Source organism: Dothidotthia symphoricarpi (assembly GCF_010015815.1).
Source record: "Dothidotthia symphoricarpi CBS 119687 unplaced genomic scaffold P153scaffold_28, whole genome shotgun sequence".
Lineage (NCBI taxonomy): Eukaryota > Fungi > Ascomycota > Dothideomycetes > Pleosporales > Dothidotthiaceae > Dothidotthia > Dothidotthia symphoricarpi.
This window is the reverse complement of record NW_022985035.1, coordinates 9,564-146,031: the sequence shown is the minus strand read 5'-3', so window position 1 is coordinate 146,031 and position 136,468 is coordinate 9,564. Positions and strand designations below refer to the sequence as shown.

Genomic DNA, 136,468 nt, shown 5'->3' with positions numbered 1-136,468 from the left:
CATTTGTATTGAGCTGCTCGTGGCTGAACCGAACTAGACAAACTATGCTGATGAACGCCAGAAGAGCGCGGACACCCCCGACAGTGATAACACCGATGGGAGGGGCACATGACTCGACATTCACATGTAACGAATTCTCTGCGACATATGTTTCTTTGGGGTGAAAGCATGCTGGGCAGATGCCATTATGCTGGTTGCCGGCGTCTAAAGGGGTGTTGCAACACAGTTTACTACAAGGAGGACATCCGATCTCACACGCATTGAACTTATAGATTTAGTAACGCGTGTATCATTATACACATCGAGAGTAGCTTTGTACAACTGTTTCAAGGGTCATACCAACAGTATGGTACCCGCCGGAGAAGGCAACGAGAACCGATTAATTGGACTAAATAGGCGCCATGATATATGTACAATCTGATTACATCTTTAACCCCTATTCAACTCCTTTTCACCTAATTTGAATGCATGTATTGTTATGCTGCAAAAACCTCGGACTAGCAGTGTCAAGTTTAAATCAATAGATTGTCTGGATCCAATTCTCGAGGAAGAACCATGCGCCTGCGAGGCGGCCAACACCGCGGTGCATCTCTTGATGTAGTTCGGTCTGGATTCCGTTAGTTGATTAGACGGACGCTTCTTCTTAGTACATAGCATATGCGGCATTATGCGTTGAACACGCCTGCTAGGAACGAAAGTAGCCGCTGCTGTAATAATAGCACTGATTGACTTCGGAAATAAGCATGTAGCTACCAAGGCTTTTGGACGGGGCCTCGTACCTCAACAAGACGTTAGAGTACCGTAACCTTAATCGTTGCTTGGGATTAGATCTGCGGTGATGACTACCCAGGCAAATGTAGAATGAAGTGCGCAGGATTAACTATAGAAGACCGCAGGTCAGCTGACAATAATTGTCAGAGGGAGCGATATGACTAACAGGGGCATATACCTATAGACTAGCGTGTTTAGTCCCGTCAGCACAAATCGGCGATTCGATGATTGGAAAGAGTACTTCCTGTTGAGCCTGAGTTTTTCTGGTGGAGTTGCGCAACGGGCCGATCGACACACGTCAGATGGAAGGTGATTCCTCCGCGGCATGCTCAGTTGAGATGCGTGGATTTTCATAATGAGACCTAATGAAATGATGCACGCGAAGCCTCTTCTCAAAACTCCACGAATTGATCAGTCAAACAAAACAAGAGCCTACACAGCAAGGAGATCACTCAGCAAACTCGTATTAGAAACTCTATCTTCTGAATATTTACACATAGCGAGAACGATTGTCAAGCTCCTGTACCGCTTTGGTGAACGCTCGTATCACATGACCAGCAGTTCATGCGGCGCGGCAACCAGCATCAAGCCTAAACCATTGTCTCGGAACATTGATGTGACTTTGGAGGGCGCTTGAAAGGCTCACTTTGCGCCTGCGTCACTCGGTTGTTAATGTCTACTACTTGCTCTTGCCGATCTTTCGTTGCATCCGTTTGATTGCATTTGCTCTCCACCCAAGCGCCGATGCTGACTATTTGAAAATTGCAAGACTGGCTTCGGTTAGATTGCGCAGCCGGATTCTTCAATGCAAGTATTGCTGATCGTGCCTCACCAAATTGACCATTTTGATCCGTGTGCAGCAGCCCAAGTGAAAGTGCCTCCCCCAGCATGCGATTCGGGCTATGCCGTTGGCCGCGCACGTTGACTCCGTACTTGTTCAATCTCCTTGTACTCTAGTGATTGGATGACCCTGTTCAACAACAACGATTCAACCATTCATAAGTGTTTAGGTCTTGCCTCCGCTATGGATTGAGGATTTACTGAACCTGAACGACGAAGGCTGGTCGACGAGGTGCAACGGCTATCTCGATCTTTGCCACGGATTAAGATAGTATGCTCAGGTCTGCATGGGATGCTGAAGTACCCAACCAGGTGCTCAACAGGTTATTGACTGCTTAGGGTCTTGCCATTTGGGATATAGATGCGGATTGCAAACACTCCTACTTCCGTCCGGGATGCGATCGAGAGCATGAACCAGTTCACGGACTTCTACCAGGAGCTGATTGAGAAGATGGAGGAGGCCTACGGCTTGGCGCAGGGGTTGCCAGCAGTGGTCGAAGGTGATCAAGGCATCTACGAGATTGAGATCATGCCCGTAGTACCGCTTGTGCGCAGGGAGGACGGCTCGACCATGAGGCAGTCCGTGTACGCGCAGGTGAGCGCCATCGCCAGCTTGAACCAGACTAGGAACGGCGACATGTGCGCGTTACCAGCTCGTGATCGTTAGGAAGGCTCCGACTCCTGTACGACCATGGTCGACCCCTTTAACTAGTACGCGGACTAGAGCGAGGACCAGAACGCTGAAACGACCCACAACCTCTTCACGAACGGAACCACGACATACAAGGAGTTGGTGAAGGTGAGCCTAATCGCGTCCCTAACTGAATTCTACGACGGGAACAAGACGGCATTAGGAGCCGCATACAGGCGTTTGGAGAAGATCAAGACTTTATTCCCCAGCGCGAACACGAACATGGTCGAGCTAGCAATTGAGATAATCTCCCAGAGGACGCTAGTGCTTAGAGGCGCGAATCTGAGCTTGAGCGAAATGACAGCCTTGGTTGAATGCCTGGTCGAAGAGAACGAGTCTGGGGTAATGGACATAATAGTGAACGCGATGAGAAGCAAGACTGACCTCATTGCCTGCTTCAAGATCCTAATTGAGGAGTAGACCTACCTTACGCACCTAGGCTTGATACCAGTTTTGGTGAGGCTCAGGCATACGATCAGGGCCTCGTGACGATGTTGTAGGGGCGATGAGCAGAAGCTCGTAATCGTGATTAAAAACTCAATCTAGGTCACGCTTCCTGATGGGTACGAGTCGTTGCTCTCGTTCGTGTACGTGTCGTCGTCCATGCTCGTGTCCATGTCCTTGAATGCGAACGTGACGGTGGGCGAGGGTCTGCACATGTTCAAGCCGGTGATCTCCATGTAGTCTAAGCACGTGGTCGAGAACGTCAGGCAGGCCAGAATCGTAGACGGAACGCGGTCATCATTATAGTTATGGGCGCTTCGGCGTCACTATTCGCATCGTAAGGCACATAGTCGAAACGCTAATATAGCTTAAGCTGCCTATTTACTGATTGTATGTTCTCAACGCACGGCTGGTCGCTGACTCAACATAGATAATTGAGGATAATCATCAACACAGCTGCTGACTACATCGCATCGACACATTCCCATCTGTACTGCTATCCAAATCCGCAGCTGTTCTATATTACGTCTTCTGTGATTTTTGTGCTCATCCTGTTCGTAGTTTTGCTTGCTTAATGGCGACGAGCGAGTTGTGGCTGACGTCTTTGAGAATGGCGGTTGGGTCGAGCTACTTCTTAGGTGCGATAAAGAAGCGCAGCACGCAGTCACTAATTGGGTTAATGAGGATGTCGATGCACTCAGTCAGGTGCAGTCGGGCCGGGCCGGCGGTGACGGCAGACAAAGCGCGGGAGCATTTCGTTAGTTGTGGTGGGCGGCGCCCCGATGCCGCCGCCGACACGGGCCATCATCAGCTGCAGCAGCTTCAGCGGATTCTTCTCGCTTACCGGGTAAAAAGCAGTCGCGCGCAAGTTTTCAACAAGGTGGTGTGGGTCCTCGTTGACGTAGCCAATATTCTCAACCACGCTAACTTGTGCACGTTCCACGTCGCGGGCACCTTGGGCAGCATCGCCGTTCGCTGGTCAGGACATCTGGCCCAAGACACAGACTTACAGAGAGGAAGATGGCTGTTAGGAGGCTGTACTGGAGACTTTATACAAAATGAGAAGACCACTGCTATCTGCATGATATCTGCAATGCGCTTCAAGCACGCTGGGAAGATGAAGTGTCTGGCACTGTCAACGGCCATCTTTACAGCATATTTTGCAACATATTTCCACAGAGCGTGGAGAATCTCTCCTAGAATGAATTTAGGACGAGATCAACACCCAACCTGTCGGTGGCCTTCAGGATCTCGTCCTTGAAAAGCTCGTCTCGGGAGCTGAAGATGCCATCTGGGGCAATGCCATGATTCTCCATAACAAACCGAATCTTCTCCTCATTTCCGACCGTCACAAAGATCTGCTCGTGTCAGCCTTTGAAAATCGGCATTCGCGGCAATTGAGCTTACCTCTGCATCTGTGGGCTTGGTCACTGGTATTGCAGCGAACCTGACACCTCCAATTGCGGTACGAATCAAGACGGTCTGCGAACACAGCATTGAAAGATCATCGCGTGGAAGTCATTTTGCTCAGCACTTGCCTGATCCTTCTTTAGTATGACGCACTGCTCTAGAGAGTCAAGCGTCGTGATGCATACCAACGTCATGGTTGATACCTCGTCGAACTACAGCAAATCCGATATCTTTATGCAAAGTCTACCCAACATTTAGAATCAGGTAGACGTCTCCATTTGTACATGATCGGGGGATAATTCTGGAAGCCGAACAATTGCCACTCAAGCGATTGTATCGAACCCGGTTTCCCAACCCTCAGACCCTTCATCGTCGCGTCCTCGGGCCTAGCCAGCCCCTCGCCGATGGGTAATCCAATGGGATTTTCGAGTGTTGATCAGGCCGCCGCTCAGCGCGTGTTTGTGCTGGAACTTCGTGGGTACGTTCGGCGAGGGCTGCCTTGCCGACGAACCGAAACGTTTCAACCCAACGTCCCTGAGGCGGCGCCCAGTTCGATGCGGGTGGCTCTGGCCATGCCGAGGGTGAGCGCATAGCACGAGCTTGATGGCGACTTGACTGGCCTATAGCGACCCTGAGAAAGCTTGAGAACCCCAACTTATGAACGATTTCGACGAAGCTCTCGAATCCTTCAATCATCGCATCATTCAGGAACGGCTGGTCCAAATCCAGGAGGGCAAGAATGTCGATGCCTGCCGCCGATACTTGTTCGAGGGTGCGATACTCAACTATGTGACCGTGGCCCATGAACAGGTACTCAATCTCGCGAGCCTGCGCGGGAAATTGGCTGCCAGTGAGGAAGGTGACCTTGCCTGGAGCTGGTGCGGCGAGCGCTGGTCGTGCCACAATATGCGCGTTAAACTGGTAGAGTGAGCCCTGATCCTGGAAGGAGGTGTCGACGCCTGCAAAGCTAGCACTGCGCAGCTCTTTCTCCTACCTCGTGTAGTTGTCGTACGGCTCTTCCACTGTGCCATCGACTTCACCAGGCGACCTGTGAAAATGAGCTTGTGAGTGTAGTGTAAACCTGTGATAGATTGATAAATGAGATAGACCGATGATTGGCATATATATGCAAGTTCACCTCATATTTGTTACCAGACATATTCGGCTCTAAGGATCACCAACCCGGCGGAACACCTATAATGCAGTTAATTTACTTGTATTCAGAGTAAAGCTTCTGCAGGAATTGTTTGCTATGTGGGTCGAACAGAGTGTGGCAGCGGCGCGGGAGCTTCACCAGAGACGACGTCGTGTGGTGGATGTTGGAGGCAATAATCAGATCATAAGTGCCCTTTTCGAGATTTTGAGCAAATGGATTCGCTGATGGCCAGCACTGCACACTCAATACCTAGTATCTCTTTGGAGTACTGGATTTGCAGATTGTGACTCGTCAACTCGTCAAGATCCGAACTGTGTAGAGCATACAAATTCACTTCTACACGAAAGGTGAAATGCTTTTTGGTGGCACCAGATAATTACACGGAAATGTCGGTGTAAGTGTATTGGTTATAGGTGCGCTTGTTGTACAAGAAATAGGCTGATTCTAATATTCAAAGTTATTGCTGACTCGAGTCAAGTGTGCAAGATCTGCAGCATCTAGCAACGAGCAGTTCTCGCCATTTCTGGCACGTATTATGTGCTCAGTCCGTTCGCGGTATTCTTCGAGTTGTCTATCAGAGTTGGAATCGCCTTGAGTATATCCACGCTCTCAATTGAGTATAGGAGGTTCAGTTTTTTCATGGTGCAGTGCTCGTCCTTGGTATCTGGGACCTATCGAAACAGAATGAATGCATCGACGAATGGCTCAATTCTCATACCCTTGAGCGCAAACTTTACCATGCCAATGGAGACGCCAGTAGCAAAACATGTGGAAGTACCTCCACGAACGACCAAAATTGCAAGATTTATAGGGATGATTTTATTGCCGTTGGTAGTGTGAAACTCCCCAATGTCCGCAGGTAGACACATCTTGTCAAAGTTTCGGGTGATGCCTTGGTGCGCCGCAAGACTGAGAGCTTAGAAGACTCAATCGAGGGAGCAAGGATGAAATACATATGGACTCTGACTCTCCATCGGGCATTCCACCATATATGTAGACGCTGCATGCTCTGTTGGCGAGATAAACATTTTGTGCAGACCCCTGAATGCCAGGCTGTACTGCAAACCAACCTTGTGCATCTGACGGTACCAACTCTGAGAAGAGACTGTGTGTGGGTACTCCTTCAGTTCGGGTACCTCTATGCATACGGGTCTTCTAGACCTGATTTGGCCCAGAAAGTTCTTTGTTCAACTATTTCCGTTATTCGAGATGATGATAGAGTCATATCCGGCTGAGTTGTTGGTTGTTGTGAGACAGTGGCGGGAAAGCCTGGTGATGACCTCAGTTAACCGCATGGGAAGGATGATGAGAGCCGAAACTACAACATTATCACAAATCATGTACTCCTGTAAACCTTCTGATATGTAATGGATGAGGTTATATGTAACGAATGAAATTGTTCTATTTACACTACTCTACTTTGCGAACGACTGAAATATCGAATCTTTGAACTTTACGGGCGAGACCTTCTTCTACTCCAACGCCCCAGTCTATAATGTTGCGTAGTTTCCCTTCATCTGCCTGCTCAAGCTCCGAGATCAGTTGCCTGAATTCGTTGCGGTTCACCATCGCGGAATTTTCTTCGTCAGAATCTTTTGGTACATCTCCAATAACAGCCATACGTGAGTTGATAGATCCTTCGTGTAGCTGTATTGTGAGTTGGTAGTCTGTATCGTTTTTATCGTCCTTGCTCTCGAACGATCCTGGGGGTCCGACTGCCTTGAGACCCGGTACGTACAATTTGGCGCCTTTAAACAGGCTAATCATTCGCCGAAGTTGTAACAGCACACGATAGCATCTTGCATATATTTTATCGGCCCGGTCTGCGTCCAGTTTCTGCTGTTTCAGAGCATGGGATTTGTCTTTCTGAGTGGAGTCGCCTTTTCCAGGAAGAACGTCGACGTCGTTGATGGTTGACTGGAAGTATGCGCTGATCCAGAGACGGAGCACATATGTAGCGTCTTGGAGCAGTGCTTCTAAACAAAATATTGTCCTGGCTGCTTTGTAGAGTTCCGTCTTGATCGTGGCTAGTTCCTGGATTGCCTGCTGCGATTCTGAATTCTCTAGTTTCTTCACCTTCCGCATCGCATCATCATATTTCTTCTCCAATGCCTGAATCTCGGTATCATGCTGATCCTCAGCGCTCTGCAGCTGCTGCTTGAGAGAAGCAATCAACCTTTTCTGGTCGCTTGCCTCACGACGGAGATCCGTAAGTTGGTTGTCGCGATCATCCTTCTGGGTAGTGTTGACTACAAATGATGTCAACTCAAGTATAGCCCTTGTATTTGCCTTCGTCATACTCAGCTCAGTGTTAGCAGCATCCAATGCTGTCTTCGAATCACGACTTTTGTTGGCCTCCGTTTCGTATGAGCTTTGCCAAGCTTTTATCTGAGCTTTCAAGTCTTTCTCCGTTTGTTTATGCGCCCGCTTCTCGTACTTTAATGACTTTTGTAGGCTGCTATTCTCTTCCTGGACCTTTTTCATTTCGTTGTTACAATTTTTAGCGGCCTGTCTCTCCTGCGATATAGAAATGTTGAGAGAATCCAACTTCGCCTTCAAATTATCTTGTTCCACAGTCCACTTGATGCATTCTGTTCGATGCTGAGCATCTTTGACTTGTTGGTCCTGCTCAAGCTTCGCACGCTTTGTATTTTCAGTAGCGTAGAGCTGCGATGTGTTGTGTAGGCTTTTCTGCAGTGTAGTCAATTGTTCTGGCAAGCTAGGGATATGCAGAGCTGTTGAGTTCAAGGCCGATGATGATGATGATACGGTTTGGCCATCGCTAGATGTGTTATGTCCTAGAGGGTGCAAGGTAGGAGAGGCGGGTGCGGGTAGATTTGGTGTTGCCATGGTCAATGGTGTTGTATGTGTAATTCTGCTAGGCGCGATTAGTCCTGGCATTCTGGTTACGGGTTGGGTATCACTAGACATGGTACTTACTTCGTGCTGCTCGCTTGCCTTTGATTGTGGAATGTGAGTTGTACACTGTTCTTTCGATGGTGTTAGATGCTGTCTAGAGTGATTTGGTAGAATAGTTTTGAGGATAAGGCGGGGGGAAGCTCAAGGATACTTATTATATCAGGCGATACAACAATGTTTGGTGTGGTTGCACAAGAAACTGCGTATCTCACAATGTTCTATGATAAGCGACCGATACAACAATGTTTGGTGTGGTTGCACAAGAAACTGCGTATCTCACAATGTTCTATAATAAGCGACCCTCCAAGCGCGGGCAGAATACTAGAAAGGCTAGACGTGAACCAACAAAGCATAATTAACCAATCAACAACGTGCCAAGGCTGTTTGCCAAATCTGTTCAATGCACATCTACAAAGTTAGCCAAACAGAGAATACTCGGCCCAACGGCTCGCTTGAGTTCGGGGTTCGTAAAATAGGCCGTACAGCGCACAGCGAAGCCACAGCCAGGTTCTTGAATTTTATCGCAGAAACTGTTGTGGCAAAGTCAGAGTCTGCTACGTCTACTACAAACGAGTCTTAGCTATTTTAGAGTAGAGCGCATCGGCTAATCGAGGGATGTGCTGCAAAGCAAAGAATCTGGTTTTGGGGGTCTGTGCACCGTGTAACTGAAACATGCGTAACCGAGCTGAACATACAACGTACGATGAATGTATTCCAAAGGCGGGTATAGGATGGGGTAGCTAGACGCTGCACCTCTTATTCGGTAAACGCAGTAGTAACGTATTCCCACAAGAACCCCCTATCGGCCCGCCTTCGGCACTACGGTCGATGAGCCCCCGGTTGCAGGGGGATAGATACCCCCCGGTACGGACGCTGTTTCCGTTCTTGATTAGGGGGATAGAAAGCTCATTCTATAATACCCCGCTATGCCTGCCTACCTGCCTGCTGTGCCTACCCACCGTGCCCACCCACCGTGCCCACCGTGCCTATCTATCTATCCACCACAACCTTCATCAGAATCTATCACCTACGAAGGAATTCTATTACTAGAATTAGTTGTTAGGGTAAAATCCCTACTTTGGCAGGTATTCTGGCATTTTTAGGGCATATTGTTGAGGTTTGGTAGGATGGATTTTGGCGAGGGGGGTATAGTTTTCAGGCCTTACGAGACTAGAAAGATAGAAGTAAATCTATTGGCTAATAGATGTGGCTGGAGATATAGTCACGTGCTAGGATTATCTACCCCCCAGTACGGGGAGGTGTATCTCCTAGTACTGGGGGATATCCCCCTGTACGGGGGAGTGAATTACTAGTAGCAGGGGATAGCCCGCCCGGTACTGGGGGGCCCCCGCCCGGTACAGGGGGCTGGTTGACCGTAGTGGGAGGACCTACGATTAGTAGTATAGTGCTATTTAGACACATTTGAAATACACTATAATCTCTCAAAAAATTCTTGGTACAGTCTTTATATTCTATAATTCTAATTGTAAGCAGGACAAAGGTTCTTTAATTCGTTGACTTTTGCATCGATTTTTAACCCATCTTCGCTTGTCCTGTTTGTCCGCCAGCTCCTGCAAGAATGTCGTCAGATGTAAGCGCAGATTGAAAGCTGCTTGCTGCTTCGAAACATAGCTTCGTCTAGAGTATACACCTTCCTATCAAGTCTAATTTCGTTAGCAAAGAAGTAGTAGCCACAATGCTACACATCTTATTTGGCCGCAATAGTCCAAAACATATAAAAGCCCTATTCGTGAGTAGCTCGCCATTACGCCTCGTACGTTTTGAATTCTTCGATCTGCGGGCACAAGCGCGTTTGACTAAAGATTGTGATTGTGGCACTATGAACGAGGAGCGTTTCAGACATGATGACTGCGCCATGAAGGCGCTCGATCTCTAGTCAAGGCCAATTCAAAGATATGATATTGTTTTGGAACCCGATTAATTATACGAACCCATTGCCGAATTACGTCAGTAACGTGGAACTGAGCCTTTCTCGCCTACTTGAGCCGGGTCGACTTGCTTGAAATCAGAGACATAGTCGCAACCGTTAGTGTGTTTATCCTCTCGGTGTAGTCCGCCAACATCTTTATGCTCTGGGGCATTATCATTATCTGGGTTACACTCGAGTTCCCCTAATGGATTATAAACATAATCAAGGGTCCGCACAGGTTGCACTTTATCCACAAGGCGTTGCCCTAGCTGTTGTTTTTGTATTCCTTCCAAGTCAACCACCTAGCTCATCTCCTCCTGACCTCGTTGTCCACGATTGCGGTTGCGGATAAAATCGTTGTTAGAGGTCATTTTTCTCTTTCGTACGAAAAGGGATTTCATATGCGAGATAGTGACGCAATCAGCAACGATGGAGCTGGCAGGGCATGGATTTGCAGCACGGCAGTATAGACACAGAAGGTATTTTCATGTTGAAAGTTTCATCGATCCTGGTGGCTTGCTATCTCGTAACTTCAAACCGTCTCATCCCGAGAAACCCATTGTACGAAATGCACTTCGTGTGTTCCACCATGCAGTCCGTTACGGTTATCAAAACCCAGGTAATTGTGTTGATTCTTGGTCCACTGATGTTACAGTAGCTGCCTATTATCCAAAGGAGTTAGCGCATTCGATTCTACAAGAGCTGTGCAAAGTACCTACTTTAGTCGCCACCCTTGCGGAAGAGATTCTTCAACTTGTCAAGCGGGGTAGTCTTCTCGCCCTTTGCTTCTCTTCTCACAACATCAATGACATCCTGCCAATGCCTAACTTCTTCCTGAAGTACTCGAATCAAACTCGTCTTTCCGCTCAGTTCCTCTCGAAGGTCGTTGTTGTCCTTGACCAGTTCCGCAACCTGATTGTTATGCATGTCTTGCTGGTGATCGAGCTGCACACGTAGTGCATCGATGGTAGCGTGTAGATTGTCGAATACTGCGTGTACTGCTCGAGGATGGGTATGACTGAGACGGTATTCTGGATGCGCTACAGTGCCTGCGGACTCGGGTGACACTGGCGAGGCGGGCGCAGCGGCAGGGTCGGCGACTGCGGCGTTGATGGCGAGGGTACGCTTCATCAAGGTGTTGAACTTGTTGAACGACATAATGAGTTAACAAGGATTGGATAGGAAGCGTAGTGTTGTGTGTTGGATGTGATAAGTATCCGTGTAAGCAGTATTACGGCATGGACGAGATGAATTTCATCCAGCGACAATGATCATTAGTAAGCTGATGAGACCCTCCCGTGAAGTGAAAGTGAGTCTGACCTGGATTTGCAGCGTGAAAGAGAGCATCATGATCAGACTGGCTATAAGCCGCAGCTTATTCTGGGTGGTAAGGTTTGTCAATGCTTCTTCAAGCTCCACAATGTCGAAGCGTTTTGTGCATGTTCGACGGGAGAGGGAGTAGGGAAAAGAAAGTCAATTATCGCTTCGTTACGATCCTGTTCTACCCCAAGATAACATTGAAAAAGATTGAAGAGAAAAGTTGTTTTGATTTGATAAGCGGATATGAAATGCAGTAGCTCAAGGTGCTATAAGAACGCTGATAAATTCAATGACCCAATATGAAATACTCTCGTAAGAAATACATAGTCACCTTGAATAACGGGCATGCTAAAGTCCCATTCGAACTACAGCCTTTTCCCCGTCTACGTTACAGTTGAGTGGACAAGCGTTGATAGCTTTAGTAGAGGTCACATGTGTCAATCGTCGTCAGCGTCGTCAGGCACCTCGACCTCGTCGCCACATCTGCTGAAGGCAAAGCTGCCGAGGCCGAAGCCTAAGCTGTCGTAGGCCGCAGCCTCCCGAATGCAGTACTCCCAGTCCCTGCGCGCACGCCAGCGCACTTCCTGGGCGCGATGCTTGGCCCGCCCCTCGACAGTATGGCGGTCGAAATCGGCGTTCTCTGACCAGCCCGTCTTGACCCACCGCTTCTGCGTGTCATCAACCACGCGGGCGGCCCACTCGTGCGCGAGATCGGCATTTGAGGAGAACGAGGCCAGGGCGCGAAGCGGCCGCCAGAGGATGCCCTTGAGCGAGAAGAGGGGCAGGGCGGCGAGCGTGGGGTCGGCCCAGAGTGGGTGGTTGCGCGGCGGGATGAGTGACCAGTATGTGCGCAGCATCGACGCGGCATCCAGCATGCACACACAATGCTCGCGGCGGCCCACATCAGCCAGCGTCGGCGCCCCGGCGGCCACGTCCTGCCACGGATACGGCACCAGTGCGCGCCGCACCAGACGGCCCGTCTGCGCAACGAGCCCGCAGCGCGCCGCGCACCCGGCATCAAAGGCAGGCAGGCTCGTGTTGAGGAGCAGCGGCTGCTGCGTGGCCAGGTGCGAGATGTCGACGGGCTTGCGGCGGTCGTCGAGCAATTTACGCAGTTCCCCCTGCGACAGCCGGTAGTGGTGCAGAAAGGGCTTCGGGTCGCCGTCGCCGACGCCCAGCACGGCCTGGGAAATGCAAAATGTCGGCTGGCGCTGCTTCCATGCCGCGTGGACGGCCGTGTGCAGCGCGCCCACGGCCTTCAGATGCGCCACGTCGACGGCACACGTGCGCCTGCCGCGACAGTGCTGGGCGGCCTTGTCCGTGTGCCAGCACAGCTGCAGCCGGCGCAGCTGGGCATCGACGACGGGGCGGGGCGGCGACCACGTGGGGAAGAGGCGCGGCGGGAGCCCCAGCAGCGGGTTCAGGTCGGCGTCGGGCAGGGTGAGCGAGGCGTGGTAGAGGAAGGACGGCGGGCAGCTGGCGTGGTATATGTCTGGGTGAGTCAGCATGTCAGGTCAGGCCAGGGAAGGAGCAACACGCACCTAGGGCGCCGCGGTCCGGCTTGGGCGCGTAGGCCAGGTTCGTCGCCACGTACGCATACACGACGAGTGCAGCAAGCGCGCACGTCGCGGCGCATCTCCACCACGTGAGCGCGCGCCTCGACCACACCAAGGTGAACTGCCACCACACCAAGGCAAACTCCCACCACAACAAGGCGAGCTCGCCAAGGCGTGCGTCGATGCCAGCAGCAGCAGCCCTCGAGGCGGCCCACGTGACCCACGTCGTGACCCATGTCGTGACGCCACGCACAGCCACCACAGCAGAGGCAAGCCACGTCCCGATGCATGCTGGGCTGCCAAGGGGAAGCGTCTCTTCTTCGAAAGGCGGTACCAGCACCGCATGCCCAGGCCCATACCGCAGCCGCACAGGAAGCGTTGGCGGCTCAGACGTGTGCCGCGTTCGGGGGCGGCGGGCTGCTGATGCGGCGAGGAAGCGCTGCGTGGGCGTGGCTTCCTCGCTAGACAGCTTGGGCTGCTTCGTGGGCGTGGCCGTGGGCGTGCGAGATGCTTCATCCCCAGACAGCCTGGAGTGCTTCGTAAGGGAGCGGCGACCGTTCATGCTGACCATGGGACGCTTCGTTGGTGCGAGGAAAAAGATGCTGTCAACAAGGACGAAGAGGCCGTGTTTATATACACCCCTTGTCCTCTGATCAAAGGCGTGCATCTTCTCCCCTGATCAAATGCGTGCGGTTGCGGTGTCTTGCTTGGTTTGTCTGTCTCACCGTGCGACACAAAGAACGCGACGAGGCGTGGCGTTACACCGCTGCCACATCCTTTGTCCGCGCAGGGAATGGCGTTTGCTGTGCTTGCACAAGGGGCGTAGTTGCATTCCTTCCTTCACTCCTTTACTCTTTCACTCCTTGACTCCTTCTTTCCATCCTTCCACCCATCCGCCGTCTGACTTTAAAACAGCCGTTTTCCCCCAGCTTGTCTGCATCTTCATTCAGCCCAAGTGCTCGATCAACTACCATTTCAAGTGCTCGATCAACTACCATTTCAAGTGCTCAATCAAGTACTTTTCAAGTCCTTTGTACGTTGCTGGGGTGCTTCATGTCCCAAGCCATCCACTAACTTTGTTGTTTGCCAGAACTTCCGTCATGTCCATCGACACGGGGTCCCTCCCGTACTACCCGCGCCTCGTCGCCGATCCCCCGCCTGACTCCCCCGCGCCCAGCTCCCCCCTTCGATCACCTTACGTCGCCCTTGCCTGTCCAGACTCCCTCTGCGCAGCCCTCCTAACCACGCTATGCGTCTCCCTCTTCTCCGCAGCAACAGCGGTGTACCTCTTCACCGCTGCTGCTCCCCCACCCCCCACCGTCCCCACCGCCGTCGCGCTCGCGCTCCCCGCGCCCACCCCCCCCTGGAAATCAAACCACACGACGCCCTCTTCCCTCGAATGGTCCGCTGAGCTCTCTACACTCCTCACCCGTGCCAGCTTCGACGCTGCCGACTGGCTGTCCAGTCTCGGCGCCATACCGCACCCCCCGCACACCGACACTTTGATTCGGCTTGTCGACGTAGTGCTAGGCGCGACGAATCACACAGCACCGACGCTCTACCATGTGAATACTGCGTGGAACGGGTACCAGGGTCTTACTGCCGTGCTGAACGCAGAAGCTATGCGCGTAGTGCGCCGGAACCCAGCGGCAGAACACGCCAGCATCTGTGCAATGCTGTCCCGCACAGCTGACGCCCTAGTCTTCGTTGACTTGGCTACAACACAACTCACCCTCTCTTTGTCTGCACTACAAACCGCCTTGTCTACCCTCCACGCATACATCCGCGCCACCTTCCAGACTTCCCAGACCTCGTTCTCCGCTCTAGACTCTCGCGCTACGTCCCTCCTGCGCAGTCTAGCGTTTGACATCAACACGTTCCTGGATGCAAAGCTCTTCCCCAGTGTCAACGTAACTCTTGCTACGCGACTGCCAGCGCAACAATCCTATGCTGTTCGTAAGATGGAGGGCGAGGTCATGGAAGTGTTAGTCGACGCTCAGGATCGAAGGAATGAGGTAACGACGTTTGCGACTGATCTTGAGTGGATCAAGGGTTTTTTGGAGGGCGTGGGCGGGGCAAGGGCTTGTGCCGCGTGGGTTGGGGTCGAGAAGCCTCGTGAGAAGATGGTTGGTGGTGAATCAAGTGGTAGTGGGTCGGGAGGGGAGGGCGGAGAAGGAAAGAGAAATCCTCTAAGTATTTTACTGGGACATCAGATTGCGAAGCTCAGTGCTGAGGAGGTCATTGAGGCGGTGGATGTTTGGGGTGTAAGGAGGGTGCCAGTTGCCGGCGCAGAAGTCTATGGGCAAGAGCCACAGTAGCTAGGCATGGGGTGTTAGGAGTTTGGGGTGGGCATAGGAGAGGAATAGACCTCATGGATCAAACGTTTGTGTCAGACATAGTTAGCTTCGTTGTCTAAAAGACTGCGTTGTCCTCGAGGCAGGCTGAGCAGAAGAGATGGACATATCGCGCTGGGATTGTGTTGATAGAGCGTCGGTTGACAATAGATTTGTAGAGTCCGAAGAAGATTTTGACCGCTGTCTCGTACTGGTCTCCTTCTCTGATTTGCGGGTTGTAGAACCCTGCTCGGATATTGGATTTAGTGAAGATTTGAGACGTGGGTAGCTGTTTCTTGACGGTGCAATTCCTTGTTTTTGCAGTGTACTTTAGTACTAGCGTGAGCTATAGAGATTGCGCCAAGTTCATACGGTGCTTCTGCCAAGGGAACATGTCACCCCACTAGCAGCCCCATCTACGACGGCTACCTGCACAATAATCACATCATGGCTACAAACTATACCTTCAAGCTTGACCCGTTCTCTCTGCCCACGCTCACTCCCTGGGGTAACACACACCGATCACCACGCGCTGTGTCTCGTAGCTCTCCACGAAGAAGACGCGAGAGGAAGTAGTGGCGGTAGAGTCCTGGCTGAATCTGTTCGACTGCTGTTTGGGTATCCATGCATTGACTGAAGAAGGAAAACATCGCAATATGCTTGAGCTGCAGCAGAGAGCCTAGGAGACTACACACAACCTCGAACAAAGCATGGCTCAGCCGGATAGTCTAGGACTTTGTCTTGGAGGCTGAGGGCGGCTTCTACCTTTGAATGCCATTGAAAATGGGGAGGGTGTCTGTGGTTGGTGGTGTGGTTGGGTTGAGTCATGGGTGGGAAGTCTAAGACATGATTGCTATGAAAGGGAGATTCTCGTCATCTTTCTTCATCCCATCTTGTTCAATTCATCCATCTTCTCATCCCCCACCACTCCGATCATCCATTCACCGCAACAAGCATGAGCTGGCTCTTCACCTCCTCAAATGGAGCCCCCACGCACCCCACGGCAAACGAAGCGCGCACACGTCACGCACCCCCGCCCTTCCACTTCTCGTACAAAAGCCGCCACGCAGGCAAGAGCGTGGCAGAAGTGGCCGCCTCAGACCCAGCGTATCTGGAGTGGCTTGTGAGTTCTGGCCAGGGGCGCAAGTTGGATGGGTTTGGAGCGGCACTTGCGGAGTTTCGGCAGGGAAAACAATCCAACGAACGGCCGGTTGAATATAGAGGGTTCCCACGTTCTGCGCATCGAGGAACTCGACCAACAATTGAACCACAGACAGATCGCAACGTGCGATGGGCGCCCGCGGATTGCGTTCCACAGACGAGTCGCAATGTGCTTGATGTGGATGATGGCGTAGAAGAAGCGAGGCGGTGGTACGACTTTCCCGCCGACAAAGCCGAGCGTGTTCAACATGTACAGCGTCCCGACATGGTGAAAGAGATGGTCCAAATCGATCAAAACCTGGGCCAGAATACGGAGCGGTACGATGACATTGAGCGGGTTGTCGAGGAAGAAGCGTTCCAGCTGGGGCTTGGAATGGGTCAAGCCTTCGCGCAGACGGATCGCGAGGTGAAGAGTCTAGGGGAGAGGATGGAGGCATGCAGTTTGAGAGGAAAAGAGGAGGTGCAGGTGCAGGGTAAGCACACTATAACGGCAGTGCGGGCAGTGGGCAAGGACCTCCAGGCGCAAGGAGCAACTACGATGGCAGCAGTGCGAACTATACGCGGACAAGTCAGCGGCTTCGCCACTGACATGAACACCTTACTCCGCGATGTCAGGGGCGATGTACAAGAAGGAGTCCTCGCAGCAAACCAGGGCTTCATGACTGGTCTCTCAGACGTCTCGGCCACGATGACCACACACTCCAACGCCCTTCGTCAGGATGTCCAGCACCTCGCCGCATCATCACAAAATCTGCGCGTGGACGTGAACCACATGGGCACTCGGTCTGACGAGCGACTCACGCAGCTCGAAGCCGAATTTCGCGCTTTGACGCAGAGTTTCCAGGGCGCGAGGCAGGATGTGCGAGAGGGGTTCCGGCAGCAGGACGCTAACACGACAAGAGGGTTTGCGAACGCTGAGGCAAGTGCTGTGTCCAGACATGATGAGGTTGTGAGGGTGCTTGAGCGTGTTGCAGCCGCTGTAGAGAACCGGCCGCCGGTGCCGAATCAGACGAGCGGTATTCTGGGCACCGAGCCAGCGGCTGACAATGCAGATGTCAAGCGGATGATGCGGCAGATGAGCACGTCAATGGATGCGCAGAAGAAGCAGTCTTCGGCCTACCTACGTCGGCTAGACAAGGCACTTACAGCTGTGGTCGGGTGCGTTGGGAAAATTGACAGGACTACCAAAGCTCAGATGGTGCAAATGGAATCCCTCAATCGTGGCCGAGCGGATGGGAGTGGACGGCTGGATGAGCTTGGAATGGCGCAAAATACAACGTCCAAGAAGATGGAAGGAACATGCGCCGAGATTCTCGCCCTGCTACAAGCACACATTACTCTTGATAACAGTCAGTCCGATGTAAGTACCCAGCTGCTTGAGCTCGGCCTAGGACAGAACGTAGCATCTAAGAGGATCGGTGAGGTGTGTGAGGAGATGCTACGCTTAGTACAAGACCACTACAACAGTCGGCCTGATGTAGGTGGAAGGATGGTTGATCTCGGAGCGGCAGACACCATGGCATCTGCGGAGATAGGCGAGGTGTGTGGAGAGATACTGCGCTTGATGCGAGAACACAACACCCGCAACGACAGTCCACCGGATGTGAGTGAACATCTGCCCGAGCTCGGAGCGGCAAACACCACGGCATCTGCGGAGATGGGCCGGATGTGCGCAGAGATATTGCGCTTGCTACAACAGCGCCACGATGTTAACGAAACGCACCACCTATCCTCCATTAGCACCCAGCAAAACCTTGTGCAAGATCTCGAAGCTCAGCTCGCCGCCACCAACCAGAAACTTGACGACGCCATCGCCGCTCAAAACCTCATCACGTCCTCCCACGATGAGGCATCATCAGCGTACCACAGCGCCCAAGCAATCGTCACAAGCCAGACCTCGATTATCGCCACCAAGAACGAAGAAATCGCCGTACTGCAGGAAACCCAGCGTGCTCTGCATGCCGCACGCGCGGAGCAAGTCGAGATCCTGCAGAACAAAGTCACTTCCTTGCACAACGAACTCACCGGCATTAAAACTGACACGTCAGTAGTACTGACCTTCCAGCGCCACATCACGGACCCAGAGGCGTCAGAACCCCCGAGAGTGACGAACGTCGGCCTCGCCCTCCTCCTTGATAGCATCGTCGAGACGACAGCCCACTTCACTACGAAAAACGCATGCCTCGAAGAGCGAGTCGACAAACTAACGTCCACGCAAAACGAGCTGATCGCGAAAGAAGATAAACACCAACGATTTCTACACTACGTTGAGTCGAGCGTGGACCGCATGAATAAGGGGCATTTGGAGATGGATTCGGTTCCGAGATGGGAAGAGAAGGATAAGAGGCAGGAGCTGGACGACTTCGTCGACTCACTTTATAAGGAGCAGATGATCAAAGCAATGGGGGAAAACGTAGGTGGGAAGGTAGGAGATGGGGGATTGTAGGAAGCGTTCTAGACGCTGGGCGTCAAGGAAAAGGAAGAAAAAAAGTGGAAGTAACCGCAGGAGTAAACTTCTGTAAAGGCATATGATATAGGCGTTTATATGGAGTTGTAGGTGTATATTTGATCGGTTATCTTTATGGGTTTGGGTGCGCACATGGAGTTGAGGATGACGCAAGTATGCCGTGCATATCACGAATTGCTAACGGTGGAGAGTCTTGATAGACAGGCAAAGAACAAACTCAACTTCTTTGATACCAAAAAGGCCCCTCTATGCCTTCCTACTCTGCGTCTAAGTTCGGTATAAAAGGTTCTTTCGCAAGCTTCTATAAGTCTCTGAGTCAAACTCTAATCTTTGCGACATCTAATTAGTTCATAGTGAGTTACGTGCTGTACGGGAAGCTGTGCGGAAAAACTTCGCCCCATAGAACTGAAATTCTTGCATCACTGCCCTTACGGAGGATGTCTCAAGAGTGTAGAGGAATAGCGCACCCATTCTCCGTTCACGGAATAAAACAACTTATCTCAACCTCCCAAGTTCTACTACCAGTCTCGGAAACTAACTACCAAAAAATGTATCGTATAAATCCTAGTAGGATGCAGGGCTCCAGCGGATCTTGCAAGGACGCGGGCTCGACCACAGTGGCACGAAGGCCGTGATGACCAGTCAAATTCGAGAAGATGACCTCCGTAACGCATAAACGAAGTTAGACGAACAAACTAAGCTCCTCATTGCTCGTCCCAATGCGGAAGCTGCAAAGAAGGCGGATTCTTGGGGTACACCTCCGTAACTGCTCAAGACTAGTAAGTCACTTCCTGATCGACTCGCTCGGTTCAACTGACACTTGACAAGTATGAAAGAACACCAAAAAGGTACGCAAAACGGTCTCCCTACCCATTTGGTCAGTAAAATCCACAATTAGCAAGAGCCTTGGTGAATTTTATGACCCGCATGATGCTTGGACGTTCCTACACAATGGGTACAAGATAATGGATGAGCGCGTCGAGCGTATAGCTCCCGACGAAGTTGGTAACCTGAAGCTGACAAATAGTAAGAGTATGTAGGATCTCTTGAACTGGGTGGAACAATGTCGATTGAAGATTAAGGACGCCATATGATCCCCAAAATCTTCTGGGTCTTGTCTAACGCCAACTAAACGAACATTAACCTACACGATTTCCCAAGCAGACTGCTTGGGTTCAATACTCCTCGCCTCGAAGATCTCACATGTTGTCTGCTTATTCAAGAGTCGAGACTCCACCAGCAAGGTATTAAAGTCTACACCGTCACCAATACCGACACTAGCAACAATGAATATCGCCTAGGAATATCTTCTCAGGTTCATCCAAGGACGGATGGGAACGTAAGTCCTAGACTAAGGGATGTCGAACATAGTAAACACACAAGATCGAAGACTGCTGGAAGACTCACCCAGAGAAGCGCCCGAACAAGAATGCGGATACCAACATGCAGAAAAGCAATGAATCTAAAACTGTTCACAACAAGGAAGATTTACAAACTAGGAACCAAAAGTTTTCTGACATGGTAAAATCGGCCACGCCCAACGACGAAAACGACCATAGCAAGCTTTATGAGATTGCATGGCATACTCAAGCACTGAATTCAAGAATGAAATGATCGACCCCAATCTCGACCCAGTCCTGAACAGAAAAGTCGATCGAGCTTGTGCCCTGATCCAGAAAGACCCATACGCTGATGTCCCTAGCGAAGATGACTTTATGGAATGTGATGAAAACACATTGTTCTCGCCACACAAGTTGCAAATCGACGATCTTGTTACTCTACGCGAGATGCATGCTGACAACCCTCGTGTGGTCACCCCAACTACAAATAGAATATCTGTCGAAATGATGGGAACGCCAGGATACATCAGAGAAACTTCAGCAGGAATAGCCACAGCAAAAGCAACCGATGAGGATCTCACGCTCATTTTGGGCGTCCAGACCCAACTTGAACCCGGATCACCCTTCAAAACGGGCACGTTACTTAGGCCATGCTACATGTGTCATTTCGACTCCTTCGCGAGAACTGCCAGTCGAAAGTACGTTTCTGGGATTCCGAAGCAGGAAACGACTTCTACAGACAACATATTGCCCCCTTCGAGACTACCAAGGAAAAGAACAAACCAGAACAAAACGGCATGGGTAACCTCCAAGCGTTGACCAGCGATACCGCGAATGCCTTGAGTCATGGAGTAGTCACCTGGATTGAAGTCTCTTAAGCCGACACCCCTCTTGCCGAGGAACGACACTCGCTCAACAAAATCCTCCTTTTTAAAGGCAAAGCTGACGGAGTCTCAAGTTCTATTTCAGTAGACGGGCAAGAAACTGTACCCTTTCAGCTTCCATTAGGCACAATCCATGAGCTTGACGATGTACTCCTAGCTCCAACCACAATGCTGAATCTCATATTACTAGACGAACTTGCAAAGCCTGGGCTGCAGGAGACATGGAACGAAGAGGACATAATGTTCCCAAACAAATGAGATAGGTAACTGACCGCTGTCGCGAAACAAAACATATGGCCTGTACTATCTCCAAGATTTTATTATTTCCAGCACTCTGTCGGCGTTCTTGGAGGAAATGAGAACCAGGTGAAAAGCCACGGGGTCTACGCATGTCGTCCCCATGGCGCAGGCCAAGGTCAAGAAGCTAGTATGGCAACTCCATCGTCGACTAGATCGCCTATCATTCTCAGCAATCAAGACACTGGTAAAACACGCAACAGATATGAACATGATAGAAGCTCAAGTGGAGACCATAATCGGCACTATCTACCCAATCCACTCAATTGGAAAACCACTGTGACCCGATCTCAACAACCATCCTCGCGAACGTTCACCGACCCTAGCGATCTCGTAGTAGCCGACATCTAGGGTCCACATGAGCCAATTGGCTGAGACGGGACCGTGTCGTCTTTTTTCTCACCGATGGGTTCACCGATATACCTGTATGGTGAGACTACATAGAAGCTACCAGTTCGCGCGAGCCCTGTTCACCGCATACAGACGAATACAGCGAGCCGACAAAATTTTCAATCAAATTTACTGCCTTGACAACCTCTTGAATATACCCAAAGCAATGACATGAGTAGAAATGCAGGGAAACAGGGTAAAGTTTGCAGCTACATGTTCGGCACACAAAGTCAGATCACAAGAGCGCGGTCACTACTCAATGAGAGATGGGGCTGCAACTATGTGGCAAGAGACTCTTACGACAAAAGAAGGTAACTTAGACTGGTTGGTAAATCTTGCTGACGTCAAATTTGCGAACTCGAATATTCCCCAAATACTCTGGCCCGAGCCTGCAGCACACAACCTGGTCGAAAACTCTACCTGGTCTTATCACGGCATGAGTGCGAGGTACGGAACGCCGCCAAATCTCTCGAACGAGCAAGTATAGTCAGTCCAGCATACCAGATCATCCCTGGGGAACAGCGCAAGAGACCGAAACCCCAAACGCTGAGGTGAGATTGGGTACTTTGTTGGTCAAAAAAGCTATTTCGGTCGGAGAATCTACAATTCAAACATGATAAAAGTCACTAGATCCACGACTGCCATGATCGACGAAAGAGGTAATGATGACGCATTAGATGGCGAAACAATAGAGCCTATCAATCAGGAGGGAGAGGTAGATCCGGAACTGCACGTTTTGTCAGATGACAATCCCAGTATCGATACTGGCACAAAACCTGAGGTCGAAACTGAAGCCCTTAGACACATAGCCCCTTTCCAGATGATGCTAATAGCTACTATGACAACAGATGCAACATTTCTGGAGAAGAGATGAACGAAATATCAATGTTCTTCCATTTCAATCGCTGCAACTGTGGCAATGAGTGCACTACAACACTGTTAGAGGTCCTGTTCGACGAATAATCGAACCAAAGCTTCAAGTCCGAATGTGCCATGGACTTATTTCGCTCTGGGCGACGATGGATGACGCAAACGAAAGAAATCGGATGTGCATTTAGAAACTCATCTAACTAGCTACGGAACTACAGGATCTTTGTCCAACGCCGTCCTCGACATTGGTACTGAACTAGGCTGCCAACTATCGGAAATGCCGGGACTTCTTGTCTTACATCTAAACGTCTGGACTCCTTAAGAACAACTACCACAGTCTGTTTAACACTAAGGAATGCTCCCAAGCAAAATCACAGAGGATTACCTTGCTAATCTTAACGCCGAATCCTAATATTGATCAGAAGTTAGACTTCAGACAACTCATGTCCATGTTTTTCAAACCAGACGTTGTTCCTGACGAACTCCCCTATGGAAATGTTGAATATTATACCAAATTCACGGGATGTCAACAATGAAGTAGCCGACTCAAATATCAACGACTTTCACCCCGGAACGTACCACACCGACAGCGAAAAAGCTGTGAGAATGCATATCGAGAAAGTGATAACAGTCGCCGAAACTGCCTGAGGCGAAGACAATTGTGTGACCGTGACGACCCGACTTCCAATACAAACATTCCATGCAAGTCTTGCGACATTCAGAGCGTAATTTGCCGACCCAGCACTGAACAAGATATCTTACATAATGATACCAAGAAAGAACACAAGAATTCTCTCAGAACTGTGAGCTGTGCTCGGAAACCTTCACAAAAGAAAGTCTCAGTCCGGATGAGCCAAAGTCATCAGAGAAAACGTCGCAATCACCGCTAGGAAGTCGCAATCAGAAAAGGGTCATTCAAAGGCAGATCTGGGCGAACTGCAAAGCTTAGAAACTCTCGAATTTTGTAACGGAGAAGGCTGCTGCAAAAAATACAAACAATTCTACAATCCCAGCAAGTGCACACAACAAGAAGTCAACATCGAAAAAATGCGAAGGCTGTAAACATAACGGGGCCAATCTAATCGGCAACAACGACATCAAAGCTAGCGAGAATCCCGTCGCTCAAAGACTTGACGGTTGCAGGTATCTCATCCTTAACAACCGAAAGAAGATAACTGTGTATAAGACACGCACACCATCCAAAGTTGAAACAGACAACGATTGGGTCAATGCGGAAATTTGTTACAGATGCTTAGAACAGGAATAACTACATGTCAGAACGAATACGAATGCCACGGGCGCCCATGCCAATGATGCAAGGGAGACAGCACTTTTCGAAGAAAAGCGGAAGGCTAAACCAAAAAAACCCAAGTCCACCCTGAGAATGAGCAAGGAACAAGTCGACCCTGTCGGGTTTAGATAACATCACATTACGGGTACCATATTGTCAATTGTTGAGAAAAGAAGTGACAATAATATTTCAACGAATAACCATGGGGTGTGAATGATTAATAGCTACTTATAGTAGAAACCATCTCACAGATCTCATAACATTGAATCATTCGGCTAAAAGGAACTTTAACACAACTCAAGTGACATCACAACCTTCTCGGACTTGAATGAGAACCAGAACGCACCAGGAACACTCCCATAAAAAATGCACAAGCAGACATCCGGCCAACCCTAGCATTTCAATATTACACGTGACCTTAACTGAGCCCCTCTCCCTCGCACCTACAAGGAATCCATGAACGGACCTGAACAAAAATGGTAGAAATCAGCACTTGAATCGGAAATCGAGAGCTTCGTCCGAGCAGATGCTTGGAAACCGGTTCTTATGACAGCAAAACCAGCAACTCTGCGCTTTCCTCATTTTCGAGAGATGGCAAGTCTTAAGCTATGATTCATGCCTGCTCTTCGAACCAGGCGTGGCAATCTTGGCCACCTACATGGATGACCTGCTCATGACGACGAACGATCCCAAGATTTTGGAAGGAACGAAAGAATCTCTGAATGAAGAGTTCGAAATAACGGACCTGAGACCGTGCACGGAACAGCCTAAGATGCAGGTATTGCGATTCCCTGGCAAGATACATCTACACCATGCTGGGGGCATTCAACACATTGTGCAGAAATCTTGGCATTGGAGTTTCTGCGAGCCGTTGGGGCTGGGCATTTGGTGCGCCGGTCAATACTAAAACCCGGAACAAATGTACAAGATTGCTGAAGTATTGTCAAGACAACAAGAAAATGGTTTCAGGGCGACTACAATAGCGACAGTGGAATTTTGTACATGCATATGGTGGTTTGGTAATGTATTGTTGTGATCTGTGTTGGAGATGAGGGCATGTCATATGCAGTACGTTTCTACAGAAGCTCTGATAGGACCGCAACAAAGCTGGTCGTGCCGGCTAGTCCTTCACGACCTTGAGCCCGTAAGCGAGACGACGCCCGTTAGTATGAATGCGATTCTTCTTATCTTGAGCACGGCATAGGTCAGCTGCCAGATCGTTTCAAAATATATCTGTGGGTTATTGATGTGCATGCAAAACTAATTTTCAGATACTCTAATTGTGCGACGTGTTGCTGACCAACGATGGGGTAGGTGAGATGATGTTGCCAGGCGACGCCAACGCCGGATCATCGCCGAAATCTCACCAACGAAATCACAAAGACGCTCTGTCAAGTATTCACACTATCTTCAACTCAATCCTCCCGTAACGGATGGAGGTAGGCATTTTTGCTTTTGGAGATGTCTTTACGCCTTTGTCCTCGCTCTTATCGTCGTTCTTGGCGTTACAACCTGCTACGCCACGAAGGGCCGAGGCAGGACATTATGCGCTGCCTTGAACACTGCGCCAAGCCATGCCAGCTCAGATTCTTCAATGTTCGCAGGCATGATTCATGCCCCATATTTGGAATGGAGGTATTCCAGGCATTTTTTCATCTCACAATACTAAAACCTAGCACTTGCTGTCTTATCAAGCCTGCCTTCCAGCGCATTACGCACGATTCCGTTTTCACGTGTTATTGTTCTCAATCTCAACCCGCATCGACGTCCTAACCTATCCCGTATTGATGTCCTAGCCTGTCCCACATAGTTCCCAGCCATGCATCATCACGCACCTGGAGCCTTCGTCCTCCTCTTACGCCTCTCCATCTCCCTCGCGCGTCCCCTCTCTACCGCTCGATCTGTATATCTCTTCCACACTGTCCCTCCCTCCTTGCGCTCATCCCCCCTACTCTTGTCAATTTTGCCGTCCCCACAGAACACAAAGCACCATACCAAACCGGCACACACCATCCCCGCGCCAGCAACACAAAGCGATAGCTTCGCCCAAGTCGACAACTGCCCCCGCGGATTCGCTAGCGCGGTCGATATAAGCAGGCAGAGCGAGGTTGTGAGGCCGATGATCGAGATAAGGAATGCAAGGGGGGATTTTGTAAGGAGAGACGCGAGAAAAGACAGAATGAGCCGAGCTGCGGGTGGCGGGCGTGGTGGCATCGTTTAGTGTGTGGCCGGGAAGGAGGCGAATCTGGATGAAAATGTCAGTGCCTGGCATGCAGGAAGGTGCTCGATGGGATGCACATGGGTGCGGTGAACGGACAGACGTTGAGTGGGCGTACGAGATTGCGGAAGTCGAGATTATAGGGGTTCGAGTGGCAGAATCTTTGAGATGCTTTGTGTGGATTACACGGCGTGGTGGCGTATGCGAAATTCAAAGTGGAATGGCAGTCAGCCGAAGTCAACACGCTCTTGAAAGCATGAGGTTGAGGAGCTAAGGAAATGCGTGTTGGGGCTGGCCGGGCGCAAGGTTGATGCGTCTTGTGTAACATACCCGATTACAAAACAGGATTAGTGCGGCAATGCGGTTCGAGACACGGTCATGCCAAAGATGGCCAAACAACAAGAGCGGGAGATGGGGCATGATATACCTGTGATTGACACAGAGAGGGGGTCTGAACAGCCACTCATTTGCATTCCGTCAGTACCGAAACTCGCTTTTCCCATCCCCGTTCGTAACACGCCTGCTCCCTCGCTTCAACTCGGGCTTCGTAAATGCACTGGTGAGGACTTCGGTGGTTGTATGTTGTGTCACGGCCCTGGACATAGTAGGAGATTTTGCGAAGGTGGGAGCGGGTCGAGTGAGGTGGGTTACGATTGTCAGTTTCTGAATGTAAAGTTTTCCTGATACGTCTGGCTGGTCGTCCAATGTCGGTCTTGTACGCCCATCATTATGCTTGAGTCGCTGAATACAACAACTGAACTGCACTCGAACGACCTGCAGCACTCATTAAACATGACCCAGTCTCAGGATGCATTACGAATCTTGGTACACAAACGACCAGCAGAAGGTCACGCAACACTACTGGGCCTGAAGCATTGTGGCCTCGGGCTATCCGTGGAGCCATCAGTAAGAAAACCATGACCCAACATTGGAAGCCCTTCACAGCACCAAGCTCAATCTCGCCAAAAACCACATCTGGGGAAACATGGTCTACGTCGATAAACCACCAGAATAAAGCCGCAGAACAGTATCTCATTGTGACCCAATCAAGGGCAAGACATAAACCACAGCTGACATCGCTTTATTATCACATGTCGGTACATATTCTGCGAACTGCATAGACAAGTAAATTATAGCTACCCGAACATGAATTACCCAGTACAATTCGTGGCGCGGCTAAATACATCATCATAGCCGGATACAAAACCCGCATCAGTACTCACTCCTCACTATCGCTAGATGCATTGCCTTCAAAGCCTGGGAACCTCTTCCAGCCTTCTTCGTCATCCGTCTCATCTTCATCATTGCTTTCGCCTCGTCCCTCCACGCCCTCCAATCTCTCTACAAGTAGCCAAAGCAACTCATGCATGACCCGATCCAGCCCACTCGTCCTCGCCAACTCCACAATGCCTGCTTCCCGCAGATATCGAAACACATCCCTCGAAATGCCTGACAATTCCCTCCCCTTTGAGCATCCATACATACTCGTCAGACAGTCGTTGAATAGAAGCAACGCAAGCGTGCCCAGGGACGTGTTCTGCGCAATATACGCGTACTTCGACCCATGGTCAACGTATTCTTTGCTCTGTTTAAGCCAGGCTGCTTTCCGGGCGTTATCACCATCTTGCTGCGTAGAATCACCTTCAAGAACAGCCATGTACTTGTCCCACAACAACATTCCCACATGTTTGTCTACACTTGACATGCGCTCCTGCGACGCAGCAACCCAGTCTGTAATGCTGGGATACCGCACAATATAGATGAATAGGCATAGTAGCACGCGAACAAGACCTGACTGCTCGTCTCGGGCATGGGTGATGCCAATTAAGCGCATGATTGCGTTGACGTAGGTCGAGTTTGCTAGCTCAGCAGACTCTTTGCTGGAGCTTGAGCTTGTGCGAAGTATAAGGTGTTGATTAGCAAAGAGCGTGGAGAGCGTAGGCTCTTTGATCAGGGTGGTGGTAAAAGAGCCAAGTTTAGACATTAAGGGCGCTTTGAGCTTGAGCATTTTTTTCCAAAAGAATTCTGTTTGTGGGGCTTTTCGTGGCTTGCGTTGACGAGTAGTAGAAGTTGGTGATCGGTAGGGGATTACACTTGAGGGGTCCCAGGCGGTAAGCATTTCTTTGAGGGCTCTGATCGTGGCTCCGTGGTTGCGGAGGCTGAGGTCGAGATCGCTGTCGCGGCTAAGGGCGGCCACTTCAGTTATGGTCTGAGACGATTAGCTCTGCAAAAACAAATGAAATTGGGACTTACCTCCGGTGTACACTGCATTATTATCTCGTGCAGCGTGCGGAGTATCCGCATAGGTTCCCGCGCATCCGGACTTTCATCATTGGCGACTATTGATGAGCCGTCATGAGAGATCTCGGTGATGTGATGGTCCAGAGGACTGGCACTTGTAGCCGGCAGACGCGACGGAGAAGAGGTATGTACGAATTCATTCACTTCCGAGCCGTCATCGCCACTGTCTGTGGAGGACTCAGATGAGCTCCCACTGGATACTTCATCGACATCATCATCTTTTGTCTTGGCGTATTGGAGAGCCGACAACGTCTTGAGGGCAGGACTTGAAGCCTCGGAAGTGCCATCGTCACTGTCATTGTTGTAATTCAGTGGACCTGAAGACATCTGTACATCGTTGTCATCCGGCCTCCTTGTGTGATCCGTCTGGCTTTTGGCTTGATCTTGAAACAGGTGTCTACGAATTGCTCCGGTCAGCGTGGGCTTGTTGACGGCTCCCACGTGACTAGTTCGACATGTCGTTGGTGGAGTCATCAACATAGGCTGTCTCGGATTCGGAGTAGTCTGACGGTATTTCTGTGTAGCGTTCGGTTCGTGGTTTTGCGTGGTAGGAATGATTTCTGGTTGTTGTCCTGGAGCAGCTCTTTTGCTCTGTCGCCTTTCAGACTGAAGGTCGTCTTCGAAGTCGCGTTTTCGGGCATTGACCGCCTCGAAAGACAGAGCATTTGTTGGACGGGAGTCAACCATACTTGCAAGAGAGGGTGCACCGATTTCAGGTACTTCAGCAGGCTACAGTTATCAGCATTTTGTTCAAAAAGGTGGGCTACGGATATGACGTGCAACCGAAACAACACTGAAGAATGTACACACTGATCCTAGAGAATCTTGACGATTAGAGGATGAGTTGACGTTGAGCACATCTTCCTGCTGTACTTGCAAGTGCGGTTCCCGTTCATTCTCTGTGTGGGGCATCTTGCTAGGGTTTTCTTTTCCGCCATGGTCGAGTTCGTAGCGGCGGATATAATCCTTCACCGCATGGAGCTCACGAGCTACTTCGTGCACCCGTAGATTTGCCGCATCCGTTGCCTGATGTGCTCTTGTAAGGTCTTCGTTGCACTCTGCAATAACCCGATCCCTATCGACCAGTTCAACGTAGTATCGACGAGCGTCCTGCTGATATTTGTCGTAGTAGTACCTGTTGAGTTGTTCATGCAGAGTCCTGTCTTTCGAGTATTCAAGTTCCTGAGTGAGTGCAGGTCGGGTACCGGATTCGCTGTGTTGTTGTTAGTGTCGAAAAGCACATACATGGGGGGCGTAACTTATCTGGGCACAGATGCTGTGAGGATGCACCGAAGACGGCCGGTGTTCCGTTTGCACTGGTAAATTTGGATAGCTGAATTTCTTATGATGGTTCGAGATTAGTGAGTTCTCATTCCATTTTCAAGACAAGTCACACTTACCGGCGAGGCCCTGCTAAAGGTAGATGCAGACATGTGACGATGCCCGTGGGTCGGTATGCTGGTAGCTGTTCGGTTGGCGTAGACAAAAGCTCCACGGATGTTTCCATTGCCAGCCAGATAAGGATTGGAATTGAGATCCGGCTGATCTGGTGCAGCTTCATACGGGTTCGGAGGCAAGACACGCGGTTGGGGTGAGCGTCTAACAACACCAACCTCTCCAACATCCTTCGAAAGTGCAGAGTGACCTCGATATGGCTCTTCTCCCCTACTTTCCCTCAGGTCGAACGGCTCTCGACCTGGGCGCGCACCAGCCCACTCATCGTACCCGCCATCGTCGAATGTTGATACACTTGCGCGGCTGACCCCACCTCCACGCTTACGCTGAACACATCGCCCCCCTAACCGGTAGAAGCTATCGGAAAACTCCGAAGCTGGAGATGGCAGCTCGACATACGGCATGCAGTGGTCGGGTCGCCGATAGCTCCCTCTTTCCGAGGTCTTCGACACTGGGGGTCGGATGGGATGAGGCTGATATCCGGAGTCGTCGAAGGAATCTGTCGATTGCGCCATGTTTAGGCCGTATGGACAGGTCGTGGGTGGTATTAAAAGTCAACGAATCAACACACGCAGCACACAGCCCGAGAACGAAGAAAGACAGGAAAAGACAGAATGGAGACAGCGAGAAGCCACCAAGCTGAGAATCTCAGCTTCGCATTGATCGTCCAGAACCGGAAAAGAAATTCAAACAAGAACAACAACACACTTATTGTCGGTCAGTGCGAACGTGTACGAGACGAGACATCGAGCAAGGTTTCGCTTGTCTTGTCTTCCGATGCGGCGCATCAGATGTCTCAACACTGAACGCCCCGCCACGAAACACGAAGCACAGAAATTGCCACTCACATCCATGGCACAAACATTTTCCCGATCTGTCTGTTATGCTGAGATGCATGCTGTAAAGACTGGAGAGCACATCTAGAATGCTCTTCAAAGATAGCGAGATGCAAGGAAATCCAACAAGAACTATGAGGCACAATTGTAAGCTCAGCCGTAAGCTCAAGTTGGCCTGTATTTTGATATACGATCGTGACTCGAATTGACAAGTTTGTGCTGTAGGGTCCAGTCTGTTTAATTGAACCAGTGACGTCTAAAGGCCTCGTTCGCCTGCAGCAGGCTTGTGGTGTGGGGTGGTTCTAGAGTTTCGGGATTCGTGAAGCCTCAAAATTCAATTTCAAGTTAGTTCGTCATGTGCATCGCTAGCGCCGTGAGTTCCCAGGATGCCATGTAAACATGTCGACCAATCAAGTTCCCTGCACAACCGAACACGAGTCATTTCTGCGTTGCATCACCACTTTGGCGTCGCATCACCATAGGGAGCTGCGCAGGAAGCCGGGGTGGAAAGCTGTGCAACGACCGATTATGTCGCGCAAACAAGCAATTGCTCTACGTTCTGTTTCTTCAGATGACGATGTGCGCAAACGAGGGCTATCAGATCATTCTTTGGCTCGTTCTTTTCTTCCTTCCCCTCCACCCTATCCGCCACTCTTCACGAGCCCAGACCGGCTTTCTCGCCCGCTGCTACATCCAAGTTGAGAGGCTTCAAGCGCAACATTACATCGTTTGTCTCATGCACAAAGACACCTCTAGGTGAGAATTCATCGTAGGACTGGGTGATTTCAGCCTGCACCAGTCGAATACGAATGTGCCTTTGGCCCAGCCCTTTGCCAGGTCGGCATCTGTGGCCCCATGGAAGTTGAGATCAATAGCCGGTCAATTGAAATTGTACTGCACCGATGAGCATTCATTCACTCTTCATCTGTCTACAGTTCAAGGACGTGCATAGTAACCGAAACTTCGACTCCTCAACCACGGCTTGGCTGTTGATTAGGTTGACTTCCCGGGGGATGTTTGTAACTGGGGTATGCATATCAACATTGTGGAGGAAATGATTGGTCTGATCAAGCGTGTGTTCGAAGACACGTGAACGAGCTGTCGGAGATCTCAATACGCGTGATGAAACCTTGACAGAATTCAATCCTTGTTTCAGGATCATATTTGTAGACCAGGTTCAGCCCGCCAGCTTGAGCTAAATGATGATTTTGGCTAGGAAGGGGTCTGCAATGTGGAGGTGTAAAGGTGTCATTTCTTTACCGGACCGAAGCTCGTGTAGTTTGTAGCTAGCCCCTGTCTGTCCCGATCTTCCGATGCATTCAACTCGGTGGACTCGACCGACCTAGCATGAACTACGTAATCTACACGTGCTATCTGCCCATAACTACACATAAGAAGACGCGGTTAGCGTGACCGCTCCTGCCATTACACAAGTCTTGACCTTTGACTTCGAAAAGCCCGTAACGTGCTCGGGTTGACAAGAATCCCCAATTAGGCTGATACTCTCTTCTGGTATTTAAGGTAGCTGTTTTGGCCCTAGCGTTTTTGAACCCCAACAGCTTACCTGAGATAACATCAGACACAAAGACCTTGGTGTGGTCAAGTTTACAGAGAACCGTGACGCCAAACACTACAAGCACAGCAAATACTGGAATCTTGATACAACTGCAACTCTAGCCTATCTTCTAGCAATTACCCCCACAACGTAGATAGCACTTCCGCCTCCGTTAAAGGCAACGCTGCTGACTTTAAAGAAGCTTGTCTGCCTGATGAAGACTCTAAACTACCTCAAGCTGCCAAAGCCTGGTGAATATACCTCCAGCCCGGTCGCACGCACACCATAGTTGAATCTACAACTATATTGTCTGACTAAAGTCTGTCTCACCAAAGCTTTCTTCCAACTACTGCACCCGCCTTTCTTTTTGACAATCATCGTAGACAACACTTGAGCCAGGAACCCGTATAGTCACGTTGCCCGATGATAATACCATTTCACACGTCACTACCAAGATGAAGTCTACTCATCAACCACCATTTAACCCCACAGCCGAATTTGAACCCTACCGACCCTATGCCAACTGCCCCCTTCCTGCACCCCATACCTCTATCTCACCGAAGCCACCCAAACCACCCGCTCTTTGCCTCCACCCCATTCGATGCAGTGTCTCTCTCTCCAGCCTCATCCTGATCCTCTCCAGCCTGCCCACCACCCAGCACCTGACCCATCCGAAACAGCACGTCATCCACAACCCCCATCCTCTCCATTAAGTGTCCCACCACCTTCAGCAGCACATCGAGTTTATCTCCGGACCTCACTCTCCCATCTCCTCCGGTATCAGCCCTCAGCACACTATCTAACACGCGTCGCATCTCCACTGCTTCCCCGGCAAGACGGCGGTGCGGCATGTCGAGCGAAATAGGGGCGAGGAGCTCGTCAGAGAGCGGGTTGTAGGACTGGAGTTTCAGGGCGAAGCGGAGTTCGGGGGTGGTTCTCGATCGGGTATGAGCCAGAGGCGGGATGGAGGGGTATGTTGGCATGTGCATAGTCGTTAATGGCGGCGGCGGGTAGTATGTTGAGTTGAAGTTATCAGGATGGCGAGAGGTGTATGGAATCTGGTTGACAGACGTGGAATGGGGTATGTAGTTGACTTCATGCTCGTCCTCGACTGTTGCGTGTCTATCGGTGGGGTAACGGCCGGGCATTGTGGAGTGGTTGTGGTCGCGAAGGGCGGAGCGGCGGTAATGGTCCATCGTAGTGTGCTGGTGAATGCATAATTAGTTCTGTCGTGCAATCGGCGTTGAATGCATACTGTTGATGTCCCGGTTTGGGTGGATGACAATGTCGTGATGCAATCCGCTCAAGATGGTATTCAATAGCAAGTTAAGAGAGCTGGTGCGTCTGTAAAGTTTGCGCTTGAGTGCATGGATTCCTAATGCACACCGTAAAAAGGGGGTCGCCTTTGCTCAGTTTTCTCGGTCTGCACTGGTGTAAGTGGTCAGCTCGATCCCCAACCCTCTAGTCAACACTCACATGGCTAGAGCGTCGCAAATACCCTCCAATACGATAATCTGCTTGCAAAACCTGCAGAACAAGCTGATGCCTTCGCTCGATCAACTTGTTCTAAGCTATCACTTCGTCATTGACCGCTCTCATCTGAAACCACCTCGACAGTCTAGAAACTCACATCTGACGAATTTTCGTTTTTTAACCAAGCCTCAGTGTCAGGCCCGCACACAGAACAATGAAACGTGACGACGATGCGCAAAGATAGACTCTACAGACCACGTATCCCAAGATACCCGCAGCAAACAGTATACAACGCATCAATCAGCCCAGTATACCCCTATATCACCCTCACCGTCACTGACTTCCTTTGTGTGCGGGTAGCTGCGACACATGCACGGAGCCAGAAGCCCAGTTCCATGCGCATGGTTTGGAAAGTTTTTTGTTTGCTTGCTTCCGTACATGCGCCGGTCTCACGTATAGATCTGAACGGACGTATGTACCCGTGCGCTGACTCGCGTGAGGTCTCATTCATGCGTTGGAGGCTGGGCGGGAAATGTCCGGCCTGAATGCATGTGGAACCAAATTCATTGAATTACCGCTTTTTGCACACACTAGTATCCTCCTTCTGAGTCTGTCTTCTGCTGCAATACATCCCTTCCTTCGTCAGGATACAAACAATCTCCTTCCCTTTATTGAGCCTCCCAGCCGAGCTGGAACAGTCCAACCCCAAATTTTGTAGAAAACTGTCTTCCCTTTTCACGCTTCATCCAAACACATCCACCATCTTCCTCAAAGGACCCTCGTTACTGGCCGAAGACACAACTCCATCCGTCCAGCCGACTTACCGGAACTTTCGAGAGCGATAAATCCATCACGAGCTCTTCTTTTGTCTCTAATTATCTATCGATCCACCGCACTGGCAAAGCCAGTTTGTCCTTTACAAAACGAACTCTCTAAACAAACCATCTTTGCCGGCGAATACCACAACCTCCCTTTCATCAATCGATTCAACCCCACAACATACTAGAACCTGCGGAACCAATACCTTGTCCACGCTCGGCTTTCCTTTCACAGTCCGTTCAGCTCAAACTAAACAACACAATAACCTTCTCTATCGATCCAATCTCTTTCTCGGACCACCAAAATGACCCCCTCCTCCCCCCCACCAACTTCCACGTCCAAAGCCAACCTCCACTGCGCAACCTGCTCTCGCAAATACACGATCCTCCAACACTTCGCCACGCACCTGGCGCGGAACAATCACAAGCCTGTTCCCGCATCGGTGGGGGAGCGTTTGCTGAACTTGCACTACCAGACGCTTGAGGAGGGAAAAGGCGGAGACGAGACGGGCTGGTGGATGGATGCGCTGAGTATGTGGAAGGATGCGCTGAGTATGGGGATGGATGCGCTGAGTATGGGGATGGATGTGCTGAGTATGGGGATGGATGTGCTGAGTATGGGGATGGATGTGCTGAGGATGGGGATGCCGAAGGTATGGACGGGCGTACTTGGTATATGGGAGGTGGTGTGTCATATAATGCGTACTCGCGAGGGCGGCGTGAACTGGTGGGTTGTTGGGCTTGTGCTAGTCTTGATGTTTCCGTGGGTCTTGAAGGGGTGGTGTTGGGCTTTCTGTATGCAAATCAGCGATAGATAGATTGCTACATACATATACGTCTACTCTGATCTCGTTAGGCAGCACGCAACTTCGCAAGCGCCTCTTCAGTCAACTTTGTCTGCACATCCATCTTCAGCACTTCCCTATCCCAGTCCTCCACCGTATCCAGGCCCTCTTCTTGAAGCACGCGCTCAATGCCGCTCCGCACACCCTCTACACCCCCCTCAGCAACAAGCTCCTCCCCTTCCCACGCCCCAATCACCTTTTCAACCGTCCCCTTCCCCAGCCCTTTATTCCCAACCCACAATGCCTCGCCCGCACGCTCTAAACCCTCCAGATTCTCCTTCGCCAGCATCTGCGCAGCAAATACATCGCGCGTCCTAACAGCGACAGCAAATTGCTGTGTCAGCGCGTCAATGCGGACCTGGTGGTACTGTGCTGCTTGTAGGAGGGGCCGGGTGAGGTCGGATGTCGCGAGGGCGTGGGCTTTGGCGGCGGCGAGGTCGTGGGTGGCGGTTGTGAGAGCGGCAAGGGTGGAGTCTACGGTCAAGGTTAGGCCGGCAAGGATCGAGGCGGAATCGGGGGGAGGTGGGGACAGGAAGAGCGACATGGGCCAGGACCAGGGCGACATAGTGGTTGAATCGCTGTTTGTGTGTGTGTAGTGGAAATTGCTTGTGCGTGTGTTTGTGGTTGAATTTGCTCATGTGTTCTGGAATGTGGGCGTGTGTTGTGGCACTTTAGCATGCTGGCTTTTATACCGAACGGCACGGCGCGCCAGGTGAATAGACGTAAGGCATTCACATTCCCTTGAGTGAAAATCGGCCAATCTGTCAACCTATCGCCTCGAATCTAGTCAACCCAGTTTAACTCATCTCGACCATGGTATTCGAAGCCTACATCGGCTGGCGCCCAGACAACGCGTCACAACGTGCCAAGCAACCCCAGGCTGAGCTGACGCGCCAGCAACGCGCGGCTGCAGTGTGGCCACCATATGATCAGAGGGCGAACGAGGAGCGCGGTGTATCGTGGGGCACCATGCTGTGCATTGTGCTGTGTGGCATTGTGCTGGGCATTGTGCTGGGCATTGTGCTGGGTGGCCATGTGCTGGGCACATATGCGGAAAGGGCGGGCGTGATAGACGAAGCAGCAGTGGACTGGGTGCGCGAGTGGCTTGTCGGCTTATGGACGTGAGAGAAGGTACCTCGAATCACGTAGTTGAAATCTTGGATCGAGGCAACATTCTACCTGACACACCATCTCCAACACACGGACTGATCGTGCAGCCAAGACATTGCTGACATAACGCCGGCATTTTCACAGTGAACGAATCACTACACAAAACCTTTAGCTTGATGGGGGACAGATCGAGATGCACGAAGAGGGGGTATGGGGGAAAATGCGCGGTTGACTGCTTTGCTGATACACATGATGATTATAGTCGTAGCTGCCCTCAAACTCAAAACCTAGTAGTTAATGCTCCCAAAGCGTTGTTCAAACCCGGACGTGAAGAAAAATGTGATAAAACTAACTTACTTAGGGTTTTCTGTGAAGTCTTTGTACCTCGACGAGCCGGTCGAGTTCCCAGATCAGCGCCATCGATTTTGTCGGTACTCTCATCTCATACCACCAGGTCCCAGCAAATATCTAAGGAAATATGTCAGATGTGGAAGACACAGTTTTCTAATCGTTTGGTTGCTTGCCTACTTACTGGCGGGCTAGAAATTCGGAACGTCTACTTTGAAACAGGATATTCTCGGAACCGATTAAACTATGTGACAAGCCTTCACAGATAGGGATGTGCCCGCATTAACGCACAAAGCTAGAAGGCTGAGAAACTGTAGTCCTGCGTCTTTGACATTCTCGGTCATCTCGCGCGTCAAGTCCTCGGGGTGCTTTTCCTTCCACCTTTGCTCGAACTCGACCATAAAGATAATGCCGTGATCGTGCATGCTGTAGCTCCCAGGCTGGCCGTGGAAGATCTCGCGGCCGCTCTTAGTGCGTTCATGGTGGTGGCCGCTGGGCTGCTTGTTGCGGAAGCTGATGCCCATTGACACGTTCTGCTGTTCGAAGGGCGAGGGCGTGGGATCCTGCAAGTCTACGGCATCCGGCTTCTAAGGTAATATCATCACATCATCCTGCTCATCAAGTGACCAATCAATCATTTTGTAAGGATAATAGTCTACCGAACGTTTTGCAAACAATCACCGGACGTGGAAACACGGTAATCCTCATGCTCGATTATCTTTATGAGCAAGCATTTTGGCCGCATCAGCGCACAACATAGAACGCCGATACATCATTGAAGCAGCTCTTCGTATTCTGGACTGACTGGTTAGACTTGAGAATTGTGGTGGCGAGAAGTTCTAGCAGTCCCAGATAGTTGGTCTCATGCATGAAGCAGTGCCTTCCGCAATTGCCCGTATACGCCGAGCAGTACAGATGTTCACGGAATTGAAGCCAACGTGGATCATGCCGGGAAACAGCCTGCCACTACTTTGTTCAAAAACCGCATGGATGAATTTCGTCATACAATCATTGCCCTCGCCGCTCGTTCTAAAGATTAGCCCTGCTCTTTTCTTGAAAACTACATGTGTATCACGTTTCCGAGAGCTTAGTGGATATTGTGACCAACCTTTGAAATCTTCGAAGATGACTGGCAGGCTTGTGATGATGGTTAGACAACATGCAATGCTATCTCGAAGGTTGCCGACAATGAGATTGCCCGGGACGAGAGGAACGCCCTGAATATGGTAAATGTAGTAAGTACGGTACTTGCGGTAAACGCTGTGGCTGACGCAGGAAGCTCTCCAGGAAAGAAAACATGAAGTGCATTGGAATATCGCGAACAGCAATAACACAAGAGAATTGAACCACCGATATGGCCTCAATACATCAGTATAGCATTGCATTGGACGGTAACAGATATGCAGTGAGTGGCTTGCTTTTACTTACCTTCGTTTTCCACGACGAGTCAACTCCAACTTCAGTCATGGAGGCCAGAACTTGCGAGACTTCTTCTCATTGATCAGCTGGGTTACTCCTGACAATCTCTTTGCAACGCTGCGACCTGAAAGCCGTAATTCCATCTGTCACAAACTCGCAAACGACTTACGCCCTCAAAGTATGAAAACCACCGACTGTCGTAAATATGGTCAAGTCCCAATGCGCTCAATATCTCATTCACTTGACAAAATCGTCTAGAAAACAGCACTACATGCGTATTCAACCCACCCTCATCCTCAACTCGATCCGATTTGCACAACTGAAATCTCCGGAGACTCCCTGGCATGCCGGCCCTTTGGGGCGAGGCTTGCATCTTGGGTCCCTCCCTTTCTCCCACAATTCGTTGCCACGGCCTTCCTGTTCTGCTTGGAGGTAGTTGAAAATATACATGATTTTCGAAAACTCATGTCTCTCTCGTCTTCCAAACATTGATGATAGTCGTTTCAAAGGCGCTGATCTAGTCTATCTTTCCCATCGCTATCGGTTACAAGTCCCTTCTTGACCGATGTTTTGTGAATCTATTAACCTAGCCAAGAGTAGAGTAATAATGTACGAATGTACTATTTGAGCCGGATGTAAGATATCTTTTGTATGATGGAGCTTGTTACTGGGAGGGTCTATAGCGCAGATCGCAAGATTGCAAACGTGTGCAGCAAGGTCCGGGTTGTACGTGTGAAAACAGTAACGAGTAAGATGCGACTGCGTTGGAGCAACCATTCTGGGACCTTTCATTGCTTGAAGAACTTATATCCGGGGTTTTTTGGTTGCTCAGTACTGAAGAAGATTTTTCTGGACTTCCAAGGCGTGATCCGCCTGTTTTTACATCGTGTGCAATGGGTCGGAGAAACCTCCGGCACAATGAGGCACTGCGGACTGCTCCGCCCCACCGACCCACCTCGGTATCCGGCCCGAGCCGGAACTTGTAGCGGGCTGCGATAGGTCTGGTGATTGGTAAAATATCGTTGTGTAAGCTCGGAAATCGATAGCCTCGCTAGTGGGTCAATGGTTTCCTGCTCCGCCAAAACATCAAGCGCTATAAACTAGTACGACTATTCCGATTTGTGAGATATGGTGCCGCCGGATCATGCCAAGAATGCTTAACGACTGAACCGATGTGATGGTTTAGCCAGAGAAATTACGTCAAACAATTACAGTGACACTCCCTCGGTTGTCTTCCGTGCCACCGCGATGGCTGGATTCATGGTCGTTCATCACCAGCCACATGTTTGGCCTGCAGAATCGTGGATGAGTATTTTATCTACTATCAGAAAGAACATGTGTTCTGAACTCTCGGACAGGTGATATCCAGACGATGTATGAGAGCTAGGGAACTCTCACCATTGATCAGTTGCTCTTGTTGATATCATCGTCACTTCGGACTCCAATTCCCGCTGCATATATACAACCATGATTGCGAGATGTATTCTGATGTAGTAGATGATCATGTCAGAGTTACTGTGGAGGGTGGTGTTCTCAATCTATCTTCTTTCCGCGTTGCATGGGATGATTGTTGAATTTGTAAAACTCCCGAACTATGTGGAGTCGGAGAAAATTCAATGGGTATTGGAGGCTCCTGAGCTATTCAGTGTAGAGCGTGGCAATCTATAGACTTCAGAGGCAGCTGCATTACCTTTACTCCATCCTTCCCTCATCTTACACTGAACATGGAAGCCCCAAACTTCTACCCAAATCGAGTTCCTACTAGAATAGTAATATCTACAAGTCACTACGCTCCAGGCCAGTGGATGTGTACAGACTCGACCTCTCCACCAACAAAAACATCCCTATCTGGGGCGCAGCAAAACGTCTTCCAAAGGTCTAAAGGAATGAGTTTCCGGCCGTCTGAAACGTATGGGATGATTCGTCCCCAATCCTCGCAGATACAAGATACCGAGCATGCCCTATGAGTTTCAGCCAAGCGCTGTTGGCTTTGCTCTGTGCGTTCGTGATGCCGATCCAGTACCGTTTTCCCGAAATAAACGAGTAGATGTCTTTGAGAGATTACAAGGCGAGCGACCTTTGTGAGTAGTTTCGTCATTCGTCTCCTATTGGAAACGCCTCCTCTTCCAGCCCTCTCTGACACGTTGGAGAAGGTCTCGCTTTCCTGTGACTGGCGCATAGGACACGTTCTTCCCGAGCCACAGGCTCAGCTCATCCACAAGATTACGGTCCTTCTTGCACAGTCCTAGGTCCTCCAGTTGTTCTGGCACCGGTGCATTCTTGTGCGGCGAACGTTGGTCAAATTGAGTTTGTTTCGTACCTTGTGAATGATCAATACTGTATGTTGGGTATGTTCTTGATTGACTTGCATGTCGGATTTCCAAGAGGACATGCAAAGATTAAATCTTGAGCGGCAGTATGGTTTGGCGCGTGCAGGCAAAGGCTAGATCACCTGCACCTTAGTCTATTAGCCGTCGACCTGCGTTCGCACATCTCTTCTGACTGACGTCATCACGTGTCAATTTCCATACTAGCCCAATTACGGTCAAGTCACTCCAAGACCGGTCCATGCCAGATCATCAAGTAGTGAGTAACGAACGACGCTGCATTTTTCTGCTAGCAGTACAGTCATTTCAAGTGTTTCAACGTCATCAGAACACGTCAAGCTGCGTGCATCTTCCCATGGACGATCAGAATCGACGGAGACACGATTCGTGGCTTCGATGAGACTTGGCACATGGGCCCGTGCACGGCGATCAGTCTTCCCGAAGAAGCTCCGGTGGGCCGAGTGGAGTGGTGGAAGGCAGGCACTTGATGTTTACACGCCTCCCGCAAGATGAAGCGGAAACAAGTCGACAATAACGCGTCGCACGCAGGGCGCGGCCGTTTGAAGCGCGCTAAGACGCATTGCGCGGACGCCAGCGCACCTCGCCCCTCACCACCAGAAACCCGTGCCTCTACGCAGACGCCCGCCCACGCCCTCACCCAAGAATGCTTACGCAATCTGCAGGAGTCGACTGCTGAAGTCGGGAAGTTGTCGATATCGCATTGGAGAAGCTGTGTCAGCACTGGCCATCTGGAGAACATGGACGCGCCTCCGACGCCTCGCAGTGCAGGCGAGCGCCGCCATTCAAAACACCGCAGACACGCACAGAAACTGCGAACACCCAGTCCCAGCAAGAGACCAACTCCGCAAACGTATCGCACGCGGAACATGCACCACGCCCGTGTCCTGGTCGATACCTCGGTCGATCTCCCGCCCGCAATAAGCACCCGAGTGCGAGACATCCTAGGAGTTGATGGTTCAGGGCATCCAGTAGCCACACCAGAAGACGCATCACCCGTGCCTGCACTTGTTGCCGCTTCAGCTACGATGTACTGGAAAGAGTCGCAAAGAAACGCGCGCGAGTGTTCGCTGGAAGGTGATTGGAAGGCTAGTCTGTACGGGCTCGTGAGAATGATTTCCAATGTCTGGCCGGGAGACGTCAAAGTCCACACGTCTGAGAAAAGTACGCTGTCAATGACCCTTGCGAGAGTGTGAAGATTGCTTACTACATCAATCAGTCTGGCATTCCGATCTCAAGCCGACAGGCCCCTCCTTCGAAGAGTCTGTGAACGAAAACCGAAGCACTATGCCCGACTATCACACACCACAGACTGCGCTACCAGAGTCGACCTCTTCCGAAGCCGCCACCAGCGATAGCACTTTTCTTGGGTCCGTCCCGTCGCTCCCTCCTCCCTCAGTCGCACCAACCACCAGTACCGAAGCTGCAAGTCCGTATCACATATCAACACCGAAACCAGACATAACCGTTGGCCTCGCACATGGGAAATTCATGCCGAGCCACCAGCAGCGACTTGTCAACCACCAGGTGTCTGGGACACTATTGAGCGACCCGCACGTAGCAGACATGGGCATACGATTCCCCTTCTTGGTCGCCGAAGTGAAGGGCCTAAGCCTGAATGGAAGTCTAGTCAGTGCTCAGAACCAAGCTGCCATAAGCGGTGCCTCAATGCTCACTATCCTTCAAAATCTCATGTCCCAGGCACGACGCCATTCGAGCTCAGACGCTGATTCGGAGTTGCGGTTATATACAGACAATACGCTTTGTTTCTCGATTGTAACGGCAGGCCCCTTGCACGAGATATGGGTTAACTTTACAGCTGAGGGGGCCTATCACATGGAATGCCTTCAGGCATTGCGCACTACACTTGAACGCGATGCCTTACATTTTTCTTATTGTGTATATCGTATCTTGAACTGGGGTCAAGGCACGTTAAGGGATGCTATTGTAGAAAAGGTAGAAAGAATATAGCTAGGAATGTACATAGTAAAGGAGAAGTTAATAACAATTATACTATGTTTTTAACTTTTGTTTAAGACTTAAATAAATTTAAAAAAACGTTTAGGAGATGTAACTAAAATTCTATAAAGAAGAAAACTCTTAAGTACTCTTAAAAGAAGACTTAACTTATAGATTCTATACTAAATATAAACTATTAGATTACGCTAGTAAGTAAGTGCCTAGTGTTTTTTTTATATCTTTAGCTAAACTAAGTTTTAATTTTAGTATTTATAAATTCTTATAGTATATAATACTATTAGTTAAGATTTATAGTTTAATAACTTTAAAAAATGTGTTAGAGAAATAAAAGTAAAAAGGTAAAATAGTTATTTAGAATCTTATTTAACTATTATATATTTATACTATTAAATACAAAAAAAAATCTAAATAGTTCTTAAGATGTTTATTAAGTTAATAGTTTTTTTCTCTTATTAGTATTTATTACGTTTAATTCTATCTTCTATATAAGTTATTATTAAAATCAAATCTTTCTTTAGCTTTTAGTGCTTTAGTTTAATATTAGTAAGAATTACTATTATATAAAATCTACTAAAATAAATACTTCTATAACGTTACTATAAGGATATCCTAAATTATTAGTTTATTTAATTAAATTATTATCTTTTTACTATCTCTATATATCTTCTACATAATAAGCAATAATTAGTATTTCTTATATAATACTAAAACTAGTAATTAATTTATAGAGAAGTAGTCTATAAATATAGACTCTTTTAGGGTATCTATTAAACTAATAAGGGTTTTCTATTAAAAACTAATCTAAGTATTTAAGTTTAATAAAATAAAGATATAATCTAAACTAATTTAAGCTATAATAAATAGATTATATAGCTAGGATTTACTTCTTAATAATCTTTCTAGTAGGAAGATATACTAATTTACTCTTACTTTTAATCTCTCTTATATTAAAGCACCTTATAATAATCTATAAAATTATATTAAAATTATAAATACTAGAGTTATTTTAATAGAATTTTAATATACCTATAAGTATAAAATAAAAGATTAAGCAAAATTTTAAATTCTTAATAAAAAGCTTATTATTAGACTCTAAGACTAAGTAATTAGTAACTACTTTTAATCTAGTAAGTCTTGTAAGTAATCTAAAGAGTTACTACTTATTCTATAATAGTAATTGTATAGATCCTTTTAAAGCTTTATAATAGTTAAGAAACTCTCTTCTATCTATACTTTTCTATACTATCTAATAGAAACGTTTTTAATTTAAACTAAAGTAGGAACTAAAGATTCTAATACTTACTATATAGAATATCTAAAATCTTAGCTTACTTGTACGACTAAGACTATTACTTATAAGTTTAAAACTTTTTTAATTAAGATAGTAGATATAGCTTAGCTATATCTTAATTACTAAATTTACTCTCTAAACAGTATTAAAACTACATTAAAAATAGTTTTTAACTTTACTTTCTAAAAATCTTATATTAATTTAGTAATATATTAGCTTATATTATAATTCTTCTAAAAAAACATTATTTCTAAGTAACTTTTAATAAACTTCTCTAAACTAAAATATAAGATCTAAACTAGAGCTTGTATAAATATTACTAAAGTAACATATACTAAGAAAGAAGTTAAGAAAAATACTAAAAAGAATAAAACTAAGTATTTAGAGTTAGTTTCTTTCTAGAAATTAGACTTTAATTTAACTTATACTAACTACTTGTATATAAAAAGATTAGGGTAGAAGAGAATATAATTTATAGTTTTCCTAATATTATACTAATAAGAATTTCTTGTAGATAATATCTATAAATATAATCCCTTTCTTTTTGTATTTAAGTTAAGAAAGCTATAATAAATAATACTACTTACAAATAATAAAATAAGAGCGTTAATTATATTTATTATTACTTATTACACTGTTATTAGTAATATTATATAGGACAACTTTAAAAATAATTAACAATACTAGTTATTTATATAAGAGTAGACTACAAGTTATTAATTACTTCTTACTTAATAAACTATTATATTCTTGACTTGTTTTCTAGCACTAGAATAGGTAACCTTTGTTTATAACTTATAAATGTGTTTAAGAAGTTTTTAAGTAAGTTGTTTAGATTTACTAAATTAATTAATAATATTCTAAGTTATTAGGGATATAACTAGCTACCTTTACTTTTAATAATACTTTTTAACCTTACTAAAAGGGAAACTATAAGAAGTAGCGTAATATAAATTAAAGATCTAAAAAGCTTACTCTACTAAAACTATAATTAATAAGAAGAACTTAGAAGCTTTAAAAGTAATTTATATTTAAGTAAACTAATACTAATATACTTATATTAAATCTTAATCTAAGTTTCTTTATATAAATATTAAGCGTATAGATTTAGTTATTTGCTTTATTATTTATTCTTTAATTACTTTCTTAAGATTATAGATTAGTAGCTCTAGAAATCCTTGTATTAGATTTTATCTAGGAAAAATAAAATTATTAATTTTACTTAAATCTATAATCTTTTATAAACTAGGTCTTTCTATTTAGAAATTTCTTATAATATTATTTAAGGAAGCTTTTCTTTTGTAAGTGCTGTAGTTTAAAGTGTAAATTACTTAGGTCTATATTAACATAGTATTTAAGTTTATAATAATGATTAAAGGAAAAAGATAATTGTTATTAAATTTAATGTTAAATAAATCAGAATTAGTTATTTTTATTACTATATTACTAGCTAGAATACTCTTATAGAATCAAAACGATATTAGAGATAGGTATAGTAAGAAAAAAATAAATTCTTTTAAATAGAGTTAACAGTTCTATTAAGGTATTAAAGATATTCTAGAAGTTCTTAACACTTAAAATATATTTAGGTGTATAATTCTAGATCCTATTAGTAATGAAAAGTAAAGGCTATTAACTTATTTAAGATTTATATTATCTTAATATTCCTAGAAATAGTTATTAAACGTATTAAGCTAAGAATAAAGGATTATTACTATAAATAAGACCCAATACCTAAGCTTATATAATTAAGTAGGTAGTAGTAGTTATTTGTATTTATAGTAAAGAATGCTAATAAACTGTTTCTATCTATCTATTTACTTACCTATACTTATATAAGCAGGTACCCTAAAGCCTAGACTATAAATAATGTTTAGTATAGCTTTATTATTTTAGGTTTATAGCGTATTTATACTTGTAGTACAGGCAGATAAACGCAACACAGTAAGAATTTAATATAGTAACTTAGTTAGTATAGCTTTATAGAATAATATATAGCTAAGTTAAAACAATTTCCTTTAGAGCTAGTAGTTTAGAGAAATAAATCTAGAGTAATTAAAAAAGATAAATATTATAAAGATTAAAATTATATAGTTAGTAGAAGAGAATCTTCTACTACCTAGTAATAAAAAATTCTTTTTTGATTTTGTTTTTGTTTATTAGTTTAACGTATTACATACAAATAATAAAATACTATAACTATAGCTTAAGAGTTTTTGAAAATAATTTTATAAAATAGATAAGTAGAAGATTATAATTAGTTAATACTAGAGCAAAATAATGTTTTAGATATTTGTAGTAGGACTTAATAATACAAAGGTAGATAGTTTTAAAAAGAAAAAAGACTTACTAAGTTTATTAGTAACACTATCTACTTATAACATAAGTTAATTGTATAGTACTAAAATAAAGATAAATAACCTAAAGAATTCTTAGGAATAAAGACTATAATTTTATATTACTATTAAACTTTAATTGCGTACGCGTTTTTATTATAAATAAGTTCTTATTTTTATATTAACTATAGCAGCTAAGTTTAAACTAAAAGATAATCTATAAGCCCTTTACTTCTTATTACTATTACTATTACTATTAACTTTACTTCTACTTTCTAATAAGATTAGCTAGCTTTATTTCTATTCTATATTAATTCTTTACTTCTTAGGAAAGTTTTTATATCTTCTAGTTTGTTTTTATAAGTCTCTTTTTTAAAGTAGAATACTTAAAATTTCTAAAAGCCGCCTTATAAAGCCTTTTATATTAAGTAAGAATAGTAGTATTATACTATCTAGTAGTAAAGCTATTAAGTATAAAAAGCTAAGTCTTACAAAAAGCTCTATTAGTTTTATAGAACTAATTATAATAAATCTTAATTTTTACTTTATAAAGCTAAATCTTAAGTAAACTTATTAAGCTAAAGGCACGATAAGATATCTAGATCTACTTACTATAATTAGATACGATTATACTAAGTAGAAACTTCTTTATTTATTTTACTACTTTACTAAGTAATTAGAAATCTTACTAGAGATATATAAGGTACTTTACCAGTTTAAGTAATAACCTACTTTACTATTGTAATTCTTAGTTTACTTTAAAACGTAGTATATAAACTCCTAGGCTAAACTAAAAGACTTTAATTATTAATAAAGCATAGATTTAGGTAAATAGAAAGATAAAAGAAAGGAATGAATAAATAAAATATCTAATCTTAAGTTCTTAAAGGATATATAGTATTTGTAAATAGGCCTATAAATATTAAGTATTATTACTTATACATATTCTAATGCTACTCTTATAATATTATTAATTTTATTTAAGATTTGTTAGACCTTAAAGAACTTAGTTTGTATTTATAATCTTATTTATAGTTTATCTATAAACTAAATAAAAACTAATAACAACTCAGGCTCTTTAGAATACAACTTAATTAGTGTATTAAGAAGAAAATTACTAGAAGATATTCTCTCTACTTACTAATATTAACTATAAGAAAAGAGACTAGGTGTTAACTACTATATTAGTTTACTTTACGAAAGTTTTACTGTATTATATTTAGCTACTTATAAAATAAGTATATAGACGCTATAACACTAAAGTAACAACCTAAAGAATATCTTTATAGTGTTTAAGCTTAGTTAAATAAGATTAAGTTTATAAAACTAAAAGAGCTTTTTCTTATAATTACCTATTTTTTAATAGGAGGATAGCTTCTAATTAGTAGAATAAATTATTACTTATTAAAAGTAGACCTTACCTTAAGTAAGCTCTAATAGATTCTAGATTTACTACTTAATAATACAATAATAAAGAAAACTTAAATATATAACACAAAACTAAAACACTATATAATTCTTCTAGACGAGGTATATACTTTATAAATTTAATAAAAACGTTATAGAATAAATTAAAGTAATAGTAATAGTAGTTAAAATAGTAATAAGAAATTAAGAGGTAATAACTTACAATTTAATTAAACTTAAATAAAATTAGGTATTACTTATTAGCAAGTTTAACGTAGACGTATTAAAATATAATACTAACTTAACCTATTAATTCTATTTCTCTAGAAAGAGCATTCCTAGATTACCTAGAAAATAACTAAAATAAGAGTTAATATTTATTTTTGTCTACTTTTTATTACTACCTGTTTTTGTTTTTTTAAAGACTTACTTACTAGTAAGGTATCTTACTTATAGTTTAATAATCTAAATTATCTCTAGGTAATCTAAAGTAGTAAGTATATTATTAAAGAGTACAAAAGTTACCTATACATTACAAAGCAAGAGGTATCTTAAAATAAGTTAGGATTAATAGAACTACAGCTTACTATTACTAGCCTAAATATATAGACCCTTGTAATTTAGATACTAAAGTTAGTTTATTACAGATTTGCTTAATATACATAAATAAAATTCAAATTACCTATAGTTTACTAGGAACAATTACACAAAACTACTTAAATTAAAAGGTTTTAGTGTAGATAAAGTACAAAAATACAAACTAGCTAATAATTAAAGTGAATTATTTATAAGAGGAACTTAGTTCTACTTAGATAGAGAACTTCTTTAAGCTGAATATACAGGATAATTTATTTATTGCTTCGTACTTACACTATACAAGATTTATATATATACTATAATAGAAATAGTAGTATCTATTAGTAAATAAGAAGAAAAATTAGTGTTACTAGAAGATAATAAGTATTCGCAGTATATCTAAAAGTTAATTTGAAAATTTTATTTTAGCTTAGTACCTAAACTTGCTTAAGTTAATAAATTAAGAATAAGTATTAAGAGAATATTATTTATAGTAAGTAGAATTGTTATATAAGAAAAACTATATAAAAAAATATAAAACTTAAATAAACTAAAAAAATCTAATATTGGTTATTAATTTAAACTTATTAATTCTGCTAAAGGTTCTTACACTTTTTCTTAATTTACACTAGATTTATATAAAATATATTTTACCTAGTATAAGTTAAGTAGTAATGTATTAGCAAGGTATATAGAAATTAAGAAAAGCACTTAATAATTAGAGAAATACTCACGTTAGTAAAGTACTTAATTTTAACAAGACTACTAATATAAAACTAGACTAGCTCAAAACTAATAATTATTTGAAAATATAATGGAAAAAGTTATATATAAGTAAATAACTTAATTAAAGGGGATAACCTAAATACAGGTAAATAACCTAATTATAAGATAATAACTTAAACACAACTAGCTAAGCTACGTTAAGGTTACAAACTTGAATAAAGGTAAATTACTTAAATACAAGTAAGCTACTTAAATACAAGTAAACTACGAAAATACAAGTAGAGTATATAGATACAGGTAGATTACGTAAATATAAGTAGAGTATCTAAATACAAATAAACTACTAAAATACAGGTATTCTACTTAAATACAAGTAAACTACTAAAATACAAGTATAGAACTTAAATACAAGTAGACTACTTAAATACAGGTAGTCTACTTGAATACAAGTATAATACTTAAATACAAGTAGACTACTTAAAAATAAGTAGGCTACAGAAAAACAAGTTAAGAACTAACATATAAGTAAACTACTTAAAGACTCTTTTAATACCTTAAAACAGTAAAAATAATATAATATTAGTAGACTCTATATATAAGTGTATAACACTAAAATTTAGGTAGACTTATAATTATTAAACTATATAATAGGAAATAGCTAACTTTAAGATTAAATAAATGCTGTATCTCTTTACGTAAGTAACTTAAACTTTGTCAGTATTTAGATAATTAGAGCTACTAAATTAGAAGAGTTATATTAAGAGATTTATAAATCTAGAGTTTTACTATAAAAAACAAACTTATAAAGTTTAAGATAACATACAATTAATAAAGTTTTAAAGCCTATATAATTTTTTTGTATTTAAACGCTTATTATTTTAAAAACATAGATATTAATATAAAATCCTATTATTGTATTATTATATACGCGTTCTTATTGTCTACTAGTTCTTATTATATATACTAACTTTAGTGGCTTAAGTTTAACTTAGTTCTAAGTTTTTAGTCTTTAGCTTTCTTTTACTATTACTATTACTATTATTTTTACTATTATTATTACTACTACATTTAAACTAGCTAGCTTTGTTCGTGTTCTTTATTAACTATACTGTTTAATAGAAAGGTATTATCCTTACTAGAAAACTACTGATTTTTTTATTCTCTTATCTACTAAAGATCTATAAGGTCTTACTTAAAGTAGCTTCTATTTTTAATAAAAGTAGTATTATTACTTTATTACAGAGTAAGCTTATATTATTTATTTAGTTAAGTTTTTCAAAAAGCCTTATTAGTCTTATAAGCTTATATAAGAAAGAGCTAAACTTGAACTTTAGAAAGCTATACTTTAAGTCCCTTTAATAAGCCTAAAGCACTAGAAGATATATTTATCTTTTAAGTAAAAAGTATTACTATTTTACTAAGCAGTAAATTTTTTTTTAATACTACTTAATTAGGTCCTTAGAGATTATTCTAGAGATATCCTAAGTACTATACTAGTACTAGTAATCTCTAACTCTAATGCTTTATTTTCTAGCTTACTATAGAAAACAGCGTAGAAACTTCTAGGCTACACTAACTAAGTTATATGTGTTATTAGTTAGCTATAATTATAGTTATTAAGAAAGATAAAATAGATAGATTAAGACTTCCAAGGTTGAAATAATATTTATATACGACCTTATTTATATATACTAGTATTACATATACTATCTCTAAAGTTACTCTAATTATATATTAATTATTACTATTTAATTTTAAGTTTTTAATAACTTTACTATAGGTTATAAGTTAGAGCTAAACTTAACTTAATTTACTCTATAAGCTCTTAAGTACGCGTCTATAACAGTATATAAAGTAACTAGTTAGTAATAAAAAGCTAATTAGCTATCTACTTATACTACTATAAACTAATACTTATGTTTACTAGATATAAAAGAGCTTAATTTAAGCTTCTATACTTACTTACTAAGTTAGATTCTTACTGTATTACGTTAATCTACTTTTACTATAAGTATTAATACTCTATAAACCTATTCTGATAGGCTTTTTATAACTATTAATAACTCTTAGAATTATTATATTTATGTAATTATACTTATCTAGGTCTCTCTTTATTGTGTAAGTTAGCTTTATATTAGCTTAGACTACCTAGATCTATTAATTACTATTTAATTAATATATATTTTAATACTTATTTATAAAAGTTTATAAGGCTTCTTTTTACTATATTTTTACTTTTTCTCTAGTATACAAGAATTATTATAGGAGTTTTAAGAAAACTATAAGTACTATTACTTATAAGTTTAATATAGCCTAGAGCTAATAGAAAGTAAAGTTTACGTATTTAGTTTAAACTAAAGAAAGCTAATTAAAAAGTACGTTTTTATTTCTAACTATATGTAAAAGACAGAAAAAAAGTACCTAAGTAATAAAGTTCTTTTAGGTTTATAGCTTTGCTATACAACTTACTTTATGACTAGTTTTAATAATCTTATACTTTATTATATTAGTGTTATAGTTAATGATATATTTATAAGCAAAGGTAGAGTACTTTACTGTATTACAGTCTTAATTTTAAGTTATATTAACTTTTTATAGAGTTTAAATATACACTGTTATTCTTCTTATTTCTTTCCATAGAGATAATTAATAAAACAAGTAGGTTACTGCTAAAGTAGTATCTATACTTAGTATTTAAAGTTTAATACACATTATTAAAAGTATATGTATTTTAATTAAGTCTCTAATTAAAAGATATATCGAAAAATTCTTAAGATTTAGATCTATATATAAGATAATTTTATGTGTTTTATTAGTTTTAAAACTTTAATACCTCTACTATAGTTATTCTCTCTATTCTAACTCTTTTAACTACCTTAATATACTCTTTCGTTATTTAGATTAAGAAATCTTTAGTATATAAATCTTTTAATTTTTAAAAAAAGTTACTTTAACTTTTATATAAACTTTAATCTATATAGTAAGAGAACTAAAATATCTTATCTTTAACGGTTCTGTCTAGAGTTTTTTAGTTATATCTATAATACCTAAGTGCTTTTAATATTATTAGATAAATGTTAAGTACACTAAGAGTCTAGAAGATCTTACTAAAATACCTGTATAGATTAGTTTTCTTGCGTACTATATAGCTATTAATTAGATAACTTTTATTATAAGAATGTAAGTTTATAAATTAAGCTTTTAGAAATAAATAACTCTTAAGTAGTATATACTATATTCTAAGAGATAAGTAAAAAGCTTTATAAAATAAATTTATAGATAAATCTCTAGAATCTATATTATATAAAAGCTGTTTCTACTAGCAGATCTACAAAAGAAGGTAGAAATGTAGTAATATAACCTAATATAGAAGCTAATACCTATCTCTTTTAAAGATAGGTTAAATAATAATAAGAGTATAGTGTAATAGTATAGAGAAGTAAATAAATCTTTTCTTTTTAATTTCTACTAGATCTACTAGTATAGATGTAAATTATAAAGCTTAAGTAAGTGTAAGTTGGAGTTTCGTTTATAAACAACCTACTCTATACATTATAATGTTTAGTTTAGTTAATAGAAGATTTTGAATTTACTAGGAGATTAATTCTATAAGATATTTTAACTTTAATGCGTTCTATCTTCTTATTTATATTATTATATCTCTTGTTTTTATATTACTAAGAATATATAGTTTTTATATAGTACTAGTACTAGAAGTCTAATATCTAAGTGCTGGATTTTTTAGAAAGTTCTAAGGAAAATAGTACTTTTAAAGAATTATTTTACTATTATTTTGTAAGAGATATTTAAAGTAAGTTTTTTTTAGATTTTTAAAATTTATTAATTTAGAAAGAAATTATTATTTATATATTTGTAGTATATTCTATATATAGAATCTAGAAATAAAGTAGGAGTTTATAATTTATAAAAAGCTTTAAGTAAGACTTTAATAATTAAAACCTTTTCTAAAGAATATAGATTAAAAAAATTATTATACCTTTTTGTATAAGTTACGCTTGTGTTGTAATTGCTTATTAGTTCTTCTTATTTTTTCTAACTATAGTACTTAAGTCTTACCTTGTTTTAACCCTCTGCCTTTAGTTACTACTACTATTACTATTTTTCCTATTACTATTACTATTACTCTAATAGTTACTAATCTTAAAACTACTTATAGTTTATATAGGTTCTTTACCTGCTTAACTAACTCTACTAGTCTTATATTTTTATTTTAATACTTGAAATAATCTAGAAGCCTAGTTCTAAGATCTTCTATTTAAAGTTAGAGTATTCTTACTATACAACTTAATAGTATACTACTTAAGTTAGGAATAAGAAGTACTAATAACAGCTTAATTAGCTTTAGAAACTTATATTAGCAGGAGCTAAACTTTAACTTAATAAAGCTTTACTTTAATATTCTTTTAAATCTTAGACTTCTACTAGATATCTAAATTATTTATGTAATATATATTACTATTTAGCTGAATTATACTCTTTATTTCTTTATACTATTTAGTTAGGTCTCCAAAAATCTTAATATAAATACCTAAAGAAATATAATAGTATTAGATATTATATATAGTAAATTTAACATCTTTAATGTACTATAAGATTAAGTAGTAAAGCGTCTAAGCTTTAGTAATAGTAGTATAGTATAAGTAGATAATCTTAGTTACAGTAAAATATAATAATTGATAGAATAAAAGATATATAAATAAGATTTAAGCTGTAAAAGATCTGTATATACTAGCTTAATTATTTAAGCTATTATTTCTTTAACTTTTATAGAAGCTACCTATTTTATTTTTAAAATAAGAAGTTAGTAAAAAAGTATTTACAACTTAGCAATAGTATATAATTAAAACTAACGCTTATAACTAAACTTAACTCTAAGTAACAGCTGTCGTAGCTCTTAAGTACATGTCTATACTAGTACATTTAGAAAAATACTACTAATAAGTAGTTTATCTTCTTTTTTAGGCTATTATAACGTACTTTTACTAGAATAAACTATATATAATAAGGCTACGTATTACGTTCTATTCTAAGTTCTTATATTAAATTATAAATTAATTATGTTTTACTGCTTAAATTTCAAGTATAAATAGGCTTTTAATCTAAATTGCAAATAATATATTAAATACTAGTAAAATTGTATTAAAATAGTTTTAAAAGAATAGTACTTATCTTATAATAACATTAAACTTAATATTCTAGTATAGATACTAAGTTATAAGCCTAGTTAGGTAATAGCTAATTTTAAATAGTGTACTTAACTTTAGATAATTTTAAGAAACTATAACTAGCCTATAAGAACTCTTAAATTTAACATTAATTACAAATAATATACTAGAGTAGCTTTAGTACAAGTATAAATATTAACCCTAATATAGATAAGCTTGTAAATAGATATCTTTTATAAATTAGAAGTTATAAATCTATTTAATTTTTCTATATTTATACATATTATTATAGTTAACTAGAAATAAATCTTAAATTTTATAGCTTAGAAGTGTCTATACTTAATCTTCTAGTAAGTTAATAAGAAAGAGTTTTAAGAAAGTATTTACTAGTACTAGTATAGTACTTTAAATATCTCTAGTAAGATCTTTACTAACTAGGTTAAGTAGTAGAAGGGAGAAAAATTATTTATATAGTATAATAGTAGTTTCTTTAACTTAGGAGATATATATATCTAAAAGTACTTTAAGATTTATAAGAAGCTTAAAGTAAAGCTTTATAAAGATATAGTCTAGCTTCTTTTTATCTATATTTATATAGATAGTATAGCTTTCTTTTAACCTTATATTTTAAACTTTAATAAGCTTACTACAAAGTAGTATTATTTTACTACCTTTACTTAAGAAATAAGCGACTTTAAGTTATCTTATATATTCTTTTAGTATACTAATTCTAAATCTATAAAAGTTATTATATTATAGAAGCTATAGGAATTATCTAGGAGACTTAATAAGAAAACTAAGAATAAAAGTAAATATAGTTACTTGAGAAGTAATAGTACAAGAACTTGTAACAATATTAATACAATAAATATAAATAGAAACAAGATAGTAAATAACGTAAAACTAAGCTTAGCTATAGTAAATTTAGCTAGTGTAGGTAAGAAAACTAATAAAGTAACTAAAACCTGTAATTAATTATAATACACTAAACATAGAATATTAAATTCTCTATTATTAAATAAACTAAATCTTATAGATAGCTAAGAATTAAATTAGAATAGTAAAGTATCTAAATTAATAGTAACCTTATTTCCTAAGAAGTATCTTAATAGAATAGATAGTTTTTCTTAAAGAGCCTAAAATCTTTTTAAGAATTCTATAAACTTCTCTTAAAGCTAATATACTATTAACAGCTAAAATCGTTTTTTAATTAACTTTCTTTATAAACCTTATATAATAATTACTATTAATAAATATAGGTTTTTAATAGTATCTAATATCTAATTATACTTTTAAATAATTTTCCTACTTAAAGTTCTCTAAACTGTTATATTATCTCTTAATAAAGTTTCTAAAGAAAATAGAACTTTTGAAATATTATTAGTAATAGTGCATTATAAAAATACTAGAAGAAGATAAATTCTAACAAAATTAGAATCTAATTTTTTAGTATTAATACTAGGTATATACACAACTTAGTGTTATACTATATACTTCGATAATTACCTAATCTAGCAGGATGCTGGAATTTCTTATAGGCTAATTTTAACGTTATAATAATTATTTTACTTAATAAGGTCTATAAAACTGCAATAAAACCTTAAAAGCTGAAATTACTAAAATAATAGTAGTTTTATTATACTAGTAAAAAACTAATAAAGTTATATATAGGATTATATAAATAACTACTATTTCTAAATTCTAGCTTCTTTTAGCTTATACTTAGATATCAAATAAGAAAAAAAGAAATAGCTGCTAAATTTTTTTTTTTTTATCTATATAGCTTAATTATATTAAAAAAGTTACTACTATCTATTACTATAATAAGACTTTAAACTTATAAAAGTATAAATAAAAGTCTAGTAAGAACTCTTTAAGTTATAAAAAGTTAGTAAAGTTTTATAAAATACTAATGTAGAATTCTTATAGTTTAATATTATCTAGATTCTATCTTACTCTTTTCTTACTTAGCAGCTAATAAAAATACAGATCTCGTTAATTAAAAGAATAAGATTAAGTTAGAAAAACTTTAATTTACTATAACTACAAAAGATAAAGCTTGTAAGTAGCTCCTTAATAGTTGCAACCTTTTAATCAAGATTATAGATTTCTAATATCTTGTAGTATACTGTAAAAATTAGAACTTAGCTTTATAGAAATAGAACCTTATTAATTTTGAGTTTTCTAACTTTAATATTTTTACACTTTAGATATAGCTTCTTTTTATACTCTTAGAAGTATATAAAGAGTAGTATTTAGTAAGTAGCTAGTGTTAATCTATCCTAGGTTAATTAACTTATTTTAGTTTTTTAGCTTAACTTATATAACTAGTACATTTAAAAACAAGTATAATAGGAATAATAGTAAAGATATATATTAATATCTTTTAACCCTTTTATAGAGTGTTATACTTAGTTTTAGCCCCCTAGAGAACAGAGATTAATATGTTACGTTACTATTATATTTTTATATACGCTATTTAATTGTTTATTAGTCTTTATTATTTACACTAACTATAGTAGCTAAAGTTTAACCTAGTTATAACCCTCTACTTTCTATTACTATTACTGTTACTGTTACCTTTACTACTACTTCTTAATAAGATAAGCTAGCTTTGTCTTTATTATATATTAATTCTACAGTCTTATAGTAAGGTTTTATACCTCTTAAATTACTTCTATAAGTTTCTATTTCTAGGTAATATACCTAGAGTTTATAAAAGCTTATTTAAAATGCTTTTTATTTTTAGTTAAAATAGCGTTATTATACTACTTAGTAGTAAGGCTGTTAAGTTAAAAAAGCTAAGTATTAAAGAAAGCTTTATTAGCCTTATAAACTTATATAAAGAAAAGCTAAACTTTAACCTTATAAAGCTTTACCTTAAGCCTTTTATTAAGTTTAAAGTACTGCTTAATATCTAAATTACTTAGGTAGAATATATTGCTATTTTACTAAGTAATTTTCTTTATCTCTTTCTACTACCTAACTAGGTCTTTAGAGATCTTGCTAGAGATATTAAAAGTACTATACTAGTACTAGTAATTCCTTACTTTAATCCTTTAATTTATAGTTTACTATAAGACGTAGTATAGAAACTTCTAGGCTGTGCTAATAGGATTATATAATTAGTTTAGTATAATCTTAGTTATAAAGAAAGGTAAAATAAGATAAATAAATAAATAGATAGATAAATATCTTAACTTTTAAGGCGTAAAGGATATTTATATGCTAGCTAACTTATATAAACTATTATTACTAATACCTTCTTTAAAGCTGCCCTAGTTATATATTTAGAATTACTAGTTACTAAAGAGTTTTTATAACCTAGTTATAGTTTATAATATAATCTAAAGTTTATAACTAAACTAAAATTTAACTAATAGCTGCCTAGGCTCTTAAATATGCATCTGTACTAGTATATTAAGTAGCTAGTTATTAAAGAGACAGTATTTTAATTAGCTCTCTATTACTATTACTATATACTTTAACTAATATTTACTATATAAAAAGAGAGTAGGTAATAGCTTCTATACTAAGTTACTATATTATATTCTTACTATATTACGTCTATCTGCTTGTACTAGAAGCATAAATACGCTATAAACCTAAAATAATACTTAGTTTTAAATATTAGGCTTTTTAAAACACATAGCTTCTAAAAAAGATTAGAAATCTATTTAATTTCTATTTTAGAAAGCTATAATACGTTTTCTAACTTACTTACTTTATCTTTAGAAACGCTTTTTTAGCTAATATAGTAGACGCTTAAAGTAAAAGACTAAGATTAACAATTATATTTATACGTATTATTAGGAAATTATATATTTATAATAATGTTGATAAAATCTTCAAACTTTACTTTTATTGTATAACATAGTATTTCTTATTCTTTTGCTTAGTCTTACTTCTAACTATTACTTCTACTTAATAAAACCTATTAAGTCCTTAAGTATATAAGCTATTAAAAGACTTTTTTTTTATAACAAAAATAACAAACACTTATTTAGGGCTTAATTATACTTTTAAATAACTTTAAGTAGAGGATAATTCGAGACTTTAAGATTTGATATCTACGTTAATACTGCTAAGTAACTTTAATCTTAAATCCTAGTCTAACTCTAGGTTAATAAATAACCTAAAGCTTAATATTAGTACCTGTAATTAGATTTAATTTAATAAGAAGAAAGAATATTAATAGTAATTAGAATAAAGTTCTTTAAATACAAGATTAAGCTACTTTTAATTAGATAGATAACTAAGATTAAGGTAAAGTAAAACTTTAACTTTTTACTTTCTACAGCTTTAAAGTTTCTATACTTCTTTTAAATAGAAATTTTAGTTAGTTTATCTTTGGTATTATTAAGAAAAATAAATAAATTTAGTTATACAGCTATTATAAGTACTAATATAGATAATAATAGTTCTAGCAGAGAATTTTCTTTACTATAGGTAGTTAGGTAAAGGTAATATTACATATACGTGATAGATCTGTCTAGAAATAAGTAGTATAATACATTTATCTTCTATTACGCTTTAGCTAGGCATTATTTAAACTCTATACTCAAGAATACTATCTAAACTTATCTAGAATTATATTAAAAAAAAGTAGGTTATAAATTATTAGCTCTATCCTATAAACTAGTATATAGAACCCGCGGATTTCAGCCTAGCTATTAACTAATTAAATCGCGTAAGTAAGTTAGTGTTCTGCCTTGTGTTTAAGTTTAAATTTTAATCTTAATGTTCTTTAGACTTGCGCTACACGATTCTATTAGCTAAAATTTACAGGTTCTATAAGCCGGTTTGTAGAATAGGCTCTTAAGATTAAAACTATTTTAGAAATAAGTTATTAGCTACCTTAAAATACTTCTGTAATAAATAATCTAGAAATACTTATAAACGTAGACAGACTTCTATATTAGAAACTATATCTAGATAAAAAATCAAGACTAAGTTTCGAAATAGCACTACATTTTAAGGAGAAGAAGCTTTAAAAAAAGATAATAGTTATAGTATCTTGATAAAGAATTCTTACTAGAAGATTTCTCTTCTTTCTTCTAGATCTTAATTATATACTTTGTAGTTTTACACTAATATAAGCAAACAGAACTAAGAAAAGTAAATAGTTTAAGAATACTTTACTTTAAAACTTTTTATTAACTATATACTCTTTTAAGTTCTACTAAAAATAAGCTATTTTTTAAATAATTTTAAAACATAGTTAGGTAATTAGTATAAGCTTAAAAACGTAGATACTAATCCCTAGCTAGATTAACAGCTCTTAAAGAACGCTTTAATATAAAAACAAAAGTAATTATAATAGGTTAAAAGGCGTTAGCCTAGATTACTAAAAATATAGAAAGCGAATAACATATTAAGTTAAATATACTAAAGTAGAATCTTTTAATAATAAATCTTATTTTCTAAAGTATATACTGGAACTTAGGATAGCGCTTTTAATAGACAGGTTTATAAGCTCTTTGTTTAGCTATCTCTATAAAATACCTAGTATAAAAGACTTAAGAGTAATAATTCTAAGTTTATAGTAATTATAGAGCAGATTGGTAATAGTAGTTAAGGTTGGATTATTTGTATAAGGATAAGAGACTAAGTAAATATAAAATTTTATTTTTTATCCTTTATTATATATTAATATTTCTTTTTTTAATATATTAAATTCTATACGTGCTTTCTTTATAAAGACTTATTATATTTGTTTCTATTAGTAGCTTTACCTACGTAATATCTAAGTTAGTTAGCACTATCTTACTATAATTACGCTTTAAGATTAAAATAAAGTATAAAGACTGCTTAGTAAAGATACTTATTTGTTAACTAACCTATAACAATGTAATCTAAAAATTATTTAAATTTCAATAGTCCTTAGGTTAAATTCTAGCTATCTTAAAATTCTATTTTTTCTCTCTAAATTAAATATAAAAGTAACTCTAATATCTTGTCTACTTACCTTCTTTGACGTTCTGTTGCTAATTATATAGATAGATAGACAAATTACTATAAGACTTTAGTAAGTAAGGTTAAAAAAAATATTTATACTTACTTACTAAACTTAAAGTTACTCTTAGTAATATTCTAGAAGAATTAGAATAATAATAGATAAGATATTTATAAGTAATACTCTATATTATAAGTCTTTAAAAAGAAGATAGTAAACTTAAATTAAGAAAATATTTTAGAAGATTAGAAATAGGAGTTACTAGAGCTAAATTACTTCTTAGCCTAGTAGTAGTTATATATATAAATATAGAAGAAGTTTAGAAGATTAAATAGAAATCATAGTTTATAGTCTCTAGAAAATTAGATCTGTTATTTCTTATTAGAGAAATAAATATATATAACAAAGCTTAAAACTATTACTATATATAGAAGTCTAAATTAAGCTTTCTTTAATTAAGTTAGTGCTAAGGTAAGTTACTAGTTATAAGTGTAGAGAAGAATAAATAAAAATTTATATTACTATATTCTTACTTCTACCTACCTAATAGCTGTATATAGACTAAAGCAACTTATAAACTATTAATCTAGAACTTTTTAAAAAGTTCTAGTAACATATTAGAGAAGTATTACCTTTTAATTTAGTTAATTAATATATAATTTTAAGGATAGTAGACAACAATTAATTGTAACTCTTATATAATTAATAAACATATAGGTAATAGTTTAATATTAATAATTAAGATAATATAAGCTATGTCTATAGAGTTAAGCCTTACACCTTATTTTAGTTTTTTATATATCTTAAGTAAAGTTCTGCTTAGAATGTAATTTAAATTATTATATTCTAAAAATTAGTTTATTATAGCTACTACTAAGCTAAGAATAAGAAGCTCTATATTTATAAGTTCTACTATTAGAAACTTTATACTTGCTTTTTATAATTAATATTTTAAACTACTTATAAGCTTAAATACTTTTATAGATAAGATAACTCTCTTAGTTTATTTAGCGTAAGTCCTAATTAAGAGTTAAAATGCTAAACTTCTATATTTTTCTTTACTTTACAGTTTTTATAAGCTTAATTTCTACAGCTTAATCTAGCTAGTATATAGTATAGTAGTTTTTATACTTCTAGAAAATTGTTAAGAGACCTTATTAGAAAGTACTAAACATAAGATTAATATTAAGTAATAGTAGAACTTTTAGGATAAGTAATATTATCTTCTTCTCTTTTCTACTTTATATATATTAGATAGTAAAAACTAAAAAAAGCTTAGTTTATCCTATTATAAAAGATATTTCTAAGAAAACAAAAGTTTCTTAAGTACTTTTATCTTTAAAATATTAAAATCTCTACTTAGTATTGTTATATTTCTCTTTTAACTAGAACTTTAAGCTAATTTGTATTTTCTTAATCTACTTTAGTGTTTACAACTTTAAGGCAGTGAATATAAAATAATTCTAGAAGGTTAGAGACTTAGATATAGAATAGTAAAGTTAAATTATTAAATAAAGAAAGCTTTAAGTATTAAACATAGTTGGGAGAATAAAATCCTAAATAAGTATAGTAAATAAAACTTATAGAGCTTTACTGTTTGAAATAAGTTTCTTTCTAAAAGATAGAGATTTATATAATTTAGAACTATTTTATTTTAGTTATTTACGCGTTTTATTATATTCTTAGGCCTTATTATAACGTAAATCTAAGCCTAGAATTTATTTACAAGATTCTTAATACCTCTAGCTATTACTATTTTTAATACTTCTACTAAAACCTTTTCTTCTATTTTCTAATAATACTACCTAGGGTTACCTTTTTACTGTTATTTATAGTTTATAGCTACTTTTAGCCTAGAATATAATATAATAAGAGTAATAGAAGAAGATTTTTATTTAGTAACTTAGTGTAGAAGCTAATACCTAGTATTTTTTTTTAAAGGCTTTTAAAGTAGACGTAAATAGCAAGAAAAAGAATAGAGCAATATAGTATTGTTTTATTAAATAGCTAATAGTTATACTGTTTTAAACGTATATTTAAGAGACTAGTAAGTAATAAAAGTAAAGTAATAATTTATAGTATAAAACGGAGTTTACTTCTACAAAGTAATAATTATATAGTAATCTTATATACAAAGAGGTAAAAGTTGTTATTAAATTTCTTTACTAGCTAATAAATTCTTTTTTAGACCTTAAATAATAAAATACTTAGCTTCTATTTAACGGTCTAATCTAATCTTCTAGTGCAAACATGATAATGCTTAACTTATAATCTTATTATATTAGTAAAGCTAATATTTTTTTAACGGCGCGTGTTATACAAAAATAATTATTAATAGGTTTCTATAAGTTAATTTAAGAACTAATAAATTTCTTTTAACATATAAGGCAAAATTCTTAGTAACTAAACTAATAAGTAAGTTTTATTAAAAAGTGTTGCATAGTAGAAGAGTATAATGTTTTATATAAAAACTTCTTCTATTTAGTAGTACCTTAAAAGCAAAAAAAGTTTAAATTAAACCTTAATAGAAAGAGTAAAGAAATTATAATTCTAAAAACTTTATAACCTTCTTATACTTTAATAAATTTATATTTATTCTAACTTAATAAGCCTACTGCTACGTTAGTAAGAAAATTAATCTCAAATAAGCTTTTATAAAATAAAACAAGTATAAACTAAGGGTAAAATTAGTACAAATAATTAAGTCCGTCTAGAACCTCTATATATAATTATAAGTATAAGGAGTAATATATAAGGTAATAGTAAAAGCTATTGAAAATTCTACTAATAGTAATATAAAGGAGATAGCTAGTATTTTATAGCTTAATAACAAAGTAAAGAGTTAGTAATTAATATATATACTTTGCAAAACTACAGTAGTAATAAGATTTAATAATATAGATCTTCTATAGTATTTTGTTTCTATAGAGATTATATAGTTCTGTAGCAAGAAGTTAGACCTTTTAGGTTACTTCTATTATTTTTTTACTGCAAGTTATAGATATAAGATGTTTACTAGTTCTTATTATAAGCTCTTATTATAGTTTTAAAGGCTGTAATAAAACTCCTAACTATAAAATACATTAATTTAATAGACTAAGTATCTATAATGTCTATTAATAAATAGACACTAATATTACGAACATCTTAAATTTAAGAGACTAAGATATATATAAGCACTTTTATTAAGTGTATAGTAATATAAGCTTAATTTATCTTATAAGTAGATAGTGTTACTAAAAAACAGAAAATACCTTATTCCCTTTCTCTCTTATTTCTTAATTTAATAGAAATTTTGCTAGTATTAGATATATTATTATAGTAGAATTTAGTTTTAATATTAGTATATTAGTATAAATATCTTTATATAATATAAATAATATAGATAGAGAGTATTTTAGTTTTGTAAATAATTATATACTGGCTTAGTTCTAGAGATTAGTTACTTTAACGTACTCTTTTTCCTAATCGCGATAGTAGTAGATTAATAGTGAATAACTAATCGATTTATATTATTTATAAAACTTTTCTTAGTAACCTTAAGCTAAACTAAGCTCTATTTAGTATCTAATTCTTTAAGTTACAGCTATAGTAATTTCTTAAATTCCTTATTAATTAAATATTACAAAACAAGTAGACGTTAAGTAAAATTATTTCTTATTCTTACTTAAATTTACTAGACATAAGGTTCCTTAAAATCGGCTTCTATATATATTAATCTTTCTAAGTTCTATTCATTTTAGATCTATTTACTTATGCTGGAAATTGAAATACGCTTATAATCTCTAATACAAATTAAGTTTACTTTTAGCTACGTTAGCTCGTAGTAAGTATTAGAAGTATTAAAGATACTAGTTTTAATCTAAAGTTTTTACAGAAGAGTAAAAATTTAGACAATGTTTATTAATATAGGTCTTTATTTTTTATATTTAAGCTTATAAACTTTATTTCTTTTATTTTTACTTATCTTAGGTATGTTCTATCATTATTTTTTCTACCTTAACGTTATTATTTATTTTAAGAACTTGTAATATAGCTTAGATTACTAAGAGTCTAGAACTAAAATATAAACGTTTAAACTCTCTATAATATCTTACTCTATTCTTATATAGCTTATTATAGATAATCCTTATTATTAGTTATATACTCTATATATTTAAAGTAATTTTCTAATACGTTAATAAATATTCTAGAGTAATTCTTATAAGCATTTAGTGTAATAGTAGAGCATTTAATATAGATTTGCTAGACACTAATAAGCACTTAAAGCTTTTAACAGAAATTACAGTCTATAAGTCAAATAGTAATAGAAAAGCGTCTTTTTATCCCAGAAATAGAGATTAATATAGGTTATTAGTTATATATATTTCTTAATATAGTAAGCTTAGTTCTAAAGTAATAATAGTAATAGAAAAAGCTATAATAAGTAGTATCTTTTATTAGCTAAATTACAGTAAAGCTAAAATAGTAAAAATATAAAATAAGTAAAACTAAGATTGAAAATATATTACAATTTATATAGAAACTATATATTAAGAGAATTATTTTAAGAAAAGAATAAATAAAGTAGCTTAAGATTAGAGTTCTAATAAGTGTAATTAAACCAAATTTTAAAGTTTAATATAACAAAGATAGTAATTAAAGCTATAATAACAAAAAAGTACAACTAAATTAATTTTTATTCTTTAGAGTAGAATATTATTCTAATAGCTTTAAATAAATTATATTAACTAATAACACTGTTTACTATTAGTTATAAAAAGGAATTAAAAAAATTAATAATATTTTAAGCTTAGTAATTATAGCAAGGTAAAAGGCTGATTTTTATTAGTAATTATTTTCAAGTTTAAATAATATTAAAATAATATTATAATTCTTAACTACTTTACTAGGTCTTTTTAGTTCTGCTTAAGATAGCTAAAGTATTATTCTAGTACTAGTTATAACTTACTTTAAATATTTAAATCTTGATTTACTTTAAGGTATTGTAGAAAAAGTTCTAATCTACTTTAATATATTTCTGCAATTAGTTAACTATAAACTTTGTTATTAAGAAAGATAAGATAGATAAATAGATATAGAAAGTATTTATAAACTTAAGTTCTATAGTAAGAGAATATAGTAAGTCAAGAGAGTTAATATAAGTTACTAATTTCTATACTTTCTATATAGTTATTTTTTTAACTTAATACAACCTACTAGTAGATTAAATATTTCTCTTTATTAACCTATACTATAGATTATAAACTAGACTTTTTAACTATATTAGATGTTTACTATTAGCATCCTAGACTTTTTTATATATATTTATACTTTTTTATTAAGTAGAACTTTCGTTAGAATAAGTTAGTTTATTCCTTAATACTAATATAATAGAAAGATTCTATCTACTACTAATTAAAAAATAACTTAGTTATTACTGTTATTTTTACTTACTATACTATAGTTTATTAATATAAGATCTATTTACTAATAGTATTATAACAGGTACACTAGAACTCTTAAATAATTAGCTTAAGTTTAGTATAGAAATAAACTCCCTTTCTTATTTAAGAAATTAAGTTAAGTTTTAGAACTGCTATTGTTAACTAACATTAGTAGAACAGTAATATAAGATTATGAGAAAGGTTTAATCTATTAAATTTCGTGTAAGTAAACTATTCTTATTAATAAAAACTAGAACGAAGCACTTTTTAGCTTCGTTAAAATAACTATGTTATTAACTAACTATTAATACTATAGTTAAGAAGGATAAGAGAGGTTAAATAGCTAGAGAAATAGGGTCTTTATCTTAAATTCTTACGAAGCAAAGAGTATTTATATAAAAGCTTAGTTCTCTATACTAAAATTACTTAGTAATAGATTTAATTTTACTTGTTATTTCTAAAGTTTTCTAAACTAAACTTAAGCTTATAGCATTAAGTTAGACTAAGCTCTTATTTCTACTAAAGCTCTTAAATATATTTTAATATATTATATATAGTAAATAATAACTAAAGAATAGCTATAAGCTCTTGTTTACTATTAATCTAGATTATAACTTATCTTTACTAAATACAAAGAGGCTAAGTGCTAGATTTAATAGTTAGTTAAAAAATTATATTTTTACTATTCTATATATATCTACTTATACTAGTAGTATAAGTACACTATAATTTTACTTAAAGGAAATATTAAAATAATATTATAATTTATTACTAGATAAGATTTCTCTAGATAGTAACTTAGGTTATATATCTTTTAATTATAAATTATTGAGTTTATAAAGTAACTTCCTACTTTCTAAATTATATCTCTAAGAAGTATAAACTTTATCTTCTTAAAGAAGCTTATATTAGCTTTTTTAGATTTCTAGAGACTAGAGACTAAGATATTATATTACTAAAAATTATTTCCTGCTTACGTATTTAGATAGCTTATTAGTGCTTACTTTTAATACTAACTAAACTAGCTAATATCTAAGTAGTGCGAATCTCTCTTTAATTCTATCTTCTATTACTATAAACTATCTTTGTTATTATTACTACTCTTATTACTGTTACTATATCTGCTTATACTTATAAATTTTTCTTCTACTATAAAAAATAGGGATTGTTAAATTACGTTACTAAATAATTTTAGTTATATATATAGTTTTGTTACTTCTTAGTTCTTATTTTATAAACTAACTACTGTAGTAAAAGTTTAATAAAAGTATAAGTTATTAGATCTTTACTTGTAGTTACTAGAACTATTATTACTTATACTAATATAATAAGTCTACTTATATATTATCTATACTGCTATTTAATTTATACGTTCTTTACCTACTTAGATACCTCTATTAATTCTATCTACTGTCTAGAATACTTATTATATCCAAAAGCCTACTAAAGGCAACTTGTATTTATTAATAATAACGTATTTTTCTTCTTATAGGTAGTAAGTTAGTTAAGTTAGAATAGCTAAGTCTTTAAAAGAGCTTTATTAGCTTTATAGGCTTATATAAAGAAGAATACTTTAACTTTTTATAGCTTTACTCTAAGCCTTTAATTAAACTTTAAGTAGTACTTTATATCTAGATCCTCTGTAGAAAATATTTTATTATATTACTAAGTAATATTCTCTTTATCTTTTTGTTTTTTAGTAAGCTTATTTAAAATGTAAATATAGGTCTTCTTAGTACTCTAATATAGCTAAGAATAATTTATAGTTATCTATACTTAAGTATAGTACTAAAGAATATTATTTATCTTTTTTTTAGTTTCAGTACCAGTATTATATTAAAGGTACAAATTTTTGTCTAGAGTTAAATAGTATAAAATAGATATTATAAGCTAAGCTATAAGAATATAAAGTATAAAAGAACTTAATTTACTAGCTTACTAATATATACTATTACTACTTATACTTTCTTTTTAACTACTTATTATATATCTAGATATTCTAGTTTAGTAAAGAATTTTTTTTACTCTAGTTATAGTTTAGAATACAAACTAAGCTTTATAACTAAAATAAACTTAAAATAAAATATACTTAGTCTTATAGATTTATATTTATATAGTTCTATTAAGTAGAGTTATACTATAAATATTCTTTTACAACTTGCTAATATTTTAATTATATATATTTACTATTATTATATATATATACTATAATTGTTTTTAATTTATATTATTTCTTTTATTTACTATTCTTTACTTTGTAAAAGAAGAGTAAGAGTTTAACACTTATATTAAGTTACTATAATATTATTAAATTTTCAGATATATATCTACTTATACAGTAAGTATAGATATAGTAAAACTCTTAATAAATACTACTTTCTAAACTATACTTACTAGAAAAATAACACTAATTATATTTAATATAAATATAAACTTAAACTTTATAATAGCTTACTAAAGGTAGTATATTTTTAAAGTTATAACAGTGTTATTATACTTCTTAGTAATAAGCGGGTTTAACTTAAAGCGCTTAGGATTTTAGAAGGCTTTATTAGTTAAATTAACTTATATTAAAAAAATAATAAATTTTTACTTAGTAATACTTTTACACTTAGCTATATTTAAGTACTTTGTAAAATCTAGCTCTCTTTCTAATTCTATAGAATATTTATAAATATAACTAGTAATTCTACTTAATTCTTTCTAATATCTTACTACCTCTTTAGTAATTTTACTAGAGGTATAAAAACAACTCTCCTAGTACTAGTAGCTACTTATATTAACTTTTTACTATTTAGTTTACTATTATACGCAGCGTTTAGACTTATAAGCTATTCTAATACAGTAATATAAAAAATTAGCTTTAAGATTAATATATAATTAAGAAAATACAAATAATTAGATATATATATATAGAATATAACTTCTAAAGTAGTAAAAATTCCTTAAGATTTACTAGTTAGTTAAGGAGTTCTTATTACTAAGCTATAATATATATAATTATCTAAGGCTTGAAACCTAACTCTAATGAAACTCCTAGCTGCCTATAGAACTAATAATACGTTTATTTAAGTAAATAAAGTAGAATACTACTATAACAGAGTTAATCTACTTTCTTATACTATAAGATCTAGATCTTACTAATATTTAATTTAAATTAAAAAAGACTTATTTACTAGCTAAAATATTAAGTAAGTTAACTCTAGTTATTATATAGTCTTCTATCTACTTATAGAAGAAGTAAAGATCTACTATAACTTTAAAACACAAGCTACTTATAATATATTCTATAAAAGGTTACTAGCTAGATACTCTAGTAATAAATAAAAATACTATAATATCTCTATAACTTAATGTAGATTAATGTTATCTAGAAAAGTATTTTTAATAAAGTCTTTTTTCTTCTTAAAAGTTATTAACTAGTTAATAAAGCCTATAAGCTAGAGTACTTATATTTAGCTTTAAGAATAATAATTTTGTAAACTAAAAGTTTTTAAAGTTTAGTTAATTCTATATATTTTTAATTAAACTTCTATATACTACTTTATTGTTTCTAAATTGTCTTTAATAGTAGTTCTTAAGCTTTCTTTTTATAAAGTATTACTCTTATTTAAGTCTGTTATAGAATCTCTAGATTAAAACTATTATTAATTAAAACTACCTAAAAACTACTAAGGAAATTACTAAAGAAATTAAACTCTCTTATTTATAATAGGCTACTAGGTTTTAAGTTATAAGAGTTTGAAAATTTCCTTTAAGATATATTAAGCTATATAACAATGTATTATATAGATAATAAAAACTAAAATATAATCTTCCTATTACTATTTTTTTATATTTACTTTAATTATTTATTTATTTTTAATATTTATACTTACTATCGTATTTAAAGTCTAACCTAGCTAGTACTTTCTACTTTCTATTAGTATTAATATTACTATTACTATTACTATTACTATTACTATTACTACTATATTAAGCTTTATTATTATTATTTTTTAGTTATATAGTTCTATTACAAAGTATCGTACCTTATAGATTTCTTCTATAATCTTCTTTCTTAAGTAGTATACTTAAGATCTATAAAACCTTACTTAAAGTAGCTCTAATCTAATATTAAAGTAGTATTATTACACGTCTTAGTAGTAGTCTTATTTAGTTAGCACAGCTAGGTGTTATAGAACGCTCTATAAGTTATATAGGCCTATTTACTCTAAGTATTTTCTTATACTTAATAGTAATAAGATATCTTTATCTTCTAGGTAGAAGATATTACTGTTTTGCTAAGAAATACTTTCTATTTTCTTATAACAGTTTAGTTTCTTTTTATTTATACTATTATTAATACCTCTTACTTTATTAATAGTAATATACTTTTAATACTCTTATATTTCTTACTCTAATAAAAGCGCTTGCTATATATAAAAAACTATTTTATTTAGTTTAAGCTTGTAAAATCTCCTCTGTATAGAATATCTTCTTTATTAAGCTCTTACTTTCTATTTCATATACACCTAGTTTCGCTATGTTATAGCTTGTTACGGCCTCGGACGATGTCGCATACAGCTCTTCCCAGTCCGTGCCCCTGAGCCGATAGCACTGGAGAAGAAGGATGCTGATTGCACAAGTCCACGCATAGTGCTGGTAGTTGTGGTTGTATTGAACTAGAATCCTTGCTTCGTCAGGCTGAAAAAGACCTGCTGTTTCGCTGAATGTTCGGTCCCATTCATTAGACACGAAGCATTTTCCGTCAGACTCGTTGATGGTGATGTCAACCGAACGACTGATATTGTTGAGAATGAGGAGAAGGTTCTAAAACTCGAAAAAAAGAATGAAATGTGGATCGTTCGATCTGTTGTCGTACAGCGGCTGTATGTGGCATGCCGTCAGATATAGCTGTCGTTCAGACTGGCCACACCGTTAAAAACATTGACTGGGCTTAAGTGATAGGTGTATGCTTGAAATGACGCTGGACTATTGGTATCTCTATTTGTTTATGACTTTGCAAGGGCTGTCCGCTTGCACGCTCGTGTAGCAGGATCAGAATAGTCGGGATGACAGAATGCGGTACATCCTCCAATGTGCTTCACAGTATTAATTCCTCCAACTTCATCTCCATATTCTGATGAGATGAATTTGCACGGACACTTTGGAGGCCTGCAAGATCCACGCTTGCAGTTGCACATAAGCAGTGGCTTGATATGAGAGATAAACGACCGGAGGAGCTGGAGATGAGTCTCCGTGTAGCGCGGCAGTGAGGTGGGATAGGTACGAGTAAGGTTGTTGTGTTCGGAGATGGATCGAATGATGTACAGCTCCAATTCGAGAAGAACGTCGGGGAGTTGGCGGGGAACCGGCTCGTTTGAAGCGACATTCACATTCTCAATGAGCCACTTCTGTTTTTGGAGGAGCGGCTCAAGCTTTTCGGGCTCACTCGACCATACTTGACCGCCGACGAGGTGCGTAAAGGGTCCTCCAATAGAGGTGGCCATATGTGGGGTGAAATCCCCATTCATAACCAGCGTCCACTGTGGTGCGAGGTAGATAGTGAAGACTGTGCCAGCAGGTGGTTTCCATAAGACGCCACCATGTTCAGCAGTACTTGAAAAACTCTCGATGACCTCATCATTCACAGGTCCATCGTAAATGGACCAGAGCTTACCGCCTGAAACTGGAGTAATGTGCGTTCCTCCGACGATGTCCTGGTGCCATGCAGACATGGTACCGCGTTCTCCAACGAGATGAAATGACATACACGATTTCATATCGTTGAGAGCGGCTGTCTGAATTGCCTCCTTGCCACATCCAATGTTTGCGTTGATTTTGCCTCGAAGAGAGGAAGTCAGCGTATGCAGCAAAGTGAGATCCAGTTCCTCTACCACATCATTCTCCCGAGAAATGTGCGTCCCCACCGAGCCAGAGATATTGAGGAAGTTCAGTGGGGGTTGACCATCATGGTATAGTTGCCTTGTTCCATGTGGTTGATTCAAACGCTGGAGAAAATCTGCAACTGGCATCGTGCTTGTGGGTGGGTCGTTATCTGATCGACGCCTGTATCTTTGATACTCCAGATCACAACTGATGTAAGATTGTTCAAGTTCCCGAAACAGATTGCTCGTGTCAGGCGGACGATTGTTGTCGGGAGGTATGAGAACATAGGGCGCATGGGGTATCCCTTTACCTTTCTTTGCTGCCCGCAGCTGGTCTATCGTTGCGCAGAGGATTTGGCATCCACCCAAATGGTGTTTCTCACTGATCTCAAAATCACCCCGAGGGAGTGTGCTGGATCCGTTTCCAATATAACCTGGACTAAACGTCGCCATTCTCGGTATGTAGTGGTGATTGGGAAGCTCCATCCGTTGCTCTCCTTGCAGGTCAGTGCGCTTATAGTGTCGCAAGAACTCCTCATAGGCTTTCAGGCAACTGTCGTAACCTTCATTGTGGTTGTGGATAGCCTCTTCCATCTCAGATGCAAGTTGGTCGACACTGGCCGTATGCTCGTGGTGGAGCATCTCCCGAAGGGTTTGGGCTTTTGGGTGTGTCGAATTAGACATATCCGGATGGACACTCCTTGTGAGGGCTGGGTCTATGATGTCTAAGGGACCTGGAAAAGTCTCCACACTTGATGGTTGAGGAGTCTCCGTGATGGGTGACTGATCAGTCTCGGAAACCGATGGTAGATGAGGTTCGGGCATCGACGGGTGGAGAATGTTGAGCATCCATAGTTGAGTCTCTGTGGTTGATGGCTGACGAGTCTCCGTGGTTGATTGCTGACGAGCCTCGTCCTCCGATCTTCGATTCCGTGCCCGTGCGAGTGTCCGCTTGTGACGGTCACCATTCTGACAGCTGATGCAACGGGTGGGCTCTGACGAAGCATCAATTTCAAAGTCCGTCTCTCTCTTTTTGATTTTTTGACATCGTGTGCAGACTTTCCAATCAGGTCCCCTTTCGGCAACCTCCTTCTTTCTCCTCTCCAGTTTCTCCTGGGTGGCTCGCTTCTGCTCACCTTGGCGGCATCTGGTACAAACCCTACGTGTTGTTTTTGCGTGCTGCGAAAACGAGCCATGGCAAGTTTTGCATAGCCGCACGTTTGCGCTAGGGAAACTGCCCAAGGTGGCGCTGTCCATTGTGTCGTGATGTTGTGGTTGTGAGCGTGTGACTCTGGATGCAGATCGCTATTAGGCAGTGGTAATGAGAGTGGTGATGTGATGCGTGTGGTGATGCGGGCTGATAACGCGACGTGATGATGTGGGCTGATAATGCGACGTGATGATGCGACGCGTTATTGGCGATGCGACGCGTTATAAGCGATGCGACGCGAGAGTGGTGATGCGACAGCAAAGTGGTGATGCGACAGTAGAATGGTGATGCGACAACAAAGTGGTGATGCGACAATAAAGTGGTGATGCGACGGCAAGTGGAAATGCGACGTGACAATGCGACAGAACAGTGGGTCTGCTGAGTAATGGCACCATGACGAACACAAAGGGCATCACGAAACATCAAGTGCAGACCACGAAGCGATTTGAAGAGTTGGAATTCATGTCTAAAAGTCTATGTAGTCATCACAGTAGCTAGAAATGAAACAGATGTCCAACCCAGACGCTGCACCCAAGTACTGAAATCTATGCAAATGTACCACCGCCTACCGCGACATCAACGACAAGTCCCAGCGTCAGCCATCTCACCGACCTTCCTAGGCGCATACAGCGGCACAAAGACGGCTTTCCAGTATTCGGCAGCGTCCTGCGACGTGCGGCCCTCCCATCTCCAAAACCTTTTGTTGTCCATGTCGGGATTGTACAGCTTTGGGGTGGGCGCAGCGTCAGCAAGGCTGTCGACGGCGGTCATGTCAACTGAAGGCGTGTCGACATCAACGCACTTCTGATTGGGGTTGAGGAGGTCCGACGAACTCAAGAACAGGTCCCAGACGTGTTCGAGGCCTGTCCGTTCATGGGTGGTATCTTCTGCAGTAAGCCCTGCTTCGAGCTTGGTGCACTTGGAGCGTCGCGAGCAGTCAGGTCCATCGTCTGTATGCTCTCGCTTTCGCAGTTGGCGTTTGTGAGGGGTTGTTGTGCAAGACGACAGCGGCGGTTGAATGCCCGTAACAGCGTGAGCATTCATGTTGTTGTCGACGTGGGCGGGTGAGAGTGTGGTGGACGATGGAGGCCCGGCCTGAGGTGGAGCTGGTGGGTGTGCTCCCGTGCCTCGATCGTGTCCAGCAGCATCTCCGCCTTGTCCAGCAGCATCTTCACCTTGTCCAGCAGCATCTTCACTTCGTCCGGCACCTCCACCTTGTCCGGCATCACGACGCGCATATAACGTATCGTTGCCGGTCCTGTACAAGTCCTTCAGCGTGGCCAACTGGTTGTGCACCTTCCATGGAAGCCCCCGCGGCGAAACGATCTGGCACGAGGCGATCATGGCGCGATACAACATAGCCATAGGATCTCCCGTCCATTGCGCATCTTTCCCCTCTCCGACCTTGCGGAGGCTCAAGGGGCCGAGAAAGTCGGCGTCTATGAAGAGGGTATACTGCCCGCCTTTGGCCATGTCCAGAGCCTGGTCGCGGACCTTGCAATATTCGGCGTACATGTCCGAGGTGGGAGGGACCCGCGTGCCTTGTGCTTGGGCGTTCTTCTCGGCCTCGATGAAGAATTCGAGGTATTTGGGGACAATGAGGAGCTCCGGTTTCCTGGCACGTGGTTAGTCGTGATGTTCTGCACAACCCCATAAGACGAAGCATACCACTGACGATCGTACGCCTTGTGACAGTTTGGGCACAGCAGCACGCCATTCATGAAGTCGCTGTGGCCGTTCAAATGCGTCATGGACAAGTTCTTGTAGTCGTTCAAGTTTTTGTCCACCTGTGCAAAGACATGGGCAACTTGGACGTTGAAAGCTTCGCAGTTCATGCACTGGTAGTTGCTGTCCGTCATGATGCGCGTTCTCGCCGATTGGCTGAATGACGTGCCTGTGTTGACGGTCCTGGAGCGCTTGGAGGCTGAAGTGCTCGCAGCATCGGTGGCAGAGCGCTTGGGAGGGCCGAGCTTGGGGGCGCCTGAGGAATTGTCGTCCATTAGCCGACCAGTCGTTTGGTGGGTTGTGTGGTCAGTTGTGTGGTGAGTCGTGTGGTGTCGATAATGGAGTCGTCAAGGCCAACCTCGCGACGCGGGGCGCCTATAAGCGGCGAGGGGCTTGCTACACACCCAGTGATGTGTGGCAGCAAGCAGGGTAACGTGACTGGACATTGGAGTGTTGGAGTGTGCTTGTTACCATGGGCTCGCGTGTTGATGGATTGCGCCGCGCTAGCCGTGCACATGACCGCAGTCAGGTGATGCCAGCCATGCCAACCACGCCAAGACGCGAAGATGCGTGGTAACAGGTGAATATGTCTGTGGAAATTCAAGGCAGTGTTTGGGAGCAAGTGTGCAGGCACTTTTGTCTTGGTACAGACAATTTACAGTTATTCGCCATCTCCATTTCCAAGTTCGTTTGTATCCTCGTCCTCTTCATCTGCACTACTCTCCCCACGCTCTCCACCCCCGCCGTCATCCTCCTCCCTCGCTTTCGCGATTCCCGCATACCACCTCACCGCAAACGCCATGGTGGCGTCAACGGCACCCTCTATCTCAACAAGCTCCCTCCTGGCCTCCGCCCTCACTCTCTTCGCGCCCTTCCTCACCTCCTCCGCGTCGCCCAACAGCACAATCGCCTCCCCCACATCCTCATTCGCCTTGCGCTTCTTCGCCAAAAGATTCGAGTGGTCAGTGCCCAGCCTCCGTGCCGCAGCGCTGTGTTTGGAGCTGACAGCCTGCAGGGCCTCGACGAGGGCGACTTCCTCGTCGAGTTCTTGCTTGCCGGCGGTGAGGGTCGTGGACGTAACGGTGAAGCCGTGTTTGTTGCGCCAGGGCCCGTTGGGGGGGAGCTGGTGGACAATGTCTTGCTTTGTCTGGACGAAAGCTTGGTGAGCGTCTGCGGCGCCTTGTGCGGCTCTGTGGAGGGCTTGGCGGGCGGTGGCTTCGGCGTGGGAGGAATGGTCGAAGAGGGAGAGCATGGTGGGGAACCTGCCAGACATTGTTTTGCGGAGCGTGTCGATGGAGACGTCTTTGAGGGGGGCCTGTTCTTTCGGGGGAGGTGTCGGGTCTTTCGCAGCGTCTTCCACAGGACCTTTCGCAGCGTCTTTCGCGGCATCTTGCGTCGTGTGCGCTGCCTTGGGTTGCTGGGCGCCCGTCGCGCTTGCCCCCCTAGTGCTGACCATGGCGATGTCTTGCTCGGCACCTGCCACGCCCGTGTCACCGTGTATCGTTCCCGTGTCGTCGACGTCGAAGCCCGTGATGCTTATGTCATCGAGGTCCGTTTGTCGCGGGGCCGTGGGCGTGGGCGTGGGCGGGGGCGTGGGCGAGCGTGCGAAGGAGGGCGCGGGAGAATGCGAGACGCGGGGCTCCTCCAAGCGCGCGTCGACTGGGGCACCGCGGGCGACTTCGACGGCACGTGGCGACGCTTCACCGGGAGGCGGCTCGTCGTCGCGCGATGGCGTGTCCGCCGACGACTCTGGTGTATGGTACCTGCACGCCCTCTTTGTCAGCCCAGGCACCGTCACATGACGCGTCGTGCAGCTCACAAGCCAGGCACAATGTGCTCCTCGTAGAACAGCCGCAGGTCCTCGTACTGGACCGCGCGCTCGGGCTGGCCCTCGAGCCGGCGGCCGCGTATGAGCTGCGGCCAGGCGTCTTGGAAGCGCTGCGCGAACTGGCCCAGAGTCAGGTGCTGCGCAATCGTCGCGAGCTTCTCATACACGCGCTTCGGCGGCGCGAGCACAGGCAGCACCACGCCCGCGTCGCGGAGCCGGAACCACGCATCGGTGCCCCACTCGTCGCTGATGCGCTCGATGTTGCGCACCGTCAGGTGGAACGACGCAACCGCCGTGACGCCCACGTGGAACCGCCGCTCGAGTGCGCGTCGCCGTGGCTCGGTGACGTCGTCGTCGTTGTCGTCGTCGCCGTCGCCGTCGCCGTCCAGCAGCTTGTGGATCCCCAGTGCGCGCGCAGTGAGAATGTACTTCTCCGCGTGCGTCGTTGTGAAGCCCGAGGCCTGTGTCGTGGGCGGGAGCGGGTGGTATTTCTCGAATCGCGAAAGAAGCTCGGCGGCATCTTCCGTCTCGGTGAGGCGGTCAAAGTACTGCAGCCCGTCGTCTTCGCGCGCAACGAGGCTGGGGCGTCGGCCGATGGGCATGTGTGCGACGCCAGACACGCGATGCCTTCACGGGAAGCTGCAGGGCTAAGAGGGGCTAGCCTGGTGTCTGGCTGGGGCGCGCGTCATAGCTTGGGGACTCGACAATTAGTCAGCGTGGGGAATTCAACGTCATGGCCGTTGTGACGGTGAGATTCAGAATCATTGTGGTAGCGTTGATCTCGAGTCGAGGCTTTTGCCATCAGTTAGCGTGGTGATGCGTACTCGTGATTGACTGTGCGCCCAAACAACACCAAGCCCTACCATCCCCCCCCTCGACTCAACCTTCCAGGTCTAGCTTGGGTAAACCCTCTGTATCGATTCCTCGTGGCCTATTTATGCATATTTGCATCATCTGCTTTCCCCCTGCGCACCTGCGAGCTGTTCATATGGAAGGCCCACTTCTGGTCAACCTCCAGCGAGAGATGCACGGTCTAAATCCAGAACCGCATTTCCATGTACAAGGTTCTCTTGGAGCGGCAGCAGCTCTCATTCCGTGTCTGCCCTCGGATCAAGCATTAACATGTCTCGTTCACAAAGCAAGGTCTCATCGGTGGTACTCATCTGCACCCACCAAGTGCATGAGTGCCGTGCAGCTTTTTCTTCTCGCCATGTCCTTCCCAGCCCAACATTAGTCGTGATTTCTCTGAAGTCTTCTTTGGCTTGCATATTGCATTGCTCGGGCCGCCCGGCTGATTTGGTAGAATGCCGTCCCGACACATCTTGCGGTCGATAGCGTCAATTGCCGCGACAGACGCCTCTAAATAGCTTCGACAGGATCTAGATTGGGTAAACCCTTTTAATCGATTATTTGAGTGTATTTACGCCGTTTACTCGGTTCACCGAGACACCTAAATGTTGCAGAAGCTTATGATAGAATCTGGCATCATCGCTCGGGGTACACACAACTCGACACAGCGCGAATTCCATCAGACTTGAACTGGCTGAAAGATAAATCAGTCACTCAACAGTGCTTTATTATCCATCTCAACAATCCACAAATGCGCTTTGACGCATATAGCGAAAAGCCAAGGGGTCTTTTAGTAGGCTGGTTGTCTTGGCATCAGTAACCAAAGATGAGATGGTTTCATTTGTATTAGCTGAACATTGAACTAGACATTGCTCGTTACTTTTTTCATTTCTCCCTTAAACATGAAATTGCGATTGACCCTGTTTGGCTGGAAATCAGGCATTTTCTTGATGGGCTGCTGTTTCAATATCGGCTTTTCTCGGTTGAACGCGCTCACTTAAGTTGCCGGAGACTTAATCTCAACTCTCACTAACACTCATCAACCCATATATACTTTTCATAATCGTGATCCGTTGCACGAAGAGGAGAATTAGCGACGAATTCTAACGGGCTGGTCTTCTTCGCACCCACAAGCCTCTACAGACAGCTTGGCTTATTAGTGAAACATCTGGCTGACTCCTCATTGCCACTCGTAGGTCCATATTTGAAACGCAGGATTTGAGCTGTATAACGTAGGAAAGACTATAAGCGGACTTCTCACAGGCTTCTTGTCACTGCTGCATTCAGCCACTGGATGAATGTTGGCTTATTATGAAAGAAAACGGAACAAGCCGCCTATTAATTTCCGTCAAATCATTTGTACGATTCAGAATTGCGATCTGTAGTTTATCAGTCAAAATGCAAGAACATTTGTAATAGACTGCTCAGGTCAGAACCAGCGAATCTCACTCGGCAACATTTCTCAACTTCTTATATTGGCCAGAACAATCTCTACACACTTTTCAAAATCTCTGCTTCCTCTTCCGCGCCTTCAATACAGGTTTCGTGCGATGCAGCAAAGGTCCAAGACACAGCTTGCCTAAAATATGTGCACGAGCTCTTCTTATTAAGAGAACTTACCTGTTTTATTTGACAATCTCAACATATGCTAATCAAACCATTCGCTATAGATTCCAAGCTTCCAGGTCTAAGGTTCACGGCGTAATGCGAAAATCCGAGCCTCCTCGTCACTGGGGCTACTCGTCTCATGACCTCCGCACTAGCATTTCGAGACGGTAACGGCCTCGCTCATGTTGGTTGGAGTTCTAGCCTGACAATGTATAGAAATAAACCTATAAATTCCACGCCACAGAATTGAGGTCAAGTAAGTAGAGCAAAACTCCAAGTCACCCCGTAACCGGATGCACATCATCTCCACAACTGCACTCTACAACCGATCATGGTAACCATCATCGCATCGGCTGAGAGTGTAGATATAGCTCTATTAACTGCTTCCTATTGCTCATATATCTCAAAGGAGTTTTAAGGCAGAGTAGAAGAGACCTGAGATGTCTTGTAGTGACGGAGTCATTCGGCAGATACTAGATGTCACAACAAATGAGCTTGCTTGTGCAGACCAAGAGATTAAGCAAGCAACCAGCAGTAACATCGCTCTCTTCCACATCCCAAACCCGAGGGTTACCAAGTGTATCAAAAATCCGAAAGACCTTGGGGTAGCCAACAATGCATCTGAAGACCTGCACTTATTAGTCGTATTACAGCTGAGACAAGTACTGAGGTAATCTACATGTGAGAATATAGTCTTAGAACCATGCGGAATCTCCAGAAACTCTTCACAATGTCGTCCAGTTCGTAATGTTCTGCATATGGCAGAAACGGTGCTCGCTCTACACTGTTGTTCCCCCTTATGTTTGACATACCTATGCGCCATCTCCTATAGTATTTCTAATACCCTTTGTGCTTGTAGAGTAGTGTACCCAAGCTAGTTTACTTGTGAACAAAACTTATGTCTTCTACGCCTACTGTCATTCACTATTAGTTCACAAAGATTACCTCATCTCCCAACTTTTGCCGCCCGGATGTTCCAACCTCAATATTGAAGACCTTCCCCACAGCCTCACCGACTTCGTCTATCATATCGCGGCATCGACATGCCAAAGAGATACTGCGTTGCCCCGATTCAGTCCGGCATACTCACCCGCAAACATACAACTCCCAATGATGGTTGGGAGCCAACACAAGATGAACCCGCATTCTCATCTCAGAATGTCTCGCCACGACGCTTTCGTGCCCATATCGTGAAGACAAAACTCGCTTGGACTACCGACAGAAAGGTATGTTGGAGGCAGTCAAAAAAGATCCATGCTTGTTTCAGTTCGTATCTCAAAAGCTATCAAGACATCTTACGCGGCGTATCATTATGCTATGATTTAGGAGACAAGTCTGTCCCGGAATCCTTCCCACCGGCCTATCGTTTGGCTGGGTCAACTCGTCACCCGACGACATGGAAAAGGGTGCCGAGTTCGCGGCAGACAAGTGATGACAGCCAATTTGTGTAGACCTGACATTGTTGTGCCGCCGCCGCCGCCGCCGCCGCCACATTCTGCAAGCTACGTGCTTGCGACTCATCTGTATTGATGTGCCAGCGTCTCCGGCGGTAGCAGAGCACGACTCCGTGCCCCCGACGAGACGAGATATAATAGTTGTGTCGAGAAGTACGCAAACTCCTTGCGGATCATCTGTCTTGGATGTGAACAGCAACAAACTCTGTAGAAAATGCTTTTGGGGGGTAGTGTCCTACAAAATGATCTTGGCCTGTGTATAGGTGGTTTGTATGCGAGGATGTGATACGTAGCTTGGGTACGACTCTTTTCTGAGTTCTTTGGGACACATTCTGGCCATCCAAGTCCTTTCGAGTCGGTCCCCAAAAGCCGGTGCATATGGTTGGAAAGACCTACCCAGTAAGCTATATCGTGGGCACGACTGATAGTCCATCTGTGCCATTCGTTTAGCTTTGGGGATCCACTGTTCACATTATATAGATAAACGCAGCAGCCGCCCATCTCTGGGACTTTGCCCACTTTCCGGTGGTCAGCCTTCAATCAGTCTGGTACTCTCTGTGGGCGCCGTGAGAAAGATCCGATCCTGTGATGTTCAGCGGTTCCCATAGAAAACCAATGTTTTGCTGGGCAGCCTTCTCATCCTTGCGTCTGTAAGAGCATGATGGAATCAGCTCACCTTGATTACCATTTTTTTGCTTGTTGTTGTCAAGAAGTTCGTGGAAGATCCGAGCAATGATTGCTCTCAAGAATAAACAAAGATACGCAGACAGTTCGCTCGGTTCGAGTACTGATCTTGTAGGGCCGGGTGTGCTCCATCTCCATCTGCCAAGGAGTGCGGTGTACTTTTCCCGCTCGAAGGACGAAGTTCCACGACTCCCCTCTTAGTGGCGTCATGGTGAGTGCCGGTAAATCTTTCTGACATGGGACGACAAGACGGAGAGTCAGACAAACATTTCATGGCAACAGATGACCAAGCTAAGAGACATAGTGTAGAAGTCTAAGCTTGACCGGCGAGCGCTGACAATCGCAGAAATTGAATACAATCAGTTGTCCGGTGGCAGTCTTTGTGTCTTGTTTTGAGTTCAACAACACCAGACCTTGAGTCAAGTTCGTCGGATATGCTGGCGCGCTCAATGCAGTGTTCCTAAGCATCTGTATGCCAACGGACCGTTCCTCCTGACAAGACAAATAAGTTCCTAGGACCCAGGAGACATAGTGTGTCCTTGAAGAAAGTCTCGCGTTGCGATTTTACAAGCGTGTCTTATGATGTGTCTCGAAGATTCGCGATTCATCGTGAGCTGTCGTAGTCTGTTATGTATTACCTTGGAGAGTCATCGCTGAGTGGAAATGATAATACAATGGACAGACAGACGAAGGCGTTAGAAACAAGACATGGAAAGCGTGGTTGCAAACTTTGAATACTCACTCTACACGCCTAGGGCTATAAAGGTCGACTTGAGCTACCTTTAGTTCCACAGACATCGAGCGAACTCATCCTACACACTTTTCCATACTGTGAGTAGATTCACGTTTAACAGTGTCACTGGCCCTCAGAGCTGACCCAACCTAGCTAGGTCGACGAACGTAACAATCTCGGCATTCATCTCAACCCAGAATCTCCTTGACTTTGTGTTGTTCAACCAACACCAAGGCAAGTCCTTCCCGCCTACGTACTACGACCACTGACAACTTTCAGCTGCTTTCACACACATTCAGGATGGATCAAGTACTCCCAAACATGTACTTTTGTGTGTGGGATATCATCTACGCAACTGGCTTCGTCGTTGTTGGCATTTGCAGCATGAAGATAGTCGGGTACATGTTCTCAGCCGACGTGACGGCAGAGACGGTGGTGCTGGTGATAGCAACTTCAGCGACTATATATGTCCTGCCAGACGCGAGCAACATACCGGCGGTTGTTCAGCAGCAACCATCGGCGGCCTGAGATTGTGGTGGAGAAAACAGAGTGACTGCCACTCGGTGTGGAGGTTGGTCAAAAATGTGATTTGTCAGAGGGCGCCAAGGCTGGACCGTGCTGTTGGATCGGGCGAAGGTGCAGAGTTGATCTCTCTACGGTCTCCCTGCTGTAGTCATCTCGGTCGTTAGTTATATTATAAAAGCTTTCTTAGCACCATGTTCATCTCTGACGTGTTTTCATTGCTCGCGCCTGGAGGGGTCATCGTGATGTGCGACGCGAACGGTCGGTACGAACGCGCTTCCACCTCGTGCACTCCTCTCTCACCCCGCGCACTTTTCCCTCTTTCCAAGCCCTTGTATGCGTCCTGGTCACAGATTGCGCATTTTCACATGTCACAGCGTCCGGAGGCGTCGTGGTGATGTGTGACGCATGAATAGTACCAGCAGCCAGAAGGCGCGCTACAATAGAAACGACGACTGACCCATGGCTTGCTTTGAAGACACCATGTTGAATGGTAGGAATCGAGGTCAGTCTCACTGGGACACTGAACGTTTGGTGAAAACGTGTTTCACCGCGACTGCATCGCGTCTGCTACATCAGGAATGTAGACAAAGTAATCCAAACATGTGTTCAATAATGTGCGACACCACGTTGACGTCTCAGATAGGCCCCTCTCATGGCATCACATTTAACGAATGGCCCACTATCGCACCTGATGCCTCACCCAAACCACCATGGCCACCGATGCCACGCCCGACCCGTTCCGCCGATCCGCCAAAGCCCACGACCATGAAGAATGCCAAGCTTTGCGAGACGAGTGGATCGCGAGTGCAACACAATGGCGAGCCTATGCCATGAGAACCGAGCACGCCGTGAAGAAATGGGCAGAGAGGGCCAGGAGCTGGAGAACAGCGGCCAAAACCCAACGAAGGGACAACGAGCGGTTGAGGAATGAGCTGGAGAATGAGCGTCCAGAATTGGAGGGTCTCAAGCAGCTTGCAGAAGATGGTCAGCGAGAAGCCGACCTCTGGAGGACACAAGCGCTGGCCAAGGCTGACCAAGTCAAAGAGCAGCGGCAGCAGATAGAAGAGTTGGAACAGCAGATCAAGGACGTTGAGTCGCACTACCAGAATCTGAACAGCGATATGATAGTGTCGTGCTCTCCCATACGGCGGCAATTGATCGAGTCGGACGCATGCCTGGAGGGTCCAAGGCTAAGCCATGAAGAGGACAGCAGCCTGATTGTCCGAAACGAAACTGCATCCGTGGCGATCACAAAAGCACTCAACGACGCCTTTTGCACATACAGGGCGCTTTTCGAAGAAGAGAAGACAAAGGTGTCCCAACGTGCAAGGGGACAGACGCGCCTCCAACGCCTTCTCGATATCGAGCGTGTTCGCTGCCGCGATCTATCAATCAAGCATGGCTTGCTCGACTCAGAACAATACACATCTGTTGAAAGCGAGACTGAGGACGTATGCAATGGATGCGAAGCCGTGCAGTGCGAGAGCGACGACGCCAAAGTCCAGATGGATAGGCTGCAAACGGATACCGATCGATTACAGGAATGTATCGAGAACAGCCACAACCTCGCCATCGACGAAGAGTCCGCATCATCGATTGAGACATTGAAAGACAAGCTTCACCAGCTCGAGCAACGCCTTGAGATCATAGCGGCGGCAGCAGCAGATCTCGCGGAGAATCACCTTTCCCATCTCCAGAGCTGCCTCGACGCTGCCCGAGAACGCCGCTGCGATGCATTCTACAAATTTGTCGAAAAACGAGGTGGCATTCAGATACTGCTTCGGCCCAGGTGCAGTACCTTCTGCGACAAGATCAGGTTCGACACTACGAAACACCTGGTCTACATCGCCAAGGAGAACAAGCGAACCATGCAACTACAAGACAGCTTCACAACGTACACATTTGACCGAGTCATGGATCCTTCAGTCAGCAACGATTGGCTGTGGTTAGAAGAGATCAAGCCACTCATTGAAAATGTTTTCCGCGGCTCCAGCGCTACTCTCCTTGCGTATGGCCAGACTGGGAGCGGGAAGACATACACAATGTGCGAGCGCCCAGACTCAATGATTCCGCTGACCATTGCTCGAGTATTCGCGGAAAAGCAAGAGCTAGAAGCCACTGGAGGTCGGCTCGACGTTAACTTTTCTGCCGTAGAGGTGTATCTCAACAACATACACTACCTCTGTCACAATCAGAAGAAAAACCCGCAAGTGGTTTTAAAGCGGCAAACTAGCAAAGGGCCTTACGTTATGTTCAACAAGACTGGCGATAACAGAGTTCGTAACAATGAGGAGTCTATTAACCCTGTTTCCGTCAAGACCGAAGCAGAGTGCTTCAAGTTATTCGAGATGGCTGTCGGCAAACGCGAGACACGAAATATGATCAAACACGGCGGTCTCAATAACAGCTCTTCTCGCAGTCATATGGTATGTACTCTCCACCTGAACATCTGCGTCCCAGGTCACGAAGGATTACAGCCATGCATTCAGCTGGTCGACCTTGCTGGCTCCGAGGAAGTTGCTGCAAACAACATTGAAGTTCAGAAGGAGGGCATAGACATCAACCAATCTCTCAATTACCTCGTCGACCTTCTGCATGATATCCGGAAACGCAGTGCAGCAATGAAGAGAGGGGTACTCCGAGAAAAGTTACCCATTATCCGTGATAGCAGGTGGACGTCCAAGGCTATAACACATGCCCTACACTTGGGCATGTCGCAAGACATGCCCTTGATCGCGTTCATGGCGACTATGCATACCCAGCACGTAAAGGAAGGAGAAAGGACATGCTGCAATGCTGGGAAGATTGTTGGCAACGAGGCTAGGATCGAGAGACTCACTCCGGGTGAAGGGCTACAGTCATTGAACGTGAGGATCGACTCGGCTGCATCTTCGAGAAGAAGCACCTCCTCCATGTCGGACTACAGCACCTCGGCGGTGGCGTCGAATGTCCCCGTGCTGAGGGCAAAGCCGGCACAGCCTAGAAGGCGTCTTTAGCCGTGAGAAGCATAGTTGATAGTGGAGTATGTATGTGCAAAAGCAATTTGAGTCAAGAATCTGTTCATCTGTGCCCTTCCCTGAGACTCTCTTGCTTTCTTTATTCTGCTATGATAACGGCCTATTAGAAGCTCTCTGGAGTTCTTACATTCTTCCCCTCTGCTGTAAATTAACCTTTATCTGCTCATTAATATTGTTGAATGCTAGACGACAGGAAGACGAGACCACAAGTAAAGAATAGGATAGAAAGGTTTGATAAAGGTAATAAAGAACAAACTCCTAACTTGGGTACACTATTCTATACAGCTGTCTGCATCATGTTTACCATATAAACTCGCTCTTTACTGTTTTATATTCCCTTGTGTATAAGATATACAGGCTCACAAACATCTTGAAGTCAAGCCTCAGCACTAGATTGAATAGGGCTAAATCGTAAGACTTAAATATCAGCTTGGGTATATATGCTGTAACACCTCTTTGAACATACTGCTATAGCGAGAGTAATGTATAAGTTGAGCGAATCCAAATAGTAAACAACAAAAAGCATCTGGTAATCTCTTATTGCGGCAATAACGAGGAATCTTTCGAATCACAAGAAGAACAACTATAGATACTAGCAGAAAGTAAGAGAAAGTTTGCAATTTGGTAGAAACATAAGAGACAGGTAGGGAATAGAAAACTCCATGCCCTTTGTTCTGTCGGCAGGCTCGCCGATTACTCGCATCCATCGCTAAGAGCAGCATTGATTAGCTTCTCCAAGAACACCACCACGAAGTTTGCGTCCCTCAGCTTCTTTTCCACCTCTGTCAGGTCATTGCCAACCAGCCAAGAAGCGTTTCTGTACTCAGCCTGCATGTCACTAACCTCCTTCCCAATATTGGCATTCATTTCGTTAATGATAGCATGGTCTTCCCGCTCGATTACATCCCAACCTTCGCACTGCCAACGCCGTAGGTTTCGCACCTCGTGTAGACGCAGAAGCTTGAATCGAGCAATGTACGACGCGGTTGCTTGGTGGAGATATTCCACAGATTCCTCAAGTAACTCGGTGAGCTCCTTGAGCTGATCATGCAGGTTTTCAATAGCTGATGCTACTTCATCGTTGACATAGTGGGACGCGAGTTCATAAAACGTGACCTGGTCGATCTCTGGACATTTGGTCATATCGGGCGACACTCCCACTGGAACATTCGTCGCACAGTATAACTTGCTGTGGAAGAGATGCTCCATATGTGCCACCATCTGTCGCGCCATATTCCACGTCGTCCATGCATCCTTGTACAGGTCCATATGTATATGTCTCATCGACGATAGCAGACGGTAGTGCTCATTGAAAAGACTACAAACAGATTCTTTGTACCGCTTGTTCTGCTCGCCCTTGACCCATATACGGCGGATGGTAATGCTTTGTTTGGCGATAAGACTGTGTGTGCCGTAGCAGTAGTCTTTGCGGGCGCGTGTGAGTTTGCCCACGCGTAGGGTGTCGAAGCTGGAAACTTTCTCTTCGATGGCCTTCGTGGCGTTGAGAACTAAAGTGTGTTGATACAGTACCGATGAGCCAAGGGTGTCGTTGATGGTAGACCACAGTGGATCGTGGAGAAGATTGGTAATGTTGCTGATTGCGACCAGGCTATCGTTGCGGGATTGCTCGAGAGCAGTAAGGTCCAGAGAGATGGGTGCAGTATCGACAACCCATAGATCAGTCATCACCTTGGCTCCAGTATAGTTGAATGGAAGCATGTAGTTGAAGACATCCGCAGTCATGTCCTGTCCCAATTCGCTGCGGGTGACTACGACGCTGATGCTGATGAGTGCAATTGCGCAAACAGCCAGCTTGACATATCTCCCAAAGGCTCCTTTGGACACCTGATAGCCGAAAAACGTGTGTGCGGGAGTGGCTGGTTCGAGCAGCGGGGAGGGTTCACGACTGCCAGCTCGTGTGTCGATTGCATTGGGACGTCTGTTACGAATCATGTCGCAGACTTCAATGTGACCCTGTGCGGAAGGGTAGGTACAATAATCAAGATATATTGTAGGTGTCCGAAAGTTTGAAAGACGTTGTGTTGGTAAAATGGAAGGCGAAGTGAAAGGGAAGGCGAAACAGCTAGGATTTGCAGATGGGTTACTTTAAAGGTGCGGATACTCTAGCTTTACACCGCCAGACCAGATGGACCTTTTGCGAGTGAAGGGTGGAAGGGTGTTTGGGCGTGTTCACCGGGCACATACAAGTGTGCGGAAGCTGGGGCTCGAGCACTAATGTGGTTTCACACAGCTGCAGCCGTGTCACACAACATGGGAACAAAGAAAGCGGTAAACAAAAGAAGCACAGCACCCCCTTCCTCAACAAGTATTACACACTCGAGCTCTTTCGAGATCTAGCACGCTTCCAACCCAAACTCTTTCTGCATACTTCCTGAGATGCCGCGGTCAGATGCATCTTACACACCTGCAAGGCGATCGAAACGACTCCAGAGTAAAGCATCTCTTGCAAGCGACACCGATACCGATACCGGTGGGAATGTCGGCGGCAGCGCCGAACCTCAAGAGGATGATCATCTCGTAAGTAACCTTAACCATCGCATTAGCTACATGTCACTCACAAGACCCTCAGGATCATCCGCAAGATGAACTCAGTCGCAGGCCCAGTCCTGTAACAGATTCGCGCAACTACGAAATCCAAGTGATTCGAACCCCCTCGAAAACCATCGCATCCACCTCTGCGAATTCGGTACGCACCTACAACATCACCCACAAACACTACGAACACGAAGGCTTTTCTCATGAGCAGTTTACCGAGCTCGGTGCCAACATCAAGGCTACTCAACAAATCATCCAGAGATACCAAGAAGAGGCGAATGGAAGGGCGAAAGGCGTATTGGTGCACCTTGCTGTGCATGACATCCTACTCTTGTTGCTGTTGATGGTGACTTCGGTAGGTGTTTGCTGGCTATTGTTCAGGTGGCCTGCGTGGAGGCTGGAGAACCTCATGCCGTAGATGATAAGAACGGTATGGTTTATGGTTGAATTGTGGCGATCTGATCGCCCGAACTATGCGTAGGATGAGAAGCAGCATGTGAGAGGGTCGGCGATACGAGTGGGCCCAGGATCGTTGGGAACATGGCAGAGCACTGCGGGCTTTTGATGTGAACTAGACAATGTTGGAAAGGGTTCTTCGTCTGAAAATGACGTTGGAAATATACTGTACTCAAGCTACAAATTGCTGGCTTGATGGTTTTTGTTCATGTGGTGATGTCACCCCTCATTCGTGATGCTGCGGTAACAATGCAGCGGAACCGCCGCGACGATACTGCATGCAGGTCTACCAACGCAAACATCCTCATGGAGAAGTTTAAAAAGAAACCTTACTGACAGAGGACTTCGAGTTGGCGGATAGTACGGCCAGGTCGTCATGTCTTTGAGCGACCGATATTCTGGGTCCGCTAACTAATCCATGAGTCAGGCGGTTCTCAGATCCCGAAACCGCCGGATAGGGTGAGCTTTAGGATTGCCGGAAGCCGGAAATAGTGGGGTGGTGGGGTGCAATCGACGCAATGGGAAACAATAAGAACGCAACCATACAGAAGTCTAAAAAATGCAAGGACTTTAACAGTCCGTTCTAATCATGTGCTCTGTTCTTAGTTCCTGTAAATGTATTGTTGTTGTGGCGTGGTTTGTTCAGACTCAGACCTGATTTCTGACATTTAGCTTGGAGCGAGTGCCCACACTACTGTTTGAAACACGATAGGGCATGGGAGAATTCGACAAAGCCTGCAACTGCTACAAATTACACTCAATATTGCACTAGTCACACGTACAAAAAGCCGGCACTGTGTTAAGCGTGTAGTATTTCTCTCTTTCGATCAAGTTCTATGCAAGGAACAGTGTCCCAGATAGATTACCAGAAACCCATGTTCTACTCATGCATATCATCCTCGTCGGTATCCGAATCGTCTACCTCGACGAGAGTGTCGTGTTTGCCCTTCTTCATTCCGAAAGATGATCCGAAGGATGGCAGTGCATGCGTTGGCGCGGACCTAACCGGCCTCGTTGACTCGGCGTTGCTCCTGACCTCCAGCCTAGCGAGACGGCGTTCTACGTCTGCCAATGTGTGTTGGACCTTTTTGTTGCGCTCGTCATGCCTGATGAGAGCGTCGGTGTGGGCGAGTATCTGTTGATCATGATTGGTGAGGATTTGGGTCTGCTTGTAAACGTGGTCGGCAAGTTTGTTCGTGGATGCGTCAAGCATGTTGAGTCGCTCAACGCCAGACATGGAGGTGTGAAGGAGTGCAGTTATCTGGAAACATCAGTCGAATGGCTCAATGAACGTAGATAGCAGGCACAGGCAGAGAGGCTCGGCGATTCCCAAGAAGAGACATACCTGCTGGTTCACACTACCACCAGAGGCTGCATCGTAGAGAGCCTGTTTTACGTCGATGCAACCCTCCTGCATGCAAGTCAGTTTGTGCTCCCAGGCCTCCCTCGTGAGATAGGGCCAAACATACCGCTTGCCTCCTTCTGGCGTTTGTCAACCGTTTCCCAAGGATAGCTTCCTCGCCCTTGATGTCCAATTGTGTGAGGTGCTGAGTCTCGAACGTGGTAATGTCGGATCGTGCAAACCTAGGCAGGGAGGTGTCCGAGCGGGCAGTAAGACTGCGAGCTATTGGTCGGGATTCGATGGGGTTCGATATACGCGGGTTCTCGACAGTAACAGCGATGGTTTTGGTGACGTGTCCCATCTCCCTGCGACCGGACTCTAGAAGCAGAGGCGCGTATGTATCGCCAGTCTTGGCAACACCATGGAAGACGCAGCGCTCTATCCGAGTGCCGCCGGGAGTAGTATACTGTATGAATTCTCCGCGCTTCCTACATTGTATACCAGTAGTTTTCACAATGGCTGTGCACCGCTCTGTACGTCGAAGAGACTCCGCAGGAGGCATGAGTGTTGGGTTGAGAGAAAGTGGGTTACTTACCAGAAAGTGTCTATGTAACGGCGGCAAGCTGAGAAGTGATAAGCAGACTACATAGACGGTCCAAGACAACTTAGACTCAGGCATTGCTCAGCAAGGCAAGGTTGTTTAGAGACGTTTGCCATACTTAGACAGTTCCTGACTTAAAGTGGGATTGAAACATGATAATTGTGGTTCTAAACAAAAGAGAGATTGAGTGATCTCATGTCTTTCGATAGTATGCAATGGTGGTTGCGCGCAAAACAAAGGACCGTTGACATTGTGAGGCACTCCACGTCCGAGATGCTCGTTCTATCTTCTTCAAGGAAGAAGTCTGTAGTACTGAGTAGGGTGTTCAGGTGCATCATACGGTTGGATCTCATGGGGTTGTAGTAGATCGTCGCGTAACTAGCAGTTCAACGCGTGACGTAATTCTTGGCGTGTCGACGCTAACCCCTTGTGAACACGGCCCGCCATGGTCAACACCACGTCGCTCATCATCACCATCCACTTCGGTAGCATTGCAGTCGTCAATCAGCAATAGCACGTTTGCTGTGTCTCTCCTTCTTGGAGTACAGAGGCTGTTGTGCCCGAGTTACTGCGCAAGACAAGCCTTATCCCAGAGTTGGCAACGACATCCAACTCGATCTATAACTGTCTTGCATTCGTTCTGGGCAGGCCTCGTACAGTGCGTTGAGTAGATAGCGTCCAGATGCGGCACGTTTTCACGATGGGCCACCATGGAAGGTTCCATATATGTTTGTGTTTGCGAAGAATTTCCTGGCATGTGTCGGGTGATGCTGCCCGTCGCCTCTTTCATCTTCGACTTGTCTCAAGCCAATGTTCCCATTCACAAGTCTTGCAAGTAAGTCACAAGAATCGCGGCTTAAACATACTTCATGCCTTCACAAGTTTTTACAACCAACCTCAGCTCCGCTCATCTGTAGTCACTTCAATCACGCTTATCCGCAGTTACACCCAGCAATCGCATCATCTCCCCCTTGCTTGAGCTACACAGAACTGACGTGAGCCATATGGGTCAGTGTATTCCACAACTTTCTAAGTCGCCAACTGATATCACAGTAGATTCACCTCAATTTAGTCCAGAATTTCACATTGTCGCTATCAATCTTGTTCTGTTCTACAGGACCTTCCCCAATATCGTCGAAAGCTCACCAACAAACAACAAATGCCTCCCCCTACTCGAAATATACAACGAATGGCACCCAGTGCAAGAGGTCGAAGCTTTGACCGATCACCCACAATATCAAGCCAAGTTGCACAAAGAATGGTTGGCTGACAATCATGCCCGGCGCATTGCGTTCAAGACACGATTCAAGGAGGTTATGCAGAACGCCTTGGATGCCCGCCGCGACAGCGAGTCCATAGACGACAGAGCAGAGGATACGGCATCGCCGTCCGATAGCCCAACACCTGCTCAACACCCAATATCACCTGTGGATCATGGCACCATAGTGCGTTATCAACCTCGTGTTAACGCTTTACCTGCACCAGTCAACAAACCGTCGTTACTCAGCCGTGTAACTGCTCGTGGCACACAACTCCTATCTCACATAGGCCCCATTCCGGTCCCCCAGCTGCCTATCGGACCAGGATTGACGTTGCAACGGCCCTACCGAGCTCCGACAGGTTGGGTTCAAGCAGGTCAGGATGCAGCTCATCTGGAGCAGGATGGTTCATACGAAAATGGCGGTATAGCGAGGCGTCGCCGTCGAGACGAACATGACTATGGGCTCGATGACGGTGATGACGGTTCCTTTGACGATCGGAGGGTACGAAGGAAGCGGTACTAGCGGGGGGCTTGTTATTGAATGCGTTTCCATTTGGTCATTAAACATATGTAACAAAAGGTTGTAACAAGCAAATCAATCAATCATTCATTCAATATGAGTTTGCAGTACATGTTTCAATACGTTGTTTTGGGAGTCTTCTTCCATGTCGAGTGATGACCTAAATACCTCTAGCGCCGGCTAGCTCTGCTGCTCATTTCCAGTCAAAGCCGGTAACAGTTTTTCGCACCAGCGCTCCACCCTCTTCTCCCAGTCCCGCACACTCTTCATCTCATACAATTTCAGTGATTCCAGATGCGCTAGGCCTGCCTTTCCCACCACTGTGTCCAACGCCAGACCGTAGCCCAATTGATGGTGTGTGATCCACCCGTTCGCGACCATGTATACCAACGTTCCTCGACCGACAGAACCAAGCTCATCTGCCAGTACACCGTATGCGTTTGCAAGCCTCGACTCATGGCGAATCCACTTCAAAATAGCCTTGCCTTGGGCAGTCTCGTCATCAACCAAAAACCCAAAATAGTCGTCGCAGAAGCGACCAAGATCTGCGTCGCTGAGATGTGGAGCAGTTTTGGACCGCTTCCCGCCTTTCCTGGGCGGCTTGAGCGATCTGAACACGGTTCGCATGGTCAATCGAATGATCAGCTGCCGGATTTCATTGGTCTTGGTCTGGTTACCGAGCTTTCCCATGTACCTGTACAAGCCCAACCACATGTTTTCATCTTCCATGTCGAGTTCGAGCGCTTCCTCCCCGTCCTGACTCAACAAGGCTTTCAAACTACGTGTGCGCAGAGCCTCTACGCTAGCATCTAGCTTGAAGTCTCGTCTTTCCAGCTTCCCGAGTCTCTTCCACAACGATCGCGCATGAACGTTTCCTTCGTTCCTGTTTTCTTTGGTCCCTGTAACAGAAGCCTTCTTCGGCAGCCCCGGGGGCGGCGGTGACGACGATGAGGATGTCGATTGGAGAGTGGGCTTCGGCTGTCGTGGTAGCGGTTGTAGTGGCTGCGAGGCGCCCATCGACATGAAGGGGACGAACCTGTCCAGGTTGTTGGTGATGTTTGGCGGTAGGTTCAGTCTGTTCGTGGTGTGGTCGCCGAAGCGGTTGGCTATCTCGTGTATGATACCATTCATCACCTTGACCAGTCAGTCCATGTCAGCCGTTGGCCTCGGTGTGTCTTTTCGTATGATACTCACATCCTCGTTGCCCAGCAGATCTAGCAAGATTTCCGCATTCTTGGCGTGGTTCGACAGCGCCTCCGCGGTCTCGTTGGTCAGCGCCTCGCTGGTGTCCCTGGATGACTGGAACATGTCCAACTTGACGCACTACAGTCAAGTTGCGTGCAACTTGTAGGGGTTGATCTGTACAGGTTCAGGCAGAGGGTTGGGTCACTGTGAGGACTTGGCATGGGGTGTGTGATGGCGAGACGACGATAGCTTGTCGTATGTTTCAGTCGCACAGACGGGTAGCCGCATACACCTCGCCGAACTTCCATCTCGTAAAGACGGCTTCTGCCTTTAACCTGCCGCAGCGCGTAATCGCCAACATCTACACCAAAAGCGCGATGGAGCATACATCTCCTGTTGCGCGTGACAATGCTGCTTATCGTCGAGAGCGTAGGCAGCAACTGCAAACGATTTTCTCCGCGCAAAAGCGGAAGGAGCGCGACTTGCATGATGAGAATGACGAGGAGGAGGAGCAAGGGTACGATGAAGGACACAGACAGACGCCATCACGCCATCGATCATCGACGCAAGAGAAGAAACGAGTGCGGCGTGCAACGAGCCATGACCTGACTACAGGATCTAGCGTAGAGCGCGAGACCCAGGAGCAGGTGGAGCTGTTTGTTACTCCCCACCGCAGTCAGCAACAACAGCCTGAGCACGAGGTCACCGAGATAGACAACGACCCAGTTGGACAAGACGAGCGCAACCGTCACAGAGTCGTGGTGCACCAAATCGATGGAACTGGTGAGGGCACACTTGGCGAATATGGGCCGGATAGGGCTATGCCGTCTGTTGAGACACCAGGAGGGCAAGAGCGTCGACCGACTGCGTCTCGCGTTTCCAAGCCGCCTCGACGGTCTCGATCACATCCAACAGCACCGGCTCCCAACTACGGGTACCTCGATATAATCAAGACCATCCCTGCCCCAGTGCCAGTGTCCTATATTGCACCGGGGTCGTCGAGACGGAGGAGCACTAGCCGCAAATCGTCTCGCCATGCCACGCCGATAGGACGTCCGATTTCAGCCAACAGTCCCAGACATCGACGTAGCACATCGTCCCAGGAGCACGAGTATGAGCCTGGCCCTGCTGTCAAGACCCCTTTGGCCACACTTGAAGAGGACGCTGAGCATATGGAAGAACATCACGATAGTCATGACGAGGATGCGATCTTGCAAGGCAGCGGACACCAAGAAAATGCAATATCTGGAACGACAACACCAAGCATACATGAAGAAGAGGTTCTTGGCCAGATACGAGTCTCAGGCAACTCACAGGACTTTCGAATTCGTAAGAGTGCCACTCCTTCGCACAAAGGTCTCGAACGATCCAGTGGACGTCCGTCGCAAGTCCGCAGTGATATCCAGACTGCGTCTCATGAAGACGAAGCACTCGACCAAGGATCTTTCCGCCCGGAACCATTCCAAGAAGACAAACATGGTGCGGTGGTACGACAAGGTGTAGCTACACGCCCTAAACGCAATTCCATGGCTGGAGCATTTCCATCCTCACGCCAAACTAGCCTTGTGCCAGTCGAGACTGAAGTCGCCGTCGAAAAGCCACCTCAACGTGGAGAAACTTCAGACCATATCGGAAGCGCTTCCAAGAACGAACGTAGTACTTTCACTACGTCTAATCCAAGTTCGCCTAGGTATGCTCAGCCAATTGTCAAGAAGGGAGATATATACGTCGATTTAGGATCCGAAAAGAGAGTGGAGCCCAGCAACATGAGAGTCAAATATGCTTCCGCTTCTGCTGCATCAAATCACCGTACATCGAAGACGAGCTTGGAAGATGCTCGAATTCTCGACGACAAGTCTAGAAGTAGCCACGCGCCCGTATCGAGCCCGACCGCCACTGCCATTCAACAAAGTCCGGGCTATCTGTCAAACAGTCATGTTGGATCTATGAGGACTGGTGAGCAGTTTCTCCCACGAAATTCCAATGCAGGCGATGGCGAGACGGGTGAACCACCCACCAACGAAGCCCGTAAAGACCATAGGAAACGTATTGATGGAACTGTTTCTAGCATTACTCGAAGCACGTCGGACAAGTTTCCCATCCAGGTTCCCAAAGCAACTGGTCCAAACACCGAACCTGACGATGCACGCTCTGGGGAAACGGGGTATGGAGATGTCAAGGAAACTTTGTCCATGAAAGCCATCGTCAAGCAGGTCATTGGCGAGTTGGACAGGCATGTCGTCCCGCAACTTGTTAGGGCCTTGGATGATCCCACTGTCGTTCTTGGGTTGCAAGGTGTAATACGTGGCATGTCTGCCAGCATACAGCCTTTTGACGAGAGTGCTCTCACTGGACTCCGAGAGAGTGTACAGCGCATGATCCAGCCAGTTCAGGACAAGATTCAGGTGCTCATGACTTCTACAGATGTATTGCACCAATCGGTTGGTAGAGTCCAAGCACTTCCCCAACTTGACGGGCAGTCCGCTACTCGCTTAGTTCGAGATGACGTCCAAAGAGCCTTACAAGCAATGGCCAACGCCTTAACCACCAACTTCCAGGATACGGACGCTTGTACACAGAGACTCGCTGAAATCATAAGAGCCTTTGGCGTCCAACAAGCAACTCGGCAGCATCGCATTGAAGGGGGCCTTGAGCAGATATATCAGCAGAATATGCTAACCCATCAAGGTCTGGAAGTATTCTGCCAGCAGCTCGTTCGCGAAATAGGTGCTCAAATTCAAGGAGCCAGACGCGAGGACCTGGCCAAACAGGACCAGTGGCAGAACCGGCTCGAGTATGGTCTTACCAATATGCAAGAAGGCATCATCTCGGAACTCGCTGCTCAACGCATGCAGCTGAGCAACATTGCCGCCGATGGGAACCGCGCTTTGGAGAAATTCTCGAAAGACCAGGCTACTACTCATCAGACGCAAGCACAACGTCATGAAGTACTGGTCAGCAAACTCGACAAGGCGGTCGAGGGTAACCAAGTCATAGCTGAGGGTCAAGACGATATTGTGAAACGGCTCGAGCATACTCCCAACGAAGAAGGAAGAGAGAAGGTGATGGAAGCCCAGTCGACCTTGACCGAAACACCTGGAGCTGTGAATTCCAGCGGATTTCGTGACATCATCATCAATAACCCAGCCTCCGAGTGGCGCAACGCACCCGCCCTCGACGCCAACCCCAGCATGTCTCGATTCAATGTGGAGATCGATAGGCTAGGACAATCTGTGCTCAAGGTCGAAGGCGAGATTGCCCGGAACACCCATCAGCTACGCTCCGAGTATATCTTGGCGGTTGAGCAACGCTATCAGGCACTCGATACCAAGATTGCCGAATTGCATAAGACGTATGGATCTGGCAGCGAAGAGAATGGCAAGCTCGTAGCCCAGGTCATTGGCGAGGTGAAGATGTTGAAGGATAGTGTCGCGAAGGTCTTACTAAACTCTGAAAGCCATGACAAGAAGCTTAACGACGTCCTGGAAAGCATGGAGGGACTCAGTCTGCAACAATCCAATGTGAAGGAGATTGTTCAGAGCATGGAGAAGCTCAATATCGAGAACTGGTTCGAGATGAGAATGGAGATGAAGGAACTGAGGGCGATTGTTGACATGCTCAAGCCAGTCTTGCATCCCACAATGTCAGAGATCCCATTGACTCGTGCATCTAGCGATCAGAACGCTACAGAGGCCATGCTCCACGAACAAGTAACGGTGCTGGAGGGGGAACTGGAAAAAGGTGACGCTTCGCGTGGGGACCTCGAAAAGCAGCTCACAACACTGGCACGGAAGCACAACGAGAACGCCATTGCCACCAAAGGCGCACACAAGCGGCCAATAGCAGAGAAGGACGGTGCCATCACTGGCCTACACACAGCCCTTTCCGACCACCAAGCCCAGCAATCCAGCATCCGAGTGCAGTACAACGACCACCAAGCCAAAAACCTTGCTTTCAACAATCGCCATAGCCAAACAACTACCACCGACTACAACCGAGACGACAATGACAATGACAATGACAATGACAATGACAATGACAGTCTCTATGCCCTGCCAACACCACCGATGCCACCACCTAGAAACGATGATACTGTGTCAGATTCAAAAGTTCCTAATGTGGCACAAGCCCGCATAGAATTTCTCATGCATGACATCGCTCGCCTCCGGAAAGCGCTTGAAGATGAGACAGCCAAGCGCAAGAGGTCACAGGAGTTGGTTGGCAACATGGTGGACATGATGAGTACCGATGAGTCTTTAAGACGCAAGCTCAACATCTCTACGCTCTGCATCCCAGATCCGCAGATACAAGCCGAGTCGACTAATGGTATTCCACTAGAGACACGATTCGCACATCAGGATACGAAGATACACCGTTTAAGCGAGGCATTGAAGGATGAAAGCAGTCGTAGGCACCGCTTTGCGAAACAAAATGATGACCTCCTTTGTGTCATGGAGAAAGTCGCCCAGTTAGAGCATAAGATGGAGTCTGTCAAGGCCGGCTACATCAATGGCGAGGAATTCGAAAAAGGCGTTCAAGAGCTGCGGAGCGGATCTCGAAGCATGCAAGCGAAGACGGCCGGTGGTGGCGTGGACGTAAACGCGGTATTTGGCACGGACGATGGGAAGGGGAAGGGAAAGGCAACATTGAGAGCCTTCTCGCCACCTCCAATAGTCGTACGTACATCCAGTGTGCACGAAGAGCGGTCGCTATCAGGTGGAGATGACGATGGGGAGGAAGAGGGAAGTGAAGCTTGGGATACGCATATGTCTTATTAAATTGTAAAGTCAGCTCTGGAGAGCGAGCTTCTTTACCTGGCTCCTTCGCGATTACAAGCTCACTTTTAACTCGAGTTATTACCTGTATTACCTAGCTTGTCTCTATTTTATGACATTACATCAAGCTATGAACCAGAGTAGATTGGCGTTGCTCGGACTTTCAGCAAAGTACGCCTAACCATCCACCCTAAAGTAGCATGTACTCAATACTTGCAGATCGCCTGATCGGAATGCTCTTTCATTGCAACCAGAAACCCAAAGTGCTCTCTTACTATACAATAGTAAGACCAACTGTCGACTAAGGCTTAGTCCGTCCTCTTCCTAGTGGCCTTCTCCTTTCTCTCCTTCTTCCACTCCTCCCTTGCACTATCTCTGGCCAAATATCTTTCATAGTTGTCCCAAAAGTTGTATGGCTTCCATTCTGTTGTGTTGCGTCCGTACTTGGCTAGTTGCTCGGCAAACAGGTGGATAACCTGTGGCCACTCTCGTCCTGCATCTTTGGGAAGCCATTTACTACCTACCGTCCTGCCTTGCTGCCATAATCTCCACTCAACGGTGTTACTAATATTATTCCTACTCCTTACATGCGTGAGATTGATGTCAACGCCCCTTTCTTCGGCTGTGTCGAAGATGGTGTGCTGAACAGTACGTAAAGTGAAGAGCATATACTTGCGTAAAAGCTGCAGAAAGATGCGGCACTGCGTTGGCGTATCATCGTCCTTGTTGAGATAGGGCGGATCTATGTCCCTGGTCCACCAAAATTCGTGCGCAAGGCCAGGTGGTGGTAGACGGCCTTCTTCTGACGCTGCTGCCAAGTTTGTGAAATTCAACGTCATGGCCTGCCAATTGAAGGACCACGGTCCGAAGAAAAAGGTGTAGCTTTCCTGAATCGTCGACCAGTCGCATCGTGCACATGTTGAAGGAATGTGTCGCCAATACGCTGGCTGTGCCGGTAGATGCCATGCAGGAGTAAAAGCACCTTCGATGAATGTTCGAATGAGATGGTCAGGCGTGCAAGGTGGACAATCTTTTGGTTGTTTGAAACTAAACGTGGGCTTCTGGTCGTCCACGTAGGAATTCGAGGTTGCATCGCCTTTTGCTACTTCCCGCAGGAATGTAAAGTCTGATCTCTTGATGGTAATGCTGCTTGTTGTCCACTGAACACTTTCCCTTGGGTATCTTCTCGTCTCCAGAATGGGACCTTTACGAGGAGGATATATCCACGCTGGGTAGTGACCCTCGCCTTTCTCCGCCACGACAAGCGCTCGGTTCCGCGCATCTAGCAAAATGCCCTCTGATCCGCTAATCTTGCGCATATCTACCATTGATAGCCCTTTGTGCCTAATGAGCCTGTCTACATGCCAACACTTGAAGGTTTTCTTGTATGCGCGCTCTATGATGTTTGCCTCTTCGTATACGTGGAAGCCAATATCCGCCGTGTTAAGGATTCCGCCGTGTTCGAAGATCGGCGGTGAGGGGATTCCCAGGACGAGATATGGATCTGGGTGATGGAGGAAAGTTGGGAAGCAATTTGGGCTGAATGTTGCAGCAAACAAGGTCGTGAGTGGCGCCGGTGTCGAGTCGACATAGTTTGCAATGTTTGATGCGAGGACTGGGCACACATCAATCAGAATGAGGGACTTGGTGAGATTTCTTGAAGTAGAGCTTACAAGTGAGGATGCAAGTGACGCACAGAAGAAACGTGCACAGTGCAGCATTACGTATACGATGCTGGGAGGACTGAATCGCTAGCTGAGTCGCAAAGGTGCTGATTGCGCGTCGTAGTCGCGCCATGGTAGCCGTAGATTTCTTGAGATCGAAGATTAGTTAAGTCTAGAGTTGAGAATAGGTTGTCATGATCAAAGCTTCGTTTTCTTTGTTATGAACTAAAGCGGTTTCATGCAGCTATCCTGGCAGTTTCTTTATTTAGAATGGCCACAGCGCAAGACAACACAATGATCTCGTCTCACCGCTTAAAGTGAACTTTAGTGACATTGATTTGCCTACCTCTTGTCTGATGCATGTCGTTTCACAAAGAAACTGTAACATCCTGCACCGTCTGCGCACTATCTCTTTGGTAGCCATCAGCAGACAATAGATATCAATCTTGTTTTGCTTTTGCTCATCCATTCCTACCGCAGTTGTTATCATGGGTCTTGAAAGCAACTCTAGTGGCCGTGGACCGGCCGATTCTTCGACGTTGCTCACTCCCATGCACATGGAATTGGACAAACTTCGAAAAGAAAACGCTCAACTAAAGGAAGATGTTGCAAGAGAGAAGAAGGACGCCCAAGGGTGGATGAAACTTTACAACGATTCCCGTCAGGCGATATCTGAGGAGGAACAGAGATTGAGGGATGCCCTTGCCGACGAAGAGACACTCTCGAAGAAAATTGCTGCTCATCTGCAGGAGCAACGATCAAAAGTAGAGAGGCTGGAAGAGGACGTCGACAGATACCTTGGGACAAATCGTACGCTGGACGCGAGCTTGGTGTGGAAGAACGAGGAAGTTGCCAGCGCAGTAAGAATGATCGAAAACCTGGAAGCCGAAAAGAACAGCCTAACCAATATTCAGATTCAACTCCACGACGTGCAGGGGCAAAACAGGATCTTGACAGAAGAAAGAGATGACCTGGAGAAGAAGTATGAGGAGTTGCGAGGCGTGCAGTCTGGTACTGATCGCAAAAGGCGAGAGCTAGAGATCATTCTCAAGGATGTTACTGTGGAATACAGGAACCTCGTACAGTCACGTTCCGATATTTTGATGAATCTCGCAAACGACAAAGCATTGTGGCTGTTTCGAATACTCGACAAGGGAAAAGAACCTATCACCTTCAAGAAACATCGCAAGCACCAACTCCTGCGCCATTGTGTTGATACTGAGGTCTCTGAGGGTTTTATTGTTGCTCTCATACTCGCCCTACATGAATTGCAAGGCCGCGGAGATCCCCCAGAATGGGTGGATGACGAAGCCTGGATTGAGTTGTCAAACCGCCTGAACTCGGTCGATGCGAAGAAAAGCACTGATGACGATACCCTTACGAAAGGAGACGGGGATGAACAGAACGACATCGCCGCGTGGATCGCTAATTCCTCTCTGGCAGAGAATGTTCGAAACCAATTCGCTATCCAGCTTGACAAGGCAAGCTTCACCGAACTGGGTTATCTGCCGACGACGGAACCGATCAAGTATAGCCAAGCCTTAGATGATTTCATCAAGTTGGACCAGCAAATGAGGAGACGTGGGTTATAGTCGAGGCAGTCACAGGATACCTAACCAGGGTAGGCATACAAGGGGTAAAACGACATGTATACAAACTGTTAGCAGAAGTCACTGAACCAATTGAAACTAGAAGTAGCAGTAATTCATGATGTTAAGCTTCGAAAGCCACGTTATGGCAATAGAATTACTTACCTTTTACATTTCCTTTTGGGAGATAGAGATTGTTCAGTGCGAAAGCGCCTAATATCCAAACACGATGGGCCTTAGAGGTTGTTAGGCAACATTCCGAGTACACTATGCAGTGCAACAAGCGATCCTGTTTGCTTTAGAAGCTCCTACATGGCGGGGGCCAAAAGATATCGCTTTCGTTAGGCTGCAAAAGTCTGTGGATATGTCACATCCATAACGTGCTAACACCTTTGACAGCACTCTTATAGTGCAGCCAGAACATACCAAGCAACCGTCAACATACTTCCGTTTCTGTGGGTACGATTGAGACTTTGTATAACTAATTTCTATTGCTTTCTTCCTAGACAGTACACTCAAAGGCAAAAGAAGGTGCAATATACACTAGTGATTAACTGGGTCAAGAAGGCATAACTTGCAATTGAAAGACCGCGAGGTTGAGCATGCACGTCCTCCAGAACCTATAAAAAATCATCAAGATAATCCTGTTTTTCAGGTACGGACTCATGTGCGTATGGTTAGCAGTGCAAGACGTTTATGCGAAGTCATTCCGAGCGCCTTGATTTGGGGCTGCTGCTTGTAAGATCTCCTCTAACGACATTCATCCTAGAAATATAATGTCGCACACTGCTTTTGAGTATGTTAACTATATATTTTGAACCCCAAAGTCGTGCAGTGAAGCCGTGCCTCCTCGTCTAGGAACTGCATGAGAACAAGTTTAATGCTGAGGAGTCAGAGCGAGTGTGTAGTTCTAGCCCTCGTGCGGGGCTAACTGGTCCAAAAATCAACCCTGTGGATATTCTTATCTCATGGAATCCGTCTGCATCGTAGCGAGGAATCCATACATCGACGTGCTAACCGGCTGCAACGTCGAAACTACCTGCCGTTGTCACTTTCTGGACTAGATGGCACTCACCTCAAGATAGAAAGTTTCTTGTAAAGCTATAGGATGTTTTGGGTTAGAACTCGTTCTTTACTAGCCCTTACACAAATACATCTAGTGATGTTCTCTTAATACCAGCAAGTGCAGATGTTAATGTTAATGCGCATAGTCCTCGTTCTGCGCCTCCACTATAAAACCCAAATATGTGCCCAGTGCTTTTCTTTGTAACAGACTTTGATCGGCACGAGCGCCGTGGCTGTACTGGAGGTAATAACGTTAGAAAGAATATCTGGCTACTCTCTTCCTTGGGTATGTCGACAAAGCCGGACGTAGAGAATGGTTTGAGTTTGCTCTGCATACGGCTGGTTGTCCAGGTACAGTGTCATCCTAAAGGCGGGATAGCGCTGCGCGGTCCACATGCCGGCGAAAACCTTAGATACCGAGTGAACTCTTGATCGCTAACCTCTTAGGCAGATTTTGCAGCAATTCAATCTCCAGATTGATTTTCTTAAAGGCTTTGAAGGGTTTCATGCGTTAACAGCTACGTGGCAGATCACCACTAGGGTCAAAACTCAATTTAACTTCAGTAAACACAACAAAACGAATTTCTTCAACGTTGTCCAGCAAAAAGAAGCTGTTTGCAATAGTGTAGATGTATGTACCCAAGCTGGTTCTCTCATTCCAAACTATTTTCGTTTATATCCCTAGCAGCAGGATTGCTAAGGCGCTCTTATCGCCCGCAGTCAGGTATTCCCCCAAAAAATACATCTTCAATTTGATCCATCCATGATGGTATTTCTGGACAGCAACCGCACTCTGGGTGAGAATCTCTCGAGACCGAGCGAACGCACCAGTCTTCACAATGGCTGGCATCGTTATGATCACGATCGCTCGCCCCTGCAGGTATTGGACTCCGATGATTCTGAATATGCTGCTTGGCCGGCGTCACGAGTCAAATCTCTACTACACGCCATCACGGACCGGTAGCACCGTCTCTCCAGAACCATGAAGCAAGATTCAATTTGACCCAGGCATCGGAGTTTCACTCGTCCAAAGACATCAGCATGGATGATTAGCGAAGAGAGCAGTCGGAGCGTTTGGACTCCACGATCGTGTCGCCTTCCCTGTTTGCCCATGCCCGTCCAACCACGGAAAGAGTTATCCAAATATGACATAAAGACCTGCTCAAGAACTATGCGACAAAGCTTGTCAATAAGGCTCGTCACGGAGGCGCTTCGCAGCAACAAAAGTCTCATGCGCAATGGTTTCATCCCGACACGAAATAAGCCTCGATTTAGACACGCTCGAATAATGCACTGCCTCGTGGTAGTCCACTCTCAGGTGGTGAAGCTGTAGTGCGCTACTATGCCTCTAACGAATTCATTTGGTCGCTGAAAAGGGTCAGATCTTTCACAAGCCGATTGTGATAGAGAGGTTCATGGATTCCGAGATGCATACTATTGACGGCGTAGCTTCTCTGCTCTAAGACGCGTCAAGTAATGCTGTCATTGATGTTAGAAAGCTCGATGAATTTCAGCCGGCGCTTACACCTATCAACAACTGCGTCACCGGCGCGAAGTTCTAGATGATTATTTCGCAGGAGGATATGAAATCCCAATGGGACACATTTGCGGTGTTTGGGTGTCGTTGAAATACGAATGGGAAGAAAAGACTACTCCTCCTCAAGCCGGATAATGTCGTAGTACTGCCTCCAGGCCTGAGGATTGTACATACGGTGCATTCACCTGTAAATCTCTTAATGGAGGAAGCAATCCTTCAAGGCGAGCTCAACATCGTCCAGATATTGAAATCTGTCCACTAGATATGCAAGAATCAGGCAAAAGTTAGCGAAGCTCTTGCTTACCAGCCCCTAATCTCATTTGGGGAGTTCCAAAAACTTGGTATAAAGCAGCCCGATCATTTCCGAAGAAGAGTTCAAAGGTCACTTTCTTACGTATGTTTGAAGAGGCGGTATTGAGGCTCAAAGACTCAGGTTGTGTTTACCCACAGCAGGACTGTAACGAATGGTGCGAGTGCCGACAAGAGTGACGCTGTTGCACGGATTGGTGTACGCAGCACCCAGAGATAGGTTCACTGGACTGCATAAATAAGTAGAACATTAGCGTATCGGCCTGAAAGTTGACAAGGAAGAAGGCTACATAGATGTAGGAAAATTGTGGGGTGGATGGAGATATAGCCGGCACCCACACGGGTGCTGGCTTGGTTGTGCTTCTGCCTCACGTTTTCCCAATGGACAAGTCTCTGTATTGAATACAATAAACCAATGACTACCGTGATCGTAAAGTGGTTACGGGCTTGCGCTGTCTATGAAAGACCCGAGCTGTGGAACATCTCCAACACGATACCAGGTCTTCCACCAGGTTTACCACCGGCTCGATGCATGGGAAGCTTTCCCAATGTGATTAATTCATTATGGCATTGATTGAGCATAGACCTCAAGGTACCGAAATCAGGGAGCAGGATGAACACTTCAATCTCACCTAAATCCAACAAGATGAACGTTAGGACGGTATCTGCTTAGAGGTACAGAAACAAAGCGTTGCGAGAGAAACATACATGTAAGTAAGGGCTAAAGTATCATGTCGTTTCAAGTAATCGAAGCCACGGCCTCCTGCAATACCTCACAAAAGTCCTTTACCTCTTGTACAGTATCGTAGTGCACAAAACTGGCTCGTACTAGTCCCCCAGTATCAAGCTTCAATACGTCATGGGTAGGACGGGGAGCGAAGCAGTGACCCGCGTCGATTCGAGACCGACTCTTTCGATGAATTGCCATCATGGGTCCTCGAGAAGAACTGTCCTATATCTGAAATATCACTGGTAATACTCGTCGGTCGGAATTCCAAGTTTTCTCCCCGAAAGATGCTATACATGTCAAGGCGCTGGCGACAGCGTGATAAGAAGACATCCAACAGTACAATCTCTTGTGCAACTACCCTTTCGCAACCAACGTAAGTAATGTGACGAGTGATGGGAACAAGTCCCATTTCGAGCTCGAAAGTGTCCATGCCGACGCGCAGTCGCTAATCGAGGCCGGGCCACTCGGCAAGGAAGAAAGGACTGATGTGAGTAATCAGGCGGTTCTGGACGTCGCGCCGTCCGTACATCTAGGCAATGTGAGGGCCATGCACCTTGTATGAGTTGAAGTAGTAGAAGTCGACGTCCAGCGCTTTGACGTTGATGGGACGATGGGGGCGAAGGAAACACCATCGACCACCAGCACGGCTTCAGGAATTGTGTGAACTAGGTCAAGCACCTCGCTCACGACGTTGGAAACGTGATTGCTCTGCGGCAATGCGGGTCTTGTATGTGAGCAAGGGGCGTAGGGTACCGGTATCTGGTGAGAGGCAAGGATCGTCTCCCGGTGGCAATGCCGAGACTGCTCGCGAAAGCAAGCCATGAAGTCACATTTGTTTCGTGGTCCAAAAGTGAACCGATCATTTCGCTGTCTCCGTTCATTTTGGGCCAGAGCGCGTGGCCCAGGGTTCGCAGGAGCAAAGTGGTTGACTGGCCAAACGCAATTTCATCCACGGTAGCGTCCATAAACACCGCAAACTCTCTGTTGCGTTGAATTGCCCCCTTGTTGTTTGCCTTGAGGATCGTCGCTTCTGGCCTTGAAAAGATACGAAGCCATCTCCTTCGCAACGGCTTTGATGTAATCCCGGTAGCCGATTGTTCCATGCGCGTGGAATGAACGCAACGACGTCCTGCATGTTCGGGCACTGAGTCAGTGACCTGACGACCTGGCTAGCAATCCTTTTCTCTACAACCTTGCTGTTGGACAGAAGTAAAGCACAATTGCAACCTCCCTATTTGGGCTTAGGATTCAAGCTTGCTTACGTCTTATACTCTGGGATTGAGCGGAGCATGTGACATGGGATGGAACGGAGTTGCAGTTGTACATCATTCCAAAGCGAAGCGCAACAGGCACACTTGCGAGCAGATAGGATACGTGCAGGCACAGCATGCCTACCCACACAAGGAAAGGTAACGGGGTACATCGCCACGCGATATACTCCGATCATGTTTTCCTTGTTATGCCCACCCCGCCTCTTGCCACAGTGGCACTGTGACTGGGCCACAAGCAGCGTAAAGTTATTATCGGCCGCTATTTTTGGGTGGGCATAACAAAGAAATCACGATTGGAGTACCGTGCACGCTAAGGAGACTAATGCCTGCGGGTGCAGGTCACATGTTAGTCTTGCATCTTCTGGGTCTTCTACTTACAACATAGCTAAACCGAGAAGCAACACTCTCCTCCTCCTTTATTTCTGTCGTAAACACAGCAGCTTCGTCTTCTCTTGCAATTATCTAGGGTTCGAGACGACATCATCGTCGCCAGCGACCCGATATGTCGTATTGACGCTACTGGCCCGGGCCGACGGAATGTCATGTCATGGCACGGACTAATGCACCACGTAAGCGAGCAGACGGTTAGCATGCGGCTAGTCGCTTTCCAGGCGATCCCATTGGCGTGGGTGCAAGCGTGTTGAATCCGCCGGTGCCCGTACGTTGCGCAACCTTTGGACCCTGACTGCAGTACCCGTCCTCGTCCGCGTGCTGACCTTGATGTGCTGTCCAAAGGTCACCAATGGCCTGCTCGTGGCTGTCTCGAGGGTTTTACCGCGGGCTCTGCGAGCGAAGCCGAGCTGCGGAGCAAAGTCGCTATCTTCGCAGTCTACTACCGGTATGTCTACCTCGCCGTTGCGCTTTTCGTCCTCAGCTTTCTGGCCACTGTCGGTCTCTCTTGGAGTGGTGAAGGCATCACCCGAGCCCTGCAGACCACCTACCTTTCCGCTATCCTGCATCAAAACATGGCCTTCTTTGACGTTCCCGATCCTGGCGAGGTCTCCAATCGCATCACGTCCATATGGAGATCCTGAAAGAGGCCATTACCAGCAAGATCGCCATCCTGCCGAGTTCCATCGCTACCTTCTGAGCTGCCTTTGTCGTCATGTTCGTCATGTACTGGAAAAAGGCTTTGATCCTCACACCCATCTTTATCTTCATGCTTCTCATGGCATGCGTAGGCGGCGCGCAGATTGTTCGACATCAAAACGCGCTCGCATGCCGTTCAGCCGCGCCGGTGGCATGGTTGAAGAAGCCTTTGATGCCATCCGGCAGGTCTTGACTTACGGCTTGCAACCACTCATATGCCGTCAATACTCTGCCGCACTGGCACAAGCTGCGTTGGAGGAGAGCAAAGGCAGGAATATCTCGTCCAAGCTGATCTCATCCATTAACGCTATACCATGCCTCATTTACGCAGTAGCCTTCTGGGCAGGATCCATCTACACGATGCAGAGAGACGTATTGTTAGGTGGCAGTGACAACGGTGCTCGCCGTCGGCATCGGTGTTTTTGCCCTGATACACATGGCCCTCTGTCCTGGCGTTGACTCTGGGCATCGCCATCTCCACAGCCCTTCTGGATACCTCGGCCGCATGCTCGATCGTCGAGACGTTCGAACACTGCTACGTCAACAGATTTGTTTGGTAGACCAAGCCTCATTCTTTTTGACGCGACGATCGTGGAGAACTTTTGCAACGGCTGCTCAACCACAGTAGTTCTGCTGCAACACGAAGCCGTGGAAACCGCTCGAACGGCTAAGGCGCACGAGTTCATTGAGAGTTTTCCGGAAGGGTACCAGGTTTACAATTCTCCAGCGGCCAACCACAGCAGCTGGTAATTGCTCGTACCTAGCTCGGGATCCCGAGATACTCGGTTTCGATGAGGCCACCTGTGCGCTGGATTCGTTCTCTGAAAAGGCCGCTCAGGCCGCTATAAATGCTGCAACGAAGCAATGCACGACTATCGTCATCGCACACAGATTGTGGCCGATCACTAACGCCGACAATATCGTGGTCATGGCCGAGTGAAGTGTTGTCAACCAGGAACGCGTACCGAGCTTATGTCACACGATGGATTATATGCCGAAGTTGATTGCACACTAGCATATCAAAGGACAAAGTCCCGATATGTCTCCATCATTACTCGCCACCGATTCGACAAAGGTGCAAACTCGTCAAGTGTCACACGACGAAAACATTAAAAGCTTATCGCTAATGCTTCTTGAGTCAAAGATGGATCCTGACAGGTCGAGTAAAGCAAGCAACACAAGATTGATCTTGTTCATGCTTGCGTCGAGCCAACGAGATTGGAAAATACTGCTTATTGGGAATGCATGTGCCTTGTTCGGTGGCTTACTGTTACCTGCGTTTAATCATGTATAATCATGTTCATGCCTCTACGGAAGATACTGATGCTTTTACTAGATGATCCATATTAACTGCAGAGTTGAGATTCATCCTTGAAATGCCTTGAGATCGATACGGAGAGCTTCGACATCGCGCCAATATCTATTATAGTCTTTTTGTGCTTCTCGCTTCATGCCAGGCTGACCTTCTGGATGATTATTTGCGTGACCCTGTCCATAGCGACATAGAATCTATGGCAAAGTGTTCGAGAAACATGTTGTAAGCGTATCATGCAGCAGGACGTGGCATTTTTGACAGGATGGAAAGCTCACCAAGCGCGCTCGCGGGTGTTTCGTCCAAACGTTTTGACGATCTTACAGGCATAGCTGGTCTAGCCGTCAGCGGCATTATGACAGTTGTGGCTACCATTGTTGGAGGGATTGTGCTTCCAGTAGTTATTGAATGGAATATGCTAGAGAGCTTGTCAGATCTGTGCGTGCCGTTGCTTCGTTAGGCACAGAGACACAGGCAACGACGTTTTACAAGACTTTTCTCACCGCGCAAGCCGCTGGCTCCTTGCGCCCCATCCTCTCCACTTCTGCTCTATATGCCTCTTCTCAGTCAGTTGTATACTTTTGCGTAGCTTTGGCTATATGGTATAATGGGAGTCTCATTGCCAGCGGCAAATATTCCAACTTTCAAGTCTAGGTATGCATTATCAGCCTGGTCCGGATCAGTCTTCAACTTTGCACCAAAAATGGGGAAGGCGGCTTATAGCGCACCAGAGTTCGAAGCAATCATCAACCTGAACCATTCTAAGCATGACCCATGCCCGAACAGAACTCAAATGCTCGGAAATAATTTGCTCGAAAGGTTAAATCAATTCCAATGGGACTGATATCCGCGATATGAATATCCAACATTATCGATTGGCTATCTCCCTTGTCAATCAGGAACTGATTATGTTTTCCGGATCTCTAAAGGAAAAACATTGCTGTGGGCCTCGTTGATGTAGTAGATGATGCTAGAATTGTTGACGTATGTCAGTAGGCAAACCTCATCAACTTTGTACAATTGCTCCCAGAAGTCAGCATCCCTGTTCTGTTCTTATGGATTGTTTGACTAACACGCCATTATATATGTAGTAAAGAGCTTTCGACCTCTCTCGAAACCAGCAGCCGGATGCTTGACGGCGGGCAGAACCATTGCCTCGCCTTGGCACGCGCGTGGTTGCGCAATCCCAACATTCTATTACTTGACAAAGCCACTTCGGCGTAAGACATCAAATCTGAGGCTGAAGTGCAGCCGGTGATCGATGCTCTCCGCAGACGACGGATGACGGTCATGGTCGCTCATCGCCTCATAACGGTCATGAACGCGAACCTAATTGGGGTCATTGACGAGGGGGCTTTGGCTGAGATGGACAGCCCTGAAGAGCTTCTGGTTGAGCGGAAGTTGTTCTGGAATATAGCACATCTGCAGGAGCTAGCTTGATCGCTCGTATTATAGTTGACAGCGATGTTATTGAGGCGGAAAACCAGTCATCTCATTATGTACTTCGTCACACTGAACTCATTTTACGAAACGCCTGCGGAAATCCATGATGATACGTGTATCAACCGGTCCTCCTGGCCAACTACGTTAATACGATCGATGGTATTGTAGGATGATGTAATGGCCAGGGAGTTAGCCAGATCTCCATGGAAGAACCTTACGTAGCATCACTCATGGTACGGTCTGATCTGTGTCTCGATTCCTCACCTATTTCGAAAGTCAGAAAGGAAACCGGACGTGGTGGACAATACATAGAGGAAAACTACCTCTTCCATGTAGTTCTCTACAGCGCGGGCTTTGATACCCATACGCCAGGGGCTAGAATATATCGAGCCTCTCACTATGGCGGCTGGACTCACAACGTAAGGATCGCGATTCAACAATATCTTCCTGACGGCGGCTATGAGCCACGAGATCCAGTGCGACCTATCTCTCTTGAGCATGAAACAGAACCAGTGCAAATTTTTCCTACTCAAGCCTAACTGGCCTACGGTCCAGTACTCGATAACCTAGACTCTCCACAACGTTAATGGATATATCACTCATGGAAAGCCCTACAAGCGTAATAGACGCTGCAATACTGCTTCTCGGATCTTGAGTTTATCCCAGCGGATATCGAGTCCGTAGATTTTGAGCCATGATCGAATCGCCGAACTTCCTGTACTCACAAGGTAGTTGTTGCTCAATTTACCGGTAAAAGAGAAAATCATACAGGAATAGACCTATGATCTCCTAGATGGGATGCAGTATAAAAAAGGTCAACGAGCCATTGGATATCAACCATGAAGTGCTAAGATGGCGCAGACGTGATGGAGAGAAAGTTGAAATACGGCCCAGATAGGAGCAAGCCGCAAGCTTTCCGCACGATCAAGGAATTCTGTAATGACAAAGCTTAGCCAAAGTCTACATGAAGCACTTTTGAGCGAGCCATCATTACCATTTGATATTGGCTGTGAAGCTGAGGATATAACTGCGAGCGTTTGGACCGCGTATTCTTTGTTATCACCCTTGCCTTGAATAGCCATAGCCTTGGACATTAGTACGGCCTGATGAAGCAATGGATGCCCGTGCTACACGCACGGAGCTTCGTGTTGCAGAGGATACGGGCCCCTGGAAAGTGGATTGTCGTATCAGGTGATGCCTGCCAAGCCGATGCTAACCGTCTTGGAGCGCAATCCAAAGGTTCTCGGCTAGTATCGCAAGGCGACTAATGTATCCACTACTCAATATGGCATAAACCCTTGTAAGGAGAAGATCACTCAGCTAGCCGACGGCTTACAAGCATTCTATCAGGTCAAATTTCCAGATAATGGACCGATGAAATATGTCAGTGCCATTGAAACACGCAAATTCATGATATCTTTGGAACTAATCTTGAGATCCGAGCTATCCACCAGGGAAAGAATAATATTTAGGAATAGATGTAACACAAGTTCCAAAAATCGCAAACGCTACGATTTATGAGGCAATTGACGGGGTAGCTGGTTATATGTTGGAGTCGGTCATCCCTATCGCAATACGCTTCACCTTGAATCTCACCACCACGACTACAAGTTTCCAGACACCTCGAAAACAGGTGCACAGTGAAGCCAATATCCAAACGGACATATCTGCTACCAAAAATAACGAACATACCTCGATATGCAAAGCTGCTCTCGCGTTTGACGTCTTGGACGCAACTATACAAGGTTGTAACGGAAATCACGTACGGAAGCTCTCAAACCAGAACGTATCCTTGCAAATACTGAAGCAAAAATCATTAAAATGATGGACTACGCATTTCACTTACTAGATCTTCCGCCTGGCCTGCCTTAGCTATAGGAATGGCTGAAGAGACCCAGCGCGGACACGACCAGCTTTCTAGATCTTCCGCACCAACCTCTCGACCTATCGGCCAGAAGTCGCTTACACGCTTCAAAGCTCGAATACCGGACATCGCAGGCATATGGACACGTCAAATCGATGACGCAAAGTTCAAGGCGGCTAATTACATTGGTGTGAAGAGATAGTTTAATACGGTAACGGAGGTTTGGACAGAAGACCTGTACGTTCCAGATCGTCTAAAACACGGACGAGTTCAGTTTCGCAGTCAGAGAAAGTTGGTTGTCAAGGGCTTCGACAGCAGGCACGAGTAGGTAACTGCAATCGAGTGTGAAGCGCTGCCGGCGGAGCTGTCCTACTCTTGCCAATCTGTAAGGCGGAGCATAGGAATACAGGATGGATACCTACACGAGCACCTTTACACTGGCGATTTTCGACTAGTAACAACGGCTGGATGTCTGATAGCCACGGTGACGAGTGATTGACGGCCGTTCTTGAGCGTCCAACAAAACCGACGGACTATATCCCATGATCCGGCTCTTCAAGCCCTTGAGGACCCGGACCAGCTATCCGCTAATTAGAGGCCGTCGGCGTGACGGTATCTGGTCCGATCTCATGAGCTGCAATAGTGAATGTTAGACGCTATAGCGCGGTCCTAATTGCTGGTACCTGAGAGCTTGAAGAGCCAGATTATGGGATAGCCTGAAGTCTTTTGATCGTGGACGGTCATAGCAATCACATTACTACGAACGTCACAGCATTCCGCATGTAGGACGCAATCCACTTGCTAACTCTACCGCCGCACTGTTCTCATACACTTCAACCGCTAAGTGTCAGCGTTTTCGCGCCACTCAAGCGTACCTTGACCTCCAGGACTGATGCTGCCCTCCGACTCGATACAGGCTGCATTCCACGCGTGGAGTGGGTGGAAATCTATATCCGTGCAAGCAGCAAGACACTGACACACCGAAACATCCTTGACATGTAGCATAGTGCAGGTTTAGTGCTGTTGAGTCCTATAACCGTGCCCAACAAGCTACCGATAGTATCGAGTGCAGCTACTTCGCCGGCGCATACACCCCCACAGCAGCTCGACCTGAACTTCCCGTTTCTCAAGAGCTCATTGCTAGATAGTACTGCACCAAGGCAGGCAAACATACTGCTCGTTCCCACAATCCGAGCCTCCTGTGACCTTCCATCACCAGCGAGACGGTACATGGAGCGGGCAAGCCGCGCTTTTGAGTCTACGCATAGCGAGGACGTTCCTTGACGGAAGCAACACAAAGAGGTAGGAGGCTACTTGGTACTTGGGAGATTCGAAACAAGAGCGAGCGAGTTGCAGTGGTAGGTAGATTCGTGTTCAGTGCCGAGAATATCCTCATATTGGTCGAGGAAGCCGAAGCAGAGACGGCGTAGAAACAGGCTCGTGAACGACCAAGGAGGCATAAGAAAGAGGATACGATCGAGAATGGAGGCGATGAGATACCGGAGAAACTATCTGGCGAGTCGGATTCCGATTACATCATTGTTGCAGCCCGTGGAGGAGTTAAAGGTCGGAAACGTTGTGTTTTGGTAACCACCGGTTGCGTTACGTCAACGCTCTGGAATATCTGACCACTGCATGACAGCCTCCAGATTTCCGAAACCCCCTCGGCCCGTTCTCAAGAGTCCATCCACCGAACATGCAGCTTCCCACTCCGGACCTTGTAGCCTCCAACGAAGTGCTTGCCTCTTGTCTCGTTCCAACAGTATGCACCTCTGAATTCAGCCGACAATAACAGCAACAAGCTGCGCAGAGAATCCGTTCGCAGAAGGGCATTTCAAAGACCCAACAGCAAAAGGCATCCACAATGCTCCAGGCCAGAGAAGCAAAGGTATGATGTTCGTATCTTCATTCAGAAAACGCGTAGGATCCTACACTTCGGCACTCGAACCCCGGTATAGAGGGTGTCGTTTGACAAACCTACTTTCTACTTGCTTCTCACGACGCACCGGCGGATTGGTGGATACAACCGGAGCGACTTATACATTACTGCCGGCGCTTGCGGCTCGAAGTCAGCAGCTCCTTTGCGATCCCGCAATGCCTTGACATTGCCTCCGCCGTGAGCTTCAAAAAGGGCCAACCGAGTGTAGAGCACTGGTGCTTCGAAAGCCGGTAGAAATTGGGTTGATAGAGTTGGGCGCCTCAGCGAACTCGAACTGAACCTGGAACCTGAGTGCTCCCCATCTTCAAAGAGCTTCCTCATGTCTTGTATAAGCCAATGTGCAGCGTTTTGAAAATCTGCTGGCAAACTCTCTGCGGTAGAAGTGGCGGCATCAAACTGCTTTTTACTAGCCGTGAGTCCATGTATCTCATCAGCGATGTACTGGAGATAATCTCAGTCTATGTCCTCAATATTGAATAGACTTTTCAGTACTGCGACTAGCGTCACATATCTGCCGATATTTCTGATAACGACTTCTCTCGATTCATCGCGGCAGCGAATAGGCAGTTGGACGAATATGCGAACGGCTGCGGCAACAGCCTCCCAAGACGCTTAATTGAAACTGGGAGGTATCCGCATTGAATTCTTACAGTATATAAACTCCAAGTGACTATACGCAAAAGCCTGTAGTGCTTTGTTAGGGATGTAGGGAAGCGCTATGATTCCAAAAGTCCGAGTTGAAGCTTGCGAGATACCTGCCAACCTTGATTGTTCGACGCGCTGTTACACCTTGTCCGAAGCTCAGTCTGGCAGACAGGCAGGTACTGCATTTCCTTGCGCTTCACCTCTTCACCCGAGTGAGTTATCATCGCCCAACGCAACGGTCTAGCGCCGCAGTGAAAGAGAAGTGTACGGATGAAAAGGCACGCTAGTCCACTCTCCCACTTCCTCGCCCTTCACCTCACGGCCTCGTCGAGCAGTCTCACCACGGGTAGAGCACGCTGTTCGGTCAATCGTTCCGGCGCGATCGTGGGAATTGTTCACCGGCTCACCCCCATACCCGTTCATCCCCAGACGCAATCACCAATCACCATTCTCATCTCGCTGCTAACATCTGCCCACCAGACAGCGACCGAGACTTGACCACGCGCACGCACTGAGCTCAATTACCTGCTCGTTACTTGCTCTTACATTGCCGATAAGCTCGTGCCGAACTACGTCAACCTCTGCTGCGACGATAAGCACAAGATCAAACAAAAGGCCCAACTCCACCTCAGACATGGACCATCCGCTGCCCACCCCAGAGCAAGCGCTCATGATGTCGCGCAAACAAAAGAAGAAGGAGGTCCCACTCTTGAAGGACGCCATACACAGGAGTATACTACAAGCAGATGGTGAGTGTACTGCGACCGAGCCCGAACAGCCGGCCGTGAACTGACTTTTGTCCCTAGTTTCTTCAACGGAGAACCGCGTGCGAGGCAATGCCTTCGCCAGGAATGGCGTTGGCGACGGCACGGTCAAGGCCAAGGCTAGCAAGATTGCAGATGGTGTGTATCAGTTCCGAGTTGAGGGTGCCATTCATCGCTGACAGCGCATGAGACGACGGAGACGATAGCGGAGACGAGGCAGAGGTCTTTGTGCCTCTTGTCGCGCTTCAGCGACCCAAGACGGAGGGAAGTGTCCAGGTTGGCGAAGTTCGGCCCGCGCACTCCAACGGTCAAATCCTTGCTGCAGACAATGCTGTAGTTGTGTCAAGTCCGTCCCTCAACGCCAACCACCTTGTCCAGCTTGACGCCTCGGCTGACGCCTCGCCCACACCAGTCACCAAACAGAAGGAGCGACCGCCAACCCTGGAGGACCTCATTGCCGAGGGCAGATGGATCACCGAACATGACAGCCGTCGACGCCTGAACGTGATTGCGGCGCCCGTTTCAGGAATCAAATGGGGTCCCACCATAAACACTCCGCGTCCATCGGGCGGCTAGGTGCTGGGGGAGCTGGGGCTGATTGCTGGGCTTGGTGAGGTACAATGCGCTTAACGGGCGCCATTCTCATGCGTGTGTGCGGAGTACACGGATATTTGCTTCGTGCGATGGACTGTTTGGCTTCTCCGGGAAGGGAGCAATCTCGGTACTGTACTTGCTCACGGAGATGAGCTGATCTGATGCCTTCTATATTCGACTGCGTTCCTCCTTTCGACTGCGACTCTTTCGAGCTGCGACTTTGACACATAAATGCCCAAAAGCGATATATGCAATCAACTCTCTTCCACAGCTTCTCTTTGCCCATCGCCCCATCCATGATGTATCCAACGCCTCGTGAGCTTTGCGCATATGTACAGCTCACTAAGCGCATATCGCCAGGATGAAACTTGGAGCAAGACTCAGGTTCGTCCTTCCTTCTCGTGACATAGTAACAGCAGTCATTGCAGCAGACAGTATTCCCCAGAAATCACTGCCCATCGACGATCTGATATGCAGGAGGTATCCAGAGAGCTGTGGTTTCCCCAATCATCTCGTCATTGTGTAGCTGTAGCTGTCGGTGCGGGTATGACGGTGCGAGTTGGTCTGCATAGATGACGAGCGGCTGCGGGCTTGACCGGTGGAGATGGGCGGGGTGCTCCGGGCATGTACTACCGAGGGATTAGCACGCGAAGGAGAGCGAGGCGGGGATCGTGTATACTTGTACTGTACGTGTTGGTTGTGTGGGTGTGCACTTTGAGTCGTGGGTTGGACGCGTCAGGATCGTGATGTGACGGCCGAGAAGGGCTTGTCGCTCGTTGGAGCGGGGACACTCACTCCTCTTGACATAGCTAGCACGTTAGAGCCATCAGGTCATGAATCACAGTCACACTGTTCGAAGAAGAAGGTTTGCAGAGCCAGTGTATATTATAAGATGTTGAGACTCTACAATCCATGTTCCCAGTTCCGCCTGAAGTGTTTCTATCCAAGATGCCGTGATTCATTATACCAATGTTGCCGAGTAATTGTATTCCCAAAGCGAGCTCTTGTCGCAAAGCATGCCCAAGTTTTTCTGTTCTGTGAAGCCATGCCCAATCCTTCCGTAACGCCATATCCATCTGCCCAGTCTCTCCGTCAAGCCATGCCAATGTGATTCCTGGCTTCGCCGCAAATGCAGCTCCAACGCCAGTGTGGGTACGTGTAGAAGCCATCTTCAAGCGTCTGGTGCAACGCGATAGTTTTGGCGGCACGCAGGACAGTTGGGCTGGCCGTTGTTGAAGCCGTTGCCGGGATCGAGCTGGATATCGCGCCAAGTCGAGTAATCGTCGAGGCAGACGATCTGCCCTGCGAATTGTTAGCTGGTCTCGATGGCTGCATGCGAAGGCGGAAATGGTGGACATACTGCAGCAGGGCATCTTGATGATGCCACCGAGAGTGCTGATGGTGTTGGTGCAGATTATGCATTGATCCTCGTCGTCGTCCTCGTCCTCATTCTGGACCGGCGGCTTCTGGTCATCATCCGGAGCAGGCAGGTGCGCATACTCGCGTTCAACCGGAGCAAACAGGTGCGCGTTGTCGTATTCAGCCGGAACAAACAGGTGCTCATTCTCGCGTTGAACCGGAGCAAGCAGGTGCGCGATGTCGTATTCAACCGGAGCAGGCAGCTGCGCATCGTCTTGCTCGACCAGAGCAGGCCACGGCACGTCGACTTGCTCGGCCACGGCAGGCCACGGCATGGCGAGTTCTGCTACTGCCGCATCAAGCGGATCAACCATGTCCTCATCAAGCGGATTAACCATGTGCTCATCAAGCGGATCAGCCATGTCCTCATCCTCATCCTCTTGCTCGTCCTCGTCGAGGCGGTAGGAGAAGTCGACAAGCCGATCCGCGATGCGCAGCCTCGCGTCTCTGAGAGGCTGCCATGCTAGACTCATCATGTCGGCGTCACCCAGATCAGCCGCCATCTGCACGAAGTCGTCGAGCGTCTGAGGACCGAATTGCACCACTGGCTCTTGATCGGGCTCGAACATGGCGTCGTCGGGCTGTTGAACCATGGGCTCGGCCTGCTCGTCCAGCTCTTGAATGTCCAGCTCTTGAATGTCCAGCTCGTGATCGTCCAGCTCTTGCTCGTCCAGCTCTTGATCGTCCAGCTCTTGATCGTCCAGCTCTTGATTGCCCACAGCAGCTGCAGCATCATCATCGTCCTGAGAAGCTCGCTGGGCGGCTTCGGCTGCCTCGTCATCCATCTTGTCTAACCATGACCACTGCAAGGACGCATTCAAGTTGCCCCACGGCTCCCACGTGTTCGGCCAGGGCACGCCGTGCTTGTCCTCGCCCTCCCAGGCGACCTCGTAGACGAAGTAGCGGCCCTCGCGCTTGCTGCCCAGGACGTCAAGAGCGTCCCACATCTTCTTGGACGCTGCTGCCTTGGCTCGTGTCGTCTTCTTGGCTCGCGTCGTCTTCTTGACTCGCGGCATCGTGGGTGGGTGTTTGGGGGCGGGCGTCTCGGTGTGCGTTCGACGGCGGTGGTGTGAGTTCGACGGGGGTGGTGTGGAGGGCAGGTGGAGGTAGTGCTGCAAACAGGCAGAGCAATGCTGAGAACTATGCGCGTTGTAAATGAAGAAGAGCGTGTTGTTGCAGCGAGCGTAATCTGGTGTGTTGCTGGAGGGGAGTCGCTGCAGAACAGACAAAGGCGGGGGCCGACACGGACGCGTTGGTGCCGTTTGTTTGTCGCCAAGAAGTCGCTGGGGCCTTCGCGGCGACGACGCGAGACATGGACCTGGCGAAGCGACCAAGCGCCGCGACCAAGCACCGCGACGTGGAACTGGGCGGGTTTATGGCGTGACTTTGAGTGTGGGATTTGGGTGTCGTGACGAGTTGCTGCACAGCGTCATGGTGTTTCCGGGTCGGTGTTCGTGGAGGATCTGCCATGTCTTGTTCTCGTCATCAATCCCTTGACGAAGGAAGCTCTTGGCATCTCATCATCCATCTCCAAACACAGTCGCGGGTGGAACTTGAGACCTGAATCCAAGGTCGGTCATTTTGATGGCGTTCAAAGGTGAAGATCTGGCGTGTGGTTTGGGAGAGAAGAGTCGTTGGCCTGGAACGGAGTCACGACCGAGTCATCGCAAGCGTCTTAGCATCATCCACACTATTACACTCACCTTCCTAGCGCCCACGTGTTTGCCGAAGAGTACGCCCATCTTCTCACTAATCACCTTGCCGGAAAACAAGTTGCGGATTGTTGGTATCTCCATGACCATCTTTCTCGAGGAATTTCCCTACATTCCTCAGGTTGAGTGGAGTGCTCAGTTATGACTTGCCGTCAACTTTACCGGCTGATTCTCCCGCCTTGACTCGCCATTGGCATGCTTTTTCTTGACCTTGTCAACGACATATCCCCTTCTTCATTTGTAGCCTATACATCATGATTCACTCTCCATACAAGGGGCAGCCTAGGAAATTATAGAGGTCACAGGAAACACGTAATCTTATTAATAAGCAATGTAGCCTGTGCAGGAACTCTAAACTTAACTCTAAACTATCTATTATAACTTAGCCTACTATTATTTTTTGCTCTTAACCTTATTATGCTGCCCTAGCGCACCTCTAAATACGCAAATTAACAGCGTAACCTTACAGATATACAGAGGGGAGCTATAGTAGTACTTTGCTGCTACTCTAAGCTTAATTTTCTGCGCATTACAGGTATACTTAGGCTTAGAGCAAGCACTCTAAACAGAGTTTTTAACAACGTTAAGGCCTATACCTACAGTAATTCTCTTACTTATATACTTAATAGAGTACTATATAAAAGCTAAGCTAGTGCTTCTATTAAAGTACGTAATAGCTCTTTGCTCTCTGCTTATATATGTAAAGCTATTATTAAAAATAGCTATATAAAGATTAAAGAAGCAGTTAAAGAAACCCTTAAGGCCTCTAGAGTCTTACTTAGTTAACGCATAATTATCTAAATTACTTATAAGCACTATAATAAGCTACATAACTACTCTATTATCTGCAGCGTCTGTATCTACAAACCTAAGCTTAATTGCAACGCTTAAGACTTCTATATTAACTACTTAAATTAGCTTCTTACTAAGTTTAATTTATACTACTCTAAGCTTATATTTATATACTATAATAAGACCTCTAAGGCTATTAGCAAGGTAAATATATACAGTAGAAAACAGCATGTTTAGCAGCCTAAAGGTAATAACGCTAATAAGTACGCTGTATACGTTTAGCCTCTGTTATTCTTACTTATAATATACACTACTACGTCTACTATTACTCTTATTAAGTACAAAAGACTATATATAGTATAGGTATAAAAAGAGAATAAGTAGAGAGAGGAGATACTTAAGTATATACAGTAAGTTAACAAAATAGCTAAATAACGTATTAAGAAGAAGATTAAGCGCGCTGCAATTAATAGTACCCTAGAACACTAAGTATTATAGGAAATTAACACTAACATTACTAAACGTAATAATAACGTTAGAGCTGCTAATTAAGCTGTAGGCAAGAAGAGAGGCTCTCTCTAAGAGGGTATAAAGTACCTAAAGACTGCTAAGAACTTCTATTCTATTAAGAACTTTATATACAAATTAAGAAAGAGTATAAATAGGATTTAGTATACTAAATAGATCCTTAAAGATAAGCTCTTCCTATACTACAAAGCTGTGTATAAGGCTAATCTTAGTACTTATATATACCTAGTCTAGGATAACGTCTACTTATACAGTCTTAGGCTCTATTATTGCGCTCTAGAGATTAAAGCTTAGGATATTAAATTTACTCCTTACTCTCTAAACTCTCTAGATTTACACTCTATTAAACACTGTTTTAGGAGGCTTAAAGGATTCTTATAAGACTATAATCTAAATAGTACGTCTAAGGTAGTAAAGGCTAAAGCAGAGGCGCTTATAAAATAGATTTAGCAACAAGATAAGATAATAAGGTAATATATAGCTAAACAGCTCTATCTAACGTTGTTTTAGAAGCTTACAAATAAGTGTAAAGACTGTAATAGAAGTAACAAGTTTATAAAATAATTTAAGTTCTAAAATCCTAATTATTTACGCTGTTTTAAGACTGTTTTAATAAATACACGTATTTTAGAGTGTTTTAGTGTTCTATCACGTGTTTCCCGTGACCTCTATAATTTCCCGGGCTGCCCCTTATACACTCACGAAGTTTCTATGTCAAGGATTGCAACCAGGAGGTGAAACTCCAAGATCTCGGAGCCATCAAAACACCCGCAAAGCACCGTCGTGAATCAGTTCTCTCAATTCATAGGCTACACGTTTGGACGCGAAGCAGACCCAAGGCTCTTTTGTGCATCAGCTATCCTGATAAACTTTTTTCGAAGGCGAGAAATGACCGGCTCCGTGTCGCTATCTAGTCACTGCGGTCACTTCCTTCATAACTCTCCTCACAATACTCAACAGTTTCGGTACAAAACCTATGTTTCTCCGCCTCTCTCCAGGACTCGTCGACGCTCTTAAAGACAATCCGCTCATGTCGCATTGAAGTGAACGAAACGTTGCCGAGTCTGTTTCTCCGACTTGGCCATAGCATCACAACGACTTCTGGAAATACAATCTAGACAAGCGTCGACTGCGGTGCGCGGCTTGGACTTGTTAACACTTGTGTATTCTATCTACCGTAATATACTTCGCCATACCTGTTTGCTGAGGTTTATCTCTACGATTTGCATCCATGCCATCATGGAAGGAAATCCAAACCCAGGCTGCATATAACACAGTAACAAACTTTCACGTAAGCCGATCTATCCGCGCTTCCTTTCTGATCATTCGCCTTGGATCAGTTCGGGCTCATAAGATTGTTGCCGCGCATGTTTATTCATAGGTGATCATTCTCCCTCATACCCCACTGCTCGCTTTGTAGCATTCTGCGAGAGATGTAGTTACACATATGCAACAAATCATCGCGAATAGAACTGTGAATAGCATGTTGCTCAGCCAGATCATCATCATCATGTAATGTAGTCGAGTTCCATGGTGTGACGAAACCGAACTCGGTGACAAGATGTGAAAACATCGCTTCACAAACACGTTTGGGAAGATGTATAGAAGTAGAAAAACAAGCGAGTAATAATTGAGATTTCCATCTCAATGACCCTCCTCAATACTTGGTGTACCTAGTCGTGGTGGCGGGTAAATGCAATGAAGAGCCTTGCGCCAAGACTAACTCTACACATTCCAGGTTCACGAGGACGCCGGTCGCTCGCGGTCGTTCACGGTCGATAGCTACACCCACGCCTGCTGGTCGTTCCCGCATCATGTGCCTGCTCGCAGAAGGCCATGCGCCTCGACTCCTAATATCCGCAGCGACGGCGTCACCTCCACAAGCACGTCGGCCGTGAGCGAGACTTGGACGGCTTGAACAGCTTCAACGCCAAGATGCAGCGCCCGCTGCGCCCAACAGGCAAAGAAAGACGCTGTAAGTCGTAGACACCCGCCGCGCTCAACACTGCTATAGTCGGACTAACAGAAACTAACACAGCAGACGCAGCAAAAGACCGTCCTCTCGTAGCACCCTCACTAGGTGCGTCTCTCCAATGCCACGTCCGCGCCGCACACCCGTCCACGCCGGAACGACCTCACCTCGACACCATCACACGCGCCAGGAACTACGCGAGATGCCGTAACCCGCCCTGCACTCAGCGCTGTCTCAGTTACGTCACAGCTAGCCGCGCAAGAAAGTCCGACGCGTCGGTGTTTCGCCGTTGAGTCACTCAGCGCCACATCAACGAGGAGCGTTATACGACCGTCGGATACGCACGCGGTATAAGACACGTGTAGAAGAATCTGCGCCTACGGGCGCGATGGCATGGCGCTCGGAAGCAGCTCGCGCAATCACATTACATCGCATTGGCTACACCGAGAACGGAAGGCAGGAGGACAGCCATGGGCCCAGCTGAGCCGTGTACCCGCCATTCTGGGGCTCGCTCAGATCGTCTTTGTTGCGCGCGCAGAGATCAGGACGAGAAAGGCGAGGTACCAGAGCTCCAGACTTCTACTTCCGCTTGGCTTCACGGAATGCGACTCGCCCATACCACACGCGTGAAATACGAGTACAAACACCCCAGCTGCGGCTACGAGGCGCCGAATGCTCGGCCACGATACCCGGCGTCTCCGCGGCGTTAGCGCCCTTCGTTTTCCTTCCACGGCAATTATATGCGAGACTACCGAGCCAGCCGAGTCCGCTTGCTCAACCGCTGAGTAGGAAGGAGGCAGCTTGGAAGCTGTCCGGAATGCGGATCTTCATGACCGCAAGCACGAGAATTGAACCGCCGTCGGCTGCGACTCAAGCCTCATCGTCGCATGTCTTTCAGACACCAGCCGTCATTCGAACAGGCTCTGATACATCGTTGCGCATACGACTCACGCTTGTGCCCGGCTTTCCGGCAACGCGCGACGGCATGTCAAGCCAGTCATGCCGCGGGAGGGAGATCGTTTCATATGGGCGACACATCACCCAAGGACGGAGGTAGTGACGCTCGTGACGAGTGAGCATCACCGCGCCGGGAGACCAGCTGAACGCATCGAAACGATAGGACGTGTCGATTACTGCCTCGGCACTACAGAACTTTCAGCGCTCGAGGCTGCGTCTACTTCACAGAAGACGGACATAGTATGTTGCTTTGCCGCCGGTTTTGCGGGCGAAGCTCGCGTACCGGAGGCGGAGTGAACGAACTCTTCACCAGTGTTAGGTGGATCTGCTTTTGCTGGGAGTCTCTAGGGTCGTTCATCGCTCTTACCATCGGCTCGGTAGTAGGATAAACAGGTTGTCAGGCGCATGAGGATCACCGAGCAGACCAGACCAAGGCAAGACGACGGAACATGTACGCTTACTATTTCCCCCTCACGAACTTGTGGAGTGATGAAGCACATTAAACTGAACAAACGTAGTCAGATTTCAGCCCGAAATCCTCCCAAACCGCATGGCATACCGTGCTACGTCCCAGTCTCAACAAGAGTTTCCGCTCATCGCCCACAAAGACCATATGATCTCGAAGTCCCGACAATGGTCTACGACCGCCGAATCAACAGACTATTACCGTCCCTGCGGATTATTGAAACAGCAACCCCGCATCTCAAAACGTCTTCTTTATTGAAGATAGAAGGCAACGACGCAAGAACAACTGCCATGTCGCCAGAAGCCCTCCTTGCCGACGCCCTGCACCCGCAGCCCTCCTTCCCAGTCTACCTCGTATCGAATTTCCGAGCACAGCATAGCATAACATCAATCTGCTACGGCATATCGTTGGGAATTTAGATCTAGATCTGCGAGTTCGGGTGTGTACTGTACTCGGACTTCTGCACTGTTTTTGTGATGACGGGGAGTGCTGATGGGGATACACAGTAGAGGCAAGATTTGGGGTTGAGGTTGGGTTGGGCGGTGGGATGGTTTGGCAGAGGGGGAGTAATGGCATGTCGAGTAGTATAAATGTTGTGAGCTGGGGGGAGGGAAGGGATTTTGTTGGTGCTGGGATGGGTTGGGTATACGATTGTATATGTTCTATGATATGAGAAAAGGACTCATTATTGGGTAGTACATGCTAGGTCTTCTCGATGGGATGAGATATTGACGCTGGATTTTAGCAGTGTAGCTATTTCTTTATATATTCTAGTATCCTCCAGCAACTTGAGATTAAGGAAAGTGCTGAATATGTAGCAGATATGCAACCAGAAGATATAGTTCACAACTGTGTGTTTCAAGTTCGGACAATAATAGTTACTGCAGCTTATTATCATGGCCAAAGCACCAAAAGTTTCTAGTAAATGCACAATCACCAGGTCGCAGCTTCACAACGAGCACATCGTCTGAGTCGTTAATCAATATCCCCCATCCCCGTTTCCTTCTCGTTCCTCCTTTCCTACCCCCCTCCACAACCGCACAACCCTCCTAACCCTCCGCAGAAACAGCGAAGTAGCCCACACATCTTTAGCCGAGCGACAGCGCCAGTCCGAGGCCATGAGGCTTGCAAAGGACGGGGCGGAAGACGAGAGTCATCCCTCTTTTGGTAGTAGGTGTGCGGGCGGGTTTAGGGGAAGGGGGGGAGTAGGTATATGCTATGCTCTCAACGAGGATCTTCGCGAGCTTTGAGGAACGGGGCACGGCCTTGTAGATGGTGTTGGGGAGGCGATAATTGGTACGGTGAAGCGTGAAGAGAGGTATTTCGACGCCTGGGTAGGTGGTTTATATTTGAAGAGAGATGGGGATAAAATTATTTGCTGTTTCTGTGTACTTCTTGATGGTGGAAAACATGGGTGGCTGTAGTTGGATGGGTATACCCAGAGTCAGAGATGAGTATGATAGGTGTTGTTCCGCGAATGCTAGCTCGGTTCCTGACCTTTTCCGGCTGCGCTGTGTAGCGTTGCAATCCGATGAACCTGTAACCTGCTCTGGCTATACGGCGAGACTCGTTTCAGCGACGTTATGGTTTCGCTAAGCATAACGTGATATTCGCTCGTCAATGCTGACCAAGACTTCTCCCAACGATATTCGCTGAGATGATGTAAGAGCGACGGCATTGGCGAAGATGTGGGAGTAGAAGATGAGGTAGGCGACGGTTCTGAGCAGGCGCATGCACATTCATTATTGCAGCATAGCTGGTATGCATTTCAGGGTAGAACTGGAGCCTTGGCAGCCTTCAAGACGCTCTTTCGGCGTTCAAGTGTTGAGTCCCGGTCGCTGATGTGGTTGTTCCCCCAGCATGTCCCTGCGATATGATTCTAGAAGGCGGATGACGAAGGCCTAACAAGTGCGATAATAATGTTAACGGAGCAGACAATTCCAGGAGCACAGCGAGAAGGGCGTCGGCGGTTCGCGAAGCTGGAGCTCGTGCCGGGTGGAATTAGTCAGCGTGTTGCTGAACATGTGTCTCCGCCCTTTCAACCTGAGACAAAGGCGTAGACAAGATTCTCTGCTATCCGCACGATCGAGCCCGTGCTCCAGTACTCAAATCGTAGCCTTCAACATGTTTGTTGTGTGTGACGTAGACTTGGAATCGCAGTCTTTTAGCCCTCAACCGTTCGGAACTTGCGCCGCCCGACTATCGACCCACGACGGATTTCGCTGCGAACATGAGGCGAATGAGAATTCCCATGACCTTTCCCCAGTGCTGAGATGCCGACCGATATCATCGCACATCAAGAATGCCGGAGAAGACCTGCTTCGAGGTACCAGTCCAGACCAGTCTCCCCAACGCAGATGTGCCGTCTCAACCGCGAATCAACGGTCGTTGTACGAGTATAGGCGTGCTCGAGCGCCCTTGCACGTTCGATCCTCATCCGATCGGTGTAGTCGAGCTCGGCACCGTCTGGGAAGCGGTACCGCGTGTGCAATGCGCCGAGCGGTGGTCTAGCGGTGTCTCGGGCATAAGCTTCGTGAAGCATTGCTGTCATGATTCGCGGAGTCTGGACGTATCTGTAGTTGGGTCAGCCGCACTCTCCACGCTTCTGTCGCGCTCTTAACTCAACAGCCAACGCGCATCTTCGTGAACATCTGCAGTGCGGCGCGTCTCGACGACTTCCGGCAGAGCGCTCGCCCGGCTACTCGGCGACGTTGGATCAAGGGCCTGTGCCGCGCTGGATCGAAATGGCTGGAGTGCGTGCAGCGCGTGCAATGCCCGCGACGAGCGAGCGTGTCGCCTTGGGCGTTGGCGTCGTATCGGCCGCTGATTATTCATCCATGGTAAAGTCTGCGTGTTGGTATTGCGACGTTCAAATGGCGCTGCCGCTGGAGCGAAATGCGTCAACGGACGCTGCATCCGCACTCGAGTGTTGGGCTTCGGCCTGATCGTGTGCGGCGTCGGAGTTGGGCGCGTTGCGAGTACGGAGGTACGGCAGGAAGGGCGCTCGTCGCGCGTCGGTCATCGCTCGTTGTATGGAGGCGAGGTTTCGAGAAATGATAGTGTAAGCATCCAGAGTTCGAGCCGCATAGGAGCCATCATGCCCGTTACCCGAGCTGGAGTGGTGTGACCGGAAAGTGCGCAACGGCGCTCAGAGCACGCTGACGTCATCGGGTTGGGGGACTCATTTGCTGGTAGCAGGTGTGGGAATACTGGGCAAAGCCGGGACATCTGATCCGAGGTCATCTATCTATTGAAATCCCCGGGCTTGGTCTTCTCTGTCTGTCTAGTAATTTGTTGCGTCGTTCGAACTCCAATCTTGCTGTCATCCCAAATGCAAGTTGGAATATGAGCTACTGAGAGCGCTCCGGGATACTCGGAACCTTATGGGAATCTACGCCAACCACATTGGGTAAAACGATAAATCGGTTCCGCTAACCATATATTAAGCTTGCTCTCATAACAATTTTGTAAAAGGTCAAAAGAATTGCACACAACAGCCAAGCCAATAGAAGGACCATCTAGATTCCAGCCGTCGATGAAGCTCCTAGAAGGAGTTGCAGGCACCCAAGATCCTGGTGGGGAGATGGTCGGACTTCTTCGGGGCGAGCTTTAAAACGTGCTGGCTGGGTTGGAACGTATGCTCGAGAACGTTGTGTTTGGTACAGTTGGGGGTACTTTGGAAGAGGCGTAAGAGGGGATTTGGTTGTCACCAGGGGCGTGCTTTACGCTGTAGTGGGAAACCTGACGCAGTTGAATGCTGGAGGCTGTCTCGACTTGACGTTCATGGTTGTGGCGATAGCATCAGCAAAATCAACTGTGGAGTGGCCATGATACGCCAGTTGCCGGCAAGTGTGAGTCGGAGATCGTTCATCTGATCACGGCTGACATCCTGGCTGCGGCCGTAGCCAACGGATACTGCGCATCTTCAATGCCGGAGGAACTCACCAAGTATAGCAATACCATCAAACCGGGAGAAGAAGTGCGGTAGGCTATGCTATCAGTGGCATGTGGGCATGGCCGTCGATCTCCATTACGCCGAAGAACAACCCCTGACAACGGGATCGCTACATAGCCCAACGAAGAAATGAGGCGTCCTGCTCGAGCCCCCGTTCCAGGAAGACATTCGTTGTGCTATTTTCAAGATCGGTGTGATGCTCAAACGAAAATTCTGAGCTCTTTGAGCCATTTACATTAACAATGTCCTTTCCAATCAAGATATTCTCAAGAAGTCTTCCGTGCGCGTGAACGAGGATGAAAACAAGGAGACGGAAATAAAGTCGTGGACTTCCGCTCGACCAGAACCCTGTACTGTTGTAGACATCGCATCCCGTAGCAGCCGCTTGCACCAGTATTCTTCTCCACTGAGGCACCGTGCCAACAAACAACTTGCTCCACGAGGCTGTTCAGCTCCTCCGATACTGCTACGAGCTTGTTCGCATCACTGCACGCCAACCCTACCTCGCCCGTACTCACCAACTTACTGCTGGCGGCGGCAGTGGAAAGCCTGACTTTTGAAGATATCCTCCTATCTTTGCTTAGGCGCGATGACTTCGAACTGCGTATCCTCACAGCGGTTGTTGCAAAGGGTGTCGTGGCACTTGAAACGCTCCTTACGCAGCTGAAAGGCAATGAGTGCATCCGGCTCAACATCAAGGAGACCGCTATAGGTACATCCCACCACCAAAACAGTGATGAGATGTTTGACTACTCCGAGCTCTCGGTATCCAGCGACGTCCTCACTACAGCAGCACACGCCTTCTACAACACTGCGCCCGATACAGGCGGAACGTTATGGTAACGCATAGTGTATCAGCAGCGCGATGATTTTGATGAGGGTATCCCAGAGGTTGCTCGAGTAGTCACGGCTTCGGACCTTGTTCTCGGCGAGTGGCTGGTGAGTCTGCTTGTAGTCCATGCCAAAAGCTGAGACTGGCACTACTGAGCCTTAGTCCTGTTCGAGTTGCTGCTCCCTAGATTGGGAGAAGCTGGTCAATGACAATGTAGTCGTTGGTGCAGTGTGTCTGTCTCAATGATGGTCTGGCTTGATGATCATAGTCCATCTCGACGGTAATGGTCGGTCTCGACGATGATGGTCGGTGTCGATGATATGGTCAGTCTTGATGATGACGGTCCGTCTCAATAATAGTCCATCTTGATGACGATAGTCGGTCTTGACGATCATGGTCGGTCTTGATGATATAGTCAGTCTCGATGATATGGTCAGTCTCGATGATAATAGTCAGTCTCGATAGTAACGGTCCACCTCGATGATAATAGTCCATCTCGATGATGATGGTCCGGCTCGATGATAATGGGCGCAAGGCCATGGATGTACTGTGTCTGGTTGTAGTAAGTGCCTTTTATAGCCTTATCATCGTTGCCCTTTTGTTATCCACGACTCCCCAGCTCGTTGCGAAATGAAATGCATGTAAGCCCATAATAAAACCATACGGGCTGGGCTGTAGCTACAAAAGGGAAAGTGGCGACGTTGGCTTGGACGTTCAAAAGGGGCCCCTTCCAAGGCGGGCTGCAGCCTCGCTTCTTTGGTTCAAACGGGATATTGCCTGAGGTAGATTGGGTCGTTGCATGCTGCCATATCTAATGCTAACCACATGTACCGCCCCTTACCTCGGTAGTTGGAAATGTATCAGTCAACTCAACCCATTGATTCATCACAATTCGGCGATGACGAAGAAGCCATCGCAAGATCCGGAAAGCACTGGCAGCGCACAATGAGACAGGTAACATCGAAAGAGAAAGGAATACAACTGCCTATAATGATGGCGCTACAACCGCTCATCGACTCTGCAAAGCCCACACGTTCGACCCATGGGTAGGCTGAATTCTCCGTTATCATAGTCGACCGGGAAGATAGAGACCATGAGAGCGCACTCAAGTAGTATGTTGACCAGTACACTCCTCCACAATAGACTCTGTAGATCCAAGGAAATCTATACTTTTACTGCGTTGTGTAAACCCAGACTTAATGTGTCTATAAGCAATTAACGGAGCAAATTCGAGAATCGGGATTAAGAGATATTTTGAAATGAAGAGATCTCGAATAGAAGGGACAAGAGAATGAAACATGATCCTGGCTATCACATCGCTTCCGCACGCCACATGTAATGGATTTGATGGTATCGTGGGTGGACCGGGGATTTGTGCCAACGACAACCAAGCAGCAGAAGTCACTGAATGAACACGAACACCATACGAACTGCTCAATATTCTGTTCCATGTAGTCACTTGTGACACTTCCCTGCACCTTTATTAGACAACAACTTCTACATTGCATACCTGCACGGTCCGACGTCCCTCAACCTCGACTGGCTCGGACGAGCCTTGCGTACCACGACGCTCAACCAAATCCAAAAGTAAAGCAGGAACATAGATGCGTAACTTCAAGTACGTTCAAAGATTCGAGTAGTGGGTGTAGTTTGCATAGGACATGTTGGTGGCGCTCGTCAATGGACGTCCTCAGTCGCTCTCGAGCTTGCCGCATGTCTGGAGAAGTGTAAGGGCAGGCTCAACCATGCTATGCCACGAGAGTATTGGAGTCGTTGTCCAGTGCGCTGCTGAGGCTCTGAGTGTGGCAGCGAGGACACGGCGATAATACATAGCGGAGGAGCGCATAAAAATACGTGTTGGTCGGCTGGGCTTTATTCGTGAAATCGGTTGTCAGGTGTTCGCAAAACGAGCCCTTGCTTTCGGCATATCAACCTCCTTTGCATCGGCTTTGGTATGCGCGGCATTGTACAGGAACCGGCTCCTTGGAACTAGTTTCATCCGCTCTATGACCTCCAAATTTCGACGACTTTGCAAAAATAAGAGTCTTAATGAAAGCCGAGTAGTTACTGGTACGCCCGCATTAACTATCCATGGTTCTGCACGCCGCTTCGACCGAAATTACGTCTGCCTCCTATGCCGGGATCTGTCCGAGGGCGGTCGTGACTTGGACTGCCTCGAGCCGAGTCTCCTTGCGGATCTTGATCTCGATCTCTGCTTTGGCGCCTGCGGCAAACTCGTTGGCTGAGGTATCGACGTCAAGCCCTACCGAGGTAAGCGGCTCGAAGTTGTCTTGGGATGATGTTTGTGTTTGAAAGACGCTTCGGGATTCGAGCGGATATCGAGCGTTGTTGTCGGCACACGAGTAATGCTACTGCTTCTCCCGAACTAAAAGGTCCGCTGAGAACTCGATGAGATGCTGATCCGATTCTCGAGGCTTCAGCGATTGTATAACCAACGCGAGTGTTGATGTCTGTAAGTTCAGTTCAATCATAGACTACTGCCACATTTCCCACAGCGCGAGGTACTTGAAAGAATGGCCGCTTCGATAGGGGAGGTACAGTCAATTATTACTACAGCATGGGTCGTACCACGTATGATCGATAGCACGACATGTAAGTTACCAGATTGCTGGTTATGCACGACTCTTTGACAAAATTGACACAAGACTTACCAGACTTCCCTACTCTCTACTTCCGGTCGTTCAAGGGTTTCCTCTGGTCGGCGAGCATGAGTTTCACTTGACTTCCCCAACTCATGATGATGTATATCTTGTTCGGCCCACACTTAGTGTGATCGCTCCTTGAGCTCATTCCAGCCATCGCCGCCATTCCCCCACGACCCCGCGTCATTTCCTGCTTGGGTAGGCTAGGGCTCCAGGCTCGATGGGAGTCGAGAATCGTGGGAGCCAACTTTTGTAGTAAAATCGTCGCAGCCTTCAGTTAGACTTACACCAATCCATTCTCCCCGAGACCCACCATGAGCAAATGACCGGCGAGCCGGATAGGCTGTTACTTCCGACGCTCTGCGCATACTACCATGATCTCGTCTCTTGTTACCACGAATCTCCAGTCTTCTGTCTGAATTTCGCTCACCACAGTATGGCATAATGTCTTCCTCTTTACCTGGATGTAAATCGTCTGCAGGACCGCTTCGAATTTCAAAGTTGAAAACGATAGGGAAATCCGGAGCGTTCGCAGTGCCAGAGTAGTCACGCAGCTCTTTGTCCTGGTACTGGGCAAATTTAATAAGCATTTGCTCTTCTGATCCATGTTACAATCCGGCCATAGTGTCTCATCTGCTATTCCTATTTTTGATGCCGGGCAGAGTCTTGTCGTTGACATGGCTGACTACCATCACTCCAATTGATGTCAAAGACAGAGCGAGTAGACTGATTCACAGCAGCTGAGAGTGGCCGCGGGATGATCTGCGTCACTGCCCAAAGAACGCGTCATTTCGACCCTCCCACCTTGCCCAAGTACGCTCGATCAAGGTCAGCAGCCTCTTGTACTATTTCGAAGTTGGTGTTGATGGTGACACAAGCAGCACCACAGACCGCTTTTCCTGTACGATGAAGATCATCGGACGAGGAGCTCCCGTGGGCGTGCTACGCCAAAATGGTCAAGTAGCTCTTCGTCGGCATGCTGAGGAAGTTCGGTAGGCACGGTGTCTCTTCTTCATCCACGCGAGTTTGCTCGACCGTGGCAGGATCTCTCTGATGCCGTTTCGCAGTCGGAGCTGGAGATTAGGTGGGTGACGAAGTAGATCGCATCCTCGGCATACTGAAGAGGTAAATTAGTGATGTTGCATGTTTTCACTTCAACATGGGGTTCAATGAGTGAGTGTGTTTGAGCGTCGTGCATTCTCGTGATAGAAAATTGGGTGTAACACCTAGATTAAGTGACTCTAGTCATGAACGCCTTCTTTGTATTGCGGCCTAGCAAAGAGAAGGCCACGTCAACGACGAGGACAGCATGATAGGTTATGGCGCGGTGTGAAGAGCAGGAATTTCGAGCGTGTCGTCTGGTTTCATGCATTAGAGTGGAGTTGAGCTTCTCCATTGGGGACAGCTTTTGAGGGTACCGGTGCAGGAAAATAGCAATGAGATAGCAAGTGCAAGACTCGAAGTCAATCTCTGTGCTCCGTAATGATTGCGAGGAGATAGTCAACGTATGCGCGTTCCATGAGGGCCGGTACAGTAAGGAATGTAGCTCGAATCATCAGTGGGTAATCATGTTTGGAAACGGCTGGGGAAGTATGTCCAGAGGGATCGGCTCGTAGAATTCCGCGTAGAGTACCGTGATAAAGTTCAAATGCTATGATGTAGCGACGACGTGCGTTTTCGGAACCAGTCAGGGTTGAAGGAAACCGCATCGTGGTTGTTGCCAGCCATCGTGGAAAATCTTTGCAGCCGTTACCCCCATATGCGGGTAGCTGCCAGCAGCACCATCGATATGTTTCCCAACCATGCGAAGAAGGTGCGATTTTGTCTCCGTTCCCGAGCGTGTACCTTGGAGCGCTGCACTGAGAGCGACTGTACCCAAGCAGGCGGGAGGTGGTGAGCCAATGCGGGTCATCGTGAGCAACCAAACTATCCGATAGTACGCGTGCGCTTCGTCGTGTTTGTGCGGGTTTTATGCATGCCTCAAAGACGAACCCAGCTTCGGCTTTCTGCCCCAATGCGTGACGTGAGCTTGACCTGCTCATCTCGCTGCTTTGTACCGGCGCACCCTTCTCCGCTCCACCACATGCGAGCATATCCACGATGTGTCTAGTTAACACACGCAGGCCCTTCTCCTCCGTGATGCCCCCAAGCACATCCCATGCCTGTTCGTCCAATGCAAGCGTATCCTCGTCCTCCCAATGACGCTGCAATCCCCGCGTCCTCAATCAACGCAAGCCCATGTGCACACGCTCAGCCAGGGCAGCTATGTCCTGCGTCTTCCCACTACAACAAGCTTGCAGCTACCCAGGGTTGGCGAATACAGGGCGCTTCTCTGATAGGGTGGTACAGACTGCGCCGATGCATGTCTAGCTCGTTCGGCGCACCGTAGGCACTCGAGGCCCGCTCTTGGGACGCGGCAAGGACGAGCGCGTTTCAGGGTCGTGTGCAAATTACTGCTGCCTGTGGGGTACTCTTAGTATCGCTCTCGTCATCCAGGTCACGGGGTGGAAGAGTCGTACCGTGCGAGCGAGACGCGTCTGCTGGCATCCCAAGAAGGCATCCCAGCGACCATGTAGAGATTCATGGGAACTACGCGCAGACATAGCTACAGCCGTTACAGGAAAAGCAGCCCGTATCGTGTTGTTGGTCGCGCATTATGTTGTTGGTCGTCTGCAACACAACGAAGAGACGTGACGAGCGGCGCATCCCACCCTATGCGCCATCATGTCGCCCGCAAAGCACATGAGGCTCCCGGCTAAGCCCAACAAGCTCAACAAGCTCAACGCGATACGACGCGATATTCCTGCCTCGTAAGCCGACTCCTTCACGCTTGGCTGTGGGTATCGAGAGGACAAGATGTAACACACATCTTCTGGGCGCATCGTAGTCGGTGGAGTCTGGGGCTGCTATCTGGCCCTCACCAGCATTCATGGCGCGTCGCAGCAGGCGTATAGAAACCACCCTCGTCCATCAAAGCAGGGATGAACGACCGTAGTCGCTGGAGCGGCAGGCAACCCGGGTAGCGCATTCAATCCTGCATCCTCCGCGAACCGCACATTTCGCGCTCCACTACGCCTCTGTGATGATAAGCTTATACCCGCCTCACGACACGCTTAGTCTCAGCTTACAGTATCTACACGTGTCCATGAAAGGCTCTACAGTGACCTCCAGATCTACCGGCGCCCGCTGAATTTCGGCGAGGCTAGATGATGGGAACAAGAGGTGTGCATGCTTGGAATGCACGTAGGATACGATCTTTGAGAGATCGGTTGTGTGCTTGCAGCTTTCGGGCTTGAAGTGAGTAAGTTGGTGGATTGCTAGATCTCTGGGTATTGTGCACTGTGTGTAGAAAGCGAGCTGGAGGGTCAATAATGTCATGGTCTCACTGTCTATGCAAAGGAATGTAAAGTAAGACATTATCTCGTGATCCGGCTCGAACACCCCCACGACCCCGTGGGTCACGTAATGTCTTCCAAACCAATTGGAGACAGACAGCAAGATGGTATTTGGCCCTACCGAACGAACGTCAAATGCAATTCTACTGAATTGTAGAATAGGACTAGGAAGAACTTATTCCGAGATACTCGCCTGGAAACTCGTGATAATGGGTTATGTAAGCAACTCAAGTCATGGCATGGTGGGGACGGCATACTAGTAGGTTCAGCATTTGCGATGAGTTTATGAATATTCTGTTATGCATAATGAGATCAATTGAGTCGAGCTCACCACCACCGGGTCTCGCCATGAGATTGAATCACGTGGCCAGATCTCCTCGCTTGACTAAGCCAAGTTTCATCACGCGGTCATGCGACGATCGTCCCCTGGCTTGGCGCAGCGATGATCGAGAGCGCCGAAATCCGACATGGCAACACCACAGCCCTGCGCATTTTGCTACGCGCCCGCGACCTCTCCAACCTTTTATTCCATGATATCCGCCGCTGCAGCGCTACGGCGGCAGATGCCCCGCCTCCGAACACCGTTACTGCTACCGCTGTCTACGTCCCGCGCAGAGCTGCCGTCTCCGTCGCCATTGTCCGCGTAATTCGTCATGGCGAAGGAGACGGCTTCCCTGGAACAACGTGGTGATAGCTGAAGGACAGCAGCTTGCCGCAAGTCAGTGCTAAGATGCGTCGTCGCAACGAGCGGCGTTTTCCAACAAACTCCTACTTGCATGATCTTGCCCACTACCCGCGCTTTGAGTCTTTGGCAACGCACTACGTAGAGGGAGGTGCGGCAGTGTACCTCTCCGAGATTGAGGGAACCAACACATGGTGCACATTGGCAGCCAGCGTATCGTCGCCGATTTGGACTTTGACCGGGACATGAGGCGGTGCAGGACTTTTAGCGAGTAGAACAACCGCCTATAATTGATGGCGGAGACACGAATTGATTAACATGTCGTACCCAAGTAGCATATCGCTCGTAAAGCCAGCGCGAGTTGGCCAGCTCATGTTCCATAGTAAGTAGTCCTAAATACTCGCACCGATTGTAGCAGGCCAGTTCCGTCAGCAGTGTATCTCCTTGATGCGCCAGTGCTAACGCTCTTCCGTTACAGGTGATTCAGCCCTCGCCATATCATAGCTTTTAGGCCTGCGATATTTGTTCCCAGTCAAGCGCTAGGCCGAATACATCACTCTATATCAATGGAACTGCACACAAAGTGGAACATCCTCGTACAGCAAATATACAGCGGTAGCTTCTTAGAAGCGCTGAACTACCATTCCAGCACGCCACACATAAAACGAAGGGTGTGGTTGAGACTTCGTGAGATGAGCTGGCGGGTGCTACACAAAAGATTGGTTGGTAGGCACTCCGTCTCAGAACGGGCAGACATCTCATCAGCTAAAAACTATGTCTTGCAAATGTTGGTTAGTAAATGAGCTTCTTCTATTCCTATTATCTCTCGTTGTTGTACAGACTCACATGGCTACCAAATCTCACCATTTCTATCTTCTACTCGAATTAAAAGCGAACCGCTGCTTCACTGCATTACCTTCCCCGCACGCTCCGAAGCGTCACTGGATAAATGTAATACTGCTATCCGTCGTGACAAACGGCGGATCTGCATACCCAGCTTAGAATCTGTCGACTCGTCCACAGCTACAAGATATCGAAGCTGCGAGTAAACTTGGCAGGGACCGTAAAAACGCTGCTGTGTGTTATGCCAACGGATAGACGTCTTGAACCTCTTACCCTGCTCTCTTTGTTATCGGTGCATCTTCCCTAAGAGCCTTGCACAAACGCATACCTGCGGCGTTGAGGCGATGGGCTGAAAAGTAAGTGTGCCGCATTGCCCATCCCATCCCAGCTCTTCACGAAGAACAGACCATGCAACGTCCTTCTTCGCCTTAGCTGAGCCTGCGTGCTCTTCAACGCGGTCTCATTTTCTTCTTACGTTCGTAATTTCTTCTGCACAATTTACGGCTGGGACTTTTGGTACGACTCTGCGTATATCTTGTTTGTGGTTCTTAGCTACCTCAA

General features: G+C 44.7%; 38 protein-coding genes across 38 annotated transcripts; 19 read left to right on the top strand and 19 right to left on the bottom strand.

The window, feature by feature from the left end:
* Positions 1–1,972: 1,972 nt before the first annotated feature.
* On the top strand, positions 1,973–2,722 carry P153DRAFT_391367 (uncharacterized protein; the record flags this gene model as incomplete). The annotated part of the gene is made up of 2 exons (XM_033671050.1): positions 1,973–2,206; positions 2,336–2,722. The coding sequence occupies 2 exons, from the start codon at positions 1,973–1,975 to the stop codon at positions 2,720–2,722; spliced, it is 621 nt and encodes a 206-aa protein (XP_033518035.1).
* Positions 2,723–3,874: 1,152 nt separating this feature from the next.
* On the bottom strand, positions 3,875–4,362 carry P153DRAFT_148758 (uncharacterized protein). Its single transcript, XM_033662182.1, has 2 exons — positions 4,154–4,362; positions 3,875–4,104 (listed from the first exon to the last, which is right to left on the bottom strand). The coding sequence occupies exons 1-2, from the start codon at positions 4,241–4,243 to the stop codon at positions 3,943–3,945; spliced, it is 252 nt and encodes an 83-aa protein (XP_033518034.1). The 5' UTR covers positions 4,244–4,362; the 3' UTR covers positions 3,875–3,942.
* A 160-nt stretch (positions 4,363–4,522) lies between these two features.
* P153DRAFT_412673 (uncharacterized protein) lies at positions 4,523–5,187 on the bottom strand (the record flags this gene model as incomplete). The annotated part of the gene is made up of 2 exons (XM_033672113.1): positions 4,523–5,115; positions 5,151–5,187. 2 exons carry the CDS (start codon positions 5,185–5,187, stop codon positions 4,523–4,525), a joined length of 630 nt encoding a protein of 209 aa, XP_033518033.1.
* Positions 5,188–10,654: 5,467 nt separating this feature from the next.
* P153DRAFT_401801 (uncharacterized protein) lies at positions 10,655–11,319 on the bottom strand (the record flags this gene model as incomplete). The annotated part of the gene is made up of 2 exons (XM_033671941.1): positions 10,655–10,823; positions 10,881–11,319. The coding sequence occupies one exon, from the start codon at positions 11,317–11,319 to the stop codon at positions 10,882–10,884; it is 438 nt and encodes a 145-aa protein (XP_033518032.1). The 3' UTR covers positions 10,655–10,823; position 10,881.
* Positions 11,320–11,918: 599 nt separating this feature from the next.
* On the bottom strand, positions 11,919–13,599 carry P153DRAFT_361874 (uncharacterized protein; the record flags this gene model as incomplete). The annotated part of the gene is made up of 2 exons (XM_033667034.1): positions 11,919–12,973; positions 13,023–13,599. 2 exons carry the CDS (start codon positions 13,597–13,599, stop codon positions 11,919–11,921), a joined length of 1,632 nt encoding a protein of 543 aa, XP_033518031.1.
* Positions 13,600–13,856: 257 nt separating this feature from the next.
* P153DRAFT_435806 (uncharacterized protein) lies at positions 13,857–15,526 on the top strand. Its single transcript, XM_033673180.1, has 2 exons — positions 13,857–14,070; positions 14,128–15,526. The coding sequence occupies exon 2, from the start codon at positions 14,138–14,140 to the stop codon at positions 15,353–15,355; it is 1,218 nt and encodes a 405-aa protein (XP_033518030.1). The 5' UTR covers positions 13,857–14,070; positions 14,128–14,137; the 3' UTR covers positions 15,356–15,526.
* A 1,030-nt stretch (positions 15,527–16,556) lies between these two features.
* On the top strand, positions 16,557–19,163 carry P153DRAFT_371539 (uncharacterized protein). The gene has a single exon (XM_033669279.1). It carries the CDS (start codon positions 16,797–16,799, stop codon positions 18,975–18,977), a length of 2,181 nt encoding a protein of 726 aa, XP_033518029.1. The 5' UTR covers positions 16,557–16,796; the 3' UTR covers positions 18,978–19,163.
* A 1,412-nt stretch (positions 19,164–20,575) lies between these two features.
* On the top strand, positions 20,576–21,216 carry P153DRAFT_391360 (uncharacterized protein; the record flags this gene model as incomplete). The annotated part of the gene is made up of 2 exons (XM_033671049.1): positions 20,576–21,036; positions 21,078–21,216. 2 exons carry the CDS (start codon positions 20,576–20,578, stop codon positions 21,214–21,216), a joined length of 600 nt encoding a protein of 199 aa, XP_033518028.1.
* Positions 21,217–25,862: 4,646 nt separating this feature from the next.
* Positions 25,863–26,486, bottom strand: P153DRAFT_435804 (uncharacterized protein; the record flags this gene model as incomplete). The annotated part of the gene is made up of 2 exons (XM_033673179.1): positions 25,906–26,486; positions 25,863–25,867 (listed from the first exon to the last, which is right to left on the bottom strand). Exons 1-2 carry the CDS (start codon positions 26,282–26,284, stop codon positions 25,863–25,865), a joined length of 384 nt encoding a protein of 127 aa, XP_033518027.1. The 5' UTR covers positions 26,285–26,486.
* A 917-nt stretch (positions 26,487–27,403) lies between these two features.
* On the bottom strand, positions 27,404–30,723 carry P153DRAFT_148710 (uncharacterized protein). Its single transcript, XM_033662181.1, has 5 exons — positions 29,990–30,723; positions 29,853–29,930; positions 29,370–29,804; positions 28,542–29,318; positions 27,404–28,497 (listed from the first exon to the last, which is right to left on the bottom strand). The coding sequence occupies exons 1-5, from the start codon at positions 30,557–30,559 to the stop codon at positions 27,508–27,510; spliced, it is 2,850 nt and encodes a 949-aa protein (XP_033518026.1). The 5' UTR covers positions 30,560–30,723; the 3' UTR covers positions 27,404–27,507.
* A 2,266-nt stretch (positions 30,724–32,989) lies between these two features.
* P153DRAFT_361867 (uncharacterized protein) lies at positions 32,990–33,631 on the bottom strand (the record flags this gene model as incomplete). The annotated part of the gene is made up of 1 exon (XM_033667033.1): positions 32,990–33,631. One exon carries the CDS (start codon positions 33,629–33,631, stop codon positions 32,990–32,992), a length of 642 nt encoding a protein of 213 aa, XP_033518025.1.
* Positions 33,632–35,031: 1,400 nt separating this feature from the next.
* P153DRAFT_391357 (uncharacterized protein) lies at positions 35,032–35,544 on the top strand (the record flags this gene model as incomplete). The annotated part of the gene is made up of 1 exon (XM_033671048.1): positions 35,032–35,544. The coding sequence occupies one exon, from the start codon at positions 35,032–35,034 to the stop codon at positions 35,542–35,544; it is 513 nt and encodes a 170-aa protein (XP_033518024.1).
* A 34-nt stretch (positions 35,545–35,578) lies between these two features.
* P153DRAFT_391356 (uncharacterized protein) lies at positions 35,579–36,136 on the bottom strand (the record flags this gene model as incomplete). The annotated part of the gene is made up of 1 exon (XM_033671047.1): positions 35,579–36,136. One exon carries the CDS (start codon positions 36,134–36,136, stop codon positions 35,579–35,581), a length of 558 nt encoding a protein of 185 aa, XP_033518023.1.
* A 124-nt stretch (positions 36,137–36,260) lies between these two features.
* Positions 36,261–36,758, top strand: P153DRAFT_148697 (uncharacterized protein). The gene has a single exon (XM_033662180.1). It carries the CDS (start codon positions 36,385–36,387, stop codon positions 36,694–36,696), a length of 312 nt encoding a protein of 103 aa, XP_033518022.1. The 5' UTR covers positions 36,261–36,384; the 3' UTR covers positions 36,697–36,758.
* A 510-nt stretch (positions 36,759–37,268) lies between these two features.
* Positions 37,269–38,496, bottom strand: P153DRAFT_391354 (uncharacterized protein; the record flags this gene model as incomplete). The annotated part of the gene is made up of 2 exons (XM_033671046.1): positions 37,269–37,616; positions 38,458–38,496. The coding sequence occupies 2 exons, from the start codon at positions 38,494–38,496 to the stop codon at positions 37,269–37,271; spliced, it is 387 nt and encodes a 128-aa protein (XP_033518021.1).
* A 1,908-nt stretch (positions 38,497–40,404) lies between these two features.
* Positions 40,405–43,058, top strand: P153DRAFT_435800 (uncharacterized protein; the record flags this gene model as incomplete). The annotated part of the gene is made up of 8 exons (XM_033673178.1): positions 40,405–40,529; positions 40,630–40,787; positions 40,983–41,034; positions 41,077–41,227; positions 41,285–41,957; positions 42,013–42,749; positions 42,953–42,965; positions 43,039–43,058. The coding sequence occupies 8 exons, from the start codon at positions 40,405–40,407 to the stop codon at positions 43,056–43,058; spliced, it is 1,929 nt and encodes a 642-aa protein (XP_033518020.1).
* Positions 43,059–70,671: 27,613 nt separating this feature from the next.
* On the bottom strand, positions 70,672–72,141 carry P153DRAFT_303597 (uncharacterized protein; the record flags this gene model as incomplete). The annotated part of the gene is made up of 2 exons (XM_033664527.1): positions 70,672–71,687; positions 71,757–72,141. 2 exons carry the CDS (start codon positions 72,139–72,141, stop codon positions 70,672–70,674), a joined length of 1,401 nt encoding a protein of 466 aa, XP_033518019.1.
* A 1,057-nt stretch (positions 72,142–73,198) lies between these two features.
* On the bottom strand, positions 73,199–74,933 carry P153DRAFT_401791 (uncharacterized protein). Its single transcript, XM_033671940.1, has 2 exons — positions 74,426–74,933; positions 73,199–74,372 (listed from the first exon to the last, which is right to left on the bottom strand). The coding sequence occupies exons 1-2, from the start codon at positions 74,755–74,757 to the stop codon at positions 73,334–73,336; spliced, it is 1,371 nt and encodes a 456-aa protein (XP_033518018.1). The 5' UTR covers positions 74,758–74,933; the 3' UTR covers positions 73,199–73,333.
* A 210-nt stretch (positions 74,934–75,143) lies between these two features.
* On the bottom strand, positions 75,144–77,069 carry P153DRAFT_401790 (uncharacterized protein; the record flags this gene model as incomplete). The annotated part of the gene is made up of 2 exons (XM_033671939.1): positions 76,302–77,069; positions 75,144–76,245 (listed from the first exon to the last, which is right to left on the bottom strand). Exons 1-2 carry the CDS (start codon positions 76,910–76,912, stop codon positions 75,144–75,146), a joined length of 1,713 nt encoding a protein of 570 aa, XP_033518017.1. The 5' UTR covers positions 76,913–77,069.
* A 2,741-nt stretch (positions 77,070–79,810) lies between these two features.
* Positions 79,811–82,166, top strand: P153DRAFT_391348 (uncharacterized protein; the record flags this gene model as incomplete). The annotated part of the gene is made up of 2 exons (XM_033671045.1): positions 79,811–79,993; positions 81,918–82,166. The coding sequence occupies 2 exons, from the start codon at positions 79,811–79,813 to the stop codon at positions 82,164–82,166; spliced, it is 432 nt and encodes a 143-aa protein (XP_033518016.1).
* A 525-nt stretch (positions 82,167–82,691) lies between these two features.
* Positions 82,692–85,222, top strand: P153DRAFT_148623 (P-loop containing nucleoside triphosphate hydrolase protein). Its single transcript, XM_033662179.1, has 2 exons — positions 82,692–82,752; positions 82,803–85,222. Exon 2 carries the CDS (start codon positions 82,874–82,876, stop codon positions 85,157–85,159), a length of 2,286 nt encoding a protein of 761 aa, XP_033518015.1. The 5' UTR covers positions 82,692–82,752; positions 82,803–82,873; the 3' UTR covers positions 85,160–85,222.
* Positions 85,223–85,873: 651 nt separating this feature from the next.
* Positions 85,874–87,133, bottom strand: P153DRAFT_391346 (uncharacterized protein; the record flags this gene model as incomplete). The annotated part of the gene is made up of 1 exon (XM_033671044.1): positions 85,874–87,133. The coding sequence occupies one exon, from the start codon at positions 87,131–87,133 to the stop codon at positions 85,874–85,876; it is 1,260 nt and encodes a 419-aa protein (XP_033518014.1).
* Positions 87,134–87,577: 444 nt separating this feature from the next.
* On the top strand, positions 87,578–88,528 carry P153DRAFT_361859 (uncharacterized protein; the record flags this gene model as incomplete). Its single annotated transcript, XM_033667032.1, has 3 exons — positions 87,578–87,718; positions 87,771–88,091; positions 88,370–88,528. The coding sequence occupies 3 exons, from the start codon at positions 87,578–87,580 to the stop codon at positions 88,526–88,528; spliced, it is 621 nt and encodes a 206-aa protein (XP_033518013.1).
* A 449-nt stretch (positions 88,529–88,977) lies between these two features.
* P153DRAFT_371533 (uncharacterized protein) lies at positions 88,978–90,204 on the bottom strand. The gene is made up of 3 exons (XM_033669278.1): positions 89,662–90,204; positions 89,538–89,603; positions 88,978–89,453 (listed from the first exon to the last, which is right to left on the bottom strand). Exons 1-3 carry the CDS (start codon positions 90,094–90,096, stop codon positions 89,073–89,075), a joined length of 882 nt encoding a protein of 293 aa, XP_033518012.1. The 5' UTR covers positions 90,097–90,204; the 3' UTR covers positions 88,978–89,072.
* Positions 90,205–91,032: 828 nt separating this feature from the next.
* P153DRAFT_148540 (uncharacterized protein) lies at positions 91,033–92,021 on the top strand. The gene is made up of 2 exons (XM_033662178.1): positions 91,033–91,143; positions 91,192–92,021. The coding sequence occupies exons 1-2, from the start codon at positions 91,140–91,142 to the stop codon at positions 91,917–91,919; spliced, it is 732 nt and encodes a 243-aa protein (XP_033518011.1). The 5' UTR covers positions 91,033–91,139; the 3' UTR covers positions 91,920–92,021.
* Positions 92,022–92,048: 27 nt separating this feature from the next.
* On the bottom strand, positions 92,049–93,047 carry P153DRAFT_371531 (uncharacterized protein). The gene has a single exon (XM_033669277.1). The coding sequence runs from the start codon at positions 92,628–92,630 to the stop codon at positions 92,097–92,099; it is 534 nt and encodes a 177-aa protein (XP_033518010.1). The 5' UTR covers positions 92,631–93,047; the 3' UTR covers positions 92,049–92,096.
* A 431-nt stretch (positions 93,048–93,478) lies between these two features.
* P153DRAFT_361855 (uncharacterized protein) lies at positions 93,479–97,879 on the top strand (the record flags this gene model as incomplete). The annotated part of the gene is made up of 1 exon (XM_033667031.1): positions 93,479–97,879. The coding sequence occupies one exon, from the start codon at positions 93,479–93,481 to the stop codon at positions 97,877–97,879; it is 4,401 nt and encodes a 1,466-aa protein (XP_033518009.1).
* Positions 97,880–98,184: 305 nt separating this feature from the next.
* Positions 98,185–99,673, bottom strand: P153DRAFT_361854 (uncharacterized protein; the record flags this gene model as incomplete). The annotated part of the gene is made up of 2 exons (XM_033667030.1): positions 98,185–99,491; positions 99,550–99,673. The coding sequence occupies 2 exons, from the start codon at positions 99,671–99,673 to the stop codon at positions 98,185–98,187; spliced, it is 1,431 nt and encodes a 476-aa protein (XP_033518008.1).
* Positions 99,674–99,871: 198 nt separating this feature from the next.
* Positions 99,872–101,403, top strand: P153DRAFT_148521 (uncharacterized protein). Its single transcript, XM_033662177.1, has 2 exons — positions 99,872–100,400; positions 100,455–101,403. Exons 1-2 carry the CDS (start codon positions 100,029–100,031, stop codon positions 101,130–101,132), a joined length of 1,050 nt encoding a protein of 349 aa, XP_033518007.1. The 5' UTR covers positions 99,872–100,028; the 3' UTR covers positions 101,133–101,403.
* A 3,352-nt stretch (positions 101,404–104,755) lies between these two features.
* P153DRAFT_412635 (uncharacterized protein) lies at positions 104,756–105,753 on the bottom strand. Its single transcript, XM_033672112.1, has one exon. The coding sequence runs from the start codon at positions 105,400–105,402 to the stop codon at positions 105,067–105,069; it is 336 nt and encodes a 111-aa protein (XP_033518006.1). The 5' UTR covers positions 105,403–105,753; the 3' UTR covers positions 104,756–105,066.
* Positions 105,454–105,873, bottom strand: P153DRAFT_391338 (uncharacterized protein; the record flags this gene model as incomplete). Its single annotated transcript, XM_033671043.1, has 1 exon — positions 105,454–105,873. The coding sequence occupies one exon, from the start codon at positions 105,871–105,873 to the stop codon at positions 105,454–105,456; it is 420 nt and encodes a 139-aa protein (XP_033518005.1).
* A 1,386-nt stretch (positions 105,874–107,259) lies between these two features.
* P153DRAFT_391336 (uncharacterized protein) lies at positions 107,260–108,070 on the top strand (the record flags this gene model as incomplete). Its single annotated transcript, XM_033671042.1, has 2 exons — positions 107,260–107,502; positions 107,759–108,070. The coding sequence occupies 2 exons, from the start codon at positions 107,260–107,262 to the stop codon at positions 108,068–108,070; spliced, it is 555 nt and encodes a 184-aa protein (XP_033518004.1).
* P153DRAFT_148481 (uncharacterized protein) lies at positions 107,880–108,876 on the top strand. Its single transcript, XM_033662176.1, has one exon. It carries the CDS (start codon positions 108,170–108,172, stop codon positions 108,422–108,424), a length of 255 nt encoding a protein of 84 aa, XP_033518003.1. The 5' UTR covers positions 107,880–108,169; the 3' UTR covers positions 108,425–108,876.
* Positions 108,877–110,115: 1,239 nt separating this feature from the next.
* On the top strand, positions 110,116–110,424 carry P153DRAFT_303591 (uncharacterized protein; the record flags this gene model as incomplete). The annotated part of the gene is made up of 1 exon (XM_033664526.1): positions 110,116–110,424. The coding sequence occupies one exon, from the start codon at positions 110,116–110,118 to the stop codon at positions 110,422–110,424; it is 309 nt and encodes a 102-aa protein (XP_033518002.1).
* Positions 110,425–114,306: 3,882 nt separating this feature from the next.
* Positions 114,307–115,863, top strand: P153DRAFT_148381 (uncharacterized protein). Its single transcript, XM_033662175.1, has 4 exons — positions 114,307–114,611; positions 114,814–115,082; positions 115,140–115,235; positions 115,288–115,863. The coding sequence occupies exons 1-4, from the start codon at positions 114,604–114,606 to the stop codon at positions 115,671–115,673; spliced, it is 759 nt and encodes a 252-aa protein (XP_033518001.1). The 5' UTR covers positions 114,307–114,603; the 3' UTR covers positions 115,674–115,863.
* Positions 115,864–122,077: 6,214 nt separating this feature from the next.
* P153DRAFT_391333 (uncharacterized protein) lies at positions 122,078–122,744 on the top strand (the record flags this gene model as incomplete). Its single annotated transcript, XM_033671041.1, has 3 exons — positions 122,078–122,117; positions 122,184–122,388; positions 122,480–122,744. 3 exons carry the CDS (start codon positions 122,078–122,080, stop codon positions 122,742–122,744), a joined length of 510 nt encoding a protein of 169 aa, XP_033518000.1.
* Positions 122,745–127,465: 4,721 nt separating this feature from the next.
* On the top strand, positions 127,466–128,643 carry P153DRAFT_361848 (uncharacterized protein; the record flags this gene model as incomplete). Its single annotated transcript, XM_033667029.1, has 5 exons — positions 127,466–127,521; positions 127,945–128,204; positions 128,343–128,431; positions 128,487–128,552; positions 128,593–128,643. The coding sequence occupies 5 exons, from the start codon at positions 127,466–127,468 to the stop codon at positions 128,641–128,643; spliced, it is 522 nt and encodes a 173-aa protein (XP_033517999.1).
* Positions 128,644–132,318: 3,675 nt separating this feature from the next.
* P153DRAFT_148179 (uncharacterized protein) lies at positions 132,319–133,464 on the bottom strand. The gene has a single exon (XM_033662174.1). It carries the CDS (start codon positions 133,078–133,080, stop codon positions 132,451–132,453), a length of 630 nt encoding a protein of 209 aa, XP_033517998.1. The 5' UTR covers positions 133,081–133,464; the 3' UTR covers positions 132,319–132,450.
* Between the last annotated feature and the right edge of the window lie 3,004 nt (positions 133,465–136,468).

Coding starts and splice junctions, on each gene's coding strand:
- P153DRAFT_148758 (XM_033662182.1), bottom strand. CDS start 4,243: ATGCTGTGTTCGCAGACCGTCTTGATTCGTACCGCAATTGGAGGTGTC. Junction 4,105..4,153: donor CCAAGCCCACAGATGCAGAG/GTAAGCTCAATT, acceptor TGACACGAGCAG/ATCTTTGTGACGGTCGGAAA.
- P153DRAFT_435806 (XM_033673180.1), top strand. CDS start 14,138: ATGTCCATCGACACGGGGTCCCTCCCGTACTACCCGCGCCTCGTCGCC.
- P153DRAFT_371539 (XM_033669279.1), top strand. CDS start 16,797: ATGGTGAAAGAGATGGTCCAAATCGATCAAAACCTGGGCCAGAATACG.
- P153DRAFT_148710 (XM_033662181.1), bottom strand. CDS start 30,559: ATGGCGCAATCGACAGATTCCTTCGACGACTCCGGATATCAGCCTCAT. Junction 29,931..29,989: donor CCTTTAGCAGGGCCTCGCCG/GTAAGTGTGACT, acceptor AACCATCATAAG/AAATTCAGCTATCCAAATTT. Junction 29,319..29,369: donor TCTTCAGTGTTGTTTCGGTT/GCACGTCATATC, acceptor TGATAACTGTAG/CCTGCTGAAGTACCTGAAAT.
- P153DRAFT_148697 (XM_033662180.1), top strand. CDS start 36,385: ATGGTATTCGAAGCCTACATCGGCTGGCGCCCAGACAACGCGTCACAA.
- P153DRAFT_401791 (XM_033671940.1), bottom strand. CDS start 74,757: ATGGACGACAATTCCTCAGGCGCCCCCAAGCTCGGCCCTCCCAAGCGC. Junction 74,373..74,425: donor AAGGCGTACGATCGTCAGTG/GTATGCTTCGTC, acceptor ACCACGTGCCAG/GAAACCGGAGCTCCTCATTG.
- P153DRAFT_148623 (XM_033662179.1), top strand. CDS start 82,874: ATGGCCACCGATGCCACGCCCGACCCGTTCCGCCGATCCGCCAAAGCC.
- P153DRAFT_371533 (XM_033669278.1), bottom strand. CDS start 90,096: ATGCCTCCTGCGGAGTCTCTTCGACGTACAGAGCGGTGCACAGCCATT. Junction 89,604..89,661: donor ACGCCAGAAGGAGGCAAGCG/GTATGTTTGGCC, acceptor ACTTGCATGCAG/GAGGGTTGCATCGACGTAAA. Junction 89,454..89,537: donor GTGGTAGTGTGAACCAGCAG/GTATGTCTCTTC, acceptor TGATGTTTCCAG/ATAACTGCACTCCTTCACAC.
- P153DRAFT_371531 (XM_033669277.1), bottom strand. CDS start 92,630: ATGTGGTTGGGCTTGTACAGGTACATGGGAAAGCTCGGTAACCAGACC.
- P153DRAFT_148521 (XM_033662177.1), top strand. CDS start 100,029: ATGGGTCTTGAAAGCAACTCTAGTGGCCGTGGACCGGCCGATTCTTCG. Junction 100,401..100,454: donor ACGAGGAAGTTGCCAGCGCA/GTAAGAATGATC, acceptor ACCAATATTCAG/ATTCAACTCCACGACGTGCA.
- P153DRAFT_412635 (XM_033672112.1), bottom strand. CDS start 105,402: ATGGTGTTTCCTTCGCCCCCATCGTCCCATCAACGTCAAAGCGCTGGA.
- P153DRAFT_148481 (XM_033662176.1), top strand. CDS start 108,170: ATGTCTCCATCATTACTCGCCACCGATTCGACAAAGGTGCAAACTCGT.
- P153DRAFT_148381 (XM_033662175.1), top strand. Junction 115,083..115,139: donor GAGTATACTACAAGCAGATG/GTGAGTGTACTG, acceptor TTTTGTCCCTAG/TTTCTTCAACGGAGAACCGC. Junction 115,236..115,287: donor GGCTAGCAAGATTGCAGATG/GTGTGTATCAGT, acceptor ACAGCGCATGAG/ACGACGGAGACGATAGCGGA.
- P153DRAFT_148179 (XM_033662174.1), bottom strand. CDS start 133,080: ATGCTCGCATGTGGTGGAGCGGAGAAGGGTGCGCCGGTACAAAGCAGC.